Source organism: Chionomys nivalis, chromosome 1 (genome assembly GCF_950005125.1).
Source record: "Chionomys nivalis chromosome 1, mChiNiv1.1, whole genome shotgun sequence".
Taxonomy (NCBI): Eukaryota; Metazoa; Chordata; class Mammalia; order Rodentia; family Cricetidae; genus Chionomys; species Chionomys nivalis.
In genome coordinates, this window is record NC_080086.1 from 136406150 (window position 1) to 136545607 (window position 139458).

The 139458-nt window shown below is 46.7% G+C and overlaps 1 protein-coding gene across 1 annotated transcript; it reads right to left on the reverse strand.

Moving 5' to 3' along the window:
- Nucleotides 1–14820: 14820 nt before the first annotated feature.
- Nucleotides 14821–99449, reverse strand: Dpysl5 (dihydropyrimidinase like 5). Its single transcript, XM_057787636.1, has 13 exons — nucleotides 99317–99449; nucleotides 68288–68552; nucleotides 36950–37108; nucleotides 36181–36360; nucleotides 35318–35386; nucleotides 32562–32606; nucleotides 30883–30958; nucleotides 29666–29822; nucleotides 25346–25487; nucleotides 22903–23045; nucleotides 21737–21944; nucleotides 19654–19822; nucleotides 14821–17984 (listed from the first exon to the last, which is right to left on the reverse strand). Exons 2-13 carry the CDS (start codon nucleotides 68546–68548, stop codon nucleotides 17899–17901), a joined length of 1695 nt encoding a protein of 564 aa, XP_057643619.1. The 5' UTR covers nucleotides 68549–68552; nucleotides 99317–99449; the 3' UTR covers nucleotides 14821–17898.
- Nucleotides 99450–139458: the final 40009 nt, after the last annotated feature.

A 139458-nucleotide genomic window follows, 5' to 3' on the forward strand; every position in this document is an offset into this window, starting at 1 on the left:
TGGAATAAAGTTGTAAGTAGCCTGATTAAACTCACTATGCAGTTGAAGCTGGCCTTGAACTCTTGATGCTCCTGCCTCTGCCTCCCGAATGCTGGCCTACAGGCCTGTGCCACACAGACTGTCCTCATTATAAAGGCCGAATGATAATGACATTGTGTGTTCATATAACATTTTACTGATCCTGTCGCCCATCAGTGAACCCTTTGCTTGGACCCACCTTTTGGCTAGTGTGTTGTATGCTACTGTAAACATGGGCACACAAATATCTCTTTGAGACCTTGTTTTAAATTCCTTGGGGTATATACTCAGAAGTGGAATTGTTGAAACACAGGACAGTTCTGTTTTTAGAGGAAACATTTGTCATTTTCTGCTTTTTGATAGTTGTCATAATGTCTATGAGCTGGAATCACATTGTAATTTGGTTTTGCCTTTAACTTTGAGACTATTTTGTATTCTCCTGGCTACCTGTACATTGTGGGTGGGGTGGAGAAATGTCTTCTAGAATTCTTTTTCCCATCTCTGTTGTTGTTGTTTGTTTTTCGAGACAAGGTTTCTCTGTGCAACAGTTCTGATTGTTCTGGAACTTGCTTTGTAGACCAGGCTGGCCTCAAACTCACTGAGATCGTCCTGCCTCTGCCTCTCGTGCTGGGACTAAAGGCGTGTGCCACCACTGAGTTGTCTCTCTTTTCCATTTTTGAATTGTGATTATTTTTTCCCCGGTGTTCAGTATTCAGAGTGTTTTCTGGGAATTGACCTCTTATCAGATATGTAAATTGCAAATAATTTCTCTCATTCTATGGTTTCCTTTCCACGCTGTTGATACTGTTTTTCTTAATGCACCAGTTTTTAAAAAAATGATCATGGAATGCAATGTGTCCATGTTTTCTTTCACTGCCCATTTGCTCTCTCGTGACATGTTTGACATTTCTTCTTTCATTTTACCTCGTCCCACAATGTCACCCAGACACTGGGTGGTCTCCCTGGTTCTCATCACCCCCATTCATCAGAAGAACCCTTGTAAACATCTTGTAAAACTGAAACTCTACCCTCTCCAACAGTAAGTCCCCTTGTTCTAGAGTCCTGTCTGCTTCCTCCTCTCCATACACATTCCCTAAATGACCTCATCATTTCCCGTGACTTCTGTACTTGGGGGACTCCATCCTTTTGGTTCTCCCAAGTCTTAGACTTTCTAGGCAGCCCTGACATAAAAAGCTCAGTATGCTTAAGCAAAATATAATTTCCCTCCCACCCACCGATACCCTTCCTATAGTCCTAATGTTGTTGATGGGGTCCAAAAACCTGGGCATGATCCTAACCCACCCCTTCTCCAACCCCCAGGATGATTTTCTTTTATAATCAGTTCTACTTCTGAAATGTCACTCACATCTGTTTGTTACCTCCTGTATCTCTCTCACCAGGACCATCTCCGACCTAGGAGGTGGCATTATCTCACACCTATCCGCTCTGTCAGTATCTCCATTTCTTTTTTTTTATTTTTTTATTTATTGAAAAAAAAATTTTTTCACCTCCTCCCCGCCTCCCATTTCCCTCCCCCTCCTCCCGCCCCTCTCCCCCCATCCCCCCACTCCTCTTCTCCTCCCTCTTCAGTCCCAGGAGCAGTCAGGGTTCCCTGCCCTGTGGAAAGTCCAAGGTCCTCCCCCCTCCATCCAGGTCTAGGAAGGTGAACATCCAGACTGTCTAGGCTCCCACAAAGCCAGAACATGAAGTAGGATCAAAACCCTGTGCCATTGTCCTTGGCCTCTCGTCAGCTCTCATTGTCTGCCATGTTCAGAGAGTCCGGTTTTATCCCATGCTTTTTCAGTCACAGTCCAGCTGGCCTTGGTGAGCTCCCAATAGATCGGCCCCACTGTCTCAGTGGGTGGGTGCACCCCTCGTGGTCCTGACTTCGTTGTTCATGTTCTCCCTCCTTCTGCTCCTCATTAGGACCTTGGGAGCTCAGTCCGGTGCTCCAGTGTGGGTCTCTGTCTCTATCTCCATCCATCGCTAGATGAAGGTTCTATGGTGATATGCAAAATATTCATCAGTATGGCTATAGGATAGGTTCATTTCAGGTTCCCTATCCTCAGGTGCCCAAGGAACTAACTGGGGACATTGCCCTGGGCATCTGGTAGCCACTCCAAGTTCAAGTCTCTTGCCAACCCTTAGGTGGCTCCCTTAACTAAGATATGAGTTTCCCTGCTTCCCTATCCAACCTTCCTTTACCCCCAATCACCCCGTTTCCCCAAGTTCCCCTCATCCTCTCCTTCACACTTTTCTCTCTCCATCTCCCCTTACCCCCATCCCACCCTACCCCCAAGATTCCAATTTTTTGCCCAGCAATCTTGTCTATTTCCCATAGCCAGGAGGATAACTATATGTTTTTCCTTGGGTTTGCCCTCTTGTTTAGCTTCTTTAGGACCACAAATTATAGACTCAGTGGCCCCCTATCCATGGCTAGAAACCAATTATGAGTGAGTACATCCCATGATCTTCTTTTTGGGTCTGGGTTACCTCACTCAGGATAGTATTTTTTTTTTTTTTTTGGTTTTTCGAGACAGGGTTTCTCTGTGGTTTTGGAGCCTGTCCTGGAACTAGCTCTTGTAAACCAGGCTGGTCTCGAACTCACAGAGATCCGCCTGCCTTTGCCTCCCGGGTGCTGGGATTAAAGGCATGCACCACCACCGCCCGGCTAGGATAGTATTTTCTATTTCCATCCATTTGCATGCAAAATTCGAGAAGTCATTGTTTTTTACTGCAGAGTAGTACTCTAATGTGTATATATTCCACACTTTCTTCATCTATTCTTCCATTAAAGGACACCTAGGATGCTTCCAGGTTCTGGCTATTACAAATAATGCTGCTATGAACATAGTTGAACAAATGCTTTTGTCATATGATAAGGCATCTCTTGGGTATATTTCCATGAGTGGTATTGCTGGGTCCAGGGGTAGGTTGATCCCAATTTTTCTGAGAAACCGCCACACTGATTTCCAAAGTGGTCGCACAAGTTTGCAGTCCCACCAGCAATGGATGAGGGTACCCCTTTCTCCACAACCTCTCCAGCAAAGGCTATCCTTGGTGTTTTTGATTTTAGCCATTCTGACAGGTGTAAGATGATATCTCAAAGTTGTTTTGATTTGCATTTCTCTGATCGCTAAGGAGGTTGAGCATGACCTTAAGTGTCTTTTGGCCATTTGAACTTCTGTTGAGAATTCTCTGTTCAGTTCAGTGCCCCATTTTTAATTGGGTTAATTATCATTTTAACGTCTAGTTTCTTGAGTTCTTTATATATTTTGGAGATCAGACCTTTGTCTGTTGCGGGGTTGGTGAAGATATTCTCCCAGTCAGTAGGCTGCCTTTTTGTCTTAGTGACAGTGTCCTTTGCTTTACAGAAGCTTCTCAGTTTCAGGAGGTCCCATGTATTCAATGTTGCCCTTAATGTCTGTGCTGCTGGGGTTATACATAGGAAGCGATCTCCTGTGCCCATATGTTGTAGGGTACTTCCCATTTTCTCTTCTATCATGTTCAGTGTGTTCAGATTGATATTGAAGTCTTTGATCCATTTGGACTTGAGTTTTGTGCATGGTGATAGATATGGGTCTATTTTCATTCTTCTACAGGTTGACATCCAGTTGTGCCAGCACCATTTGTTGAAGATGCTTTCTTTCTTCCATTGTACACTTTTAGCTCCTTTATCGAAAATGAGGTGTTCATAGGTTTGTGGGTTAAAATCCGGGTCTTCTATACGATTCCATTGGTCGACTTCTCTGTTTTTATGCCAGTACCACGCTGTTTTCATTACTGTAGCTCTGTAATAGAGTTTGAAGTCAGGGATGGTAATGCCTCCAGATGATCCTTTATTGTATAAGATTGTTTTGGCTATCCTGGGTTTTTTGTTTTTCCATATAAAGTTGATTATTGTCCTCTCAAGATCTGTGAAGAATTTTGATGGGACCTTGATGGGGATTGCATTGAATCTATAGATTGCCTTTGGTAGAATTGCCATTTTTACTATGTTGATCCTCCCAATCCAAGAGCAAGGGAGATCCTTCCATTTTCTGGTATCCTCTTCAATTTCTTTCTTCAAAGACTTAAAGTTCTTGTCAAATAGATCTTTCACTTCCTTGGTTAGAGTTACCCCAAGATATTTTATGCTGTTTGTGGCTATCGTGAAAGGTGATGAATCTCTTATTTCCCTCTCTGCTTCCATATCCTTTGTGTATAAGAGGGCGACTAATTTTTTGGAGTTGATCTTGTATCCTGCCACATTACTAAAGGTATTTATCAGCTGTAGAAGTTCTTTGGTGGAGTTTTTGGGGTCTCTTAAGTACACTATCATATCATCTGCAAATAACGCAAGTTTAACTTCTTCCTTTCCAATTCGAATCCCCTTGATCCCCTTATGTTGTCTTATTGCTATCGCTAAGACTTCAAGAACTGTATTGAAGAGGTATGGAGAGAGTGGACAGCCTTGGCGTGTTCCTGATTTTAGTGGGATGGCTTTAAGTTTTTCTCCATTTAATTTGATGTTAGCTGTCGGCTTGCTGTAAATAGCTTTAATTATATTTAGGTATGACCCTTGTATCCCTAATCTCTCCAAGACTTTTATCATAAAGGGATGTTGAATTTTGTCAAATGCTTTTTCAGCATCTAATGAAACGATCATATGGTTTTTTTCTTTCAGTTTATTTATATGATGGATTACATTGATAGATTTGCATATGTTAAACCAGCCCTGCATCTCTGGGATGAAGCCTACTTGATCATAATGGATAATTTTTCTAATGTGTTCTTGGATTCGGTTTGCCAGTATTTTGTTGAGGATTTTTGCGTCGATGTTCATGAGTGAGATTGGCCTGTAATTGTCTTTCTTGGTTGAGTCTTTGTGTGGTTTTGGTATCAGAGTTACTATAGCTTCATAAAAGGAATTTGGCAATGACTCTTCTGTTTCTATATTGTGAAATACATTTAGGAGTATAGGTATTAGGTCTTCTTGGAAGTTCTGGTAGAATTCCGCATTGAAACCATCTGGTCCTGGACTTTTTTTGGAAGGGAGGTTTTTGATAACAGCTTCTAATTCTTCGCGACTCACAGGTCTATTTAGGTTGTTTACCTGGTCCTGGTTTAACTTTCGTATACGGTAATCATCTAAAAAAGTGTCCATTTCTTTAACATTTTCCAGTTTTGTGGCATACAGGCTTTTGTAGTAAGATCTAATGATTCTCTGAATTTCCTCTGTGTCTGTGGTTATGTCCCCCTTTTCATTTCTGATTTTATTAATTTGCAAATTCTCTCTCTGCCGTTTGATTAGTTTGGATAGGGGTTTATCAATCTTGTTGATTTTCTCCAGGACCCAGCTTTTTGTTTCATTGATTCTTTCAATTGTTTTCTGTGTTTCTATTTTGTTGATTTCAGCCCTTAGTTTGATTATTTCCAGTCTTCTACTCCTTCTAGGTGAGTCTGCTTCTTTTTTTTCTAGAGCTTTCAGGTGGGCTGTTAAGTCTCCAATGTGTGCTTTCTCTGTTTTCTTTAAGTGGGCACTTAGTGCTATGAACTTTCCTCTCAGGACTGCTTTCATAGTGTCCCATAGGTTTGAGTATGTTGTTTCTTTATTTTCATTGAATTCAAGGAAGACTTTAATTTCTTTCTTTATTTCTTCCTTAATCCAGGTATGGTTCAGTAGTTGACTGTTCAGTTTCCACGAGTTTGTAGGCTTTCTGGGGGTAGCATTGTTGTTGAATTCTAGCTTTAATCCATGGTGATCTGATAAGATACAGGTGGTTACAGATATTTTTTTGTAACTGTGGATGTTTGCTTTGTTACCGAGTATGTGGTCAATTTTCGAGAAGGTTCCATGCGCTGCAGAGAAGAAGGTATGTTCTTTCCTATTTGGGTGGAATATTCTATAGATGTCTGTTAAGTCCATTTGATTCATTACCTCCATTAATTCTCTTATTTCTCTGTTAGGTTTCTGTCTAATTGACCTGTCCATTGGTGAGAGAGGAGTGTTAAAGTCTCCTACTATTAATGTGTGCGGTTTGATTGCTGCCTTGAGTTTTAGCAATGTTTCTTTTACGTACGTGGGTGCTTTTATATTAGGGGCATAGATATTCAGGATTGAGACTTCATCCTGATGAATTGTTCCTGTTATGAGTAGAAAATGTCCCTCTCCATCTCTTCTGATTGATTTAAGTTTGAAGTCAACTTTGTTAGAAATTAGTATGGCCACACCTGCTTGTTTCTTAGGTCCATTTACTTGATAAGCCTTATTCCAACCCTTTACTCTGAGTAGGTGTCTGTCTTTGTGGTTGAGGTGTGTTTCTTGTAAACAGCAGAATGTTAGATCCTGTTTTCGTATCCAATCTCTTAGTCTGTGCCTTTTTATAGGTGAGTTGAGTCCATTGACATTAAGTGATATTAATGACCAGTGGTTGTTAACTCCGGTCATTTTTTTAGTAGTAAATTTTGTGTGTTTCCCTTCTTTGAGTTGCGCTGGTGAAGGGTCTCTAGTTGTCTGAGATATTGTGGTCATTGTTGAACTCCTTGGTTAGTGATTTTCCTTCTATTACTTTCTTTAAGGCTGGATTTGTGGCTACGTATTGTTTAAATTTGTTTTTATCCTGGAAAATTTTGTTTTCTCCATTTATAGTGAACGAAAGTTTGGCTGGGTATAGTAGTCTGGGCTTGCATCCACAGTCTCTTAGTTTCTGCAGTACATCTATCCAGGACCTTCTGGCTTTCATGGTTTCCATAGAGAAGTCAGGTGTAAGTCTGATAGGTTTACCTTTATAAGTAACTTGGCCTTTTTCCTTTGCAGCTCTTAATATTCTTTCTTTGTTCTGTATGCTTTGTGTTTTGATTATTATATGGCGAGGGGATTTTTTTTTTTTGATCCAGCCTATTCGGTGTTCTGTATGCTTCTTGAACCTTCGTAGGTATATCTTTCTTTAGGTTGGGAAAGTTTTCTTCTATAATTTTATTAAATATATTTTCTGGACCGTTGAGCTGCGCTTCTTCTCCTTCTTCTACTCCTATTATTCTTAGGTTTGGTCTTTTTATTGTGTCCCATATTTCCTGAATGTTTTGTGATGAGAGTTTGTTGGCCTTGCTGTTTTCTTTGATCAGCGTGTTTATTTTCTCTATGGTATCTTCAGAATCTGAGATTCTTTCTTATATCTCTTGTATTCTGTTGGTTATGCTTGTTTCTGTAGACTCTATTCGTTTACCTAGATTTTCCATGTCCAGCCAGCCTTCTGTTTGTGTTTTCTTCTTTGCCTCCATTTCAGTTTTCAAGACTTGAACTGTTTCCATTATCTGTTTAATTGTTTTTCCTTGGTTTCCTAGGGTATCATTCACTGATTTACTCAATTCTTCAAACTTTCTGTTATACTTCTCATCCATTTCTATAAGGGCATTTTTTACATGCTGTTTAAGGGCGTCAATCACTTTCATAAAGTCAATTTTTCTACTTCTTCATGATTAAGGTGTTCATGTCCTCCTGTTGTGAGGTCGCTGGGTTCTGGTGGTTTCATATTATTTTTCAGATTGTTGGGTGAATTCTTGCATTGGGGCCTGCCCATCTCTTCCTCCGAATGCTCTCCTATGGATCTTCTTTTACAGGATCAGGTCTCCTTGCCTACTGATGTACCTTCCCAGTGATGGTACTCCCCAGTGATGCCTCTCCTGGTGCTCCAGTGATGTCTCTCCTGGTGACAATATCAGATCTCCGTGCCCAATGATGGCTCTCCTGGTGCCAAGATTAGCTCTCCGTGCCCAATGATGGCTTTCCTGGTGCCAAGATTAGCTCTCTGTGCCCAATGATGGCTCTCCTGGTGCCGAGATCAGATGTCCGTGCTGGTTGGGTAGTTTGTAAACAAAGAGCCTACCTTGCTTGGTGCAGGCAGGCCAGTGAAACAAAGGAACTCCCGCCCGCCTGTTTGCCCTCAGTATCTCCATTTCTTATTCACCCTCAACACCATTGCTTGGGGCTCTCTCTGCAAGCTAAAGCTTTTCATGTAACCCTAGCTTTAAATTCCCATGGCTTTCCCTCACAAACTGACTTGTGGGAAATTCATATAATTACTTAGGGTGGAAGAGCTATAGAATAGCTCTTTTTCCAGGTTTTTGTTTTGTCTAGAAAGTAAGAACAACAATATCTTTTTGTTTGTTTTTGAGATAGGGATTCTCTGTGCAGCTCTGGCTGTCCTGGAACTCTCTCTGTACCAGGATGACCTCAAACTCAGAGGGATCCACCTGCCTCTGCCTCCCGAGTGCTTGGATCAAAGGTGTTCAACGCCACCTGCTGGCTAATAATATCTTTTACATTGAAACGACACATGGAGTAGAGTGCAAAACTACATGATTTTGAAGACTTTTAAGGAAATCTGGGGTCTCCGCTAAGATGTTCTTCATACGATATTGTCCTGTCTTTAGGGGCACTTTAATGAAGAAGTTTGGGAGGCACTTTCTTAAAGATAAAAAGTTCAGGCTCCTTCATACAGTAGACACACGACTTGATCCCTAGCAACCGGTTTACTTCCTCTCCACTCTTCTTATGTCCTTCCCATGTCAACGCTGCTCAACACATACAAAAACAACTACTTGGAATTACTCATGCAAGCAGGTGTTTCAGGGCCGAGACTTAAGCTGTGGGGTGGCCTCTCCTCAGGTGAACATCTACCCATTGCTTAACACCAGTTTTAGTGGTATCTCCTCTGGTTCTGCCATGGACAGTGTTCCTTGGGCACCTCCCAACAGTGGTGACACTCCCATTTTCACACCCAAGGCCCAGAGGTGATGTGGGATTCCCCTCTGTATGCTGTGATTATCACTGGTTAATAAAGGAACTGCTTTGGGCCTATCGCAGAGCTATAGGGGAACAGAGCTAGGTGGGAAAAACTAAACAGAATTCTGGAAGAAAGAAAGGTGGAGTTAGAGAGAAGCCATGGAGCCGCCAGAGTCAGACGTGCTAAAACTTTGCTGGTAGGCCACGACCTCGTGGTGATGCACAGATTAATGGAAGTGGGTTAAATTAAGATATAAGAGTTAGCCTATAAGAAGCTAGAGCTAATGGGCCAAACCGTGATTTAATTAATACAGTTTCTGTGTAATTATTTCGGGGCTAAGCAGCCAAAACCAACAAGCAGTCTCCTTGCTACACAGAGAAGTTAATAACTTGCCTACAATCACAGGATTAGTAAACAGTAAAAGTAGGTTCTGAACTTAGAGCCAGCATCCAAATCTCCACTTTCCCCTCCATCCCAGGCTTGTTCTACTACGACTTTGTCAATACATCTTATCCCCAACTCACGTCTAATGGAGGAGCGGTCCTTGGCTTACTTCGGTACACCTAATGAGGGCCAGTGGGTGACCGTAGGCACTGATTAAATAGGGTGGGACATTCAGTAAGCTAGATGAATATATGACATCTTAATTAAATGTGAATTTCTGAGTTTTCTTTTTTCCTTTCTTCTCCTTTTTGTCTTTAGTTTAACATGTCAGTCTTGTTTTATTTATTGGAGATTTGTTTTGAGTGAGACAACCTTTATTTTCATTTGTTTGTTTGTTTTATGAGTAGCCCTGGCTGTCCTGGAACTCACTCTGTAGACCAGGCTGGTCTCGAACTCACAGAGATCCACCTGCCTCTGCCTCCCAAGTGCTGGGATTAAAGGCGTGCGCCACCACCGCCCGGCCGAGACAACTCTTAAGAGTTGTCCAGATCTGAGAAAAACTGCTATGGCATCTCATTCATGTGTTGACTGCAGCACCTTAGGCTCCTCTGGGGGTGTCCAGGACCAAGCAAAGAAACTGGCTGTTTTTCCTTGAGCCTTTCCCAGTGGCCTGTTGCTTAAGCCGAAGTAGTCACTGGTGAGTTTAAAGCGCCATCTGGAGGTCTTTCTGGGTAGAACTATGGCTCGAGTCGCCCACTCAACCTGGAAAGGCCCTTGGGAGAGAGCAGGAGGTCCGACTAGGAGCAGAAGTGGATGGGACAAGGGAAGATACATCTTTCTGTCAGCTGCTGCTCTAACCAAGGCTGAAGGCATGCCAAAGGAGATTAATTCCAAGGGCTTTCCTCTCCCAGAATCCTCTGCTTCTCCAGTTGATCTCAACATCTTCCAAGGCACAAAAGATTCTCTCTCTCTCTCTCTCTCTCTCTCTCTCTCTCTCTCTCTCTCTCTCTCTCTCTCTCTCTCTCTCTCTCTCTCTCCTCTCTGTGTGTGGGGGGGAGGAGAGCCTCACTTGACATATAAATTTTCAGAGTCCACTGAAATTAAATGTGTGCTTTCCCTATCATATGTAGGGATCTGATACTAAATCAAAGCCATAAAGATTTATCACTATGCTTTTTCCTAAAAGTTTTATAACTTTAGCTCTTAGATTTAAATATTTTATCCATTTTGGTTGAGTTTTGCATATTGTAAGGCAAAATTCCAATCTCAATTCTTTTGCATGTGGATATCCAGTTGTCTAAGCACAATTTATGGAGAATACTGTTTTTCTCTACTGAGTGTCTTGATACTGCTATTAAAGTTTTTAGGGTCAGAGCCTGGACCCTGGCAGCTCTAATGGGCAAGGCTGAGCCACCATCTTCAGCAGGCCACTAACAGGTGGATAATAGGAACGAGCAGAAAAAGATTTACTCAGTGCATTCATACTGAGAAGAACAAGTAAGGAAGCCCAGTGGTGCTCTAAATCCACATCTGGAGTTCTTACAGGAGGTTTAAGTAGAGGGTACATGGTGCACATCACTGGGTATTTCTAGTCAAGATGTGGTCCCGCCCAGCACTGACCCCTCACTGACTTCTGCTGGCTCTCAGTCTGTCATGGTCCATCAGCATACTGTGCAGTCTTGTTCCAGGAGACGAGCTTCCCTCTGACTGATGTCAAGGTCTCAGGATTTTGTTCCCTAGAATGGGACTCCTGGGAAGTGCCGATTCCTTTAGAGCTCATTGTCTCAGGAGTCCGACAGTCGAAGAGATGTGTGTCTTTAGGATATCTTCACTCCTGCCATGTTGGGTGTGTGCTTGCTGAGGTCTGAGGGTACCTCACAAAGGCTGTTGTGTTGGAAGCTCAGTCCTCAGTGTGGCAAGGTTGATGTGGAGGAATAAAGGCCTTTGAAAGGCATTTAGGTCACTGGGGGCTCTATCTTTATGAGTGGGTTAATGACAGACAATTTCACCAGTTCCTTTAAAATTTTCCTTAGTTTACTCTTCCAAATTCTTTGTGGTTTCAAATAAATTTCAAAACCAGACATCTTTTTAAAGCTGGAATTCTGATGGGTATTATACAGAATCTAAGGATCCATTTTTCAGAATATGACAAACAAAAAACCCAAAAACAAAACAAAACAAAGTCTATAAATGTGATGGTTCGGGAACTGAGATGGCCGTGTCACCTCTGCATTTGGTCTATAAATGCGATGGTTCAGGAACTGAGATGGCCAGGTCACCTCTGCATTTGGTCTATAAACGCGATGGTTAGGGAATTGAGATGGCCGGGTCACCTCTGCATTTAGTCTATAAATGCGATGGTTCTGGAATCAACATGGCCGTGTCACCTCTGCATTTAGAACCCCATTCGGATCTACATGCAGAGCTTTTTGTTTCCTGTAGCACCTCAGTGGTCAAGCAGAACCTCGTACAATATGGCTCCTGATCTTGGTTGCAGAGGATTAACAGGTAAAGTCATGGGAAAGAATATGCTAAGACTCCTTGGGGTTCTGCTTCTGACTGCTACTGGGATGCTTTGGTCCAGCGCTGTACACGATGATTTTTGAATAGAATGTCTTGCCATACCATAAATTTAGCTTTGCCTCCTTTTATTTCCTTTTCTTTCTTTTTCTTTTTTGTTTTTGCTTTTTCAAGACAGGGTTTCTCTGTAGCTTTGGAGCCTGTCCTGGAACTAGCTCTTGTAGACCAGGCTGGCCTTGAACTTACAGAGATCCACCTGCCTCTGCCTCCCAAGTGCTGGGATTAAAGGTGTGCATCACCACCATCTGGCTGTTCCTCCTTCTTCTTAAATTTCCTCATGCAGTTTTCTAAAGCAATGATCTCATATTATCACTAAGCCAGAACAGAGTTTTCTCCAGTTTGGTGCTGTTGATATTTGGGGTTGGACAATTCCTCATTGTGATGGCTTCCCTGAGTACCTCCTGAGTAGGATGCTCAGCAGTGTCCTGGAGTGGGATCCCCAAGATCCCAGTAGTCCCAGTCCCCTAAGTTGTAACAGCCAAAAGAATGTCCAAATATTCCCTACTCGTATCTCCTGGAGGACAAAACTGGCCCTGGCTGAGAGGCACTGGGCTAAACGAGCAACTTCAGTCCAAGGGTCCAGAAGGGAGCCCCACTTCGCCCACACCAGGTGAACAAGTATGATCCCCAAAGTATTGGCTTTGCCCAGTGACTGGAATTGGGATACTCGTTCTCATGACCATGACGCCAGATGAACATGCCGTATATGAAGAACAGGATTACAAATGGAAGGCGGCAGCATTCTCTCATCGCCTGTGGTACCATTCCTGGGAGTTTCATGGCCACAGTGCAGCCATTAAGGAGGAATTACAAAGCCTTCCGAGGGAAGACAAACCAGGCCACATGGCGGATGGTTTGCTCACAGAGACCTGCTGAACACCGAATAAACATCAGCAGCCCCCACATAGCAACTCACCCTACTATGCCCATGATGGCCGGAAGATCCTCTTGTGGCCACCAGGAATTCCTTCAGATGATCCGCTGCCATCAAAGCAGCCATAAGGCGTTGCCACTGAAGGATCTTGTCCTTGAGACTCAAAACACGCCTGGTCCTCTTGGGGGTTGTTTCCAGTAGCTTCGGTTCCCCCAGGAATGAAGGGTCAAAGCCTCTCCTGAGAAGCCTGTTAGTGAAGTTAACTCCTCAGGTGCCTTGGAATGTGGCCTGGTGCTGCTGCTGGGGGCCGACAATAAGAGAGGATCTCCAGGGTCATCCATCCGCTAAACTCAGGCCAGTTTACAGTGAAGAATTCCAGCAACACGAGAGGCACTGGCTAGATGGTGTCACCAAAGCACGCAGAGGGGCCTGTGACAGTTTTCAGTTCGGTGACCTTGGATTTGCAGAGAGTGTCTTCTCAGAGGGACTTGAAAGGCTTTAATTCCTATAACCAGTTGTCATTCTGTCCAATGAGAAAGATGCACAGACATTCTCATCTCAAAAGGATCACTTTCTTCTAATTAAAAAAAAAAATGAACAGCTTGCATTTCAAGGAAAATGTCTAACGCATCCGTGTGAGTAGCCAGGAAACAATGCTCAGACCGAATGCGGACGACACTCTGAAGGTGGACACAGAGAAGAGCAAGGTGTTTTTAAAGCAAACTTTTAAAAATGTATTAAGTTCGTTGGCAGTGTTGTGGGAAAGCTTCTTATGGCCAGGTGTAGTGGTGCGTGTCTTTAATCCCCCTGGGTTCAAGGCAGTCTGGTCTACATGGTTCCATATCTGTTTGAGCTACATAGTGAAATTCTGTCTCAAAAAGTAAAATAAAATAAAATAAGTCTTTTTTTTTAATCATTTAGTACAATTATGTCTACCCTTCCCCGGTATCATATTGTTTGTTCTTCAGACCCAGGGTTTCCTTGAGCCTCTTCCAGAGTTCCTAATGGCACTTGTGCCTGCATGAGTCAACCTATAACCCCCAGTTAAGAAATCTCGGCTGATGGCTGCACAGCTGCTGACTGAATGGAGTCGCTCCAAATTGTAGATTCTCTTGGCTGATCCCAATTTTCAAGTCCAAACCTGTGGTCCTTTTCCAACTGTACACGTATTAAGGTGTACGGGGTCTTCCCAAGTATGTATCTGCACACGCCTCGTGCCTTGCAAACAGTTGATGACATGTGACAGTGCCTTTTCTTTCCTGAGACAGGGTGTCACTCTGTGGCTCTGCCTGCCTTTGCCCCCCTCCCCCCAGTGCTGGGACCAAAGGCTGCGTCTCCCCAGCCCCACATACTTACTATAGTTTGGGGGCAGTTAGGTAACCGACTATGCGCCCCAGTGTGCTATGCAGATTTTCTCCACGATCTAGAATTTCCTCATTAGAGTTGCATCTTTGGGGGTTAAGAAATTGACACAAGGTGTCCCACAGTACTGAAATGAATGGTACACCCACTCTTTGAGACTGGATCTGCTTATGTGTGACCCAGGCTGGCCTCACACTCATGATCCACCTGCCTCAACAGTCCAAGTACTGCAATGATAGCTTGTACGTCACTCATTTCAGTGTGGGTTTAATCAGAGGAGTCCTCCCAACACCCAAGGGGTTTGGAGGGCCCAGTGGCCAGACTCAACGGTGGGGAGGGTCTAGAAAGTTAGTAAGCAGGCAAAGGCCCTTCAAACACACATTGGGGCCTTGGGATGACTTTGTCATGTCTTTATGGGAATCCTGCTGAACAGAATGGGGTTGTAGGCTTCCAAATGGTAGCCAGGAGAACAAGTGTCATCGGTTGGGTGGGGGCGTCTAGATCCCTTATTTTTATTTCTAATACCTCCTTATTTTTTTTTTCTTAGTTCAGATAATGTGCCAGGAAATCTGGTTGAATGTTTGCTTTTGCACCATCAGAAATCCTGGGCTCTTGGGAGAGGGATGACCCTTAAAAACAAATGTTTATTTTTAAACTTTTTATTTTTATGTTTCCAGACCTTGCCCGGACCTCCCAGTGAGCTGTCACTGGATCAGAGTGATGGAGCAAAGCCGTTCTCCTAGCAACGGAAGCACCACATAACCCCTGTAGAAGTGGCTTTCTGCCAGGCCACTTCTTGAATAAACACAACAGAGGCCGAGTGAGAAGTAGCTACAGTTTAATACAAACCTGCACCAGAACACAACGTGTTGGGCTGTTTGGTTTTTGCCTCAAACGGTGGCCAAAGCATAGGACTATGTGTCATCGTGGGATTGACACGGTCTTAGCACCATGACATTACAGAGGAGTGAGGAAGTCCCTCGGGTGCTGGGGCGCTACCGACAGCTCCATTCTGACCCCAGGCTGTGTGCTTGCTGCCTCAGCAGCTGGAGGGGGTTTGGCTTCCATGTGGTTCTGTGGTTTCTGGGTCAGTATAAGAGATGCCCTTATCACGGCATTGGCTTGACAAGAGGCCTACTGTTGGCTCCTAGCACTACACACACGCACACGCACACACACACAGTAGCACAATTTTTGGGTGCGTTAACCCCACAAACCTAGAGAGCAGCTAAGGCAAGAACAACAGTATTTATTCAGCAAGTACAAGACCAGTTTGAGAGCTGCATTCGGTGCAACCAGAGACCCTTTTCGTTCCAGCCAGCAACCACTGGGCCTGGGATGGGGCTGGCTGGAGCTCTGATGGGGCAGGGAGTGGACACGGGGGTTGGGGTGTGTGATGGTTTGTTTGGCTCCTTGAGCCTCTTGATGCACACCCAGAAGCTCCTGGGTGAGCACACAGTCTATGGAAGGGTGTGGATTTGGGTGTACCCAAGGGTGGGGGGTGAAGTGGAAGGCCTACAGCGGCCCCTTGAACACGCACTCTCTCACCACGCCAGGTCACGCACTTCTCAGGTGGAGGCACTCAGGTAAAGCTTTCCTGGCCCAAGCAAGGTGCCCTGCCTCGCTGGTCCTACCATCCCTTGGATCTTTGGCATCTGCCCAGCGCCCATGACCAAGCAAGGGCAAAAATAGACAAAGATGACATATAGCTAGGTGTGGTAGCTTGTGCCTGGGATTCCAGTGCTTGGGAAACTGAGTTCAAGGCCAGGCTACATAGGCAAGACTTTGTCTCAAAAAGAAGAGGAGGAGGAGGAGCAGGAGGTGGAGGAAGGAAGAGGAGGAGAAAAAGGAGGAGAGAGAGGCTAGGACTGTACCAGGGATCAGTATCACTGCTTTTGCTACCCATGAGGCTTTTCCAGCGTCATTGCCTACTGTTCCCATGGTTTCTTCAGCTCTCCGGGTTATCATTTCAGCTCCAAAATGAGGACAATGAAGATGAGGATGCAACTAAAGCCACACACAAGTTCCCAACACTTTTCTAGTCCAGGCTCAAACCGAGAGTATACAGTAGTCTGCTGACAATAAAGATAATGAAGATTGATGTGTGCAAATCGAGGCAGAATGCGTTTTTTCTCCCCAGGGAGAAAGCATTCGTTCTATCTGGTGAAACTCCTGGTGGGTCCGGTATCAGTCCACAGCCACTTTCTACATCTAGGTTAGACCAGCCAAGGCCATAAGGTCAGTCATGGACACTTCTGGAGCCAGCCAGCCTTAACTTTTGGGGCCTCAGGTTATTTTTTTTTTTAATTCTGTAAGATGGGGGAGAGTGGTAAGCATCCCACCATAAGGAGGAGCGAGAGCTGCTGCGTGGACGTACTTTGATGGCCCCAAAGCAGTACAAACTGCAGGGATGAGTACCAAGAGCTCTGAGACCTCTGGCAGGTTTGGGGAGCTCAAGCCAAAGTGAGATCGTTTCCCAAGGAGGGGGAGGGAGGGATGATGAGGCCTATCAATGGCAAACAGCTGGGTCACTTCTCAGATTGGGTAGCCACCTATGAGAACCCCCAAAGAGCTTCTGAGGCAGGGTGGGCCTAACCAGCAGCCAACAAGAGCGTGGTGTTGCGTGCAGGACCACATAGCACTTGGGCAGTGGAGCGGATTCTCCGGCTAGGGCTTGCATGTTGAAGCCCCCTCCCTGGTGGCTGGCTGGCCAACCCTCTCCTACTCTCCCTCTCTCAGCAGGCATGAGGCCTCTTGCTAGTCACACAGGAGGAGTAGCTAGGTCTTGTCCAGCAGGGGCAACTTATAGGAAGCTGTGTAGGGGGGTGAGGGTATGGACATGGGGGTTAGTGTTGGGAGTGACCAGGAGAAGAGATGAGAGAGGGGCCGCCTTGTTGCTTGAAGGTTTCCAGGGTCAGCATCCAGGACATTTGAATGTACAAAAAGTAGGATGGGGGTGGTAAGAGGTAGGGGTGTGGGACAGGGGAGGCGTGGTCCAGGGCTGCGTCTTGTAGCAGGACCCTGGGTTGGGGGAAAGGGGCTGGGGGACAGCCTGTCCCCACCGCTGCCCTGGACTGTCTGGTTGGTGGTGACTGCAGCATCTCCTAAGAACCAAATCTACTCCCGATTCTATGCTACGCTAGTGACACGAAGCACCGTTATTGTCCACAGGGTGCACAAACAAGTCAAACCAAACCACTGCGCAAACCAAACGTGCAAAACAAAACCATTTACACGCGCCTGGCACCAGCCCCATACCCACCCAGCTACCCATCTGGGGCCTGGGGCTCCCAGAGGGTGTGGGTAGAGAGTGGAAAGAGGCCAGCAAAGGGCACAGGGTGTCCCAACCACAGCCACAACCAGGGTGTCCCGACTGTACCTACACAGGGGTGAGCCAGTAAAGATGGGACATCTCCGGCATGGCTGGGAAGCTAACACCTGTCTGACTTGGGAAATGTCACCATAGTACCTAAGGGATGAGGGGGGAAGGCCCTTACTTATAACACACATCTGCTAAAGTGCTCTGGACGCCTGTCTGGGTGGGCAGCAGGGCAGGGCACTCAAGTCCGGGCCTTCCCAGAGCCAGCACTGGAGGTTGTCGTGAGAGGAAGGGCGGGGCCAGGCGCTATGCATTGGGTGCTGTGCATAGTGTGGCCGCTGGGGCCCAGAGAAACCCCAGGGCCGAGGAAGGAAGGAGGGAGCAGAGCAGGAGGGACAGCTCAAAGTGCCTTGTTAGGGGTGGGTCAAAGCCCCGTGAATCATGTTCAGACAAGGGGAGGGCTCTCTGCTTCCTGGAGCCCCCACCTGCAGAGCGCTGCCCTGCCCAGCCTCTCCCACCCCCTGCAGCTGTGGCCGGAAGGTGCAGGCGGGTGGCGGTGGAGCATCCTCACTTGGGGGGGCTGGTCAGAGCCTTTACCAAATACCGCTCGACCTGCCTCCAGGGGGCGCAAGGATCCGAGCTGAGGCCCGCTTTGGAACGTGATCATCAATCTGGGAACCTGTGGGAAAGAAGCCGGAAAAGTCAACCACGCAGAAGCTCTCTGGGTTAGCAGGCTCCCTGTCACCACTGAGGCTCAGACCTCTCCCGCCCCTCAAGGGAATGCTGTCCACCTCTTTTAGGACAGGTCTGGAGCTGTTTATTAGTATGTGCATGTGCCCGAGGAGGCGTTGGATTTCCATGGAGCCGGAATTTGCATGTAGTTGAGTGCTGGGAAACTGGGAACTCCACACAGGTCCGCTGGATGAGCAGTACACGCTCCTAACTGCCGAGCTATCTCTCCAGTCCTGTGCCTGCCTTTTCAACATGGTTTCTTAGAATTGAACTCAGGTCCTTGTGCTTGCAAGGCAAATGCTTTACTGATGGAGCCACTCCCCAAGTCCCAGGTATTCAGTCATTTAACCCTCATGACTCTATTCCATTATCTGGATGAGAAACCTAGGGCTCAGGGTATCACATTTTACAGCAGTAGGAGTGTGAACCCAGGTTTTCCTGACTTGGAGCTACTTTAGGAGCTTCTCCGCTCACTCACATGGACAGCAATACTTGTGCTGTTAGACCAAGGGATCAGCCAGCGGTCACACAGACCTTCACACACAGGTCTCGGTTATGTGGGATTCCCCTCTATCTGTTGTGAATAGGTTATATTTCCATTGGTTAATAAAGACGCTGATTTGGCCAATAGCCAGGCAGAACAGAGCCAAACGGGGAAATCCAAACAGATACAGGGAGAAGAAGGGCAGAGTCAGGGAGACACCAGCAGCCGCTGGAGAAGCAAGATGTGAGGTTAAGAAGTCACAAGCCTCGTGATAAAATGTAGAATAATAGAAATGAGTTCATTTAAGTCATAAGATCTAGTTAATAATAAGCTTGAGCTAATAGGTCAAACAGTTTGTAATTAATACGAAGCCTCTGAGTGGTTATCTGGGAACTGGCGGGCAGGAAGAAACCTCCAGTTACACTCAGTGAGTAGACCAGACACTGAAACAGGAAACTGGTAACTATCTTGGAAAAGGAATGACCCATACTCCAAAGGCCCTGCCTCTGGAATTCTAAGACTCAGAAAGAAGGGTCTAGGACCCCAGAGATCACAGTGGGGCATTATTCAGTGATCCCCACCTCCAATAGATTAAGACTTGGGGCTGGAAGAAAGATGACAGGCAACTTGATGTCTGCTTTGTCCAAAGGAGCCACTGTCCAGTCACGGCTCTTGGAATGGGGCAGAAGAGGCAACCGACTAGTGAGGCCCCAGAGGCTCAGGGTCTTACCACTTCATGTGGGGCCAATTGTTGTAGGCTGTGGTGTGCTCGGGAGACCCTGAGAAGCCACACATCCCAGACTGACAAAGCTTCAGTGTGTTCGGACAGTGCACAAGAAACAGCACCTAGCATTCATGTCCCATGGTTTGTGGCAGTGACTAGCCCTCTGAGAGTGTTTTTGGAGGTCACCTTCCCACAGACCACCAGCACCTCCCCACAGGCCACTAGCACCTCCTGTGGGAACCACAGGTTCCTGGCATAAGCTGCTCTTCTAAGAGCACTAAAGCTGAGCACCTGGGGACGGCCCCTGTCCTCATGGCTCTACAAAGGACCTACAGGCTGCAGTTTACTGCCCAGGCCTCTCTCCTGCCTGCCAGCACCTGCCAGCACCTTCCACATCCTCTTCCTTACCGGAAAGGCTGAAGCTGGATTCATGAAGGTCCCGCATGCCCCCGTGCCTGGTGACTGGCCGTGTGGGAGTGTCCGCCAGTGGCGTTCCCATCTCTTTTTTCCCAGGGTGGACAACAACAGCGACATCCCCTAGGTAGGGAGTGCGGTCCACTGCCCTCACTTTTAAGGTCTGGTGAAGAGAAAAGACAGGAATGTCAAGGCCAAGCACACAGCTGCAACCTCCTCCACTGACACCCGCTATGACCCATGGGACCCAAGACGCACGGGCGACAGGCTTCTTGTTTCTGTAGTTCCAAGTGCTGAAGTAATGCCTTCCTGGCTTCTATGTAGGATGAGCATATGCATGTACGCATAAGTGTGCGTGTGCAGAAAGTGCCTCAGTCTCTGCCCTCTGCATGGGTGGGATCCTTCCAGGGAGTTTGCCGGAGAGTCAGCCGAGGAACTGCTCCACAGTGAGCATCCTGGCAGTGTCCTGACAAGGCCAGGCTCCTGACAGGCAGACCTTTCAGCGTGGTCTGACAACCCCGAGAAAATTTGGGCTAGATAGAGTTGGTGTAGCCATGGGACACTGCCGGAAGCAGTACTGAGTAAAGAGCTAGGAGCTGTACTGCACAAACTAGGCCACCAAGGCTCCAGCCTCAGCTCTGTCCGTGATGGTGACTCACTATATTAAAAGTGCCACGGTGACAGGGAAGAAGTGTGTTGGAGGGCGTGCAGGCGGCCAAGGGAGCAGCAGCAATAGCGGCAGAGATGTGAGCACTGTATCCTTTGGGAGGGAGCCTCAGTTGCGCTTTTGCATGCTGCCTGCCCGGTCTAATTAAGAGAAAAGACAGGCACAGGGGATTTCTGAAGGCATCCTTGGCTTTAGCGAGAGGGGCCAGGAACTGAGCCATCAGCCTGTGTATGGGAGGAGCTCACTGGCCACAGACACACCCACTAGATTCCCTCCCTCTCTGCTTGCCCGTTTACATTTTGTCTACTGAGACTACAGAGGTGGCTCAGAGGTTTAAAGTGTGTGCTGCTCCTGTAGAGGCCCTGAGTTCAGTTCTCATAATCACCAGCAACTCTAGCTCCAGGGGCATCTGAACCCTCTGGCGTCCATAGGTACCCCTCCTCACATGTGTATACATACATACACGTACAAACACACACATTAATAATAATAAAATAATAGATCTATGCAAAATGGGACGTGGAAACCAGAATTTTCCAACTCCCCTATCCTTTTTGCCTCTGCCACATAGGGTCCTGGACATTGTGACAGACAGCACCCAGAGGAAACGCTGTGTTAGGGCTTGTCGGAATGGGATTCTCTAGGAGACAGGACTTGGCTGGCAGAAGCGGGTTACTGGGGTCACTCTGAAGGCTACCAGCCGGCCTCTGGTTCTGACTTCCGGCTTCTTCCCTGCCTGCTGCTCACGAACCGTCAGCCACTGCACCAGTGGCTCCCAGCCTGCCTAACGCTGCGACCCCTTTTTACATTTTTAATATTTTATTTAAATAACATTTTTCATTTATTTAACATACTGACTGCAATCTACCATCCCTTTTCCACCTATTCCCCTCTCCTTCCCCTCCTCCTCCATCTCCACTTCAGAAAGGGGCAGGCCTCCCCTCAGACACTCAAGGGGAGGCAGGACTGAGCTCCTCCTCGTGTCAAGGCTGGGTAAGGTAATCAGGTTCCCAAAGGCCAATTGCTGTGACCCTTTAATACAGTTCCTTATCTTGTGGTGTGACTCCCAACTATAAAATTATTTAATTGCTACTTCATAACTGTAATTTGGCTACTGTTATGCATTGTAATGTCAGTATCTGATACACGGCCCCTGTGGGGGTCGCGGCCCGCAGGTTGAGAACCACTGTTTCACACACTCTCATTATCATGAACTGTACCAGGTCACATTAAAGCTTCTGAAATCATGAGCTCAGTTAACCCTTTCCTCTCTTAAGGCATTCGGGTCACACTGATGCAGAAGGAACATACAACACGACAGTATCTGAGAGTTAATGGAGAAAAGTGAACACGTTCCCCAACAGGGGCCTTGACCTCGTCTCACATATCCTCCTTCCCACCTCATCTCACCTTCTCTCTCTGCACCAGCTTCTTATAGACAATGTCTGGGAAAGACCGCAGGGGACAGAACTTGCCAGTGCCCTCTGCGCACATGAAGACGCCATTCTCATACACGACGCGTCCCCGGCTGATGGTGACCAGCGGCACGCCATGGCAGCGCATGTTCTCGTACAAATTGAAGTCTCCACCCTGCACCTGGGTGCTGGCTGAGATGGTCCTGGTGGGAGATGAGGAGGGGACAAGATCTGAGTACCGGTGAAGAGAGTACATCTTGATGCAACGAGATGCTGCCTGGTAGGAAGGAATGGTACCCAGAGCTGTCTGATGGGGCTTAATTCCATCCCCTCGCAATTCTTTCTTTCTTCATTTATTATGTATATAGTGTTCTGTCTGCATGTGTGCCTTCAGGCCAGGAGAGGGCGCCAGATCTCATTACAGATGGTTGTGAGCCACCATGCGGTTGCTGGGAAATGAACTCAAGACCTCTGGAAGAGCAGTCAGTACTCTTTTTTTTTTTTTTTTTTTTTGAGCTATTGCAAATACTTTATTAAATTCTTCAATATAAACATTCCATTTCAACCATAACTAGTACATTAGATTGATGGTGTTTATATTGTTTCAGATTTTTCCTTGCAGTGGAATATTTGTGGAATAGTACTCTTAACCTCTGAGCCATCTCTCCAGCCCTCGCAATTCTTGTGTTGAAATATTTACTCTTAGCATCTCAGAATGGAGACATATTTGGACACAGAGCCTTTAGAGAATTAATGCAAAAAGAGGCTAAAGGCTTTTGTATATAAGAAATGTAGGCTGGTCAGTGGTGGCGTAAGCCTCTAATCCCAGCATTTAGGAGGCAGAGACAGGTGGATCTCTGTGAGCTTGAGGCCTGTCTGGTCTACAGAATGAGTTTCAGGGCAGGCTCCAAAGCTACACAGAAAAATTGTGTCTCTAGTGTATATTTTCCCCATCTGTCTGGTCCCTTAGAAGCAGGGACAGAGACACTGGACATGGGTGCACAAAGGAATGGGTATACATGAGCAAGGGAGGCGGACAATCACATGGGAGGTATGTCACCGTCACATTCCTCTACCCTGGAAACGCTACAAAGGTCATTCGCCTTTGCCGTTCTGGAATAAAGTCCCCCCTAGGCCCAGGAGACTAGCAGCAAGCTTTACTTTGTGGCTTCTGGGTCCCACACCACCACGTCAGCATCAGCTCCAGGGATGATGCGGCCCTTGCGAGGATACAGGTTGAGAATCTTGGCTGCGTTGGAACTGGTGACAGCTACGAAGCGGTTCTCATCCATCTTTCCTCCAACCTGGAATGTGGCAAATGTGTCAGATCAGCCTGGATCTGGATGTGTGGCTTCCTCCCCAGGCACTTGCTATCCAGCCTGTGGTCCTAAGGCAAACAGTGCTATAGGCACTGTTCCAATATGAGGCACCGGGCAGAGCTTGAGACCCTGCTTGCCCCTTCATCCCTCACTCAAGCCACGCTGGTGACTTGTGCCAAAGGCTGCCTGCCTGGGGCAAATGCACCCCCTAGATAAGGTCCACACATATGCCCAGTTTGGATGACTAAGGAGCTTCCCTTCGTGTGCAAAAGCTTACTTCTCCTCATTTGCTGGTATTGTTCCAAGGCCCACATAGGATGCCTGAAACTACAGAGAACTGAGCCCGATTCAGAGTAGGCTTACTTCATATACATGCTCACCTACAACCAAGTCAACTCAAAAGTTAGGCACCGCAGGAAGCTAACAAAAACTAATAGAATAATTTAACAATATACTGTAACAAAAATTATTTAATACTTACAGTATGGGATGTGGTAGCTCATGTCAGTAATTTTAGTTCTGGGAAAGCTGAGGTAGGACTCTTGTGAGTTTAAGGCCAGTCTGGATTACAAAATGAGTTCCAGATCATCCTGGGGTACAGTATGAAACCCTGTCTCAAACAAACAATTTCCCCAAACTATGAGTTATTTTTTAGAATTTCCCACTGTTTTGTGGACTGTGGACCACCTGAAACTGGAGCTAGCTGGGAGAGGCTGAAGAGTATTCTGGGTTCTGAAAGAGCTACCTGCTCTGCCGCAGACAGCCATGTCCCTCACCTCCAGGGACAATGCCCTGAGCTAAGTTGTGGCCCTGCCCTGAGCAGGAGGCTTAGTTTTTAGGACTTCAAATCTCTTTGAATGCATACTGAGTGTTGAGAGTTTTCCATGACAGACCAAGGCCAACAACTACTTACTCTCCATGGGCAGAACAGGTGGCGTTCAGATGAGATCCCAGCCCCTATCTTTTCTGAAATTCAATTAGAAAAAATAGACCCAGAACTTCATATTTATATCCCTCGACCCAAAAATCCCCTTCTAGAAATCTCTCCTAGGGAAGTAATTGGAAATGGTCACATTCATAAGCAAGGACTGCTCTATAGCAGCATTTGAAGTGTGAAAACCAGAAACAAGAATTAAATACAGCATTTCCATTGAAAGGAGCATCACATAGCAATTTAAAAAAGACGTTTTGAGCCTTGCGAAGTAGGCAGCAGTGGGACTCCAGCCTAGTGTGTGTGAAGAGCTAAGTTAGATCACAAGTCCCAAATTCCACCTTTTTAAAAAGCCCACAGTTTTGTAGAGTTCTAGGAAGACACTCAAAATGACTTAAAATATGTATGGGAAAAAAGATAAATCCAGTTACTAAAATAATGTATCTAGCTAGGCACCGTGGCTTACGTCTAAAATCCTGCCACTTGGGAAGATGAAGTAGGAAGACCTCCAAACAGTCAAGGCCAAACTTGTCTACACAGTGAGATCCTGCCTCAGAAACCAAAAGGAAAAATCCGGTACATGCGCTGAAGTAGAAAGAAGTATACCAAAATGCTAAAGTTCCAACTGCATGGATTTTCCCCCTATGCTCTTCTAAACTGTCACGTTTCGTTAACAGGTCCTATCACTTTCTGATGTCATGGGGCGAGCCTTTCTGCCCCTTGTATGTGTGAGCTGATGCTATGCTAGCTAAGCCTGACCTCCATCATCTACGGACACTGCCAACCTCTTGCCTTGCTACTGGGTACCACAGGAGCCGTGACTGGGTCAGCTCTCCTGCGAAGGCTATTCTTGGGGGTCAGCTTGGTGAAATTAGCTGAAACCCAGGCAGCTAGGCACGACTGTGAGGGATTATTCTTGATTGGATCATTTGAGGTTAGAAGGCCCACCCTAAATCTGGGTCACACTTTCTAAAAGCAAACACACACACACACACACACACGGACATGGAAGAAGGGAGATTTTTTCCTCTTTGCCTGCTCATCCTCACTCTTGCTGGCAAGTTCATACACACTGCTGCTGAGACATTCCTTCACTGATATTAGAGCCTGCTTCGCTGGGATTCCAACACATACCAGGGAGCAGCTGAGACATCCAGCCCCATGGATGAACGACTATTGGATTCCTGGGCTTTCTGTTGGGTCACAGTCATTGTCGGACCAGCCTGCAAGCCACTCTTACAGATCCCCTTCATAATTCTATCAATCCCGTTACTCTAGAGGACCCTGACTAACACACCCCTGATGAGTGGGCTTCGCTGGGATCTTCAGTGTGGGCAAGGCTGCAGACACCTACCACGCCCCTTTCCCAGATCACGCTCATTCGATCCTGCACACCGCTCACACCATGTGGGATCTTGGTGAAGTCTTCCTTGCCCATGGCTTTCTGCTTTGTGGTGAATGGCCGGTGATCTGATGCCACAATGTTCAGAGTGTCGCTGGAGAGAGGGAGAAGTGACAAGTAAGGGGACAGAAGGCCAATCCCCCAGTGGGTGGGGAACAAGCTGAGGGGGAAAGCCTGGGCTTGGGAACCCAGAGAATCCATTTTCAACCTGACCCTGCTGCTTACTTGCTGGGTGACCTCTAACAGTTTGTATCTTTCCTTTAAATGAACAATTTATCTATCCACAGAATTGGCATATGCACAGAGCATGTTCCAGGAGACTCCAACCCTTAGGTTGGTGACTGATAAAATAGCAGGTGGAGAACAACCTGCCCACCATTTAGGGCTTAGCTGCAGTGAGATGGCAGAGGTGGCCTTCATGTCCAGGACTCACGTGCCAGCTTGTTCCCACCAGCTCGCCTGCCCCACACTGTCCCGGCACGACACACACACAACAGGTGTTTGACAAAGCTTTTCCAAGTTCAGTGCTAACCTTGCTAAGTGACTGGGAATCAAAGCGTTCAGGAGAAAGGGTGCCAAGACTTAACAGGCCACCGTCTAGAAGCTGAAGACATTGTCACCAATGCCATCCACGGCAAAGTCTTCACACGGTGAGGGTTATGAGTACCTAAGGCTATGAGACCTCAGGCAGATACAGAACTGGGAAGGGAGGTGAGCGAGGCGTGCTGCAGCATGCTGTCCGCCAAAGAGGGAGATTTCTAGACTAGAAGCCTCAGCCATGAAAATGCTTCTGCCACTAAGGCAAAGCCACCCTAGGAAGGACCTGGCTGCAGCAAGGAGATCATGCGGAACCAGGGACATTGCTGGGAGTGCCCAGTAGAGACCCCAAGGCTCTCATATTCTTTGTAGAGAAGTACATGAGCTACAGGGCGCGCCCACTCTGAAGGGGCTCTGGAAACAGAACGGTGTGATGGGGTACAAGGGCAGATTTTGAGGCTACCGGACAGTTGCCAGTCAGGTTACATGGAGGGCTGTCTCTCCTGGGAGCTGGCAGGCCCATCACTTAAGGCTCTTGCCAAAGACTAATGTCCCTGGCAAGTTCACAGCAAGATGACTAAGCTCTTTGGGTAAGAGGGCTGACCTCAGCCAGAGTTCCAGAGACAGGAAGAGACTTCCGGAGAGCAGGAGTGTTCTAGACCCCCCGAGGCTCCCCACACCCTCTGCACCTACAGAAGTCATGAGAAATGAGGATGTCTCAGGGTTTACTCTCTTCTCAGAGACCCCCAGATATCCAGGTGAGGCTTAGACTAGGATAGAGACCAACACAGAATAACGCATTACCGGTCAGGAACCCTGAAACCGAGCACCTATTTTCTTCAGAAGCAGGTACCATTCAGCAAGTGTGAATGAATGATGGTAAAATTGTAATTTATTTATTTCTTATTTACCTATTTATTTCTGTGTGTGTATGTGTGCGCATGCGCGTGCACATGTGTTTACCACTGCATGAGCACAGAAAACAAAGGACAATTTTCCTGCTAACACATGGGTTCTGGGGATTAAACTCAAGTTGTTAGGTTTGGTGGCAATGGCCTTTCACTGGCTGAGGTATCTCTCTTGCTCAGGAAACCAGACTTGAAAATAAAGGGCATGGACTGAAATCTCAAGGTCCAAATCAGGAGCAGAAGGAGAGAGAGCATGAGCAAGGAACTCAGGACCACAGGGGTGCATCCACACACTGGGATGTTCTATCAGGAACTCACCAAGGCCAGCTGGACTGGGTCTGAAAGAGCATGGGATAAAACCGGTCTCGCTGAACATAGCGGACAATGAGGACTACTGAAAACTCAAGAACAATGGCAATGGGTTTTTGATCCTACTGCACGTACTGGTTTTGTGGGAGCCTAGGCAGTTTGGATGCTCACCTTACTAGACCTGGATGGAGTTGGGTGGTCCTTGGACTTCCCACAGGGCAGGGAACCCTGATTGCTCTTTGGGCTGATGAGGGAGGGGGACTTGATCGGGGAAGGGGGATGGAAATGGGAGGCGGTGGCAGGGAGGAGGCAGAAATCTTTAATAAATAAATAAATAAAAAACAAACCAAAAAAAAAAAAAGGAAATAAAGGGCAAATGTGGATTGCACTTTTTATTCATGCTGAACTAAGAAATCACACGGAAAAGTAAATGATGGGTGAGCAACTCGGATTCTCTTGCGGGAAAGGGAACTGACGCCTGGGTTTCCAGCAGCATTCTGCATTGCATGGATTATACCAATAACATGTTATAAGAGAAAATTATAGCAATCATAAATTCTCATGAATAGGTAAAATTAGCCCTGAATCCTATAAAGTAGCACACATTTACAATGTGCACTGATTAAAAAGGAACTAAAACTATTTCTCTACCATATGAAATCATAATTCTTACATGAGAATTTAAATAATTAAAGTAAATGGAAAACAGGCTTTATGAAAAATTATTCAATGACTTAATGCTTCCTTTTCCTGTCTATTTGAGTATGGACGGACTGGACGTTTACTGTGCTTTTGATCTTTTGGCAAATTTGCTTATAGCAAATGGAACATTTCAAAGGACTCTCTGACGTTGAACCAAGTCTTTATTATAGTATTTTTTACTATATATATAGTATATATGAGTGTTGTGCATATTTGTGCATATGTGGGTGCATCATTTGTGCATGAATTCAAAGGCCCAAAGTTGCCAGCAAGTGTCTTCTACAGTGGCTCCCCACTTTATTTACTGGGTCACTTGGGCACCTCCACTTGGCTGTTAGACTCTTGAACAATGACCCTAGGAAATCAGAGTTTCAACAGAGACCTTCATGTTGAGAGAAGAGACAGAAGCTTGGTGAGGAAGCGGAAAAACTTGTCTCTGCAAAGAGATTTCACCCAGATCTGAGAACCTGCCAGACTATCTTTTAAAGAGAGATTGGAGCTACACTAAGACGGGTCAGTGATGGACAAGACCACACCTTGACCAGTATAGTTCAGTTATGTGTGCCTCTTGCCCTCTCCAGAAACCCAAACTTTGCATCAGGACCAGAAAGCAGATTTCTCTTCCAGGGGCTGAGAGGTTCTTTGGTACACTGTCTTACTAGTTTAGCCTACAGCCAAGCTCTGAGTGAGACGCGGGTGGTCTAGCCTGCTCTCCCACCAAAGGGATAGTTAAGTCCCATGAGTACTGTAGAAAGTGGCCTTGGTAAGTGACCTCATGAGGGCCCTTGCTGGTGCTGGAAGGTGACTAAAAACCATGCCTGGGCATGGAGAAGATAGTCCCATCTTTCTTCCTCCTCCATCTGCCCCAGTATGAACAGAGAGAGCTAGGGGAGTTGGTCAAGGAGCCAACTATAAACCAGACAGAACTTTAATAGCCAAAGGTAAGAGAAGGTAATGTCTCTTCCCAGAATGTCACTGGCAGAGGACAAAGAAGCGGTAAGCTGTCTCAGAAACAAAACCAACATATTCATGATTGTGCCTTGTCAAGTCCAGAATGTTCCTTGGACTGTTTTCTTCGGGTTGGGATTGAGCATTAGATAGGGAGGGGATTGAGAATGGAGATCAGTAGGGATGGAGAGAGGTGGGAAGGAATGCACAGGGAGAGGAAAGAACACACAAGGAGAGAAACTGAGGCAACAACAGGGAGAGGTGAAGGTAGGTATGGCTGATCTCCATGCCAGGGTGTTAGGTGTGCGGACGAGGGCTTCTCTAGAAAGGACTAACTGAGGGAGGAAGAACACAGGCTGTACCATCCCAAGGGCTGAGAGTTTGGGCTGAGTAAAAAGGAAAGAAATCCAGGTAGCTATCTGCATTTCTCTGCTCTGTCTCTTGATCCACTTAGGTGTGGAGTCCCCGCAGCTGCTCCCAAGCCTTCATGGAGGACCTAGCTCTGAGAAGGAGTTAAAATAAGCCTTCTTCTCTTCAAAGTTGCTCCCTCAGTAACTAATGCAGTCAGGAAGAGAGAGGACCACATATGTGAAAAGAGGTCCTATGTCCCAGCTCCCCACTGGGCTTCAGGATGAGGTGTCAATGGCCTCTAAAATGCTGGTCAATGCTCTCACTCCAAATGAAGTTGTCAAAGACACTCAACAGGATAGCAAGGGATAGCTGGGCTCTGGAGGAAGAGGTTCAAGCAAAATCACCCTGAGGACCCAATGGAACAAACCCTGGTCAGGTTTGATTTCTAGAGTTGGAGGGCATCACCTTAAAGACCTATAGCCCCTTGCGTGGAGTGCTGTTGGCTCCAACGCCTTACTTGGCCAGCAGGCTCATGAGGTAGGTGGAGGTGTTGGTGTCCAGTCTCAGAGGAGGCACCGTGACATAGGCAGCCGCATGGGACCAGTCCTGGTGGTAGTAGTGCAAGCCTGTGAGTGTGGCATGCGCGTTGGTGGTCTCAGCCAGCACCACTTTCCCTGGAAGGAGAGTGGAAAACATCACGAGGTGGTTGGACAGCACATCGCACTACTGACAGCAAATAGGAAAAGGCTCGCCCCGTTTGCTCAGGCCCCGAGACTGGGCAGAGAGGGACATGGATCCCGAGGCCGGGAGCAAAGAGGAGAATTTTGAGAAGTCTAGTGTGACCTGGCTGTGTACACATAGCTGTGGGGGAGTGAGGCAGGGGCATAGTGGGGCATGCATGTACTGCCAGGCCTAGTGGGCAGTCCAGGCTGTTCTCTGGGCAGGCAGGGGACGTGACAGCTCTGGGAGCTTCTGGGGTGGAATCCAGAGCAGACTCAGAAGTAAAGAAGTCAGAAGAGGGAGGGGTCCATCCAGCAGGCTGGGCCAACATCCAGCCGGAATCCCTCAGGGGACCTCAGCTGAAGAACAGGCAGAGTGTGGGGGTCCAGACGTCACAATGTTATGAAGGATGTGGCACCCACGCCTCTGGCTTACACCCACAGGGTTCTAGCTTAGCTTTGTTTCTCCTGTTACCAGGACCCCTTACCAGTGCCCCAGGCCACAAGCTTCAGTACTACCAAGGGGTCTGCACTGGGAGTCACACGAAGGCCCCTCGAGGGTCAGACACAGGGCTCAAGGAAGAGAGAAGGGGAAGTTGGGCCCATGCACTGTTATTTTACCAGTGACTTCCACCATGGCCCCACTCTCGACTCCTACACTGCCCCCACTCCCGACATGCCCACTGGCATTGGTTTAGCATTTTATTAGTTGCCAAGGTAACTGTTAGTTCAATATACCAGACCAAAAAGACATCAATTAATGACTCAGTTTAAGACTTTAATTTTACTTGACCCGGACCAGGTAACAGGCATTTCTGGAAAAGCTGCTGGGCAAACACGCGAGAGGAGAAAGTTCTCATGTACTCAGCCCAGGCTAGCTCAGGGCACTCTGAGGCAGACAATCATGAAGAAATGGGTAGGGCAGGCTAAGCCTGGTCTCAGCAGCCAAGCCTGGCAGAATCTGAGCTGAGGAACCCTGTCCTCTGATCCCATGGCACGAGGTACAAAGACTCACCTTGCATCTTAGCAGCCGCAATCACATCACCAGCCGAGATGCTGGACACATTGACCAGGTAGATGGGACAGTGTGTCTAAGGGCAAGAGATAGAAGAAAGTAGCATTACCTGCCCCTGTAAAGCTGCCACACCCCCAGACCACCCTTCTCTCAGTCCTGCACCGACATGCATCCCTGTGTGTCACTCGTTACTTGTGACTAGATGGTAGTTTACACTCGGGATGCAGGGCTGGTGAGCCGAGTACACAAGAGGCTGCAGATGGAGGCTAGCATCGGGGACCACCAACCCGGGGGGGGCGGGGGTGACCTTAGGTGGCAGAGGATGAGTCTAAACCTCAGATTTTCTCTGATCTCATGTTTTTTTTCTCCTGTTTCATTTTTCCTGTTCACAAACATGATGACCCAGAAACAGTCATATTCTAAACCTGACATTCCGATGCTGGCAGTCTGAAGGTTGCTTTATCGACGGACAGAATGTACTCGGGAGAAAAACCAGGCTCGGAGTCTGGGTGGGCTGGACAAAACTGATCTTGTAAACATCTGGACTGTCAGATGCATCAGCTATTCTACAGAACTGTGCAAACATAGCCCACGGCCTAATTTCTTTGGGCATGCTTGCGCTAAGAACCAAGGGACTGACGGTTGGTCAGACCCTTCCTTATTGTGGGCTGGGTGTCCATCAGGAAGTATTTGGTAAGATAACTGTTGTCATGGCAACAAGGTCCAAGAGCTAACAGGAAACCTTCCAAGATGCCATTCTGTGTCTTTACTGGTTATCAAGTTAGGAGTCAGGGGTTTTGAGATACCTGGTGTGAGCTGATCAATCCTAGGGCTGGTGATATGCAGCCTCCCTGTCCCCTACAATCCTAAGACCACACTTCAGCGTTTACATCCTTCTGGGTAGCCCTGGCCAGAGGGGAAGGTTCCAAGCAGGAGCCCTCATTAGAATCATGAGGTTGAGGGAAGACAAACTTTCAACACAGCATGTTGGGCACTATCCCAGTTTCTGATTGGCTGGGTCTCTCTGGAGCTCGAGAGCTTGTTTATCTGAATCTGTAATTCGGACCCACGGTGATGACTTTGCCATCCAGGAACCACGCCACTGGAAATCTAACCTTCTAGAGCCGGTGGTTCAGATTATCTGAGCAAATCAAACCCTTTAGCGACATCCTGCAGAAAAGGATGGTCCTTCCCAGGCACAAAGAACTCTCCAGAGTAAGTGATACCATCATCCCGATTTCAGATAATGAGGGAGATCAGAGGGGGGCATGACAGGCATGTGGTTGAATGCACATATTTAATAGTTAAGAGCAAGGTTCTGGATTCTGGCGCCATCTCTAGCTGGTTCCCACCAATCTCTGCCAGTGCTTTGTTAAGGGCTTTTCCTGAACCGAACCCGGGAAAGCAGCGGGGAAAACAGAGTTCCCAGCAGCACAGGGTTAAATGATAACTGCCTAAGCCATTTATACTCGAGCAATGAATCTCAGCTTCCACAGCTTCAGCCCTTCATCAGCTCAAAGGGGTAGGGCGGAGTGCTGGGGCAGGCAGGATGCACACCAGAACTTGGAAACTAATGTCCATCTATTCAGCTGTGGTCCTGAGAGCCACTTGTGGCACTGGCCTCCAGACAAGAACACGTTCACACCATGGTCCCAGTGTGGAGGATGGGGGCTACTTACCCTGTTTGCAATGGTGATGACCCGGTGAGTGGCCTCAGCTTCCAGCTGTTAACAACAAGGGACAATAAGGAACCGGCCTTCACCACCTCCTTCAAGCCAGCTGCAGGGAGAGTGCTGGAGCAGCTGACACAGCAGAGGGACTGGCTGCATCCACAAGGACTGGCTGTGGATAGGAGCAACACTCTGGCAGGGGCACCAGACCCCAACCACTAGGACTTCCACGGAAAGAGAGTCCCAGGATTTAGGATACCAGGTGCACCCTGGTGGATGCCACTCAGGGCTTAGAAAGGTGCTTGCTGGGCAAGCCAGGTGACATGAAATTGTTGCTTGGGATCAACAGAGTTGGCCTCTAACAGCCACAAATGTACTGCAGCACCCCTCCCCCCATACACAAAGTGATAACATACTTTTAAGAAGGTCTTAAGGCAGTGAAAAGATATTAAACAAACAGCAATGTAGAGTGTCACCTCTCCCTGTCTGCTAGTGCAACGACTATCATAGAAATGCAGTACAGCCGGGCGGTGGTGGCGCACGTCTTTAATCCCAGCACTTGGGACACTTGGGAGGCAGAGGCAGGCGGATCTCTGTGAGTTCGAGGCCAGCCTGGTCTACAAAGGGAGTTCCAGGACAGGCTCCAAAGCTACAGAGAAACCCTGTCTCAAAAAAAAAAAAAAAAAAAAAAAAAAGAAATGCAGTACAGATATCCAGACAGAGATTAGCCTACATCAGGGTTCCTGTACCCTAGCCTTACTGACACTGGAGCCCAAGAATTCTCTGTGGTTGGAGCTGTTTGCACACTGCTGGATGGTTTGCAGCATTCCTCAACTTTATCCATCAGATACCAGCATCACTCTCCCTACCCTCCCTGCTGGGCCGACTGAAAACATCTCTAGATACTGCCAGATGTTTTCTGGATGGCCAGTCTGCCCCGGCACAGACCCAGGTCCATCTAGATACTGCCAGATGTTTTCTGGATGGCCAGTCTGCCCCGGCACAGACCCAGGTCCATCTAGATACTGCCAGATGTTTTCTGGATGGCCAGTCTGCCCTGGCACAGACCCAAGTCCATCCCTTTTATTTTTATTTTTCAGGCCCGTCCCTTTTGAGCAGTAGATGCTGACAGCAGCAGTCATTGTTGTCACTACAACCTTGTTCTTCCTCTTGTTGCCCGGCACAGGCAGCTCAAGCCTGAGTCTGAGTTGGCCCCTCGCCAACCTTGTCACAGATCTACCCCATGAATCAAGTGCTCCGAGTCTCCAGGAACCCAGTCCGGCCTCACGTTCACAACATAGCAGAAGATGACCTTGAACTTCTTGATCCTCTTGCCTTCACCTCTCATTGTAGGTGTTACACGTGGAGTTGGGTACAGTACCAGGACTTCATGCACGGTAGGCAAACATCTACCAGTGAGCTACATTCCCAGCCCTGGTGCCTATTTCTCTACAGATTCTGAGGTGCCCCAGCAGGACCTATGTTTAAACTAGTGGCCAACAGGGACAGGATAAAGGCAGGAATAAGGTACGCCATGTTGGCTCTTGAGTGATAGTAGGATCACACATCGGGTCTCCTGGAGCTCCAACTACTACCCCGCTATGTCTGATTGATTGAGATAGGCTCTCGCTATATAGTCCAGGTCGGCCTGGAACCCTTTCTGCCTCAACCTTGCTGGAGCTGGGAATACAGATTCCACATGACCCTCCCATTACTCTGTGTTTTGGGCTTTGAAGAAAAAAGTGGTAGTTTTCTGCTTCAAAGGGTGAGCCTGTCGGAACAGGGTACTAGCACTAGCAGGCATTATCAACTGTGGTTCCACCAGCCAGAGCAGGATCTCTCAGCAGCAGACACTGGCCATCCAAGTCAACTCCCAATCAGTGCACACAGTGCCTTTCCTTCTCACCCTGGTGAGAAGCGGAGAGTCTGAGGGACCATGGACAGGCACGAGCTTGAAGGTGGGAAGGCTCCAAGTCCTCCTCAGTCAGAAGTGAATCTCCAGAACGCAGACTCTGGAGCTTAATCTTTCTTCGAACACATGAAGGCTCTGTCCCTTTTGCCACGGCACTCAATTCTGGATAAAGTGACCCTAAAATAGTCTCCCCAAAGTCTCAAGATTAGAATTAAATGGCGCATGGCGGGGTTTATCCTGTCTTTCCAAAAAAGGTAGCCTCAACATTGGTTTTCCCTGGGAAGCTTCGAGATGGGAATTTCATCTATGGGGAAAAATGGTGTAACATATATTTCCCCTATGCAAATGATATAATTTTATTTTCCTTTATTCTGCTAGAGGGTCTCATGTAGCCCAAGCTGATTCCAAACTTGCTATGTAATGTATTTTTGACATTTCTCCAAAAGACTGCATGAGTGTGACGGTTTCCCGTTGTCTCCTGACACGAATTCTTGGTCCCTAGAGAGTGGTGGTGTTTCTAGAAACATGAGGTGAGGCTGAGCTGGAGGACGGAGGTCATAGGGATGGGTCTTCCCTGGTAGTTTCCTGGCCACTTCCTGGTTGATCATCAAGGGAATAGCTCTCCTTTGCCACATGTCCCTGTCACCATGACATTCTGACCAAGTGGAAACATTCACTGGATTCTTTGAAACCATTAGTGTGTGCAAAATTATAAATAAATAAAATGATAATAATAACAAGAATAACAACAATAATAGTTTTCTCTTAGGCTTATTTTCAGTGACAGAAAGCTAATGAATACAGAAAGTCTACATGAAAAAAAGTGACCATAGACTCAGGAATTTTCTCCTACCTCCTCTGGACGACTGATCTCGATTCCTTCTGGGCCTGTGATACCCAAATCTAGAGCCTCCTTAGCACCCTGAGTAATAGCACAAGAGAGACAATTGAATTACAGAGATACAAGAAATTACCAAACCTCAAGGGACAGTAAGTGTGTCAGGCATGTCTTCCTTCCATAGTGCACATTTTCCAAAGAATAAATTCAGGGGCCTCGTGCAGTAAACTTCTCTTGATTCCCTTCTCACTTCTTAATGACTAGACAATACCTTTTATTCTTAAAAATACAGCCCAGTTGCTAAGCAACAGCTGTGGGCACCGAAGACAAACACCATTAGTTGGTTTAAAAGTCCGAGCTGTCTCTGGAAATTTCAACACATGTCTCTGGTATCAGCGACTTCAAGACAAGCTTCACCCCAAGACTTAGGAGAACCAAGGGGTTCCCACTTTGTATCAGAGAACAGACTTCTATGCTGTAACAGTTCTGATGGAGAGGTTTAGGAAAATGGAATGTTAATGTTTATTTTTGCATGCTATACCTCAAAAAATATTCCCAAGAGATGTTCTAAATTATTTTTGCTATAGTGGAATTTAAATATCATGACATTCACACTAAATTATTACCTAAGACTTAAGAAACTTCTTGAACTATAAAGAAATATTTTAGTATATATTTTAACATATATATCTTCATATATATGTATATTTAAAGTTTGAATTTCAGACCAAGATTTGGCACCCCAGATGTCCACATCTCACATCATTTAACTACTAGATTTATTGAACCCTGAAGGACAGTGACAAATGATCAGGGTGCCCCTGAACACGGTGCCCACTGGTCCCACCCCCACCCAATAACCTCCACTGCTGACTTGCCTCAGCCACGAGCTCCCCGTTTTCAGCGTGAACTCGGGGGATCGCCCCAAAGTCCCTGCAGGCATGAAACACTTGGTAGAGCTCACTGTCCCGAAGCATGTACAGGTCCTTGTAGGTCATGAACATCTGGAAGGAGTTGACCCCCTTCTCCCTCACTAGTGTCTCCATTTCTGCTCTCACCTGGAGAGCAAAACACAAAGTCAGTGCCAAGGAGGACCAGCAGGCGCTGGCCCGGTGAAGAGATGGACCAGGAAATGCTGAGAATGGCCAGGCCTAATTCGTCTCAGGCCTCGGTTCAGCGCTGTAAGCACCAATCAGTGCACACAGGACATGGCTCTCAGTGCCTGAGCCGACCACTGGCCCTCAGTGCCTGAGCCGACCACTGGCCCTCAGTGCCTGAGCCGACCACTGGCTCTCAGTGAGTGAGCCGACCATTTGGCATTCCTCCCCACTGGAAGTTCATGGGACCCCGTGCACACATCAGAACATACTGAGCCCCAGCAGTCACTGCGAGGAGCCAATGCTCCTGAGTTTGGAGCATGGCCTGGGACTCTGCGAATGCAGGACAATGGGTTCTTTAAGTTCGGCAGGACAGTCCCCCTCCCCACCATCTTTATGGGCTCCTAAATGTCTGGCACATTGGGGAGTGGTGGTGGGGGCATTGTTCACACACCCAGAAGAGCATCAGGCCCCAGCCAGCTCAATTACACCCCCCTCTGTGAACCAGACCACTGGTGCCTCCTTTGTGGGGTTCCATCAGCACTGTTACCTTGGGTGCCCACCAGGTGATCCCCACATGGAGGGCATAGTCACAGCAGACCTTGGGGTCAGCGAGACCCCTGCACTTCTCATAGGCTTCCACGAGGGAGGTCTCCTTGTCAGGAAGGACATGGCCGATGATCATGGTGGTGCCTCCAACGAGTGCCGCCTGAAGGAACAAGGGCAAAGGTCGTCTTGTTATCGCTTTGCCTGCACTCACGCCACTATCAAGGTGAGACAGGGTGCTCAGGTGCACTCGGAACAACCGCGGGGATGGTGAAGACCAAACGCAGCAAGGCTGGGGAGGCCATCGGGGGTGGTTCGGAGAGGAGCGGTGGATGATGTTCCTTAGAACTGTGGGTCTAGCAAACAAAGCTGCTCCTTCCTCATGCAGAGTTCTGGCTCAGTCCTTTGGAAAACGCACTTAGCATGTCACAAGGCTAGATCCTACCTGCCCAGCAGGGTCTCCCTCCAAGTGACTTCTGGCTGACTTCAATATATAGACAACACAATCAAAGGCCCGAGTATATGTACATATGTTATGGTGTGAAGCAAAATCAAGGGTTCATGCACAAAATTTGATGATCTAGTTATACACATACATTAAACCATAGTGTGTAATGTGATATTTTGAAGAATTGTTTTATTTTGTCACTTTTTATGAGGCAGTTTTACTTAAAGATTCAACTGCATCTTCAACATCCGTTCCTTTGTCCTCATTTCCCTCTCCCCTAGCATCTCAGCTTCATTTCTTTTCTTTCTCTCTTTTTTTAATTTTTGTTTTTCAAGACGGTTTCTCTGTGTAGCCCTGGCTGTCTTGAAATGGTAATCTGTAGGCCCCAATCTCAGAGAGATCTGCCTATTCACTTCACTTCTGTCTTGTCTGGGACAGAGCACTTTTAGATGCACGTCTAATTTACTAGTGAAAAATGACCCAATTCACAGGCTCCACAAGCTACTAATTCTAAAAGATTTTTTTTCCATTTCTTGTGCATGTGTATACATCTTTGCATCTGGGCACAAGTGTGTGTATGGGGTGTGCATGTGTGTGGAGACTCATTGTGAATGCTGAGAATCATCCTCTATTGCTCTTCCATCTTCTCCACTAAACAAGGTGTCTCAATCAAACCCCGAGCTTGCTGGGAAAACCAATCTGGCTAGCAGGTCTGCTCTGGCATCTCCTAACTCCACCTTTGAGGCTGGGTTCTGGGAATCCGAATTCTAGTCCTCACACTTGTGAGGGAAACACTTTGACCACTGAGCCATCTTGTCAGTCCCTAAAAAGACAATTTTAGGAGCTTTGCTCACAATCACAAGTCAAACCCTCCAGGAAAAATGACTAAGTCTATAACAAATTCCCCCATTACTCAAAAAAGAAAACTTTGTGAGCTTCCAAAGCTGACATCACCCAAAGGGAGCTTTGAATAATAAATGTGCTGTTCCCAAACCCTGTTGTTATGATTAACATAGCCAAGAGAGGGTTCTTCACACATGGGGCTAGCTTCCTGGTTGGGCAATTGGAAGAAAAAGTCCAATATCACTTCTGGAACTTAATTATATTCTTTTTCAGAGGGGTGAAAAGCCTGAAAAAGCTGCCTTCTCTATAAAAGTCAAATCCCCGGACCACAAACAGGAGACATGGCTGGGGAGGACTAAGGCATGAAGAGAAACGAGTCTAGCAACCGAACAACAATTAAGGGAAAATCTCAACACCTCGGTGGTCTGACTTCCTGCATTGCTCAAAGCAGTCAACAGAGGGCGGTAGCTCCGCGTACTACACGGTGGAACAGAGGTGGGGGAAGTGGGGGAGGAGGGGGATGGGGCACAGATTGTAATTTTACAAGCTGGCTTCTGTTCCCGGTTCTGCTGGATCCCACCAGGCTGATTGATGCTCACAGGAGGTGGATGCTCTCTGTTTTGGCCTGCCCTGCAGTTCTTGCCTGTCCACAGGCATGTGGGAGAGTCTGGTATACCAGCGTTGTATACCCTAAATTGTTTGTTCTTCTTTGATTCTCCTTGCTGTCCTTTGTACCCCTTCCACACAGCAGCAGCCAGGGATGGGAAAAAGGGACTCGGGGGGGGGGGGCACAATGATAAAGAAATTAGAACCCCCGAGGCAAGGGTGGAAAAGCGATTCATTCGTAAGTCTTCAAGTACACGACAGTACAGATCAGGCTGATAAACCGTTATTCTCCCACCATGACAAATAGGATCTTACAAGGGCCTCTGAAACTGAGCTACAATGCAGAGAAATTGACTTTCCCCAGAGTACACCCTTCTCGACAGCTTCCATCCTGGATACATGCTGAGCACACAGATCTAAACTCTGTCCATTGTTGTAAAATGCCATCCTCAGACCTAGTGTGCACAGAGTTGTGTTCTGAGTCCCAAGAAGAGAGGTTAGTCTTGTGAGGATCCTGGAAGGGCTCCTGGCCTTTAGTCAGGGAATTCCAGGGACCAACAGTGGTGTGGATATGGATTAAGGGGCTCTAGGCAGACACAGCCTCTGAGTTCTGTAGGAAAGGCATACAAGTTGCCCAAGGCCGCAAGCAGACTCCACTGGAGTCTAACAATAGGAACTGAAGAGTTCTGGAAAGTATGCAGAGTCGTGGTATTGACGCCGCCCCCCCCACCCCCCCGCCCCCTGGGCAGCAGCGGTGGGAGGCTTGCTTGGAAGGGTGTGCTGATAATGTCACTATCACCACTGCTCCTGCAGGCCTCCTACAGCCTCCAAAACAGAGTTCACAGGCTCAGCAAACTCTCTCCCCGCCAGTTGCAGGCTCAGAGCTTACCTGACACTGGGAGGTGTACATTCCCTCACAGGCAACACACACACACACACACACACACACACACACGGCTAGTCTTTCAAACAGGCACAGTTCTGATGCTCAGGATGAATGCCTTGGGCTCCATCATAAGAACAGGACAGCATCACAGATGTGACAGACCTTTGTATCATCCCCTTCTTGAAGGCCTTGCAGAGACAACACTGGAGCAAGGCACTGTCCTGCTCCCGATGCTTCCAGAAGGATGTGTGGAAGGATACTTGGCTGTGGGCCTGTCACATGTCATAACTACTTACACAAAAAGCATTGCTTAGGTGAGTTGTGGACTTAGCCAAAGGCAGTAAGATGATGCTCATGGATGCCGTCTTAGGGCTTCTACTGCTAGGATGAAACACCACGCACAAAAGCACCTTGGGGAGGAAAGAGTTCCATATAGCAGTCCACCATCAAAGGAAGCCTGGGCAGCAACTCAAGGCAGAGCTGATGCCGAGGCCATGCCTTGCTGCTCACAGTTTGCTCAGCCTGTTTCTAGTACACCCCAAGACCACCAGCCTAGAGGTGGCACCACCCACAGTGAGATGGGCCTCTCACAGGCCAGTCTGGGTGGGGGCATTTTCTCAGTCGGATCCCTCTTCCCACATGGCTCTAGCTATGGTCGAGTAAATGAAGCCCTAGTAGCAGAGAGGCTGAGCAGTAACGGAGCAATACTCAGTGAGTGAAGCAGCAGACTCCGTGCAATGCAGGAGGAAGCAGGCAAATATGTTACTGATGGCTGTTTTGGGGTGACTGGTCTTGAGTGGTTTGTTTTTTCTTCTTTTCTAAAATTTATTTAATGGGATATATCAATTTTACAACATACACTAAAAGCAATATCATCTTTGTAACATGCACTATACAAATCTGCTTGGAAGAAGCTAAAACTAAACTTAGTTAGCCATGTCTCCATGTGTAAAATGTGTTAGTTATTTCAGATGTTTACAGAATATTATACAGATATTTCAGATGCAGAGTAAAGGCAGAGAAGATAAAATAGCTGCCCATGTAACCTACCACATACATTTACCAGATACTGATAATTTCATATTTTTTGCTTCAGATATTTTATATTTTTGGTTGTGAGCCTAGCCTTTAACAGCTGAGCCATCCCTCCAGGCCTGCTTCAGATATTTTAAACTTTTTATTTTTATCAAGAATACCATTTGGGGGGCAGGGTAAGAGATTGAATTCAGGGTCTCATGTGTTAAACCTTTGCTTTACCACTGAGGTACACCCCCCGATGAGATATTTTTCTTTGTATATTTGGGTATGTACGTGTCTATAGTGTGTGCACACATGTGGTTTCATGTTCATATGTGTGAATCAGTGTGTTCAGATGCGCATTTGCACGCGTGTGTGCATGTGTTCGTTCTCATGCATGCACGTGCGTGTTCAGATGTACATCTGCATATGTGTGGCTGCATGTGGAGCCCGAAGATTGGCATCAGGTAGGCATCTTAATTGCCCTCCACTGTCTTTACTGAGGCAGAGTTTCTCCCTGGGCCCAAGGCTCACAGATTTAACTAATCTACCTAGCTCGCTTGCCCCAAGGTTCCCCCTGTCACTGAACTTCCCAAAAGCTGGGATTATAGGAGACCTGACACACCTACCTGGCCTTTTGTGTGGTCCTGGGTATCTGAACTCCAGTCCTCACGCTGTGGCAAGTGACTTACTTGCTAAGTGTCTCTCCAACCTGAGGTACTTTCCAAATGAAATATCATTTATTCTGATAGACCCAATAATCTCCACCATTACCTACTCCGAGGCTGACACACTTCTCTGTATTTATCTAGTCCATGATGCTATCACATTGTCCGCATCCTTTGGCAACTTGTTTCCTTGGACATTAATTGTTTCACCTCCTGCTTGAAGACCCTCATGCTTGTGTGAGCAGAGCCCACACTCAGATGCACACTGGCAGAAAGTGGGAGTGTAATTTTATAGAGTCTGCAGACCTTCAACAACCACGCCTGACCCGGGAAAAGCAGAACCCATCAGGGCTTCCTTGAACTTGATGGCTGACCAAAACTGTCCATCTAGCAATCCAAGCCTTTTACACACACACACACACACACACACACACACACACACACACACACCTGTCTAACCAGGCCTTCCTGCCTTGGCATGTGTATGTGGGCAAGACTTTTATCCTATTGCAGGATTTCACATCTCTGTCAATTAATGTGGACATGAACTATCTAACCAGCAGTCACATCCACACTGTGCACATTTGGCAGAGTGTGAAACACAATTTTATGACTTCGAAAAGGCTACTGATATTTTGTTCTTGACATGTAAGGCATACTGCTGGGTCAATCTGGATTTATTTGATGCCCAGGAACGCTATCCTTCTTTGTTCTCTAAAACCACTAATCATACTTAATGATGATTCACTTTATGACTCAGTCATCCAAGAGTAGGAACTGGTAGTAAAGTTGAACCTTTTGTGCATGTTATCTTCATATGTCAGAAAGCCGTTCCATCAGACCATGCTATGGGGAAATGCATGGGTCTGCATGCTTACCAGGCACCCGCTCTGCAAACTGCATAGTTACTGGTCATTTAGATATGTTTCTTTTCAGACACGGGAAGGAACAAGGAGTTGGTCCTTCTTAGCTTTCTCAGGTAAAAGAGCTTTGAAGGGATATGCTCTTGGCATCTTTCATACTGCTACAGATCTCACTCTTTCCTCCACTTTCCTATAGTGATTCCCCTGACCCACTCCGACAATGCTTCCCCATCCAATGTGGCTGTCTTTATCCAAGGCCAAGAATTAACAAATCAAGGCAAAACAACATTGTCCTCTGTTGATTGGCACTTGAGTCAAGTCCAAAACACGGGCTTCTAGGGAAAAGGTGCAGGATCACAGGGGTGTGTATGCAAGGGAAACTTTGAGACACTGCTACAGAGATGTATGGGCTGAGGAAAACCCACTTTACAGGGAGTTTATATGTAGTGATATTTTGTTTGTGTTTTAACAAATAAAGCTTGCCTGAAGATCAGAGTGCAGAGAGTTAAGCCACTAGAGGCCAGGCAGTGGTGGCTCACACCTTTAATCCCAGGATTCGGGAGACAGAGATAGATGGATCTCTGTTAGTTCAAGGCCACCCTGGGCTACAAGAAATTGATCCAGTCTATAAGAGAAACAGAGCTCACACAAAGATGATCCCAGTAATTTGGGAGCCCATGCCTTTAATTCCAGCACTAGAGAGCTGGAGAAGTGGAGTGATAGGGCCGAGTGGAGAGAGGAATATAATGCGGGAGGAGACAGGAGCTCAGTGCAGTCTGAGGATGCAGTCTGAGGACAGGATCGCCCTTTTGGCCTGAGGATTTGGTAGATATAAAAGATCTTTTTCTATGTCTGGTTGCACTGCTTCTCTGATCTCTTTATTTTCACCCCCTAATATCTAACTTCGGGTTTTTATTTACTAAGTCCAATTAGAATTCATGCTACATATATACTGAGATTCAGATGACAAGTATCTGATGTTACTATGGTTTGGATATAGTTCGAATGGAACTTCCTACTGGTCTGTGTGTTAAAATTTAATCCCCACTGAGAGATACTGAAAGGGCAGAAACAATCCCCTTGCTGTGTTTAGAGGTGGGGAGCTTTAGGAGGTGATTAGGACAAGGTCATGGAGTGGGGCCTCGTGATTTAACACTGCAGTGTTGCAGGGAGAAAGACCAGAGAATACACAGCCACTTGCTTGTCTTCACTGTCTCCTGCTGTGTGTCACCCAACACCCTATTAGGATACTCCTGACAAAATGGCCACCACCAGATGTAGCCCCTTGGCCTTGGACCTCAAGAATCACAAGCCAACCTAAGCCTTTTCTTGAGTATAAATCATACAGCCTGTGGTATTTCATTATAGCAACGGTAAACAGGCCAGTGGAGCTCTAGTGACAAATGCATCTTCACGCAGTTGCTGAAGCTATCATTTGTTTACGATTCTCAAGAATCGCTGAACTGCTTTTTTCTTTCATATTAAAATCTTCTGTTTTTAAAAAAAATTCACATTCTCTAAGTACTGAAAAAAACCACTGGCTAAGTCGTTTCTGTAATACTTGGGGCAACATCCTTCACTTCCGGCTAAGTAGTTTCTGTAATACTTGGGGCTTGGGGTAACATCCTTCATTTCCGGCTAAATGGTTTCTGTAATACTTGGGGCCTGGGGTAACATCCTTCACTTCCAGCTAAGTGGTTTCTATAATACTTGGGGTAACATCCTTCACTTCCGGCTAAGCGGTTTCTATAATACTTGGGGCTTGGGGTAACATCCTTCACTTCCACAGTTGCTCGGCGGCCTTCTTGGAAACCAGCTTTTTCTCGGCATTGTATTTTTGTTTTGTTTCTGTTTGATTGTTTTTGAGACACGGTGTCCCTATGTAGTAGCTCTGGCTGACCTGGAACTTACTATGTAGACTATGTTATGACCTTGCGGTGTGCACATCCGGAGCATTCCTGTATCTAAAACTCACACCTCATCTGCTCAGCTTTCTGCAGAGGATGCAGGTAGCATTCGTTCATGATGCACTTCAGGGAAAACACTTTCCTAATGTGTAGGCTGACACCTCAAGAACGAAAATGCTAAACCTAGAAGCAAGAGTACCCCAGCGTGAATTAAACCTGGGGTAGGGGTGCAGATGGAGGCTTAAATCCTAGTTTCAGAGGCAGAAACAATGGTACACACTGCAACCTAAGCACTTGGGAGGTGGAGGCAGGAGGATGGGAAAGAGTTTAAGAGCGGCTTCAGCTACATAGTAATTTGAGACTGGCTGGCATTATGGGAAAATCTGACTTTATTTTTTTTTCAAAACAAATTTTTAAATAAACTTTATAAATTTTTATCTCTTTTGGCTTTTGTTTAACTCTGACTTTTCAGTAAAGCACCCTAGTTCTGTAACTTAGTAGCTGTTACACTGTGAGCCATTTTTAATCATTCTGAACTCCATTTGCTCACTTTAGACATGGAGGGGGGAATATAGCCCCCATGGGGGTGACTATAGCCCTATAGCCCCCATGGGGGTGACTACAACAATTAAGAGATGGAGAGATGACTCTGGGGGCAGGGGTGGATGCTTGCTGCCAAATCTGACCGCATATAACACACTAATGCAGGGGAAAGAAAAAGAATTGAGTGGTATCATGTGTGTCAAGTACCCAACTCTGTGCCTGCACAGGGGAGCCCAGTAAACTGTGACTGTGTGCAGCAGGGACTTGGAAGTAGCATCATTTGTCCTCTGTGCTCTGCAGCTGGGGCTTCAGGAACAAGAATATGAATACCGTATGGAGCAGAGTTCAACTGGCAAACAGACTGAGGGGAAAAAGCTCATTCCCAATAGAAATGACTTCAGGAGACTATGGGAATATAAGCCAGTATAAGACAAAGTCCTCAAGGATGATGGAGAACGTCACTTTCAAAAGAGGACCTGAGGAAAGGAAGGTCACATTGGGGCAGGGAATAGGCATGACCACCAGAGTAGGAAGTGGTGTGTAAAGCCGGGAGGCACAGCTAGAGGATGGAGAACAGACCTGTTTGGTTCAGGCTGAGGAAATAAGGATTAAGACCAAGTGCATGAACCTTGATTAACCTGGAATTCGTGCAATTAGCAATGTTGTCAACCTGTATTTACGGAAGTGGTAGCAACGATGGGACTCAGGGAGTGTGGGCCTCAGAACTCCTGGAGAGAGAACCCTGGCTCTGCTCTCATCCCTCGACATGTCTACCGCCCAGAAAGAGGCTGTTTTAGGAGCTGGAATGGGTTTCTCCTTGCTCTTGGCTATAAGCTATATGCAGCCACGGCCAGCCTCAGGTGACAGAGGAGGACCATGACAATCAGACAAGAATGTTACTCTGGCTGTACGGGAGTTCAGTGGCAGCGTGGGGATGACCGATCGGAACTTGGGACGGGGATGGGAAGGGCAGATGTGGAGCAGGTTCCCTGAACAAGCAAGTTTTGACAATGGAGGAGGAAAATAAGTGGAGGGGGAGGCTGAATGAACTGAGTGGTTGACAAACAATACCAGGAGAGGGGGATCAAATGTGCAGGGGGTGCAGGGGAGGGTGTTTTAGGTAAAATGGGAGAGGGCTGATTCAAGTGGAGATGAAAACCCTGGATAGTTGCATAATCGAACACTTATTGTATAGTTGTTTATTTCTGAAAACAACCTATGAAAAAGGTGCACTACCCCCATTGGTCAGAGGAGGAAGCTAAGTTGCTCTTCACACCGGTTAGGCTGAGCTACTACTTGCTACCCATTTGGGACGGGGTGTGGATACAGGAGGAGACAGGGAGGGTTGAGGCAGCGCACACTCTTGGTCCCAGACTTCTAGCAGAACAGGAAGTGAGGCCAAACTCCCTGAAAGCTGGTGTGACCCAGGATGAGGTTGAAGAAAAGCACATGAAAATTCATTTTAGGGTAGTCACAGGGACCTCCCAAAGCCAGGATCTGGGCAAGAGAAAGCAGGCTGAGACAGCTGAGCAGGGAGAGCCAAGAAGGACTAACGAGACATATCCCTAGAGCCCTCAAGGCTCTTTCCTTTTCTAGAACTGTAGTGCAGTGCTGATGTATGGAGGCAGGGATGCAAAGGGTGAAACTTTAGGCTGGCAGGCATGAACCAGACTTTCAGCTGTGGCAGTGAATGTCCTCTGATTGGGGTGGTGGTTTGAATGACAACAGCCCCTGTAAGGGCTGGAGAGACAGCTGAGCTGGAGAGATGGCTCAGAGAGATGGCTTAAGGGCACTGACTGCTCTTCCGGAGGTCCCGGGTTCAACTCCCAGTACCCACACAGCAGCTCACAACTGTCTGTAACGCCAGTTCCAGGGAACCCGAAACCCATGGCAAAACAGAAATGCATATAAAGAAAAAGAAAATCCAGTCCCACAGACTCAGTGGCATTATTGGAGGTGTGACCTTGCTGGAGTGTGTGCTCGTGTGTGTGTGTGTGTGTGTGTGCGTGTGTGTGTGTATGTGTGTGGAAGCTCTGATGTTTTGGAATCTCAAGTCAGGTCCAATGGCTCACTCACTCTTCCTGTTTTCTGCCCATCTGAATGTAGAACTCTTAGCTCCTTCTTCTGTGCTATGTCTGCCTGCCTGCCACCATATTCCTGCCATGACGATAATGGACTAAACCCCAACTAAATGTCTTCCTTGTTGTGATCCAGCTGCCCTCACTCCCCCTGACCGGCAGGGGAACTTCCTTGTGGTCTGTAACTGACAAGGATGTTTGTGTTCTTTCTGGCCGGTGGGTCTCCACAGAAGGAGTAGAGGTATAAAAGGTTGCTGGGCAAAATAAAGGTTGCTGTTCTTCCACCTGAAAAGAAGCCTCCGTGTCTCAATCCCGGCATCTCCGCCAGTCTCGGCTATCCAGGCTGCACTGACCGCAGCACCTTGTAAGAGTTGCCGTGATCATGGTGTCTCTTCACAGCATGGAAGGACACTAAGACATTAGGTAAGGAAGCTACAGCCTGGGAGAATGTGGTACCATTCTCTGAAGGAGGCATTCCTGGCAGAGGAATGGCTGTTGCTACAAGTGAGGATCCTGGTTTGTTTTGAGGGCATCTGAGTTGGTGCCCAGAGCTGTGTGGGCGTACAGATTTCCTGGGAAAAGATTAGCGCTTAGAGGAAAGGACAGTCTGGATTTAGACCCACCGGGCAGTCACACAGTGTTGGGTCAAAGGTGCAGACAAGAACTAGAGGGAGAGTAGCAAGAAAGGGTTCCTGAGGAGCCCCAGCCGGCACAAAGCTATAGGAACCAAGGCATTGGTATTCCTAGACTCACTAGCTTCCAGGAGTTTAGAGGGTAAAAAGCAGGGCTTTCTGTCACTCAGAGCCAGTGAGCTTATCTTATCTGTTCAGTAGCCCTGGCTCCAGCTCAGCAGGTGTACACCCACGGCCTGTAGCAAATCGCTATGGCTCAGCTATGAAATCCACTCTTTCTTCTCCCTTCATCTTTTAATAAACAGTGCTGTTGGGGGCATCCAGAACCTACACTGGTCTAAAGGAGGCTAGCCAAGGGCTCCTGTCCTCCTCCCCCTCCGATACACATTCCCCTACACCAAGGGAACTGCCTCTAGCTGGGGCCGTGGCCTGCAGCCGCCTTGGGCTGGCAATGGGACCATGGGCAGGAGTCTGATTAGGGACAGTGAAAGATGGTCCCAAGTCTGAGGTTCTCATACTTGGATGGCTCCAGGGCAGCAAGAGAGTGCTTCCTACAGACGGATTGGTGAAATGAGACCCCAAGCCATTCCAAGACCCTATCCTTTATTGCTACTTGCATGGAGAGATCCAGGAGTGGGTCCCTCCCTTTAGTCTTCACAGTTGCTTCAACAAGTGGCAGACACTGCCGTCATCCCAGATTTTCTGAGACCAGCCAGGCTACGATCTGGACATTTGTACTCCCGAGCCCACGCTCTCCTGTGCTAACAGGTGTCACGTGCCTCGAGCTGTCCCACCCCGGTGTCAGGGTTTCCTTAAAATAGACCGCTAACAAGGAAATGTACACAGAGGGCTTAAGAGTCCCCCATGTTGGGAGTTAGGAAAACATAAATATCAATATATCAATTGGTGGGAGGAATATAAAAGCACGTATGGTTTTTACAGTGAGGCACGACACACATGGTTAAGACATTTCCCTTAAGGTCACAGAATAAACAAAGCTGGCCAGGGAGACAGACACAGCCTGACATCACCCTCACTGAAGTAATCATAATTAGCCTATTATGACAGTAACTTCTGGGTTTAACTTCAGCAAATAGTAATAATAATAGTAATAATAATAGTCTACTATGTGCAGCATTCTTAATATTTACTATTGTTTTTGATCCTCAAAATGGCTCCATACTCATAGCTAGCCAAAGTATTGAAAATAAGCGACCATTGAATGCTTAGCCCTAAACGGGACATCTGTATTGATCCCCTCAAGGTTCAGGGAACACTGTGAAAGGGAGGATGGAAAGAAAGGACAAGCTGGAAGACGGGGAGGGGGTGCTGGGAGATGCTGTCTTCTGGTCACGATGTGGCCGTTACATGCATGAGCTTGCTGTAACTGGTGACCAAACATGCTCAAGGTGACAAGCACCAGCTGGACTCAATGATTGTTAAAAAAGATAGAATCCCGAAGATGGGAGGGGCTATGTTGAGAGGTATGGAAGGAGTAGAAGGGAGGGGTTGGGGTGAGTGTGATCAAGACACATTGTGTGCATGTGTGAAATGGCCAAAGAATAAATAAAAGATAAGCTTTGTTTTAAAAGTTCTATAAGCTGGAAATTGTAATGTACACCTTCCCATAGAAATGGGTCCCTGTGAGTAGAAGGCCAGCCTGGTCTACATAGTTGTATAAATTTCCTGCAAGATTTTAACATTCCATCCTGCAGGGAGTTTTTTTTTTTTTTTTTTTAGATTTTTTGAGATAGGGTTTCTCCATAGCTTTTGGTTCCTGTCCTGGAACTAGCTCTTGTAGACCAGGCTGCCCTTGAACTCACAGAGATCCGCCTGCCTCTGCCTCCCGAGTGCTGGGATTAAAGGCGTGAGCCACCACGGCCCGGCTTGCAGGGAGTTTCTTTAACCTAGTAGGTAAACAATTCAAAATAGTTTCAGGAAGTCCCAGAAACTGACCAGATTCATTAGAGCGCTCTCTCCCCTACCAGAGTAACAATTCAAAATAGTTTCAGGAAGTTCCTGAAACTGACCAGACTCACTAGGTCCCATCCCGCCAGAGTAAGCAACAAAGCTGAGAAGATGCTCAGACAAGCCAAGCTGCCATGAGGGCTCTGGGACCTGACCAGCTGTGATTCCAGGAAGGGGTTCAGGCCAACTGACACCCCAGAAAGGACATTCTAACCTGTTGAGCTGCCTGCAGGCTGTGCAGTGTGCTCCAGGTCCCTAGCTTTGAGAGCTGTCACCCATGCTGGGGTGGGTTTTAGTGATATAGCTGTTTTTGAGTCATTTCTGCTTCTGTAAGTAAACTTTTCCCCATACTCCTGTAAAGTAACCCCAATAAAACCCCAAAGTCCCACCAAGTTGGACTTTGGTGGTATGTCTCTCATGGGATTCCTAGCTGGGAATCATGAGTTGTGTGTGTTTGGTCTCCCCAGGGAAAGTTCTGTCACACAATAGTATATTCTAGGATAGCCAGGGCTGCAGAGTGAGACCTTGTCTCAACAACAATGAAAACACTCTGTAATTACAAGTGGGGACTTGAACAGACATGCATACACACGTCTACAGCACTCATGATAGCTAAAATATGGAGGTAACTCAAGACTCCACAGTCACAGCTGGGAGGGACGAGAACATGTGGTCTGTGCACACAATGGAGCATTTTTCTGACATGCTCCAACACGGCTGAACCTTGAAGGCATTATGCTAAGGGACAGAAGTACCCACTGTGGACAAGCCCTGGAACTTGAGTGGTCATACCACAGGGACAGAAAGTAGAACGGCTGTGTTACAAGAAGGAAAGAATGAGGTTAGCTAGCATTTAGTGATGGGGAGTTGCAATGAAGACAAAGAGCTCTGGAGACATGGGTGGCAATGTGTCCAAATGAATGTGCCTGAATCCCACAGAATGATATGCATAGCCATGGTTAAAGTAGGGACATTCATTTTAGCTATATTTGTCAACATTTTAAAAATATATTGTAGGGCAGAGGCTACTCCTCTCGTATTATAGTGGGGCTTAGAGGACATCACACAAGCAGACCCAAAGACAGCCCATCTGACCACAGCTCCAGGTTCCTCTCAGTTTAGTCATCCCTCAGCTCCAGCGAGCCCCACATGACCAAGGGGCTCCCTACTTCCAAAATTCAAAATGAGACCTAGCTGTAGCCAACCTAGAGGAGAGGGTGTGGCTGGGCCCTGAATTACAGGGCTAACCCTGAGAATTGTACCAACATTTAAAATTATGAAATGAGGAGCCTGGGGCCTCTCTCTGATCCAGAATGATTATCTTCACAGCCGAGCACCCAATTTAAATTCATTGTGTTTAATACAAAGCCCCAGCACCGCGCTGTCTCTCGACATGCAGTTACCATGGAGACCGGAGCGGGTCCTCAAAGGGAGCTGGGTGGCAGAAGGAACGTGGCTGCCAGCGCTCAAGAAGCCAAGGGGCCTGTGGAAATGGCTCTAGAGTACGGTGGCACAGAGAGACCCTTTGTCACCCTGCTCTTTGACAGAGCCCCTTCTAATCTCAAAGTGGGAAAGTTTACAGACCAGCAGGCCATATGGATGCTTAGAAAAAGCCCAGGCTGTCCGCAGATGCTCAAGAGGAGGGTTGACCAGCAATTCAGAGTGAAGTGCGTGTAACCCCACTTACTCGCTGTGCATTGTCTGTTTCCGCGACACTAGGACCGTCATTTAGTCCCACAACTAAGTGGTTACAATGCCATGACGCCATTAAGGAAGGGCGCCAGGCCTGCCCTGGATTTACCTACCTGGCAAATGATGTAATCTCTGAGACCTAGCCTCCCCACTCAGGAAGGACAGATTGCAGGGTCTGCCTGAGCCGGCTTCTGATGGCCAAATCAGGTGCATGGGGGAGGGGGGCAGAGGGAGAGGGAGAGCTCTGAACAGCAAGTCACAGCCTGCTGGCTCCGATGGGGGGCGGGGTCAGGAACCCTACGATCAAAACAAGGAAACGCCAGGGGGGAGGGGGAAAGCTTCTGGTTCTGGGGAGGGCTACACGCTTCCAGGTGCTAGCAGGGGTCCGGGACATTGAGGAGGCTCCGTTTTGTACTGTGTTGCTTTACATGGCAGGGAAAACAAGTGTGTGTTACAGCTGGCAAAGGGAGAGTCAAGCAAGTGAGCATGGAGAGAGAAGCCTGCCCAGGCCCGATGGGAAATGGATCACAAAGAAGCTGGGAACCCGACAGTTCTTAGACTTTCGTTCCAGGCAAAGTTACCCTTGTCTTGGGATCCTCTAGCTGACCCACGGACGCCCCCGTGTAGGATACAGGGAGCGCAGTAAAAACTGTCTTCCGTGTTGCCGTCATATCCACACTTCGAACTGAAACCAGGGTATACAAAGGCCATACATACATTTACATAGATATATATAATCATGTCAATATTTATTATTTATTTATTATTATTCTTTCCCTTTGAGTAACATAAGGAACTTAAAAGGTCTGGGAATGTGGCGGTTGGTGGAGTGCTCACCTGGCTTACCACGAAGTCCTGGGTTCCGTGGCCAGAACTAAGAGCTCTGGCACTTGCTTGCCTGCCTGCCACCACACTCCCCATCATGATGATAATGGACTGAACCTCTGAAACGGTCAGGGGGCCACCCAGTTAAATGTTTTCTTTATAAGGGTTGCCGTGGTTATGGTGTCTCTTCACAGCAACAGAAACTTAATGAGGACACAGGGAAAACACCTGTACTCATAAAATAAAAATAATACCTTAAAAAATACAGGAGAATCTTACTGATGATGGATTTTATAAAAAAAGTCTTGATTCTACAACAAATAAATGAAGATGAAAAAGAAATCAAAACATAGGACATTAAAATAAAAAATACTTTTGCCCTTTAAAAGTTGAGGGGCCTGGAGGATGACTCAGTGAGAGAGAAAAAGTCATGCTGTACAGACATGAGGACCTGAGTTTGAATCCCCAGAACCCACATAAAAGTCAGATACAACTGTAACCCTAAAGCTTGTATGGGGAAAATGGGAGACAGAGAAGGGAGACTCCCAGAAGTCCAAGGCCAGCTGCTCAGTGCATGTGGCAGAAATAAAAGAAACTCTAGTGTCACCAGATGGTGGTGGCGCACACCTTTAATCCTAGCACTCGGGAGGCAGAGACAGGCAGATCTCTGTGAATCTGAGGTCAGCCTGGTCTACAGAGGGAGTTCCATGACAGGCTCCAAAGCTACTGAGAAACCCTGTCTCAAAAACAAAAACAAAAACAAAAAACTCTTGTGTCATTCAGCTGTGGTGGCACACACTTGTTGTGGGATATTATTTTAAGATGTGCTGCATCTGTTTCTGCTGTGGAACATTTGTTTAATGATGTGAAAATGTGTTGCAGTCTTTTATGTTACATTTGTTTATCTCTGTGAAGCTGTGTTACTTTGCCTGCCTAACACACCTGATTGGTCTACTAAAGAACTGAATGGCCAATAGCGAGGTAGATGAAAGGATAGGCGGGGCTGCCAGGAAGAGAATAAGTAGGAGGAGACATCTAGGTTTGGGAGAGTGAGAAGGGAGAAAAGAAGGAGAGCGACGCCAGGAGCCAGTCACAGAGTAAGAAGAGAAGAAAGATATATAAAATAAAGAAAGGTACAAAACCCAGAGGCAAAACATAGTTAAAGAGAAATAGAATAATTTAAATTAGAAAAGCTGGCTAGAACCAAGCCAAGCTAAGGCTGTGCATTCCTAAGTAAGAATAAGTCTCCATGTATTTATTTGGGAGCTGAGTGGTGGGGCCCCAAAGAGTAAAAAAAAAAAAACAAGCTACACACACCTTTAGTTCCAGCATCTGGGAGGCTGAGACAGGTTGATCTCTGTGAGTTCCAGGCCAATCTGGTCTAGGTAGTGAGTTTGGACCCAGCCAGGGCTACAAGTGAGATTCTGTCCCAAACAAGACAGAAGGCAGAGGCTGACAACACCCAAGGTTGTCCTCTGGCTTCCACATGAATGCTGGGGTACCTGCGTGCCTGCATTCACACATCTCACACACAAAATAAATAAATGTCAGTATTAAGATTAAACACGCAATCGGAGGAAAATATTTTCAAGGTGTATCTTCAACAAAGGAGTAGACCACATCAACATCTCTTGCAACCTGGGAAGAATCATGCTCCATCTGGGAAGTGGTGGTGCACGCCTTTAATCCCAGCACTTGGGAGGCAGAAGCAGGCGGATCTCTGGGAGTTCCAGCCTGATCTACAGAGTAAGTTCCAGGACAGCCAGGGCTGGTACACAGAGAATCTCTGTCTGGAAAAACCAAACTAAACCAAACCAAACAAACAAAAAATCATGCTCCAATAATCCAAAAACTTGCAAAAGGCATCAGACACTTCACCGAAGATACACGCAGGGAGATGAGCATGGAAAAATTTCAGCCACAATCATTAGGGAAATGGAAATTAACAGCACAACGAGTCACGCCACACATTAGAATGGCTGAAATTCAACAAATGGACCATAACGGGTGGCTGCGAAGAGGAAGAGCATCTGCCGGGAGGAACAGAAATGCTGCAATCCGCGTGGGAACAGTTTGATGATCTCCTAAAAAGCCAAACACACACCCACGGTGTGACTGACACATTCGCTGTGAAGTACTTCCCAAAGCGAAATGGTAGCTCCTGTCTGTACGATCGATCGCATAGGTGCAGATGCTCATAGTAGCATCTTCTGCAATAACCCCTAACTTAACAGGACAAAGCCAGAAAGCAGATAAAGAAGGGGGAGAGTGAGGATACCTGTTCCATTATCCCATTTATACAGAAGTGCTGGGAATTAACTCATATTGACAGGAGAAAGGTCAGTGATTATCTGGGGCGAGAGAGGCCAGAAGTAGTTGGAAAGATTACAAAGCTATAAAGAAACCCTCAGAAGGGATGGCAGATGTGGTTCTTATATTAATTGGAATGCCATGCCAGTATGCCAATATATAAATATATCAAAAGGTACTAAACCGTACGCTTTTCAATGTGTAGCTTTGGGACTGGAGAGGTGGCTGGCAGGTCAAGAGCACTGGGTGCTCTTCTAGAGGTCTGAGATCAGTTCCCAGCAACCTCATGGTGGCTCTCAACCATCTGTAGTAAGATCTGATGCTCACTTCTGGTCTGTAGGTAAACTTGCAGACAGAGAGCACTGTGTACATAATAAATAAATATATTTTTAAAAATGTGTAGCTTCCACTTGGTTATCTTATACTAAATGGTCAGTTCTAAAATCATATACATACAAGTAACATTATAAGGTCTGAACAGGTTGTATTTATAGATTTAGGAATACACACACACACACACAGAGCAACAATTATAGATTTGATAGAGTAAGGTGGAGGGTACACTGGAAGAGTTGGCAAAAGGAAAGAGAAGAGGAAAATGAAACAGTTTAATTTCAAAAAGTTAAAATATGTGTTTTGTATATTGATAACCATATAAAATTTATTAATATATTTTTCTTTTCTCTTTCTTTTCTTCTTTCTCCCCCCCCCCCCCCCCCCGCCCCGCAAGACAGGGTTTTTCTCTGTAACAATCCTGGAACTTGCTTTGTAGACCAGGCTGGCCTTGAACTCACAGAGATCTGCCTGTATCTGCCTCCTGAGTGCTGGGATTAAAGGTGTGCGCCACCATCCCAGTTGATTCCTTTTCTTAAAGACTTATTTTTATTTTATGTGTATGTTATTTTGCCGGCAGGTATGTCTGGGCCTCAAGTGCATGCAGTAGTGGCAGAGGTCAGAAGAGGACGTGAAATCCCCTGGAATTGGAGTTACAAATGGTTATGAGTTGCCATGTGGGTGCTGGGAACTGAACCAGGTCTTCTGCAAGAGGAATACACTCTCCACTGCTGAACCATCTCTCCAGCCCAAGTTGCTTTAAAGACATTGGTTGAAGATGGGTGGTGGTGGCTTTAATCCCAGGCAGAGGCAGGCGGATCTCTGTGAGTTCGAGGCCAACCTGGTCTAGAAGAGCTAGTTCCAGGACAGGAACCAAAAGCTACGGAGAAACTCTGTCTCAAAAATAAAAAATAAAAAAATAAAAAAAGACATTGGTTGAAAAGGGGAGGGGGAGTATCTAATAATAACTGGATCTCCCCAAGGATGGAGCTCACCAATAAGATAGCAAGCTTCACTTAATTCTTAAATAGTAACTGAAAATACTATGGAACTTAAATCTAAACAGGAAAAGCAATTTATGGCTAGAGGTCAAATCAATCCACTCCCCATGTCAGTTCCCAGTTCTATAATTGTGTGTGTCGATGTGGGACCACAAGGATGCCTAAGGGAGTGAGAGCAAATGTTGCCTAAGATCTAGGTGTTGGTCAGTGAAGTTGTTCCTGTAGTCAGATCCCAGCTATAGCCATTAGGTAAGCATTTAAGATTTTTCTTGTCACTGTTGTTTGTTTGTGAGACAGTCCCATGTAGCCTAGCTGGCTTCAAACCAGCTGAGGCTGACCTTGAATTCCTCGGTCCTTCTGCCTCTGCCTCCCGGGTGCTTGGATTGTGGGCACTGTTTTCTCCACCACAGCCAGTTTTTGTGGTTCTAGGCCTCATGCATGCTAGACAAGCACTCTCCCAACTGAGCTACCTTCCTAGGTTCTAAAGGAGAGGACCATACAGGTGGCTGCAGGGAACAAAAAGCAAGGCTGGAACCTCTCGGGACAGATTCAGTGTCTACATGCATGGTCATCCTGAGACATGCATTGCATGCTCAGTGAAGGACTATGGTGACTTCAGAGGTAACCTCAGCAAGGCTTGGGAGGGCACGGACTTGCCCCTGAGTGCTTCTGAAGTTTTGCACAAGACCATGTTAAAATATCTTTGAGGAATTGGGGCAGGGGTCTCATATATAGAATGATTCCTATGTAACATATGGGCCGGAGTTCAAACCCTTAGCACCAATGTAAAGCCAGGCTGCATGTGCCTATAACCCTGGCGCTGGGAAGTGGAGACAGGTGGATCCTGGGACCTTGCTGGCCAGCCAGCTTAGTCAAAAGTTCACTTCCGGTGCAATGAGAGATCCTGTCTCAAGGGAACAAGAGCAATAGAGGGCACTTGGCGTCCTCCTCCAACCTCCAAATGCACTTGAGTGGGTGTGTGCACACGCATACACACGAACATCCACATCCACATATGTGCAGACGCATACACACGAACATCCACATCCACATATGTGCAGACGCATACACACGAACACCCACATCCACATATGTGCAGACGCATACACACGAACATCCACATCCACATATGTGCACACTCATACACACGAACATCCACATATGTGCATGTGCACATATACCACACACAACACCCCATAAAATCTCTTTTGAAATATCAAAAATAACGAGCAAAACGATAAAGGCTTTAAGGAAAGAATGAGAAACAGCATCGCCTATACGCAACAGGAATCACTGCCGTACACACACGCACATTTTCTCCTTTTTAAATTTTAAAAACTGTGTTTATTTGCATGTGCTGTGTCACGGCACATGCACAGAGGTGAGGACTACTTCGGGGAGCCAATGCTCTCCTCTGCCGTGCGGGTCTCAGGGATGGAACTCTGTAAGCTCTTTTACTGGCTGCACCGTCTCACCGGCTCTTCTTGCTAAAGTTTCTGAGGTCAGTAGAAAACACAGAGCTCCTTGTCCTGGGTCTGGAGGCTTCTTAAGATGCACACGGCCATGGTAAGCTCTACCCTGGTCTCCAGACTGCAAAATGCAATGACCTCTCTGTATTGATAAATTCTTTGCAAACGCCCTTTATTCTGGGAAGTGGGGGTGGGGAGGAGTCAGCAAAAAGGATCTTTTCCAATAAAAACAAATAAGAAATGACGTATCTCTCACTTGTCCTACGAGGGACCAGCCGGGCCGTTCTACATTTTAAACTGCCAGCCAATGTTCAGGCAGACTGACAGTTGCCCACAAGGCTTTGTTAAGTCAGGCATACTAAGAGTAGGAAGGAAATCCAGTCGTTCAGTTCCTAACTGATGCCTACGGTTTTAATGCCGATGCACATGAGAGACCACAAGTAGGTTTCTTTTATTTATTTATTTGTTTGTTTTCGAGACAGAGTTTCTCTGTGGAACTCTGGCTATCCTGAAACTCACTATGTAGACCAGGCTGGCTTCAAACTCAAGAGATCCTCCTGCCTCTTGAGTGCTGAAATTAAAGGCACACACCACCACTGCCCGACCACAAGCAGATTTTCGAGGCTCTGCTTTCAGTCAACATGATCAGTACACACATTTAACAAATGCTTATTTAATGCTTAATAAGCACCAAGTGCTATTTCGAGTTCTTCATAAATGGTAACTCAATAAATGTAAACAAAGGGCCATTAATCATCTGTTTTCCAGATCAGGACATCGAGAGACCAGGAGACATTAACTCGTATAATGCACAGTCTGCGAAGGCGGGGCTGATGCTCACACTTGGGCAGCATGCCTCGATTCCACTCCTAACTACTACACCGAGCTGACAGTCAGCTGTTAAGTGGGTGTCTGTTGTGTGATGAGAGCTGTGTGGGTCTTCGGGCAACCACAGACCAAACATAAAACATGGTCTCCGGCCCTCAGAGTCTGCCACCTGGCTGAGAGGGAAAGCTAACTCAGGAAGTAATCTCAAAACCCAGGATGACGAGGGTGGGACAGACTTTACTGTAGGAAGTATGACAATGGGGTACTGAGGAAGGGTGCCACAGATGAGCTGGGAACAGCTTGGCCATGAGGGGTGGACAGCTAGGATATGGTCGGATGTAAGGTACTTGGACTGAAGATCTAGAAACCTAAGCTCAAGGAATTGGATAACGGAAGCAACAACAGTAGTTGAAGCTGGGATGTGGTCAAGGCAGCAGAAGGGCTGCTGCTGAGGCGACTTTTATTTATTTTTAAATGTATTTATTAGGGGCTGGAGAGATGGCTCAGAGGTTAAATGCACTGCTCACCTTTGCAAAGGATGGGAATTCTGTTCCCAGCACTCACGTGGTGGCTCAGGACCATCTGCAACCCTAGTTCCAGGGGATCCAATGACCTCCTCGGGGGCACTAGCCATGCATATGGTGCCCAAATAAACATACAGGCAAAACCCTCACACATAAAAACATAAATAAATCTGCACTTGGTCTTAGTCAAAAAGCCGAAAAGCAATGCATGAATAAATCTAATTTAAAATTTTTGAAATGTGCTGGGCAGTGGTGGTGCACGCCTTTAATCCCAGTATTCAGGAGGAAGACACAAGCAGATATTTGTGAGTTCAAGGCCAGCCTGGTCTACAAGAGCTAGTTCCAGGAGAGCTAGGGCTGTTACACAGAGAAACTCTGCCACAAACAAACAAACAAAAAACCTAAAAAAAAAAAACAAAACTTTTGGAAACGTGTTTGTACCATCTTATTTATCTATTTGTGTGTGTTGTATGCATGTGTACCAGCGTGCTCATCCGTGTGGAGGCCGGAAGTTGATGCGGAGTGTCTTTATTTCTTGTTGCTTCATTTTTTGAGACGGGGTCTCTCACTGAACCTGGAGGAACCTGGAGCATGCTGTTTGGATAGACTGACTGGCCAGCAACCCCTCAGGGTCCATGTGACCAAGCCCAGCGCTGGGGTGACAGATGTGTGCTGCTGGGCCTAGGTTTTGTGTGGGCGTTGAAGATGAAATTCAGGCCCACATACTTTCAGGCACCATGCAGTCTCTCTAGCCCAGGGGAAGAATCTGTTAACAAAACCAGCGAGTGGAGGCAGAAGGACACCAGAATGGCTGTGATTGTGTATGGAATGCCTTGTGGCGGGAAAAATTATCACTGAACTCACAGTGACGCGCACACACCCTTCTGTGGAGAAGGAAAGGACCCAGTGAAGAGGACAGCGAGCACACTGTCTTCCAGAGAGGAAGCCAACTCTTTAAGTGGACCCCAGATAACTTGGTGAACCCATGCCAGTCAGAGCTTATGATGGGAGAGATTATGGCCAGGATTTGATGACAGAAGGGGATATGAGACGAAAGTGGCTCCGAAGATTGAGTGGGATGCGAGGCAAGGCATTGTGGGCAGCCTCTGAGGAACTGAGAACGGCCTTCAGCTAAGAGCCAAGAAGGACAGGGACCTCAGCCTTCTCCCACGGCAATAATAGGAATTCTACCAATAGCACAAGAGCACCCTAAACTCCAGTGACACCTTGATGATAGCTTGTGGGACTGTGGGTGGCAGAGGACCTGTGCCCACATCTCCAACCTACTAAACAGCTAATTAATGGCTATTGTAAATTACAACAAATACAGTAATTAGTTACACAGAAAATTAACATACTCCTTGCAAGTGGACTAAGCACCACTGGGGGAGGGGGGAGTTTCTTCCAGGTGCCTCATAAGGCAGAGCTGTACCATGAAGTGCTTCTAGAACGCTCCCAGTTCGACTGTGGGTGACATGGACAGCAAAGAAAAGAGGGGCAGAGCTACGCTGATTCCAACCAGCAGAGCCAGGCTACAGAGGTGGCAGGCAGCCAGGAGGGCAGCATGGTAAGGCAGCAGCTGAACCAGGAAAACGAGCTGAGAAGTAAGGGATGATGCCCAAGGAAGGTTGGTGAAAGTGCCAGGGTGGCAGAGCCAGAGACACAGGCAGCAAGGGTATCCAGAAGAGAAGAGGGGCCGGAGAGACAGCTCAGCGGTTAAGCTCAGCTTGCACACTAACAGAGGATTGCATTCGGTCCCACATCCAGAAGCTTACAACTACCTGTCTGCAGCTCCAGCTCAGGGATCCTGTGCTCTCTTTTGACATCTGAGCAACACACACATGTGCACATACATACACAGACACACATATACAAATAACAAAAATAAATCTTTAAAGAAAAAATCGTGGGCTGGGGAGATGGCTCAGGGGTTAAGAGGTCCTTCCAAGAGGTCCTGAGTTCAATTCCCAGCAACCACATGGTGGCTCACAACCATCTGTAATGAGATCTGGTGCCCTCTTCTGACCTGCAGGAATACATGCAGATAGAATACAGTATACATAATAAATAAGTAAATCTTTAAAGAAAAGATCGTAGAACACTTCCATGACGAAGCCAAAGTGGATGGATCTTTCTCCAAGGCACTGAAGACACTGGAAGATGGCCCAGGGTAGATGCAGCCAACCCTACAAGGATCTCAAGTGCTGGGTGAAGTGTTTGTGTACCACCTCGTTACTTCTGTTGTGGGCCATCTGTACACTGTGTGAAAATGTATCGCCGTGATTGGTGTAATAAAAAGCTGAGCAGCCGGCTGGGCGGGGATGGCGCACGCCTTTAATCCCAGCACTTGGGAGGCAGAGGCAGGCGGATCTCTGTGAGTTCGAGGCCAGCCTGGTCTACAAAATGAGTTTCAGGACAGCTCGGGCTGTTACACAGAGAAACCCTGTCTCAAACAAAACAACAAACAAACAAAGCTGACCAGCCAATAGCTAGGCAGGAGGCACAGGCAGGACTTCTGGACAGAGAGAGAACTCTGGGAAGGAGGAGGCAGGGTCGACAGCCAGACTTGGAGGAAGCGACATGAGCAGTACTGAGAGATGAGGTATTGAGTCACATGACAGAACACAGATTAAAATAAGTGGGTTAATCTAAGTTATAAGAGCAAATGGGACAAGCCTAAGCTGTAGGCTGAGCTTTCATAATTAATAATAAGCCTCCGTGTTGCTATTTGGGGCTGGTGGCTGGAAACAAAGTCTTGTTTACAAACATCCCAAAGCACCATTTATAATGGTATGAACTGCCCCAGAGTGCTGACAACCACATGATCACCAACATGGAGGTGGGGGTGGGGTAGATCGGGCTGCCATCTTGGGTGGGTGGAGGGCTCAACAGCTTCTGTTTGGTATACCAGTTCTGTGACATCCTTATCTGGTCAGACAATTTAAAATGCATGGAATAGCCGGGCAGTGGTGGCGCACGCCTTTAATCCCAGCACTTGGGAGGCAGAGGCAGGCGGATCTCTGTGAGTTCGAGGCCAGCCTGGTCTACACGAGCTAGTTCCGGGACAGGCACCAAAGCTACAGAGAAACCCTGCCTTGAAAAACCAAAAAATAAATAAATAAATAAATAAATAAATAAATAAATAAATAAATAAAATGCATGGAATACCAGGAAGTTTATTTGTGTGCGGTCAACTAAGAGATCTTAAGGTTGTATGGTGTTTAATGCAGTGGTTCTTAGCCTTCCTAATGCTGCACCTCATGGAGTTCCTCATGTTGTGGTGACCCCTAACCATAAAATTATTTTGTTGCTACTTCATAGTTATAATTTTACTACTGTTATGAATAGCAATGTAAATGGCTGATATGCAGGATCTCTGGTATGTGAGCCTTGTGAAGGGCAGTTTGACTGTAACGGGTCATGACTCCACAGGTTGAGAACTGCTGGTTTAAGGAGTTCCTGCGTTAGTGGGGGGGGGGACTAATTCTACCAGGTGTAGTGGTGCACGCCTTTAATCCCCGAATTTGGGAGGCAGAGGCAAGCAAATCTCTGTGAGTTCGAGGCCAGCCTGGTCTACAGAGCAAGTTCCAGGGCAGCTAGGACTCTTACACAGAGAAACCCTGTCTTGAAAAACCAAAAAAGTTCATTTCAAGGGAGCAAACTTCAGAGGCAAAACCAGCCTGGCCAGTGGGTGAATGGGTTCCTTAGGACGGATGCTGACAAGGTTGAACACCTAAGGGAATTCATTTACGCATTAGAGCCTGGCATATCTCAGGACCCTGCCAGACAGGCTCCTCTGTAGTGGAAGACGGAAAGGGAGGGCGAGGACCCTCCAGTCGGGGCAGAATGTGTCAGTCCATTTCAGTTTGTGCCCGTTAACAGCCCCAGGCCTGTTTTGTACCTGACACTCTTCTCCCATAGGCTGACCATAAAAACCTTGATGCTGACTTTTTCATGCTGTGGGATGATGCTCTTATACCCTGTAAAGAATTGCCACTCATATTGGTTTAATAAAATGCTGATTGGCCAGTAGCCAGTCAGGAAGTACAGGCGCAGTAACCAGACTAAGAGAATTCTGGGAAGAGGAAAGGCAGAGACTCAGTTGTCATCCAGAAGCAGAGGAAGCAATATGAGAATGCCTTACAGAGAAAAGATACCAAGTCACACAGCTAAACATAGATAAGAATTAGGGGTTAATTTAAATTGTAAGAGGTAGTTAGTAATAAGCCTGAACAATAAGCCAAACTGTTTACAATTAATATAAACCTCTGTGTGTTTATTTGGGACTGAATGGCTGTGGAACCGGGAGGGACAGAAACTTCTATCTACAGGAGATGGTCTCTGTGACCCGGCAGCCCTTGGCACAGGAAGGAGGCTGTCTCTGGGACCTCCAAGAAGTCAGTCAGTCTCAGTCAGTATTCTGCTTGATGACTACTCTAGCCAGCTGCCCACTTCTCTATGATGACTTCTGCAGGGGACATAAAGAAAGGTAGAATATGGTGCCAGGGGGGCTCAGAAAGTGAAGGGGTGACAGGCTTTAGGGTTTGGGAGTCCGTGTCTAGGAGCCTGGAATGTGAGTGGAAAAAGAGAAGCAAATACGATTGGCAGGCAGGCCATGCGGTCAGATGGAACTCGGCTGCCAGCCTTGGCACTTAAGGCAAGGGCCAGTCAGATGGGCATCATAGCATAGCCAAGGCACAGCCCCATTCCAAACAACAGCCTTCCTGCCAGGGGTTAGAATCACAGGGATGAGGGAGGGGGCAGACCTGATTTAATTGGTCTGGCATCTGTTAAAAATTCCCCAAGTGGTTCTAATGCAAGTTGCTTCCAAGGACTGACAACTATCAGCCTGCCTAGGCCGTGGTTCTTAGAATAGTTTTTGGAGGAGGCCTGAGAGGCACACGGGAAGCTTCTGACAGTGGTGCATGTCTGCCCATCTACCAGCATGTTAGTGAAGAGGCTGGTGCCTATGGCTTTAAAAATTGATTTTGGACTGGAGAGTTAAGAGCACTGGCTGCTCTTCCAAAGGACCCAGGCTCAATTTCCAGTACCCACATGGCAGCTCACAACCATCTTTAACTTCAGTTCCAGAGGACCCCCAGGCATACATGTAGGCAACACACACATGCAGAGACACCATGAGCGAACTTTTTATTTTTTAAATAAAATAACTGATACTGATTATCTCAGCACATCATGAGAACCACTGACTGACAGCAGCCAAGCACCCACGTGTATGTTCTTGGTGGCACAATATGAGGTACTAACAAAGAGGACAACCCCACTCTTAGCCAATACAACTGGATGTTTTTTTCCCTACATCTGCCTCCCCACAGTGGAAAACAGCCTTCAGGAATGGGATCTGGATTACTGCACGTGGTTGGTCCTGCTGGAGGGGAAGCTTGTAGGTTGGAGTGGTGTGGGGAGGTGGTGCCTGGGACAAGCAGGATAACAGTAGATCAAGTGATGGGGCTGGGAGCTGGGGAGCAAGGCAGAGCCAGCCGCTGGCTCGCTACAGTGCCAGGGAGAATTCCCCTCAGACCCAGCACAATGTGGACTCAGATGCTACTGGCAAAGTCAGTCTTTCAACTGCTTTTCTCTCCCAGGCCTGTTGGCTGGTCTCCAAACATCAAGCATGCAAACTCTGAGGAGGACATGCACTGGGAATGCAGAGTTCAAGACCCAAGGGTCTGCCAGACAGTCAGGGAAGAGATGCAACTTGATCCTTCCTGCTCTGTGGGCCAGTCACACAGGAGCTCTTCCTCCGGACTGTGATTCTATTATACACCCACATCCTTAGAGTCAATTAATCTTTCCTGGTGTGAGCTAAGCAGATCAGTGGCCATTTATCCAGAGTGTATAGCCTTTGCATGAAGACCAAGTTGTCATAATTAAACCCACAGGCTCCCGGACAGTCAGAGTCAACAGGGAAAGTAGTTCTTCTACCAGGGACTCGTTGAGACAGGAAATCAGAATGTTTGCTATTAGGAGCGGCAGCTGGAAGGGAGATGTGGGGGTCAGTGAAGGAGAAGGCATGGAAGAAGTCTCTTCATGAGAGACTTGAGGAAGAACTTCTGAGGAGGTCAGGGCCTTTGTTACCTAAATGGTGGGCAATAGGAAGGCTGGGGCACAGAGCCTTGTTTAGGAGATAGATGTAAAAAGCTTTTATTTAGAGGACAGCGAGATGGGTCAGCAGGGGAAGGTTTTGGCATGCAATCCTGGCAACGTAAATTTGATCCCTGGAACCCATATAGTAGAGAGAACCAATTACACAAAGTTGTTCTCTTACCTCTGCACACACACACACACAACACACACACAACACACACACAACACACACACCACACACACAACACACACACATACATTTAGATGTCCCTGTCACCAGGAACTAAGACGGCTTGGGGAAGGGGTGTCTACGATTTAAATTCCCAACAATGCATTACACAGAGTGGGGGTGTCTGCATTAGCCCACACCTGCGGAACAATGGCCTTTAATCCCATAGGGGCCTTTGGATGTTCTCTGGCATTTTCTGTCCTAATGGATAAGCAGCCTGGAAAAGATAAGGTTCCCTTCCACCTTGCACAGACAGCCGTGCACAGAACTTTTAATCATCTATAGAGAGCTGCAGGCTCTCGGGAAAACTCGTCACTCCTGGCTAATGAGGCCCTAGCCATAGACAGCGTGGAAAAGAGGACAGAGAAGGCCACTCTGACCTCTGCAGTGACAGGGTGGCATCCGGCTCAGGATCAAAGGTCTCCCCAGAGCAGAGGCAGCAACCAGCAAGCTATAATCTTTGGTTCAAGGCCTGAGCATCCTACAGAACGGGCTCCAAGACTGACTGGAGTGGTTATCAGTAATGTCAGTGTTAATCACTGTGCCTTCCACACTGCCTGCTAGGGCTGGAGTTGGCCTAACCAGTTTGGAAGCTACCGAACAGTATCTATAAGTACCGATGTCAGTGACATATACCATGGTCTGGCAGTTACATTCCCAGGGACATGCACAGCACTGTGTACACACATACTTGCCAAAAGACACAGAAACATCCATAGCAACGGTACTGTAGGACCTGGTGTTCACTGACGGTATTGCGGGTAAGTTCCATGTGGAATGCCACAAAGTCAGGACACAACAGACTACGGCATGCAGCAAGTTGCAGTAAGATTTGAGTGAAAGAACTACTGGATTTCATTTACATAAAGAATCTTAGGTAAAAACTCAAAACCAATCTATCAAAAATATACTAAAAACCACTGACTCGGCTGCTTTGGTTTTATTTATTATTTTGAGATATTTTCTTTTTTTTTCTTTTTTTTCTTTTTTTTGATTTTTCGAGACAGGGTTTCTCTATAGCTTTTGGTTACTGTCCTGGAACTAGCTCTTGTAGACCAGGCTGGCCTCGAACTCACAGAGATCCGCCTGTCTCTGCCTCCCGAGTGCTGGGATTAAAGGCGTGCGCCACCACCGCCCGGCTTTGAGACATTTTCTATGTATCCCTGACTGACCCAATTCTGTGCAGCCCAGGATGGCCTCAAATTTGCAAAAATCCTCCCACATTAGTGTCTCAAATTCGGGGATTACAGATGTGTCCCTTTGTATACTTTACATAGTAAATTATATGATTTGTGAATAATACATCACTGTTACATTAAAAAATCTGTAGAATTTAAAGTCAGGATAGAGGTTACCCTTGATGGAGGCTGAGGAGGAAAAAAGAGCCGGTGACAAGAGCAAGTTCGGGTGTGACACTGTGGGTGCCAGAGCACGCCTCTGTGTGTACACTGTACCTTAATAAAATTGGCAATGAAAATAAACACAAACAGCCAAGCGGTGGTGGCGCACCCCTTTAATCCTAGCACTCAGGAGGAAGAAGGTGGATCTGAGTTCAAGGCCAGCCTGGTCTACAAAGAAAGTTCCAGGGCAGCCTACACAGAGAAACCTGCCTTGAAAAACTGAAAAGAAAGAAAACAACCACAAACAAAATAGGCCTGGCCTTAGTGCTCAGGGTGATGACCAGATACACTTACTGATGTGCCCCCACAGCACCCGGCAAAGGATCCCAGGTTTATGAGGATGAGGTTTCCTATCTCACCAGTGAAACACCACCTGCAGAATGCACGAAGTTCTCAGAGAAGGCAGAGCATCTGTTGCCTTTTCTTCCCCAGGCTGAGGCCTCAGAGCCAGGGAGCATCTTACCTCAGCACAAAGGCTGGGCTGTAACTCTTGTGATGTGCCACAATGTGGTCCTCCAAGCATCTGTTCTGCAGCCTCTGGGTTCAAAAGTGGACATGTCTTCACGTGAAGGAAGACCTCTAGGCCATCTGCCTCTGGTAGACAAGCCTATAGGGATGTCTGTTAGAGCCCAGTCCTTCCTGTCCCTAAAGCCCCACCCAGAATCCTCAGGGTGGGTTTGGGGGACCTGTCAGTTGCTGCTTAACAGTGAGAACACCTGAGCCCTCAGAAAACGAATCTCACAGGGAGAGTCCTGAGCTTGGGGGATTCAGGGAGGCTGCAGGCCCGCGTGGGACACAGAACTGTAGGTGCAGGATCAGAAACTGTCGAATCCCTTTTGCTCAGGCAGCTCTCATTAGAGGTGAGTCCTCCACAGGTCAGACCTCCACGGGATGGCTGCCATGGCAGGGGGCTTGTGTTCCAACTTTGGATTTTGTGTATCTGACACCTGCTAGAGACCCATATCAATAAGCAATGTTCACTTATTCCTGGGCAAATGTCTGCAGGCACATGCAGAGGAGTGTGGCCAGGCCCTGTCCTCCACCAGACCATGATCTGGTGTCCAGGGAGAGGCTGGAACGTGACAGACAGTTCATTAAGAAGATGAGGAGGAGCAGCAATAACCAGAGCTCCATCCTCTTGTGGGTTTAATTTTTATATATTTTTATTTTTTTGCACAACCCAGTTTTCTTTGGACTTAACCTGTCTCACAAGTCTGGATTTCTATGGTTTGTGTTGGGAACAGACAGTAGCTCATCTCTAGCTCTCCAGGTGATGAACTGTGTCTGAGATACTTATAAAGAAAAGAGAACCCACTACTACTGTCCAAGCTGATTCAAAGAATAATAAAGTTGAGATGCTGAGGCAGGAGGATTATCTGGATTTAGAGGCTATCTTAAGCTACAGAGCTAGATCCTGTCTCAAAAAACAAAAAGAAGCAGGGCCATGGTGGCGCCCTTTAATTCCAGCACTCAGGAGGCAGAGGCAGGTGAGTTCAAGACCAACCTGGTAAACACTGAATTCCAGGCTAGCCAGGGTTACATATTAAGACCCTGTCTCAAAAACAGACTAGAAGAGGATTCCAGAAGATAGCTTTCTGCCATTTGTAACAATTAGAGGTGACTCTACAGTCTGCCACAGACACTGGCAACTTAGTCTAGCTTACCATGCACAGATAGATCTACCAAACCAACATGCACAGCAACAAACACTAGCTGATTCTCGTCTTTCTCCTAGGTCTGTGTTACAGGACGAAACATATAAAAGTCAAGTCAGCTCCTGTGTGATTCAGTTATCAAACCAGAACTAAATACTTCCTTTTAAATGATCCAGGATATTTAGCTGAAACCCCTAACCCAATTGCCACATCGACCCCTAGGAAACTTTTTCTTTTGAAGATTTATTATGTGTATGTGTTCTGCCTGCAGGCCAGAAGAGGGCACCAGATCTCATTACAGATGGCTGTGAGCCACAATGCAGTTGCTGGGAATTGAACTCAGAACCTCTGTAAGAGTAGCCTGTGCTCTTAACCTCTGAGTGATCTCTCCAGCCCTTGTAGCAGCACTGGGAAGTATTGGTTCACGTGGGTCTCCTCTGGAGCAGTCCCAGAAACAGAATAAAGCAACAAAGAGCAAGTCACTTTGCACACCAAAGAGCATTCATTACCTTGGTCCCATGGTAGAAGTCATCCACACACGTGGCATTCATGAAGGTCTGGTGGAAGTGGGTGCTGGTGTCAATGCCTCCAGGGATCACCAGCTTCCCGGTGGCGTCGATCACCTTGGCCCCTCCGGGGATCATGAGCTCGCGGCCCACCTGCTGGATGATGCCGTTCTCGATGTAGACATCCGCCTCGTGGGTGCAGTCATCATTCACCACCTTCCCTCCCTTGATGAGAATCCGCACGCTGGCTGAGTTTGCGAGCATGTTCCTAGGGAAGGTAAGCACAATCTGGTCAGGGCCACTGCGTTTGGTGACAGTTCATCGTCACCGAAGCGCCCTCCTTCAGTCTGAAAAAAGAACTAGTCCTGTAGGAAGTTCCGATCACAAGCCTTTCCCTGTTCTCCTAGAGGTTTATATTGGGACTAATGACACAACGGTGTTAATATAAAAGCTGAGGGGACTGGGGCCCACAGAAACATCACTTTTAGGTGTGTACAAGGACACAGGCATGGGTGTAAACACATGTGGAGGTCAGAGGTCAACTGTGGGTGTTACACCTCAGGCGTTGCTCACTGTCTTTTCTTTCTAAAAAATAATCTTTTTTATGCGTATGAATATTTTCTCTACATAGATGTATGTGCACCATGTGTCTGGTGCCCAAGGAGGTCAGAAGAGGGTTGTAGGCCCTCATGGAACTCATGGAACTGATATACACTATGGCCAAAAAGCAACTTGGGGAGGAAATGGTTTATTTCAGCTTCCAGGTTACAGTCCACCATGAAGGGAAGCCAAGGCCAAAGCTCCAGGCAAGAACCCAGAGGCAAGAGCTGAAGCAGAGGGCATGGCTGGCCAGCTCAGCCTCCTTCCTTATACAGTCCAGACCCACTTACCCGGGGGCAGGACCACACAAGATGGACTGGACCCTCCTACACAACTGGCAATCCAGAAAACGTCCCAGAGACATGCTCATATGCCAGTCCGACGGAGGCAACCCCTCAGTTGAGGGCCCCCCTTTCCAGGTACGTCAAGCAGACAAGTGAAGCTCACCCTGACAATATACGGAACCAGTGACTAAGTGATGAAAGACCTCAGCTACTAACAGCACTCGGGGTAAGCAATGTGGCTTAAAGCATGATCGGCAGGCCGGTACCAGAAGTTTCTGGAACATCTGGTAATCTCGGACACCAGATCATGGTACACAGCAAAGTACTGTGAACGGGGTCAAAGAAGCTACCCTTTTCCCCCACTTTCCCATTTTCTCACTTCATTTTGCCTGCGACTGAGCAAGCTCAGGTCTTGGGACCTAGGGAAGAAACATCTCTTGCAAGAAGACTCATCAGCCACCTGGAGTGTCCGGCTTACTCTCCTGCGTACAGTTGGTTAGAGCAGAGATCTCGTGTTTCTGCCAACTGTCTAGGCCAGCACGCGTGGAAACAACCCCAAGAGAACTTCCAGCACCCTCCAAGACCAGCCACCAGGTGCTAATGAAATGTTGGGGGACCACAGTGGCAATCAGGAGCTGTCGCCCAGGGGAGTGCCAGGACACACACCACAGGTGACTGGGAGTGACGCTGTGCTCCTTGAACATCTGCTCCCTGCAAGGTATCATTCTGACCCTGGGGGAGAAGGGACCTTGCTCCCCAGTGCGAGAGGCACTGGCAAACAGGCTGTGGAAGGGACTTGAACTAGAGAGGCTGGGAAGATGGGGAGAAGCCTGTTGTTGTCTGAGGCCAAACATTGCATGGGCTCTTTTGCCCCACAGTTAAGTGGAGTCTTAACTTTATAACAATCTGAAACGGAGTTGGTTCTTAGGTGATGGGGAAAACTACTCAGGCCAAATTCTTTCTTTTGCCTTCTTCCCTTCTTTCTCATTACAACATCAAGCCCAGTTGTGATGAAGAAGGCCCAGTTTTTATGACAAGATAATGATCGAAGCAGGGCAGAGGGGAGGAGGTGCAGGCACATAACCCTTGCCTTTCCAAGCATATTCCTGTTTCAGAGAACAATGCTGGTTTGCCTCGGTGTTCACAGTGCATGTGTGTGGGGCAGGAAACCTTACGGGGGATTCCGCTCTGAGCTTTGCCACTGGAATCAGAAGTCAGGAGCGCCATTTCAGCTGTCTCCCATGGAAACAGCAGCAGGGACTGTCAGTAAATAACATCACGAGCCCAGCGCTTTCTGTGCGACCCTGTGAAGAGCGAGCACAGCACGAAGTGTTGGCCTGAGCTGAACAGGAGGAAACACGAGTTTGGAAAAGACGAGCAATGGGGACATGTTAAAGGTCACACACTGGGGGGGAGGGGCAGGGATGTACTTCAGATTCAGGATGGGCAAGGGAAGTTAGTAGTGGGAACTCAGCGCTGGAAGCCCAGGTGACTATGATACTCGTCATAGGTCCAGTAATTCCAAATGTCATAGAGTAAACTGTGTTGCTTTTATAATCTGAACATTCATATGTTTTGTTGTTTTGAGAAAGGGTCTCTCTATGTAACTCTGACTGAATGGGAACTTCCTTGTAGACCAGGCTGGCCTTGAACTTTCAGAGATCCATTTACTGCTGCCTCCAGAGACTAGAGGCTTGCACCAATGTGTCCAACTGATGTCTGAAAGCCTCCCCCTGCCCCTCTCCCCGCAAAAGAGAGCCAGGCGTGAGTAAGCTGATCCAGGCCAGCTGGTGGGATTCAGATGTGCCATCCTTTCTCACAGGAGCCATGGCTGTTCACAGGGCTCCAGAGTTCCCTCACCTTCTCTCTGGGCTGCCATCATCTAAACAAGTGTTTCCCCCCTACTTCCCAGCTGGAAATCCCTGAAAGCAAATGCAGCCCTGACGGTTCCCCTGGAGAAGAGCAGGCAATCCTACACTTGCCCTGGTCTGGGAGACACCATTCCTACAGGGCTGGGCCAGTAGTCAGGCTGGACCGCACTTAGACCCACTGAGGGGAAATTCCTTCACTCATCACTTAGCCACAGGAGGAGCGAGCTGTGACTGACACTTACTGCCCACCGTCAACATCTGCACCCAGACCAGGGGAAGGCCTTGCCACTTCCGTGAGCCTGGCTGTCCTGGGGTCAACAACACGCATTTACGCAGGATTTCATCTCCCCCTCCCCGTGTCTCCCCACCCTCTAGTGTATATGCCGAAGCCTTATCCCGGGGCAGATGGCCCTATCTGGAGATGAATCTTTAAAGTTAGATGAGGTTATAAATAGGATGAAGAACCCTGACCCGATGGGATTTGTGCCCTTGTAAGAGAAGAGACCAGATGGTCTTTTTTTTTCTTTTTCTTCTAAGAATGTTAAAAAATAAAGATGAGAAGCCAGTGAGAAGGTGGACAGGCCCTCCCCAAATGAAACTTCCAGTCTTGGAACTGGAAGCAAGTTAATTGAGCTTTCATTGTTTACTCCGCCCACTCTGTGACATCGTTGCAGCATCCTTGGTATACAAATACAAACGCACTGTCTTAAGCCCCCAGATCTGCAGCTGCCCAGTGGAGCCACTTAGGTATTAACCACAGCCTAGCCTTGAGGCAGGATTGGACCCAGTGCCCAGAGCCCAGTCCTGACTTGGGTTCTAGCTGCAGGAGGCACAGTGGATGGTTATCCTGGAAAACCCCCAATCTGCCCTGCCTTGTTCAGATAATACCAAGGAAAGGTTGCTTAATACATTCCCTGCTCAAACATCTGGAGGCTGTGTCTTTAAATGCAACATTGTAATCATTTGTAGCTTCCTTATTTTTCTGGATACAATTGTGGAAAAGACCCAGGGCCAGCTCTGAGGAAATCCAGCCTACTGTGTGAGGGACACACAGGTACCCACCTCACAGTGGAAAGGTAAAGAGATAAACTCTGACAGATACTGGTTTCAACTGGGTTCCTTCCCAGTCTGCCAGACCAGAGCTGGCATGGGTGAGACACGCTGTTCAGTGATGGCAGGAGAGCCTTGTGACGTCAGTATTCTCCTACAGGCTTCGACATTTTCCAGTCTGTGTCACCAAGATGCCAAGTGCGTCTACTTCCCCTGCTGTTGACATTCATTAGGCTTCTCACCTCCCCCGTAACCTCATTAGCACCTGTTCCTACAGCTTGCCCTGCTCAGCTCTGCTAAACTAAACAAAAGGAGCATGTTCCTGGCATCTCTCCACAGCTCTGACAGCCGGCTGCCTGTGGAAGGGTTTGGGACAGAACGCAGTCGGCGTATTCCGCTGGTCATCTTTGGAGAGTCCCCCAAAGGGAAAGGTTTGAAGGCAATTGTAATATAGCTCTTTAGTGCCACCAATGCCCCTGGCTAATCTGTCCCTCTGCTCTGGTGGAGGCGGCTGATTCAGGCAACATTCTAGTCAGAAGGTTCCGATCAAAACACAGAAACCGTATGGAATGTTAGGATTGAGTTTTACCAGATCACCCTGTTTATTCCCCAGTCACACCGCAACGGCACAGAGCCCGTATCTGGCCGACAGGTTCACTACACACTATACAGTGCATGCTGTGTCTCCTTCCTAAGCTTGAAACCTGGAACCCTGGGGCTAGGGATGGCGTTCAGAGGTGGAGCCCTAGGAGGTAATGAGGTTAAAGGTGAAACCCTTCCGATGGGATTAGTATGTTTATTAGAAGAAACAGGAGTGTGAAATCTCATTCTCACTCTCTTCCCCATGAGGATACAACATAAACGCACTCCCCACCCCAAAAGCCAGGAACGGAGCTCTCATCAAAAACCAAATCAGTGGATACCTTGACCTCAGCACTCCAGGCTTCAAAACTGTCAAATCACCAGTTCCATGCGTTTTCGTGCTGACAGTGTGAACAGACTAAACATCACACTGGACAGAAATGAGCATCATAGTTAAATGTTAAATCACCACTAAGGGACAAGTGGGCCTTGAAATAATTGGCACCTCATTTAGATGTGTCTGGCCATACATTTGACAGCAACAAAAGTTTTAATCATATGGTTATTTGTCTATGCAGGCAAAAGAATTCAGAACACATGTCTGTCTCAGGCAGAACTGATAAAAAGGCCAGATAGTTAAAGCCGTTAGGAGAATAATGCATGGCATTCAGGAACTACACCTGTCATTGGTTTGGTGTGACTCTGTCTCCAGTCTCTAGGTTTTTCTCAACAAAGGACTCTCCAGGAGGGACAGGGTAGTGTTGCCCTGCAATCTGAGGCATCTGAAAAATTCTAAAATGTATTCAGAAGCAGTGAGGCCTTCAACGGCAAGCTGGTGCATCTCTTGATGTGCCAAGCTTTATCTAACTGCACACAGCTTGCATCCCCAGATTTCCTGATTCTGTAGCCTGGCTTCTGCATTTCCTCAGTCAGACCTGGGTTAGTGCTAAGGGGACAGGTCATGCTGGGATCCAGGCGTTCTGGGCAGCAGGCAACACTGAGCAGGAAGAGAGGGCCTTCAGAGCCAGCCTCTTCAGGATCAAAAAGGCAACAATTACCGCTATCCAGCAACAGAATTGCTGAACAGAAGCCCCTCCCACCTCTTGGAAACCGCAGGTGGGCGTTCCTGGTGCAGAACCCGCCCTGGGCGCTTCGCGCTGACAGAGACGGTCAGGGTTAAGGCAACAGCCATGAACTGCACACACCCCGAACTCCTAGAAAGCCGCAGTGTTCTGCCAAGGAAATGTCGACCCCAAGTCTGCATTCTGGAACTGTCTGCTTCTGTCATCACCTTTCCCAGCTCCCCGTGCCTGTGGGGAGGCGCCAGACAAAGGGAGCCTGCAGTCTGTCCTGCACAGCTGTCCCCAGACCCCCCCCCCCCCGCAGCAGTTCCGCTGGAGGCTGCAGGGGCACATGGGTGCAATGGGGCTCCTTCCTGCACAAGGCATTGGTTTTTAAGACACGGATTCTTTTTTTCTTTTTTTGGTTTTTGGATTTTGGTGGCATGGCTTCTCTGCAGCTTTGGAATAGATTCCTATTTTTAACAGGCACTGCTTGGCTCACATTTCCTCTTTTGAGAGATTCCACACAAAAATGTGTGGGGACTTTTTTCCTCCCTTGGGAACCCTGCCCACTCTGGGGTGTGTCTCTTTCACTTGATTTCTCCACTTTCCTGTGATGATTCTTAATAAAGCCTGCTTCTGTTCTGCGAAGGGAGGAGAAAGAGAAAGAGAAGGGGGGGGCAGATGGGGGTGGGGAGAGAGTGAATGTGGCTTGCCATATAACATGTCCCTAACACATGAAAGAAAGAAAGAAAGAAAGAAAGAAAGAAAGAAAGAAAGAAAGAAAGAAAGAAAGGCAAGAAGGTCCTGTGACATTTAAGCTAACCTACTGTTAGCTGGGGGCGATCCAGGGGTGAGGGAAGCTGGTGTGATTCAAAGGCTGTTGAGACTCGCCACGCGATCAAAGGCCAGCACTTGCAGCTGTTCCAGAATACCACGAACAGAAAACCTGCAGCTATTTTCCCTCTAATCAGCACAGAAGAAAGCAGCAGAGATGGCATTTAACAGCTTTCTCCACGGGAGAGCCATCCTGGGAGAGCCACGCCCAAAGGGTGTGAGGATGGGGGGGTGCGGCTCAGTGGTAGAGCTCGCCTAGACCCTGACACTGAAAAACCAAAGAGGGCGGGCGTCCTGGGAGAGCTGACACAGCACCCTGGAGCCATCCAGAAAATGATCTCTCTTTTGAATTGAAACCATAACAACAAATCAAAGCTTCAACAGATAGTGAAGACCAGAGAGTAACTTTGGGGCAAGTGGGGAATGCTGGGTTTAAGTTAATAAATTAAAAATGTTAAATTATTTTACATGTGTGGGTGTTTTGCTCACTTGCACGTATGTGCATTATGGGCACGACTGGGGCCTATGAACACTAGAACAAGGCACCAGATCTGGAGTTACAGATGGTTGTGATCGGCCCTGTGGATGCTGGGATCTGAACCTGGGTCCTTTGGAAGAGCAGCCAGAGCTCCTAACAAGTGAACCATCTCTCCAGCCCCATTTTTAAGTAAATTGATTTCTAAATTTAGAAAGCACAAAATAGTACTTAACTATAAAACAGTAAAATTTTTATAATTTTTAATAATTTTAATCAACAATGGAGTAATTTTAAATGGTATTTATGGGGTTGGGGGTATAGCTCAGTGGTAGAACATGTATTTAACATGTGGGAGGTCCTGGTTTAAATCTCCAGCATTAAGCTATAACCATGTAAAATAATTAAAGTATGACAGACAAGTAAGGCATACAGGTAATGACAGGAGGAGCTGTAAGTTCAGCACCATCATCAGCCAAGTCCTTTCAGAGGTAAGTGCTCCTCAATGTCAATGACAACTAGGTGACCTCAGAAAGAGGAGGAGGGGGAGGGAGGAAGAGGAGGAGGAGAAGGAAGAAGAGGCGGAGAAAGAGGAGGAAAAGGAGGAGGAGGGACAGAGGAAGGAGGAAGAGGAGGAGGGAGGGGAGAGGGAAGAAGAGGAAGAGGAAGAAGAGGGAGGAGGGAGGAAGAGGGATGGGGAAGGAGGAAAAGAAGGAGGAGGGGGAGAGGGAGGAAGAGGAGAAGGAGGAGGAAGAGGAGGAGGGATGGGGAGGGAGAAAGAGGAGGAGGAAGAGGAGGGAGGAGGGAGAAAGAGGAGGAAGAGGGATGGAGAGGGAGGAAGAGAAGGAGGAGGGGGAGAAGGAGAAAGAGGAGAAAGAGGAGGAAGGAGGAGGAAGGCCACAGATGTCTCTACTCCTATGTCTTTTCCCTGATGTTCCACAGACTCCACTGCCCTAGAACTCCGTTCTTCACCAACCCTGGTCCTTTTTTCTTTCCTTCCTTCCTTTTTCAAATAAGCAGGAATCTACAAACCCGTTCCATGTTATGAGAGCTCATTTTCTTATTCTCCAGATACCCACTAGACCCTTCTGGAATGTTCCACAGGCAGTAGGGACACAGTTTGTCTGAAACAAATTTGATTACCCTGTCAATTGTCTCAACCGGACTTTTCCAGGAGCCCCAGGACAGTGTGTCTGCCCAGGAGAGCTGGCTTGAGTAACAGGCCTGATATGGGTCAGTTGTGAGGCTCATGTAAAATGCTTTAAGGGATTCCGCAAGTAGAACCTCACCATGGGGAGAGGAACTAGGAGGACCAATCAAAAGGCAGCACCTCTTTATCTTGTCTGGGACCTCCAAAGACCAGCTGGGGACATGGATGCCAGGGATCTGGACAAGAAGAAAGACCACATAGACAGACAAGGGCTATCTGGACACAGCAACTAGAAAGAAGTTGTAACAAATTTTACATCCAACATGTGACATCATCCTGGGTCTTTTGTACTCACAAACATATTTATAGTCCAGACTGGCTACTAAAGAACCTGTTTAATGTCCTCCGGACCTCTTTCTTTAACCTGGAGGCTGGGCAGAATCAGGCTGATAGATGGTGTGTGCCACTTACGGGGAGGACTGGCACAGGCTGTTGGAAACTGGGGACCACAAAGCATCTATATCTGCAGTACTTCCCCTCCTGGGTACTGTAGCACAGAGAAAGTAGGAGGAGCCCGAGGTGATGGGAATTGGACCCGGCCCCTAAGAGGCTCTGAAGGAAGAGGACCATACTGCTAGGGTGCCCAGGCGCTGCTACAAACCCCACCCGAGAGCAGCTGCCCCTCCACCCAGGCCAGGGAGGAGGTAAAGGAACAAGTTACTTCAGGAAGGGAAATCCAGGCTAAGATCAAGTAAGAGGTTTTAATCCCGGCGGTTCATCTGGATTGGCCTGGATCAGCGTGGCCGGTCCTAATGAGCTGGCCGCAGTGCCCAGAGGACAGCAGCCACATTCCCAAGGATTAGCTGTGAGAGGGTGGGAAGAAGTGGACCACAGAACACTTGTTCAGCAAGATTAGCTGGAAGGCACGGGAGAGAAAGCGGCAGCTGTCAGAAGTTAGAGTGTGTGTGTGTGTGTGTGTGTGTGTGTGTGTACATGCAGGCATGCATATCGGGGGTGGGTTGGGATAGATTGGGACAGGTCAACCTCACTGGGTGTCAATTTCCATGGGCATCTTATACATCCCTGGATACTGCCCTGAACACGAAGGCAGACACTGGCTCTTTCTAAATGTCTAGAGGTCAAGTACCCTGAAGAGCTATAAAGCATAATGAAATCCCACGTTCACAATCCTGGTCCCCAGGCTCCAGAGAGGGCTGACAGAGGAAAGGACTCTAGACCCCTGACTGAGGCTTTAGCCACAGAGCACAACACCAGGGACTAGCAGTCAGTCCCCTCCTTGACCTGGGCAGATTCTTTAGCTCTGCTGAACTCTCCAGGGCCCCAGCCAGCTGTCTCCAGACCCTAGAAAGAATTTCACCAGCACCCTTTGAAGGAAGCAGCTGCAGTTCCAAGACCTCCAGAATCCAGCCATGGCGTGGAGGGCCAAATGTTAGAAGCCAGAAGGGGACAGGCAAAGGATTCCTCTCAGGTTGAGATTTAAGCTCTGAGTGTGATAGTCACAAGCAGGAAACAACAACAGCAATAATTCGATAAAAACCCCAGGGACGAAGAAATGGCTCAGTGGTTAAGAGCACTGACTGCTTTTCCAGAGGACCCAGGTTCAATTCCCAGCACCCATGTGGCAGCTCACAACTCCAGTTCCAGGGGGTCTGGCACCCTCACACAGACATACATGCAGGCAAAACATCAATGCTCACAAAAAAGTAAATAAAAAAAGCAAAACAAACAAAAAGCCCCAAACCCCAAGTTTACCTAAGTACAAAATACCACAAGCTTCTTGACTACCTAATAAAAATCTAGATTTAGATTGGAACATGAATAAAAACTGCATTTTTTTCTCATTTAGACTGAACTTTAGTATGAACTAACCACTGCCACACGCAATACTTGTCAACAGTGTTAGAGGGGACCGGGCAGGCACGAACACATGAGCAGATGCGATTTCATTAACATAATGATTGCGCTAGGCAAAAGTGAATTCGAGAGACTAGGCTTATCGTGGTGAGGTGGGATGAAAAATCAAGGAAGGGCACAACAGCCCCCGAGGCTCTGTCTGGTAAGAAGGGAACTGTAGTGGTGGGGCTCAAGAGCATGTTACCCATAGTGTGGAAGGCACAGACACTGGCTTCAAATTAGTTCTAAATTGCTAAATGAATTCGTAAATATAATCCATTAAACATTTAAAATTAAAAGTGAAACAAACTAAGGATGGGGCCCTGTCTTAGCGGGACATAAACGGGGGGTGGGGGTGAGTGAAGACATGAAGGCTTTGGAGGGTGTGCAAGGAGGAAGAGGAGTGGAGGTCAGCATGAGGTAGCGCCAGAAGCCTCGGATTTGAGTTCAGCCCACTGAACATTCCACTGTGGCTGTCAAGTGACATCATTGTGATCAGTACAGCGTAACTCTTGAGCGTCTTTGCATGCCAGCCTCAGTAAGTCTGACAAGAGCCCTCTGAGGTAACCGCCGTGACTCTTGCTGTGGCTGACGAAGGCTGGTGAATTCCTAGGAAGCAGGCTCTTGACAGTTGGGCATGGATGAATTCACTTCATCCTTCTGAGAGAAATGAAGGGGCTCACCAAACACTGGTTGGAGGATAGAAAAGCCAGCGTGATGGTGCCTTGCATGCATCTAGGGTTGGTCAAAAGAAGAGCCAACAGAAATGGTCAAGAAGGCTTCTCAGTGAGAGGTCTGTGGGCCAGGGGTGGGCCAAGGACTAGGGAGAGGACCACGGCAGGCATCCTCTCATTTCTTTTGAAGAAGCTGGGGTGGCCAGTACGTTTGTAGTCTCGGGACCTTAAAACTGTAACCAGGACAAGGAAGCTACTTTGAGACAGGGGATGAAGTCTACGAGAGCAGAGCCAGCAGAAGCAGAAGCGGCTCTGAGAGACGCACAGCTAACAGCGGGTCAGCGGTAGCTAGAATGACAACCAGTGTCTGGCCATGGATAAAAACATGACAGGAGGCAGTTCTCAGGAGCTTCAGCTGGCTCCAGCTGCCTGGAGGCAGGAAAACCATGTCTCTGACAGTTGGGCCTGAGGGTGCCAGGTGCCAGGGTGAGTTAATTGGGTGGCCCTCAGAATAGAAAAGGAAGGAACAGAGCTAGGAAGGAACCCAATATTTTTAGGGAAAGAATGGAGGAGACATCCAAGCTATACATAGTCAGAAAATTAAATAAATAAGTTAATTTGTCTAGAAAATTAAATAAATAAATACAGTTTTTAAAAAGCGGATGGTTACTTTCTTTCTTGAAATCCCTTAGTTCAGTCAGGAGATGGCAACTGACCCATACTGGTGAGGAGGTGGCTGAGAACAAAAAACAGGCCCCGAGCACGCCTCTTAGCACAGGGTACTTCAGGGAGCCCGCCTTGCAGCTGGCCTCAGGTGATGTGGTAGTAAGGACCAGGCAAGGTCATGCACTCTGTGCAGAGGGGTGAGAGCTGGAGTAATTCTAAATAATTATGTTCTAATCAAGGTCCGGATGGTGCTCATGGGCTAACACACTGACCCTCTCTCATGTGGAATGGTTAGCAGACACCTCAAAGCCAGCAGGGCACCCAGGAGACACCTCAAAGCCAGCATGCCACTCAAGTACTTTAAACTCATTTCTGTCTACTAAACAGATGCTTCTCATGTGTCCCACTGTGCTTACGCCTGACCCTTATTGCTTACCTGAGCTAGGACATTGCTCCGATTGCTGTGGGGCTCTCTCTACTGCTCTGACATGAAGCCAGCTAAATCGCAATCCAGATTACGGAGACAGGGCATCACAGTTTGATCAGGACCCCTCCTCTGCCCCATGTGTTTGAATACTTGGTCCCTGGCTGGTGAAACTGTTTTTGGGAAACGGTGGAACCTTTAGGAGGGGGAACTTAGCTGGAGGACTAGGTCACTGTGAGGTGAGCCTTGAAGGTGACAGTCACCTGCTTAAGGGCTGAGCTCCCTGCTTCCTGATGTGTGAGATGTGAGCAAGCAGCCTCATTACCACTGCCACAGATGCCACTCTGCCCTTCCCTCGTGCCAGATGCCACCCTCTCACACCCGGATGAATGGATGATGGACGGACGGACGGACGGACGGGCAGACACGGGACAAAAAACAAAACAAGGTCACTGCCTACCGTATGATAATACTGTATAAGGAGACAGCATTAACAATCGGTGAGTCAGAGGTTCTAGTAGGAAGAGATGCAGTCAGACATTTCCTACACGTGATGGAAGTCAGATGAGCTATGTCAGCACTGAAAGGGGGGTACAGACTTTGCTCTAACTGGAGTGGGGGACCCCTCTCAGAAACGTGGTGGTGGCTTTTGGATAGGAGTCCCAGGGGCCCTTTGGTTCTGTGCATTTGACAACTGGTGCATATCATGTGTGGGAATCTAAAGGGCAGAGCCCACATCCTCCAAGGCCTGACACCTGCCCCGAGAGCGTGGCTGAGACTCAGAGCAGCAGGAAAGTTCGCCAGCATCTTGAGCAAAGAAGTGTCATAATTAGATCTACACTTTACATTAAAAAAAATATCAAGCAGACTGGAATAAGACATAGAGGTACTTATAAACTTGACTGAGATTTCTGTAGCGGGATCCAAAACCAGAACAATAAGATTGATTTAACTAAGACTATATGATACTGGGAAACCGTAATACTGCAAAAGGTACTACAAATTGCTTTCCATAAAAATAAATAAAAACTGATCCAGACATGTTGCCAACATATAATCAAGGATTAACATTTGCAGTATACGGGAGTGCTTCTAGACCATCAGAGGAAAGGAGATGCTCCACTAGAGAAAACAGAAGAGTATGAGCAGCGAGCCACCAGGAGAGGGGACAGAGAGCTAATAAGAAAACGAAAAGATGTTCACCTTTATTAACATTCAGAGAAATGCAAATCAAGATGGGCTTACATTTTACACCTGTCATAATGGCATAGAGGAAGAGGAAGGACGCCCGGAGAGGGAAAAGCCAGCACTACAATATGCGTGGTGACACACGCCTGTAATCCCAGCACTTGGGTGGACTGTGAATTTAGGTCAGTCTGGGCTACACAAGTTCAGGACTGCCCCCCCCACACACACACCATGAAAACAGGGGGAAGGAGGGACAAGGGAGAGTAATAGAGGCAAATATGGTATGAGCAGAGCTCAACGGTATATAAATATGAAAATGTCAGAGCGGAAGCATGCTTTTGAATGCTAACTAAAACATCTTAGTTATAAAAAGAAAAAGACAGAAAACTGGGGATGTGGCTCAGCGGATAGCGTGAACACAGAAAGCCCTGGGTTTGGCCCTCAGAACTGCATAAAACCAGGGCTAGTGACACAGGCCTATTTTACCAACACTCAGAGGAAGTGGGGGCAAGAGGATCAAAAGTTCAAGGTCATCCTAGGCTACGTAGCGAGTCTGAGGCCAGCCCAGGTGACATGGGACCCTGTCTCAAACACACACACACACACACACACACACACACACACACACACACCTATGTAATCTATATAGCATATCATATTATCATATATGGGGAGCTGCTGCAGCGGGACACAGTCTCACGTCACTATTTGCTCTTGAAGGCATTTTTACAGGAATGTGGTTGTGCAGTCAGCAATAGCCCTGGCTGGGGGGTGGGGGAAGGGAAGTAACACAAAAACACAAGTGGAAGAAATCTGTTCTACGGCCGTCACATTCCCTGACCAGCTACTCATCCCCTCGTGTACACTTATTTAACAATGAACTTGCACACCAACGGCCTATTGTACTATTGCAGTGGTTCTCATCCTTCCTAAGGCTGCGGCCCTTTAACACAGTTCCTCATGTTGTGGTGACGAATCATAAAATTATTTCTTTGCTACTTCATAACTATAATTTTGCTACTGTTATGAATCATAATGTAAATATCCGATACTCCAGATATCCGATACGTGACCCCAAAGGGGTCACAACCCACAAGTTGAGTGAGAACCACTGGCCTTTTGGAATTTTCTACTTTACTGTCTTACTGGCCCCCATAAACTTCTGCCTCCACTTGGCTCTGGTCCCAGTGTCCCCAACTCAGTGAGAGTCACCCTCGCCCTGCCTGTCCCTAGCACAAGACATCATCTTCAATGAAGAGAGGGTCACTTCCACAAGTAGTAGTGAATGGCCTCCATTCTCAGGATAAACATGAAATGAATTACAACTACACAGTTAAAAAACCAATAGCCTGGGTCTGGAGAGATGGTTCAGTGGCTAAGAGCACTGGCTGCTCTTCCAGAGGACCCAGGTTTGATTCCCAGAACCTACATGGTGGCTCACAACCTTCTGCAACTCCAGTCTAGGAAATCCAATGCCCCTTTTTTGCTTCCTCAGGAACCAGGCATATACGTGGCTCAACTACATACATGCAGGCCAACACTTAGGCACATAAAATAAATCTTTAAAAAAAAGGCTTAATATTTTATTAGTAAAATTATCTTAATAGTCAAATAAAGCAAATACAGTAGGTATTTTTTCTAGCAAGTAGGTAGCAGAAAAATAGGAAAACGCTGTATTTGCAATAGAGAAAAACATTTTTAAAAAACCACTTAAAAACAAAGAAGAAAAGCACTAGGACCAGTCCAGAGAGAGCACACCTCTACAGAGAGCATCTTCTCGATTTGGATCTGTCTTGACGGGTGGTTTCCTTGGGACTGGGGAGGGGAGGAGAAGCGGTGGCAAATTGCTAAAGGATTCCTCCAATTATAGACGGTTTCCTCACTATCATGGCTGCACAGGTCTTGGTTTTTAATGATTTATTTTTATTTTATATACATTGGTGTTTTGTCTGCATGTGTGTCCGTGAAAGGGTGTCCGAGAGTTGTGAGCTCCCATGTGGGTGCTGTGAATCAGACCCTAGCCCTCTGGAATGCTGAGCCATCCTCCTCAGTCACACGGCTACATATTCCTAAATCATCCACGAGCCGCACCTTTAAGATGGGTGACTGTTACGGATTCCAACCTTAGTAAATATTAAAATACGCTCTACCAAATTACTGTGGTCAGAGCTGTGGCTTCAGCATCTGAGTAGACAAACACATGAGCAGGGAACACAATGCTTGGCACCGGATTCCAAAGCACTCTAAGAGAAGCGACATTTCACATCAATGAGGATATGATTCATGCAGCCAACGATGGCACAACTGGTTACTTTTCACGAAGGATATTAAGTTTGCATCCCACCTTATAGTACACATCGAGTCAGTCACCTACCTGGACTTTATCTGAAGGTAAAACACTACACAATACAAATACTAGATGTTGAATGATTCACGAAATGACACACCCAACCAAGATGCAGAGGAGACTTTCTATCTGAATCTGGAAACCTAAGCCACCAAGGCAGGGCAGCTTTGTGATACCCCGAACAATTAATTTGATGAAGTAGAAGATGCCTCTGACTGTTAGTGGTAACTGTCAGTCTAGAGCAGTGGTTCTCAACCTTCCTAACGCTGCGACCCCTTAATACACTTCCTCATGTTGTACTGAGCGCCCCCAACCATAAAATTACTTTCATTGCTACTCCATAACTGTGATTTTGCTAGATATGAATCATAATGTAATATCTGATATGCAGGCTATATGATATGTGATCCCTGTGAACCACAGGTTAAGAACTCCTGGTCACCTGGGAAATGGACCTGTGGGGGATTATCCTGACTGCATTACTGAGGTGGGAGGCCTGGTTCTCTCTGCAGGTGGCTCCATTTCCCCGGGTGGGAAAAGAAACTGAACAGCACACACGCATTTATTGCTTGCTCGCTTCTGACGACAGTTGGGATGCGACCAGCCACTTCAAGTTCCAGCAGCCCTGACTTCCCTACCTTGAACTGAGATAAAGTGAACCGTTTTCCCCCCATCACAGCCACAGGAAAAGAAACCGAGACAGTGCCGCAGAAATCAGCCACTAAATGAGTAGTTAAATGGCTGGGAAAACATGCGCTGTCCACGCGACAACCCTGGGCTCTTAATACCGATGGGGGCAGCGTGTGTAAACAAAAGAAAGGGCGCGATGCAATGCACGATGGAGCAAACCTAACGTCTGGCCTTTACAGCGGTCAAGGGCATGCGAGTGGACGGAGCAATGGGGCAGGCACTGAGAGTGTGGGTTTGCCGTGAGGACCGTCTCAGTGCTGGCGGAGACTGGAGTGCGGCACCTTTCTGGAGAGTCTGGAAAGATCTCTATGGAGATTTCTGAAAGCCCCATGGCTCTACTGCTAGGGCTTTAAGCACAGAAATGAAGACATCGGAACCTGAGGAGACAGGCTCAGGAATGGCCACGCCAACACTGCTTGTAGTCAACAGAAACAACTGGAAGCACATGGGATGCCCATCGGTAGGGTGAGCTGCGGCGGTAGGGTGAGCTGCAGCGGTAGGATGAGCTGCAGCGGTAGGGTGAGCTGCAGCGGTAGGGTGAGCTGCAGCGGTAGGGTGAGCTGCAGCGGTAGGGTGAGCTGCAGCGGTAGGGTGAGCTGCAGCGGTAGGGTGAGCGGCAGCGGTAGGATGAGCTGCAGCGGTAGGATGAGCGGCAGCGGTGGGATGAGCTGCCGCGGTCTCCATTCCTTTGAATGACGTATATGTAAGCAAGAGCTCTGCCAGACCAGGCAGGCTGCAGACGTGTATTTCACTGAAATGGAAACCCAACGCAGACATTTGTGATATCTGCACACAGATGCAAACTGTTCGTTTTCACAAATGAACAATGACAAAAATTATCTCCCTCTCCCTGCCCATATGTACATAATCAGGATGTGCATGGTGCAAATAGGACCCGAGACACCCCGCTGGTTACTTCAGGGTGGGCGGCAATGTTTAGTGGCCAAAAGCTCTCTCTCTCTCTAAAGAAAGATAACAACCATTAAAACAATGGACCCGTGACTGCAGACATGGCTCAGCAGTTAAGAGCACGTACTGAGCTTGCAGAGAACCTGAGTTTGGTTCCCAGCATCCACATGAGGTGGCTCACAACCACCTGTATGTAATTCCAGTTCCAGGGGATCCAACACCCTCTTCTGGCCTCTGCTGGCACCTATGGTCCATGCACAAACACAGGCATACATACGTAATTTAAAAGTAAAAACAAATCTGAAGAAACAAAACCTAGAATGGACAAGAATGTGTGCATTTGTATAATGGGTGCATCAGAGACGACCAGAACACTGCTGAGGGCGGCTACCTGAGAGCAATTCACTGCCTTCTTGCTTTCTTCCTTTCTCGTGTTATTTTCTTTCAGTGGGGTTTGGTTGTTTCACTACCCACCCTTGAAAGCCTTTTTGATTTTGTTCAGCAATGCTACATGCTGATCACAGACTGTGTGTTTTATATGCAGTTATCCGGTCATCTCTGAAAAGGGTTGGTTCCAGGATCCCCCTTTTCCAAGACACTAAAACCGGAAGATGCTCAAAGAGCTTATTAACAAATGCATGTATTTCTAGAGCATGCTTAGACACTCTTCTGCATACTTTAGACATTCTCTGGCTGGCAAGATGACTCGCCAGGAAAAGGTGCTTGCTGGCAGGGCTGATGACCTGAGTTCAATCCCTCAGGTCCACACGGTGGATGAAGAGAGCCAGCTCCTGCAAGTTGTCCTCTGACCTCCATAGGCACGCCAACAACTAACTTACCCTCACACACTAAACAAACACATAAAGTAAGTAGTCTCTAGGTTATTTATAATTCTTTAATATAATTTTAACACCACCTAAACAGTTGTTATGTTGTAGGAAACGACCGTGACGTCTGTACATGTTGATTAAATACAGACGTAATTTTTTCCCCAGATATTTTCCAGTCCACACTTGGTTGAATCCCAGAATGGAGAGGCTGCCGCTACAAAGAGCTAACGATACTTAATTTCTAGTTCTCACTGCAACCCTGCAATGAATGAGGCCCAGCACATTCAGAAAGGTTAACTGGCTCGACCCATAACACACACATGATTAATACACATGGCAAGGCAAGATCTAAGCACAGGGCACACATGGTGACCCTCAGTATCCTTGATGGCGGGGTTCAAAATGGGCACCATGGGATCCCTGCCTTCAAGAATCTCATGACTGCCAGCATTTCAGTCTGGGGTGACCGGGGGGACAGAGGACTGTGTTATAAAAATCTGTGATCACGTGGGTGATAACACTTGGCACTGGGTCCCTGTAAACATTTAGTCATTGACAACTGCTTAGCTTTGAACACAAGAAAACATAAACTACATTTTCCAGGCTCTGGACTCTCTTTTCCACACACAGGGTCTTTCTTGTGGTCCATACCCATGATGATATAATTTGTATATCAGAAAATATGCTCTGGTGACCCCAATGTCAGCCTAAATGTAAAACAACACAAAATCACTACATCTTAACTGGAACAAGATTCTATAATCAAGGACAGGCCACTTATTTCATGCTATTTGTTAGCTTTTGGGGCATAAAAGACCTAACGAAGGTTCCCAAGGGGAAGGCAAATGTGTGATGTTATTTTAAACCAAGTCTACAGGCAATAAACACATTGCATGTATGCACAGGATTTTCTTAAACATACACAGGCACTAGAGATATTTTCCAAACGTGTCCAGGCATTGTCAGTGAGTTTACTTCACAGGAAAAGGAAGGCACTTTCCGAGGACAGTCTAGAGATTCGGGGCAACTACTGAGCTTTAAAGTAAATTAAATCATTTCATCTATATTAATGTAGATGAAGCCAAGGGCCGCTCATGACCCACGTCTCAAGTCCACTCCTTGGGTCTAGCAGCCTTGGACTCTGGAAAGCCGACAGATGCCAGTAAGGAGGAGCCAAGAAAAGAAAATGAAAATGCAACGGCGTGGTCTCAGCTGCCTTTGACCACTCTTGTCTGTTTCCCTCTCTCTGCTGCTCAAGTCCCCTTTCCCAGCCATGCTGATCCCATCAGATCCTCAGATCTGTGGGCACCTCACACCTATCCCTCTGCCTGGAACCCCTGCCCTACCAAACCCATCCCAACCCCAGTTCAATGATGCTGCAGGCTGGATCCCTGCAATCAAGAAGGTTCTCTTAGTGCCAGCCCGAGAGCCGTGCTATGCATTAGCTATTTGTACACACTGCCAGTCTCTACACAGAAGTCTCTACACAGCTGAGCATCCTCCAGGTGGCCCCTCCACATTCACTTTGTCCCCGTTTGGATAGGAAGTGTTCTCTGCAAGAGGTTCACTTGTTGAAGATTTGGGCCCGGAGCAACAAATTGCTCAGTGGTGGGGATTCAGAGAAGTGATTGTACATCAGCGGATATATTCACGCATGGGTTCATAACCTGATGGCATTATTGGTGGAGGGGGGTGGAGATGAGTAGGTGGGCCTGGTTGGAGGAAGAGGACCACTGGGAGCATGCCCTTGATGGTTCTGTTATCCACACCCTTCCTATGTTCTCTGTCGCTCTGTGGAGGTAAGCAGCATCCCCTGCCTGAGGTCCTGCTGCCATGATATTCTGTCTCACCACAAGCCTAAAGCAAATGGAGCCAACCCACCATGAACCCTCTGAAACCGTGAGCCAAAGCAAATCCTTCCCTCTCCAATCTGTTTTCTCGGGGTTTTGCCACAGTGATGGAAACATCACAACCCTCTTCTCCTTTCTGAGATACTTAGATGTTGGCCAGCGTCCCTATCTACCTAAAGAAGAATTCTACTGTGGTATTTGTTCCTGCTCTGGACAGAAAGAGGTCTAGATCTTCTGTGAGCTGTCCTTTTCAGAGTGTGGCACCAGATAACCAGGTTTTTCTCTGCATCTTCTTTTCTTTGGACTGAACCTACGGCCTCACACATGACAGACGAGCCCTGAGCCACTGAGCTACGGTAGGCTTAGCAACTATTTAACAGTATGCCCTTTCCCAAATGTCCTTAATCTTTCTATTAAAGTAACACCAACAACAACAAAGAAAGAACATATTGCAAACTAGAGTGAAGACATTACATTACTGTTTTTTTTTTTTTTTAAGTGACTGGAACATGGGGCTTCAATGGTCACAAAAGGCCAAGTTCTATAGGGTTCCGTTTGTATGAGATACCCAGAATGGGCAAATCACACAGACAGGGGTAGCTGAATGGTTGCTACGGGGAGAGGAAGCAGAGAGACAATGCATGGGAGAAACTGGGGAGTGATTGCTGTTGGACCTGAGGCTTCTTCCTGGGCAATAAAAGTATTCTAGTATTACAACATGGAGGCGCTTGTGCCCCTCGGAGAACACACTGAACCCCATGGTCACAGCTGCACACAGGACAGCTTTATGGCATCCAGATCATGTCTAACTCAAGATAATAAAACAGCTTTTCAATATACTGCTGCTCCAGGCCAGGCCCCGGCTCCAAGGGTGTCAGCTTTTTCTTGGCTACCCAGGGCAAACTTTTAAGCAGTAACAGGTAAGTACGGAAACTCCAGGCTGCCCTAGGAAAATCAAGAAAATGGGTTCTCAGGCTGGGATGTTCCTCCACGGTAGAATGAAGAGTGAGGGGGTGGGGAAGGACCAGGTTTCTCAGGAGAGCATCGGGAAAGAGGACTGAGGGCAGTTAGTGTCAAGACTGTCAACACTGTCCCTGACCAATGACTGGGCAGCAACAGTGTGATGGGGGCCAAGAACCGAGAGCTGCTTCATGGGGTCGATCCGGAGCCCAGAGTTAGTCGTGACAAAGGCACTGGAGCACATGGCTGTGACTGAGCAGAACTGACAGGGAAGCATACAGTGGGCTGACTCAGGTGACAGGCTTGGGAGGGATATAATGGGCTCCCTCCTCCATGCAGCATGTGGGAGAGGGCGAGGCTCCCCAGATGGGTTTCTGAGGAAGATCCTCTGGAGGCAGAGAGTAGGGGAAAGGGACATCTCCTTCCTGGGTGGAGAGAAACCTCAAAGACCATGGGCCAGGTGGCACAGGGAGCTTTGCCAAAAAGAGGACTTAAGATCCCTGAAGTTCACTCAAAACACAGCAAGAGCAACACGGAAGTAACAGAAGCAACTTCTGGGATGGGTTTGGTTGTGCAGAGTGAAAAGGGCAATACCATCGGGTGCTGGCCATGGTCACCATGCTTCTAGTTGGTTCTTTCTCCCAGCTCCACCTGACCCTCTGTCATTATGCAACTACGTCTTTACACAGTCCAAACCCCCAACTGACCCCCTGGATAGTATCATTAGTTCCACTTACAAGGCCCCTCTGGCTCGAAGTACCTCATCCCATCGGCCCCTCACCAAACCTGGGAAGACGGTGTTAACAGTCCCTCAGTTCACAAAGAAACAGGCTTAGGGAGATGAACGAGCAGGCCCCGTTTCTCTTCCCCATGTGCTAGCTCCTTCCTGGGGATCAGGGCCTGTTGTAGGCACTCAGCAAATACAAGCAGTCCCGAGAGAGGAAGTTCAAGTCCACTTCAAGCATTAGCTGAGGAAAGAAAAGTTCTCATTCAAACGCCTGGTTACTAAGCTGTTGCAGATTAGTTGTTCACACTATGAAGATGTGTCACTGTGACTGGTTTAATAGAGAGCTGAATGGCCAATAGCTAGGCAGGAGAAAAAAGGCGGGACTTCCGGGGAGAGAGAGGAACTCAGGATGAATCAATCTAGGTGCTCAAGATGCCAGCAAGACACTGAGGAAGTCAGACAAATGGTACAGAGGAGAGGTAACCGAGTCATGTGGCATAGATTAATATAAACAGGTTAATTTAAATTGTAAGAGCTAGTTGGGACTAAGCCTAAACTAAAGGCCAAGCTTTCATATTAATAAGTCTCCTTGCCATTATTTGAGGGTTGGTGGTCCAAGACAGTTAGGCAAGAAGGTCGAACTACATACACCAAGCTTAACTCGCCAGGCTGCACCAGCATTCATTCCTGCTCCTGACTGTGGGTCTTCTCAGACACTGTGAATGACCTCAAGCCCAGAACTGTCTCCTCTCTCACAGTAGGGAGGTCCGTTCTTTCTCAGTGGCCAGTTCTAGGCACTACCTGCTAATAAGAGGTACCATCATTGGCGAGAACTTACTGATAAAAACCAGCTTTTTCTTTGGTCCTCTGCCTTCCTAAATTCTTATCACAGGTCTTGACTGGTTACCTCAGATAATTTTTAAAAAGTTTTATTACTTATTTTTATGTGTATGGGGTTTCGTCTATATGTATGTCTGTGCACCACATGCATGAAGTACCTGTGGAGGCCAGAAGAGAACATAAGATCCCTGGAACTGGAGTTACAGTTATGAGCTGCCATGTGGGTACTGGGAATTGAACCGGGGTCCTCCAGAAGAGCAACCAGCGCTCTTGACCACTGAGCCATCTCTCCAGCGCCACCCCAGACAATTTTATGCCACCTTTCTCACAAACTCTGTGATGACCAACTTGCCAACTAGGCTGTCTAGGATGCATTCTCTGGGGAGGAAGTTCAGCAGCAGAGCCCTGGCCAAGCCTGCACAAAGCATTGGGTTCCCTCTCTAGCACTGAAGAGAAAAATCTCTAATCGCACAGATTTGTAAAGTTGATCATGTAAAGAAACTGACAAGTACCTATAACTTCCTACACTTAAGAATCATTGCCGGGCACAGGGATGCACACCTTTAATCCCAGCACTTAGGAGGCAGAGGCAAGCGAGTCTCTGGGTTCAAGGCCAGCCTGGACTACACAGCAAGCTCCAGACCAGCTAGCTAGGGCAACATAGTGATGCCCTATCTTACAAACAAAAAGAAAACTCCTATCAGTCACTATGGATGAAATCGCACCCCCTGACAGGCTACTCTGGACTCAAGAGACACAGTTACTTTTGCTCAAAGATAAAGAATTTGGGGCCAGTGGGATGGCATCAAGGTCCCAGGCACTAAGGCTCACAATCCGAGTTCCATCCCAAGGACCCACAAAGTGGAAGGAGAGAACTAACCCCCATGGACTGTCATTTTTTTTTAAAGATTTATTTATTTATTATGTATACAACATTCTGCCTCCATGTATGCTCGCACACCAGAAGAGGGTGTCAGATCTCATTACAGATGATTGTCAGCCACCATGTGGTTGCTGGGAATCAAACTTGGGACCTCTGGAAGTGCTCTTAATCACTGAGCCATCTCTCCAGTCTCTGGATTGTCATTTGATTGTGCAGGTGTACTAAAATGTACACACACACAATTTGAAAAGTTAGAAAAGAGGAGCATGGGGACCTTGGGAGAGGGTTGAAGGGGCGGGGAGAGGCAGGGAGGGGAGCAGAGAAAAATGTAGAGCTCAATAAAAACCAATAAAAAAATAAAGATAAGTCAAAGATGGAAAAAAAAGTTAAAAAAAGAAAGTCAGGAGAGTATCGGGTTACCTTGGGAGAAATGTTAATAACTGGAAGCAGGCACAGGGAGTTTTGACTATGTATTTGGTCGTCTACTCCTTTGAAGATGATTATTATATGATGTTATGTTTAGCTTGCAAAAACCATCAAGCTATACAATTAGGCGTTTTTCTGAGCATCTACTAGGTTTCACTAAAAAGTTGTGTGTGTGTGTGCGCGCGCGCGCGTGTGTGCGTGCGTGCGTGCATGTTGGGGGGGCGTGCGAGCACATGCACACGCCTGGAAGTACAGCTCAGTGGTCGAGCACTTGCCAAGCATGCACAAGGTCCTGGGTTCAATCCCTGGCATCAAAATATCTACACACATAAGCAAGCATACATACGTGTTTTTTCTTTTTTTGATGTTTATTTATTGGGGTGGGGGAGACATGCATGACAAGGCATGACCATGTGGGTTACAGAGATTGAATTCAGGTTGTCAGGCTTGGCAGCAAGTGCCTTTACCTGCTAGGCTGTCTCAATGGACCATAAACCATTTGAAAACTATTTGGGTGGGGGAGGGGGGCTACTAGGACTTAAATCAGAGCCTTTTGTATGCTGGACAAGCACTCGATCATTGAGCTATAATCTCAGCCCCCACAAATTTCAAATACATCCTCAGCCACTCTGCCTATCTCTCCCCAAATTGCCATTTTACGTATATGTTTTGCCACGTGGGAACTTGGCAAACCTAAGCCAATTCCATGTAACATCTCTCAGATGGGACGGAATCTGCACATGCTAGAGACAGTTGTTTGATTTTAAAATACGAGGTGGCATTCGGGCTGTACACCAGAATGGGCAAATCAATCCACGCAGACAGAAGTCTGAATTAGTGAAAACGAGAAAGGAGGCAGCTTCGGAATCAATGGAGGGCCTTGCTCTGCAGAAGGACAAAGGGAAAGACAGGACCAGACAAAAGGAGAGAGAATAAAGACCCCAGGCCTGAGCAATCCCTGCAAGCCAGTGGCGGATTTGAAATCAACAAAGGGGCAGCCTGGAAACGGACCCCGTGTGACACAAGGATGGTGTGACTGAGTGCTGGACACACATCCACACAACTAACACAGTGACAGACCCAAAACACTGTGCCAAGCCAAGGAAAATGGACAGATGTCGGGGGCGGGAAGTGACAATGCTCAATTCAGGTTGCGGAAACGCTCTTTTTTCCCTCCCCACGAGAAACTGGCCATTCACAAAATCTTAACTTCACTTAGCTCAAATGATTGTAAATTTAAATGAGGAGCCAAAGGTCTCAATGGCTGGAAAAATTCCATGAAATATTATCTAAATCGGTCAGCCAGTTGCTCTTCCAGTACCAGCCGTTATGTGCTTAAGTCTGAGCAGTAGCTTGTGTTGAAATCAGAGGAACAAACAGGAACAAATTGCATTTTAAACATGGTGAGGCATACTTCTGGGTAATTTCAGGGCCTACCACTCAATTTGTTACATCTATTCTTGGCTTTCTTTAAAAATCTATTTTATTTTTATTTGTATGTGTGTGCATTTCGATGTTGTTGGAGGACAAGCAAGGACATCCAATCCCCTGGAGCTGGAGTGATGTGGGATTGTAAATCGCCCAATCTACACTTCTCTGCAAGAGTAATAAACACTTTTAGCCACTAGCGATCTCTCCAGGCCCGATTTTTGGTTTGTTTATTTATTTTTGAGACAAGGGCTCCTGTAGCCGAGGCTAGCCTTGAATCTGGTACACTGCCTTAACTCCTGATTCTCTTATCTCTACCTACTAATTGCTGTGATTATAGGTGTGCCACAGTACCCATGAAAATTCTTTAGTTCACTATAAACCTTATACCCAGCTAGTACGTGTTTTCAGTTTGGGGTAAGGTTTAAGCGCATGGAATGTGCAGATTTTGTGTGGCCTTGATTAGGCCACCACGTCCTAGTACTGGGTTCATCACTTCAGTGGCTCGGGATGGATGCTGTGCTCATCGGCCATCAGTTGGCTATAAGCAAAGAAGACTTTGAGACTTTCCTCAATAGTGTGAACAGTGTTCATCTCTAATCAGCTGAATAAAGGAAAAACCAGGCTGACATCCCCAGGGAAACCCAAGAAGCGATTTTAGCTTACAACTGACCATCGGCTCCCATATTTCTAACCCGCCAGCCTGCCTACGAATGACCAGATGTGCTAGCTCCCAAGCCAGTCTGACAACACAAGCTCTAAGCAGACTCCTGGGGTTTGAACACAGACTACAACTTCCTTCTCTGAGTAAGAGAGCCTTCTTATTTCTGGGGCCTCATCCATAAGATGGCAATAACCGGGATCTACTCCTAAATAGAGTAAATGCTCTGACTGTGTTTGGGAAGTCAACAGGTCTGAGATCTTTCTTTCTTTACATGGGGTGCATGTGTGTGTGTATGCACATGTTTGTGTGGATGTGAACACATACACTTTGGGTGATTATGCATGGGGGGTACAGGGGAGACCAGCGGTCACTACTGAGGAGTTCTGCAATGGTTTTCTATCTTATTGTCTGAGTCAGAGTCCCACTGAACACGGTTGGCCAATGAGAGCCAACCCGTCTCTGTCTCCCCAGAATACAAACTACATCTGGCTTTTTAAAAAAATACATTTATTTATTTATTTATTTATTTATTTATTATGTATACAATATTCTGTCTGTGTGTATGTCTGCAGGCCAGAAGAGGGCACCAGAACTCATTACAGATGGTTGTGAGCCACCATGTGGTTGCTGGAAATTGAACTCAGGACCTTTGGAAGAGCAGGCAATGCTCTTAACCACTGAGCCATCTCTCCAGCCCTACATCTGGCTTTTACATGGACCCCAAATAAGGCCTTCATGCCTGCCCAGTAGGCACTTTACCGACTGAACCCTTTCCTCAGCCCCAGGATCTATATTTCTTAGCTGGAAACTCAGAGCTATTGTATTCCCAACATTTTACCATGAACTTAGCATGGTCACTCTTCCCACCTCCTGGGCACAACATCCCTCAGGTACTTGATTGCTCCTTTGGATGGTATGGGAGGGTAAGACAACAAGCTAACCCCAAACATAGGGGCGATTCACCAAACCTGAGATCTGTGCACTTCTGGAACCTTCTTAAACTCTCCAAGTTCTCAGCTGCTCAAAACAGTTGTGTGTTAAAGTCATGTTATTCCTGCTATTTTGAGGGTGGGGCTTCAGAGAGGAGTCCTAACTGCACTCTGGGTTCCCAGTAGTGAAAGTCACAAGGCAGAAGCCTGTCCTGGGGAATAAAGGACCAGACAAGGCTTCAAAATGTTGCTTTGTGGGCACAGGTTATGGAAGAGAATGTGATGGTGGTGGCAGTGACATCATTTTTATTGGCCAGTTGTTAGGTACCAGCCAATGCTCTCAGCTCTGCACACCTACTAAATCATCACATCTTCCAGTACACACTGCACCCATCAACTAACTCCCACCACCTTTGAGCTCAAATTTTAAGGACAGGCCTAAAATATGGAAGGAATAAGGGGACAAATGACTGACAGCAGTCTTTCATAGGCACTAGTGATGCTAAAGGTTGGCCAATTTATTTTAAATAAGGTAAGCTTCAAAGACTGAAATGGGACAAATCATAAACATACTTTCCTGAATTTATTTTGCAAAACTGACAGCAACTTTCATACATACATATCAAAGTCCATAAAATCCATACCTCAGCATTGCAACCTTTGCTTCCTATAAAAATGTTGAAGCACTCTTAAATGAGTTCTTATTTTCTCACAAGCAGTGCAATAAATCAAATATCTGCTTTCTAAAAGAAAAAAAAAGTGTGGTGGTAGCACACACCTTTAATCCCAGCACTTGGGTGGCAGAGACAAGCAGATCTACATGAGTTTGAGTCGGCCTGGTTTACAAAGTGAGTTCCAGGACAGGCTCCAAAGCTACAGAGAAACCCTGTCTCAAAAAAAAAAAAAAACAAAAAAAAAAACAAAAAAAAAACAATAATAAATAAATAAATGATAGTGAAATACACTTATTTGCTATCATATGGCACCAATTTCTTTCTACAGTACTTCACATTGACAAGGCATTTTGTACGATGGCTCTATAGGCTACCATAAACTTATTCTTTTCTGAAACTGAGGTTTATAGAGGAAGGGGGGAAGATACCAGATCCTATCGGAACCTTGGAAATTATTTTTATATGAGAAAGACAGACAGGTTCTCAGATACTCTAGTCGTCCAATTCCAGCTTGCCATCCCTTACTACTTTCCTACATTCTACCTAAAAAGAAAAATATCGAAAAAAGTTTGCCTTTGCCTTGGAGATTTGCCCATGGCGCGGAGCACCTGAATTCTTGCTCAGAGGAGCCGAGAGGAGGCAGAAGAAGCATGGAGATGCAGAGAGGCGAAGATATCAAAAATGAAGTCCACTCCAGGTTCCCAAGGCTAATTTTAATTTTGGTCGGCTGCGCAACTCCACCTTGCGTGCAAATTGTTTCCAGAGATAGAAGCACGCAGCACCCAGCAATCAAGCAATCACACAGGCTAACACCACAGTGGCCTAGAGGCCACGCTGAAAATTCCTGGGGTCCCTGGGTCAACTACAAAATTGTGTACTTAACTGAAGTCCCTGGTTTCATGGAAATGAGTTAAAAATGGCACCCTAAAAGTCATTTTCTGGGGCCACCTGTCTCTGTTCTTCCCGGGTTCTATGTTCTAGGGGTTTCATACAGAGCAGCCCCAGCAGAAGCGGGGGTAGGGAATGGGGAGTTAGGGGGCCTAGGGTGTGTGTGCTTTCTCCACCTCTTTCTTGCAAAAGCCAGCTTAACACACCGGCACCCCTTATCCACCATCCCCTTCCTGAGGGTGGTGCTGGGTATTCTCATAGAATCAACCTTCTTGAGAAATCCATAGGATTGGCCAGCACGGTGACTCAGGCTTAAGTGTGTGGCACTACGGAGTCTGAAGAATTGCTGCAAGTTTGAAGCCAGCTTGGGCTAAACTGCCTCTAAAAAACCAAACCAAAACAAACCCCCAAATTCACAGGTTTGTAACAAACAGAGCAAACCAACAAAATGGTCCTTTTCAAAATGTTTTCCTTTTCACAATAAAAGCTCTCTATTGTCAGTTTTATGGGTTTGTAATGTTAAAATTCTAGTTTTTATGTGCCGGGATGAATGTATTCAGATATAAATACATTCTCTCTCTGTGTGTGTGTGTGTGTGTGTGTGTGTAAGATTTAATAAAACTACAGTAAAAAAAATAATTCAGCAGGCAGCATCCCAGCTAGCCTTTGGAGACTAGCTGTAAATTCTGAGATGCACCATCTCAAATCATCACCTTTTAAAACCAACAAGCTCGGATTTACTGATTTCCTAGTTAGATTGTTGGGGTTTCAAATGGCCCGGAGGTGGGTGACCATACCCCTCCACTGTCAGAGAATACTTTAATTCACAGACTGGCTGGGAATGAAAACCCCCAGGTTTCAAGGCTGGGTTAGGAGGGCCAAACGGCCCACCAGTTAATTTGATTGCTAACCAAGATAACGTAATTCTATGTTTTGTCATTTAGTTTTTTCAATCCCGCAATAAAAACATGTCTGGTTCACTTTTTGGTTTTTGCAAGTCAGTAATAATTGAACATTATGCTTAAGATTCACTTTAGCTTATCAGTCACAGAATTAAAACTATAAATAACAGAATTCAGGCTTTTGGCTGTTAGTTCGCATGTCAGGGCGCTACAGCCGACAGACAAGATGTTTAGCCTGCCAGCAATAGAGAGGGCGTTTAGACTGAAGACCTCGGCGTGTGTTTACTCTCTGCTCATCAGCTTTCCTATGGGCAAGCAGCCACTACCTATATACCATAGCCATCTCTTAGGTCAGGAGACAATTTGCGTATAATCTGCAAGGGATGCCCTCGCTTGGGTGTGGTCACCTGCAAAGCAAAGCTTTGAGTCCCCCGCGGCAAGTTCTAAAACCCAAGAGCCGCACCCTTGACGTGTAACCGCCACCCTAAGGTTTCTCTCCAATTTACCCCAACCTCACCAGCCCTGAGGGCTCATTTAGACTTGGGCTCAGGCGGTCTGGACAAACAAAGCCTGTTTTGCACCAGGGCGACCTTCGGCCTCTGGGACTTGCATCTCTGCCATGCGGCTCCGCGCTACTATCTAAAGTCGTCAATCGCATGTGGTGGGGACAGAGACGTGGCAGCCGGAGCGGCACTAGAAGCCGGGGGGGGGGGGGGTGTGTGTGGCGGCTGTCCCCAGGCTCCACAGTCCGGGGAACACATGCGACTCCCACTCAGAATTCCCAGGGGTGCCAGGTGCCCTACGGCAAACCCCAGAGACAGCACGTGCTCTGAGGTTTCTCAGAGAACGTTTTCTGCACCAGAGCACCTCACACTTTAATTCTAGGGCGGGGGCTTTGCTTCGACGACGGGTGGACATATGCAGGCTATTGTTCTCGGGGTCTCCGGGGCGGGAGACAACCCCCCCTCCATCCACCTCCCGGGCAGCATCTGCCGCTGGGCAAAGTCTTTCAGCTAAACGCGAACAGGGTGTGCCGGGGGGCGCTGCGGATTATCATAAAATTCTAAACGAGTCCCCATGGGTTATTCCAAGCTTAGAAACAAAGCTCCTAGCTGAGCCAGCCCAGCCCCGTCGGGGACCCGCCACCGGAGCCCCCTTGCCCAGTCCAAGGACCACGCCCAGCCAGCGTCTTAGGCCGTAGGCGACTGGCCTAGAGCTGAGGGTCTTCAGGCGAAGACTTGCCCCTCCTCAACTGCCTGCCTCTCCCCCGATGGAGAACCCTCCCTTCATGAGGACCCCTCCCCTGCACAGCCTCAGTCCCCTCCCCATGACTGACTAGACTGACTACACTACTAGAACCCAAGAGGTCTGAACCCTCCCTCGTCTCTCCTCCCCTCTTCATTCTTCAGACCAGCCTCACCTCCCGCAACCTGCGCAGAGCTTCAGACCCGTCCCCCCCTCCCCACCCACTTCTCAGTCCTTCTCGAGCCACGGCCGCCTCCCTCAGATTCGATCACCTGTCCCCACCCAGCTCCCGGTTTTCTTTTTGCTCAAATCCAGGCCTCCACCCCCGTTTGTCCCCTTCGCGGTTAGTCTCCAACCAGCTTCTCAGACCCCGGGGCGTCGACGTCCCTCGCCCACCAAGATCGGTGCTGCGTGGCGGACTTGGCGACAGGGCTCCAGCGGAGGGACCTAGGGCCATGCCGCTAGGGGCTGGGCAGATGCAAGAGGCCTTTGTGGTTCCCGCAGGTGCCTCGAAGGCCTCTGCTCTGCTGCGGAGCGGGATAGAAGATACAGACGGTCCCCGGGTTTGGTCCAGGTTGGGCGAAAGGAACCAAGGACGTGCATCTAGGCGGTGGGTGGGTACCAGGGACAGTGGCGATCCAGGGATATACCGTGGGGCAGGTCGGTCACTTGAGAAACACTCCCCCGTAGTCCCACCCTTTTAGCCATTTACTGTACGTCGACCAGCTACGGCAGCGCGACTAGTGGGTGCTAGGCGTGAACCCCTTCAACTCGGCCGCCTCCTCACCCTAGTTATTTGTAAATCTTTCCAGCACACATTCAACGCTTTAAGGCGCCGCAAGGCACCACTCCGAGCTCGGTGGGCGTACAAAGAACCTGACTAGCGCCCCATCTTAGTCCGGATGGCTGCCCCAATCCTAAACATCTCTCTCTGCGGCCCGGAGAGCCTAGGCGCATCCCAAATTCCCTCCCTTTTGTGCGCTTCGTGGAGAAATAGAGAGAGCGGGATGGATGCACCAGCCCGGGAAGGTTAAGCCCACCACCCTCCCCTCGCCATCACCCACTCCTCCAGGATGCTGCGACTGTGCGGTCCGTCGGTCGGTCTGTGGATCTCGCCACGGCGCGGTAGCTGCGGATGCACTGGGCGGGAGCGGCTGCTAGCGCGCTCGCTCGGTGGCCGCCTTGCGCGCCTGGAGCTGGAGTCCCGAGTGGCGAGCGGGGGTGGGGACGAGGGTGGGGGCTGGGAGCAGCCTGGGCCAATCACCGATCCGAGGGCTCCGCCCCAGCCCTCGCCACCTCACGCTAGCAGGTTGGGGGGGGGGAGGCGGGACCAGCAGCGCCCCGCATCCTTCGCGCTGCTGCCGCCTTTGGGACTACAAATCCCGACAGTCTCTGTTGCAGGGCCGGGGTCCGAGAGGGGACAGAGGGCACTGCCCCAGCACCTCTCCAGCCCCCAGCTCTTTAAGCACCATTCTCCGCGTGCCTTTCCGGTCCCATGGTAACTAGCGACACTTCACAAAGCCTGGGCGCTGAGGCGCGCAGCTGTACGGGTCCCCTGGGAGGGTATGGGGCGGCTCCGGAGGACACACCGCTTCCCCTCCCCCTGCAAGACCCCACCCGAGGGGCTGAAACAATGCGACGGCGGCGGATCTCCGAGGCTGCGAGTCCCCACTTGTGCCACCGGGTTAGCGCCCTACCGAGTCTGACGCTGGCGGGACTGCAGGCTGGAGAGGTCGTTGCAAGAAAACTGTTCCCATAGACCACAGGAATAACCACTCTGGGTCGCCTCGGTTCACATCTGCCCACTCCGTTGTCTCTAACCCACACAGTTCGTTCCCTGGATGACTACAGCTTTCTCCAGCGCAGCGCCCAGGTTCAAGATGCCTACCCTATTTTTGACAGCTCCTTTAAAAGATAATGAAATCTCTGCGGTGTGTGTGTGTGTGTGTGTGTGTTTTAAACTCGGTTCACGTCAGCGTCACCGATTCTTGTTTTATTTCCTGACTGTTGTTTTAAGGGTCTTATTTTGTAGCCCCCGCTAGCCTAGAACTTGTAGTGATCCTCCTGCCTCCACCTCCCGAGTGCTGGGATTACAGATGTTTACCACCTTCCGCAGCCCAGTTTCACCTTTGTGCACACTTGATTGAACAAAAACCAATCCTGTAAAAGGAGCCGGAGGAGCACCTCTCCCTTAACTAACCTAACGCCCAAGTCTTTTCCTGAGCTCCGCGTTAGTCTGTAGTTGGGGTGACAGCTTAAATATGGCTTTACAATTTGCCTCTTTTCATTTGATGTCACCCCAAAGGGTGTTGCGAAACCGTGTTGAAATGCAACATCAATCCTGCCCCTCACCCCTACCCTGGATTCCTGGGGATCTCCAACTGCTGTTGAAGAGGCTTCCTTCCAGGGCTTCCCTTAGTTCCGCGGGTGGTGGTGTGGGTGTGAATCCGGCTGCCTTCCTGAGGTGTTTTTCAAAATAAGGATATTTTCAGAGGAAATCGTACTTTATCATTTCGGTTGGAGGGAGCGGGATCTACTGAATTTTAACAAAATGTACATCAGCTTGTGAAACCCCAGTCCTCCTAAGTGTGGGGTCCCACTGGGCAATCCATTCTGGATAAATTTAGGGTCACACAACTTGCACGCAGGGCAATGATTTTTAACCTTCCTAATGCTGCAATCCTTTAATACAGTTCCTCATGTTGTGGTGACCTCCCCTCAATCATGAAATTATTCCATTGCTACTTCATAATAGTAATTTTGCTACTGTTATGAATCATTATGTAAACATTTGTATTTTCCAGTGCTCTTCGTTTGACACCCAGGTTGAGAATCGCTGATCTAGGGGCTGCTGGGTTGCTCCCTTTGGTTTCCAATTCTGAAAGGAAAAATGTTTTTTCTGTCTTCTCTCGGTCCTGTGTTCTCCTGTTGAACCTCCAGTCAAGTTTAGGGCCGTCCTCAGAACACTTCTAACCCTAGAAAGTCTGGGATGGGTCTGTGAAATTGCTCCAGCTTGGGCCCCTGCCTATGGTCTCCCCAGTTGCCCAGGGAATTTTTTGCAAAATGCCTCGCGCTTCTGGAAGATGTAGTTAATCCCAGCTAGCTCATAGCAGGAAGAGCTTCTGATCCCCTTTTGCCTAAGGTGGAGGGAGCCCCCTAGTGGCAGCAAGCGTTTTCTGCAGCATTTAGTTGGGCTGGTACTTGAGTGCTTGCTTTCTCAGCCCGCCTATTTGTGAAGGCTAGTTAACTGGCCTACAACGCTGATAAAAATCTCACCCAAACCTGAGATTTCAGGTATCCTCAGTACTTAGCTATTTTGTTTAGTTTATTCTCTTTATTTAATTTGAGCATAGTGTCATCTATCTCTGGATGTGGATCCTTGTTCCCATCACATTATGGATACTTGACATTGGCAAAGAAGCCCATCCTGAGCCTTAGCTTCTTCGTATGCCTCCCAGGGTCATCATGCATTTCAGGAGGGAATTTGTGTAAAGGGCATAGCATACATAGCACACACTCACACGTGGAACTATTATTTATTCAAAGTTGTAGAACAGTGTGAGGGATATAAAAACATATGACACTTCCACAATAATAGCCACAGAGGTTAATTTGGTGTGACTTACTAAAGACCTCCTTAAAGGTCAGATAAAGTAGATGAAATCAGACAAGGGAGAAACGGGTTCCAGACCAATCACCATGGAATGGAGGAGCCGTGTTTCTGTGGCTGTTGACTTGATGGGTGGTTCTGAGCAGGGATCTGAGAGTCAAGGATGAAAGAGGGTAAGCTTGTGGATGGGGGAGCAGCTGAGGACCCTCCCAAAGCTTCAAACTCAAGACCATCCGTGAATGGAGGTGGTGGGAAGAGAAGGGAATAGGCAAAGATTGGGGCCAGAGCCCACAAACCCCAAGGCTCCTAGGTGTTACAAGTCCACATGCACTAGGATCGAAATAACCTTACAACAAATGAGAACAAGGAACACGTTGGGACTGTCATGAAAGGAGGAGGAAGTGCTTAAACTCTGGCTGCAAGCAGGGTCAGTTAGATCATCCACAACACATCATCCCATCCTTAGAGCTCCACCCAGCAAGGTAATGAACTCATTTCTTACCGGTTCAACTGGTGATGTCCAGAAAGTTACGCTGTTCTGAGGGGCAGAAGAAGAATTCCAAAGGACATCTGCTTGGTGGAAAGTCAACCTCTGCTGGTGCGGCTTGCTCCTCCTTCCACTCCAGGAGGCTCCACTCCCCAGTAAGTAGTAAATGATTCCAGGATGGCTCGCTGATGTTCCACTAGCCTCAAACAGTCTAGCCCCTCCCTTTTCAACAGTTTCTCCTCTGGTTCCTTCTGGGAAAAGGGTTCTCCAGAACAGCGAGGAGCTGTGTTAAGATGCTTCTTCACCTAAGCTAGACATGGTGGTGCACACCTTTAATCCCAGCACTCGGGAGGCAGAGGAAGGTGGATCTCTGTGGATTTGAGGCCAGCCTGATTCATAGTGAGCTGCGGACAGCCAAGACTACACAGAAAGAGCCTGTCTCAATCTCCATGCCCTGGGAAAGGTTCTTCATCAGCCCGCTCTTTTCACTTCCTATTCTGTCACATTTCTCAGCAACAAACCTATGTGGAGAACACTTTGAGCTCTATTTAGCCATTAAAATAACTGTGAGTAGAGCGTCAAACCTCTGTATCTAGGTCATTGTCACAGAGCAGGAGCCAAAACAGGGACAAGAAAACAGAGAAATGTATATTGAGAGAGGGAGGAAGAAGACAGGAAGCGTGAAGATCTGAAGATGAGATGGGGCAGAGGTGAGATGGGGTAGGGGTGAGATGGAAAGAGTCAAGGCTGAGCTTGTGAGGTCCTGCATTCAGTTGCCACACGGCAAACAGACAATCAGATCCATAAACAGGGGCAGTGAGAAATGAGACCCATCCAGCTTGACACAGGTGACACAGGAGAGAGGACCCTGGAGGGTCTGTAGATGAAAACATCAAAGTTAGTTCTAGTGTGTCATTGCTGTCTGAATGCTGAGAGCACTCTGGAAATTAAAGGCCATTCCTTCTAGCCTGTGGTGTGATTGTAGTTATTGTATTTATTTTTAATTCAAATTTGAAAGAAAAGTTCTTCCTCTTTTCCAATCAGAATGCTCGCAGCCCGCATCCTGGATGAACCGCAGGATCGTCCAGCAGTTCTGGCCCCTTATTTGAAATCCACAACTTGAAACTTTCTTTTCTTCCATGCACACAGATTCTTCAAGTCAGAAGGAACCTAGAAATCACTGAGTCTCACAATGCCAACATTATACAGACAAGGATAATGAAGCTTTGTTTTCTGCTCTTTTTCTCCCTCAACAAAATTCGTTTGTGTACTAAGCAAGAATAATAATGAGGGCAAGAAAGCAACTCTTAGGACCACCTCAGAGACCGGGAAGCTTAAGAGAGAGTCTGTGGTCATCTATTTGTTCTGCACCTGTCCCACCCCACAGCACACTGCCTCGTTAGCCCCTTGGAGAGCTGAGGTCATTGGAAAGCCCAGCTCTGCTCCTGATTAGTTTATAAAATTGTATTTTTTTAAAAAGCAATAAAGAATCTTTTACTACTTGATTGGTTGAATACTTTGGTTCATCTCCACTGTCAGTTTGGATGTGTTCAGACTCATGTTGGAAACACATCTAGAGAGTTTCTGAAAAGTTTTAACTCAGGGGTGGAGACCTGTCTTGAATATGGGAGGTGTCATTCGTGGGCTGGAAAAGGGAGGAGGTTTGCAGGGTGTTTCTCTCTTTCCTGGCTGTGGGTGAAGTGTGGATGAACCATGGATGCACTGTGGATAAAGTGTGGATGTGGTGTGGATGCAGTGCGAACGAAGTGTGGATGCAGTGTGGACGAAGTGTGGATAAAGTGTGGATGCAGCGTGGACAAAGTGTGGATGCAGTGTGGACAAAGTGTGGATAAAGTGTGGATGCAGTGTGGACAAAGTGTGGATAAAGTGTGGATACAGCATGGACAAAGTGTGGATGCAGTGTGGACGAAGTGTGGATGCACTGTGGATGAGTGTGAATGCAGTGTGGACGAAGTGTGGATGCAGTGTGGACGAGTGTGGATGCAGCGTGGATGCTGTGTGGACAGAGTGTGGATGTAGTGTGAACGAAGAGTGAATGAAGTGTGGACGAAGCATGGATGCAGTGTGGATGCAGTGTGGATGAGTGTGAATGCAGTGTGGATGAGTGTGGATGCAGTGTGGATGTAGTGTGGATGAAGTGTAGATGCAGTGTGGACGAAGTGTGAATGCAATGTGGATGAGTGTGAATGCAGTGTGGATGAAGTGTGAATGCAGTGTGGATGAAGTGTAGATGCAGTGTGGATGAAGTGTGAATGCAGTGTGGATGAGTGTGGATGCAGTGTGGATGAGTGTGGATGCAGTGTGGATGAGTGTGGATGCAGTGTGGACGAAACTGTGGATGCAGTGTGGACGAAGTGTGAATGCAGTGTGGACAAAGTGTGGACGCAGTGTGGATGAAGTGTGGATGCAGTGTGGGCTAAGTGTGGATGCAGTGTGGACTAAGTGTGGATGCAGTGTGGACTGCAGCCAGAGCTGCTTCCCTAGTGACAACCTGTATTGTTCCAAGCTGAAAGTATAGGTAAACCCTCCCTTCCTGCCATTGTGTGTCAGGCATTTTGCTTCAGCACTGAGGTCAGTAATGAAGGCACTCTCATGAGGACACAAGGCTGGAAAATTGCTGTTTTTGCCATGGTGGGAAAAAGATCCCTCCAGCTGGCTAGTGTGAGAGAGGTGAGGACCAACACAAGCACTAAGCAGTTTGTTTTGAGACATGACCTCACTATGTAGCCCAGACTGGTCTTGAATTCGCAGTCCTCCTACCGCAGCCCCGAGTGTTGGGATTCTATGTGTGGCCCACCAGGTCCAGCTCCCAGTATTCATGGTAGTTTGGGATGTGCTCAGAGTGCTAAAGGGCACAGTAACCCTAATCTCTGTGTTAAGGACCGATTCTAGGTGAGAAAAGACTTGCCGGGGGTCTAGGATTCTGCTGGGGCCGTGGGTGTGTCCTTTTTCCTCTTAGTTCACAGAACAAGACACTGGGGGATAAAATAAATCCAAGAGCGAGTGTTTAACACTTAAAGAGGTTCAGGTGAGGTTAGAGGTCAGACTCCAGACCAGAATGGCCTACCCATGGGGAATGGTGACCAAGAATGGGACACTGAGCCGGGCGGTGGTGGCGCACGCCCTTAATCCCAGCACTCGGGAGGCAGAGGCAGGTGGATCTCTGTGAGTTCGAGGCCAGCCTAGTCTACAAGAGCTAGTTCCAGGACAGGAACCAAAAACTACGGAGAAACCCTGTCTCGAAAATCAAAAAAAAAAAAAACAAAAAAACGAATGGGACATTGGCCTTCAAAGGCTACTTGACCTATGTGAAGTCAAAGGCAGAAAGTGGGAAGACATGTAACTTTTGTCCATGCTGTTGTAGGTCTTCCTGAGAATGTTCCATTTTCATGCCATGAACTGCGTTTCAACATTCGAGGAGCCTTTTTTTCCTCATATGGTCCTGGGTCTAAGAATAACCCCCAGCCAGGCAGTGGTGGTACACGCCTTTATTCTCAACACTGGGGAGGCAGAGGCAGGTGGATCTCTGTGAGATCGAGGCCAGCCTGGTCTACAAAGTGAGTTCCAGGATAGCCAGGACTGTTACACAGAGAAACCCTGTCTAAAAAGACCAAACCAAACAAAACAAAAATAAAAAACAAAAACCCAAAGAACATTCCAGAAACATAACTGGCCTGGGAGCATGTGGCCTGATATTGCATTAAAATTTGTTCAAGGTAAATAAACCCCAGTTTGGCAGCTTTAAAATGTGGTCTTTTCAAAATTGCATTTTATTTCTTTTTTATTGCAGAAGCAGGTTTATTTGCTGTGGGAAAATTATAGAAAATAAGTTTTGAAAAAGAAGAAAAAATCCACACCTATAGTTCCCCTCTTCAGGGAGAATCACAACAAAGATTTGGGCATCACATTTCTGCTCAGGCAGCTCAGCCAGACCTCAAACACCTAGATGGGCTGAGTTGGAACCCCTGATCCTCTGTGTTCACTTTCCCAGGACGGAAATTACAAGACGTGAGCTGCCTTGCCTAAGTTATTCTCTACTCTCTTAGCATAATTTCTTTTTCATTAAAAGTGAGATTTTATTTTAAACGACACTTGTTTAACCTTAAAAAAAAAAAAACCTTTCTGTTTTAACTCTTTTTTTTTTTCAGAAAAAAATCTGAATGACTTTTAAATATGTAAAATGATGACCGGGTATCCTTTCGTTGGGAGGAGACATTGTCTTGTGGTACTTGTCATCGGGCTGCTAACCACAACGGCCACTTGAAATACAGCGAGTCTGATTCATACTGAATTACACAGACAGCTCTATAGTGCGCCCTGATATGCAGTAAATCATTAGAGATTCCTGTCGGAATGACTGGGTTCAATACACTATGCTCTTAAAATTAATTGGTGTCTTTTGGGTTTTAGAAGCACAGCCCTTAAGGTCTAGAAGACCCTTCCCAGGTCCTCCACTTCTTAGGAGCCTGCACTGGTTTTTGTCTTTGGAAACTTTGCAGCTCAGTCATGGGGGAAATCCACCTGTGAGAAGCCTGTCTATAGGACGGCAAATGAGGTTTTCCTGGAAAACATGAAATTGACTTCAATTCCCATGGAAGAAGCCTGTCTTGTCTCTGCTAGCAAATCCTCTTCAGGATTTTCAGTTTTCTGTCTTTTGGATTTCTCTCTAACTTGATTTGTGTGGTTATGGGTTCCCGCCTCAATCCATAGGTTAATTAAGCCTTTGGTATGTACTCTTATTATACTATATATTATAAATATATTTACAAATATAAATATATACTATATATTATAAATATATATTATAAACCAATCAGGAGTCACAATTTTGCCATTTGAAAAGTGTATTTTAACCATGTCCTTTAATGGCTGTGGGGGGCTCTTGCCAAGATGACCAGTGAAGTCACCTGGCAGGAACAGGTGACTGTTGCCGGAGGAGCTCACGGAAGGGCTAAAGGGCAGCCTGTCTCTTGTCGGCTATCGGAGTGATCTCTATATTCATTTACTTTTCTCATTGCTCTGACCAAATAAATACCTGGTAAGAAGCAACCTAGGGGGATTTACTGGGATTGGTGGGTTTAGGGCACAACCATCATGGTGAGGAAGGTAGGGTGGCCGGAATGACTCTTTCCTTAGTGGTGGGACGACGAGGCAACAGCATTTCACGTCTTGGTAGACCAGGAAGTAGGAGACTTTAGACTGGGATTAGAGGTAGGTATAATCCCCAGATGCCTGGCCCCCAGTGGCCTACAGACATCTCCCAGCTAGGTTTCAGAACCCCGTCAGACAGAGTTTCCAGTTGGCTACCAAGTGCTCAAACATAAGAGCCTGTGGGAACATGCCTGGTTCAGACCGTAACACTCCCACGTGGGACCGTGAGTGGCTTCTCCTTCATCAGCCTCTTTACAGATTTTGTCTTTTCTTTTGCTTCTCATGCCCACCAGACCAATGTTACTCCCATGGTGGTAATAATGGCTGCAAAAGTACATTTTGTACAGTTTGAGCATTTGAGAATCTCCAAAGATGGATGATAGAAATTGCTTTCTACTACCAAAAGGTGACGGAATTCCTTTTTGTTTATGTGTCTATTTGGGGCACAAATCAATTGAGACAACTGGGAAGAGAAACATGGTCCTGACCTCAGAACTGGGAGATTTTGTGTTCACTCATTGTTAAGGACAAACTTTTGGGGGGTGGTGATTCTAGGGATAGAATCCAGAGACTAATGCATTGGGCTGGGGTAGAGCACAGTGGTAGAGCGCCTACCCAGTATGTGCAAGGTCCTGAGCTTGAACTCCTGTCTCACATTCAATCAGTCAACAAACCAACCAACTGAACAACCAATCAATAAGGTAGTACCGCACACTGGAGCATTCGAGGTAAGTGTTCTATAGCTGAGATACATGTCAGCCCCTACAGGTACTCTTGGTCTGCCACAAAAGCTGTTCCAAGTACCATATGTGTCTATGAGTCTATGTGTCAATAATATCTATAAGCTCTTATACCAACAGCAATTGAATTCGGTAAATGCTATCTTGAATATTTTTACCATGATATTTGGGTAGTTCAAAACCTTCAGCAAAAATCTAAGAGTTAGTTAATAGCTATGGATTACTTAATACCAAATGATATAGAATACTGACATAAATTATTGAGATAATTTTACAGTTGGATATTGTGCTCACTTTTTACATGTTATATAAGGGTTTATGTTTCATATGTTATAGAGAAGCTCTGGCTTTGAGGTATGCAAGATGACAAGTCTACATGGTCACCTGGATTTGGAGTCACCTGGGAGACACATCTATTGCTATGTCTGTGAGGGAGTTCCCAGAGACATTTAACTTGGGAGCTGGGTGGTGGTAGTGCACACCTTTAATCCCAGCACTTGGGGGGCAGCGGCAGGCGGATCTCTGTGAGTTCAAAGCCAGCCTGGTCTACAGAGTGAGTTCTGGGACCAGCTTCAAAGCTATGCAGAGAAACCCTGTCTTGAAAAAAAAAAGGGGGGGGGAGAAAATTAACTTGGAAAAGATTCACCCTCAGTCTGGGTGGTGCCATCTAAAAGGGAAAAGAGGGGAATCTAGAGGAGCACCAGGGCTTCCTTCTCTCTGTTTCCTGATGGTGGGCACAATGACACCCAGCAATGTCCTGTTACCACTGCTTCCCCATCAGAGCAAGATGTAACCCCTCAGACCATTAACAAATAAACCCTTCCTGTAGTGGCTTCCCTCAGGTGTTCTGTCACAGCAAGGAAGAAAGCAGCAGTCAAGGGGGTCTGTCTGTCTGTCTGTCTCTCTCTGTCAGTCTGTAGTTTGTGGCAAGGTCTCACCGGAGCCCAGGCTGGTCTAGAACTTGCTCTGTGGCCAAGGATGACTGAGAACTTCTGGTCCCCCTGCTCCTGTCTTCGGAGTGCTGGGATTCTTGGCACACTCCACCGGACTTGGCTGAAGATGTGTGTTCCTGTCACTTTCAGAAGGCATACAAGGGTTGTTCAGTCATGCAAAGCTGTGTTATACGTGTTCTTTCGAAATACATATGTGTCAAACACGTCTTAGTTTTCCAGCCATCAATTTTCTTTGTGAAATAGAAATTACTTTGTCTGTCAGCTATCACCGATATGTGAGACCTTTCTAGAGACAAAAAGACTGTGTGTGTACTTAAAAAGAGAGAGTGAGTAGTAGTTCTTCTCAGGCATTCTGGTCTTAGGACCCTCTGCAATTAAAATTATTGAGGGCCCCAAAGAGCTTATGTCCAGCTGGGCTACAGTTACTAATAATCAACACACAGAAAATGAATTCAGATTAAAAAAGAATTTGTGTGTTGAAAATGATAAAGTCACTGTCTACTAATTTATTTTGTGAAAAATACTATGTTTTCTACAAAAATAAGAAGTGGCATCATTTCGTGCTTCCAAATCTTCCTCATGGGTAGCTGAATAGAAGATTGCTGGATTCGCATGTCTGCTTTGGCAGGCAATCCCATTCCTCACGCATCTTAGAGTCGCATTCAGTGCTCAAGAGAAAGTAAGAGGGAAGAATCAATGTTTTATTATGATTATGAAAATAGTTTTGACCTCATGACCCCCACCCAAGAGGGTCTTGAGGACTGCTTTAAGGACTTTGGATGGTGCACATCAAGTGTCGGTTTGTTCCAGAACATAAACGGCCATAATGAAGAGTAAAATTAAGCAGTGATTCTTATTTGCTTTAATCACGGACAGCTGTGCCTGAGAAAGATGCTGTATGAATATTTCCTTGGGAAAGAAGGCAGACACTTGCCAGGAGCAGAGAGAGAAAGAAGGTGATCCTTGAAGCCCAGCCCTCTGGAGGGAAGGAACTGGGGCATGGTCAGTGGGTTTGAAGGATCACAGATATGAGCAAGTCTTCACGCTTGGACATGAGAAAGGTTTTCAAGTGTGGCAGGGATGAGCTGCCCTTGTGGGTACCAGAAAGCGCCCCATTACCTGCCCTTGCCCCTCCCCTGCTCGTAGTGAGTACAACAGACTTTCCTGATAGAATCCGCCAACTTAGAGCAGAGTCACTTCCACCCCCAGAGAACCATAACTCCCTGCAATGAAGCTGCTACCGCTACTCTTGCTCCAACTGGATAGCACCTGGAGTAAAGACTGAGTTCTGGGGCTTGGGAGGTGGCTCACTCAGTCAAGAGTGTGCTGTGCAAGCCTGGGACCTGGGCTTGGATCTCCAGCACCCAGTAAAAAAGCCTGGCTTAGTGGCATGAGTCAACAGCCTCATGAAGCTCAGTTCTCTGTAAGGGATCTCCAGTGAGCGCCTGGGAAGCCACGTTGGGTGTGGGAAGCAGGAGGACAGCCTTCTAGCTGAGCTCAGAATTGGAAGGCAGCATGGAAAAAAGCTGACCTGGTCAAGCCCCTAAACAGCACTCCAGTGGATCACTACCCAGCCCAAGGAGGGCCTTCATGGGCTCATGCGTAGAGAGACAGCCACCCAGCCTGTCCCAGCTCCTTCTTTGCTCCTAAGACAAAGGCTTTGTTTATTTGCTGCGGTGCCTGGAGTGGACTTAGTTTTTAACCGCATTCCTCACCTCCTGTTCACCTGCCATTGTGTCTCAGGCTCTCCCCTTGCAGGTGATCCCTGGGTGGGGCATCACTGCCTTCCCTGCTGTAGAGAGATGCCCAAGTCTGAGGAACTCATGCATGGGTCACTGTAGGTGGGATTGTGTATATCTTGGCCTCTGTTATAAATACGGCCACCATTTGATGCCAATACTTTGCTAGGTGTTTTATCAATGTTAAAGTTCAGCAGTGATGTTTGGCTCTCCCTGCTGAGACTGGCTGGCTAGAGTCTCGGCCAATCACAGAGAAGACGGTCACCAGTGTCACGAAGCTCAGCAGGGGAGAGGGAAGCCCACCCAGGGAAGGTGGCTTTTCTTGTGATGCTGCATGGAGGGGACTTCGGTGGGACGCAGCTCACTGTGGTGTTCAGGTTGGGAAGATGGGCTTGTGTAAGGAGGCCAGTTTGAGAAGTGGGCCTGTTAGTATCTAGGGATCTGGATCAGGTTTGTTTCTGCTGTTATTTAAGGAATCAAAGGGCAGGAGAAATCTCAGCGCTTCGGGCAGCAGGGAAAGTCTCAGACGTAGCAGATGGAAAGAACAAGTGGAAAAGTTATTAAAGGTGGAGAAGCTGGGGGTGGGAGAGATGGCTCAGTGGTTAAGAGCACTGGTTGCTCTTTCAGAGGATCCAGGTTCAATTCCCAGCCCCCCCCCCCCCCATGGCAGCTCACAACTGTCTGCAAATCCAGTTCCAGGGAATTTGACATCCTCCCTGGAGATCCCTTACAGAGACCGAGCTTCACGAGGCTGTAGACTCACACCAATGCACATAAAAAATAAAATAAACTATTTTTTTTAAAAGGTGGCATACAGACACACCAACCAAGGCACACAGAAAGGCCGCTCTGCAGAGCCAAGGTCCCATCTCTCCTGGAGGACTAGGAGATTGACAGGTCTTTGATGACTGGGAATGAATCCTATCCCCCTAATTTAGGGTTGATCAGTTTATACCAGTGGTTTGCAACCTAGGAGTCATGACCTCTTGGTTAGTTACACAAGACCACAGATACTTACATTACAATTCATAATAGCAGCAAAATTATAGTTATGAAATTACAACAAAATAATTTTATGATTGGGGGTCACTACAACATGAGGAATTGCATTAACGGGTTACTACATTACAAAGGTTGAGAACTATTGGTTTAGACAAGGAAGTAGCAGGTGATAAACCTACATCTTGGGAGAAGACACGTCCAAATTCAACCCTGACCTCGTTTGGCCAGCCTGGGCAGGTTAGCCAGAAAGCAGCCAATGGCCCTGTTGGTAGAAGAAGTTTCCCACACCCCAGCCTTTGTCTCAGATAGGGAGAGAGAAAAGGCTAGAAACTCGCCATCATTTATGTATCTGTGGCTGCTTTCTCTTTGTCTGTTAGAAAATCTGCCTTTGTGCCTCCTTAAGAGGGATCAATGCCACCAGCATGTGCAAAAGTCTTGGAGTTGGGGCCTCCAAGCAGGCAGAGAGTAGCTCAGCCCTGTGGAATGAGAAGGGAAGAGTGATGGCCTGAGAGCAAGGAAGAATTAGGCTTCTGTGACCTCCCCGCATGTAAGCGCTGGTTTGTAGAAAAGCCCAGAGCAGCTGGGGATTCCAGCATTGTTGGTGGAAGGCGAGGAAGAAACTTCCTGGGGAAGCCTCTGGCCTGAGGAGAAGGCAGAGAGTCATGGTTTAGAAACGCTTTGTCAAAAGGCCCCAGGAAGTTGAGCAGCCCATGGGACTGTGAGATGGTGAGACTCAGCATTTGAAATCCAAATCTTGGAGGGGCCAAGGGCCAGTGGGGTGGTTTGGGGGTCCATCTGCTGAGGCCCCTTAAATAGCATAGCGGTTTCCTCCAGGTTGGACATGACCAACACCATCTTGAATTGTGCGATGACCCAGAAGGAGACGCCTAAGAGACCAGAGCTATTTGGATTTCCATGCGGAGAGCCTGCAAGGATGCTCAAGTCAACTCCCTTCCTGAGGGTCCAATAGCCACAATATAAAAGAGGGGCAATCGGCCTGGCAATGGTGTGGCTGCCCAGATTCCTCCTGTAACTCTAGAACCCGGCTTGATTAGGAAGGAATCCTTTCTTTGGTCTACCACTGCCCTCTCTATCTGGGATGAACAGACATTTCTCTACATTTCTCCAGGAAAGCCACCAACAGCTCAGGAGAAGACAGGGGTGAGGTGTGTAAGGACAAGAAGAAAACTTGGGGAATGCCTGGTGTCCCAAGTGAGAGACCTGCCGGGAAGCTGGGCTCATGGAGCCCGTCTCACAGGCATCGCAGGGTAGAGCACAGTGCTTGCGGCGTGTGGGGGCTTATTTTCACTTAGAGCAGGGAGTGGCTGGGAGTAAAAGCATGAAGGGCAAAGGTAAAGGCAGGGGAAGCATGTTGGGACAGGAAGGGACTGACAGGGCCATATGTATGAAGAGGAGAGAAGTCCTTGCAGGAAGCCAGAAGGCAAAGGCATGGGGAGGTAGAGGTGTGAGTGTGTGTGTGTACACGTGTGTGTGTGTGTGTGTGTGTGTGAGAGAGAGAGAGAGAGAGAGAGAGAGAGAGAGAGAGAGAGAGAGAGAGAGAGAGTCCTTAAGGAGCAAATGGGGAGAAGGTGGAAGGTGTTGGGAACATAGAAATACTGGGTGTCTTAGGGTTTCTGTTGTTGCAATGAAATGCCTTGACCAAAGAGCAGGTTGGGGAGGAAAGAGTTTTTTAGGCTTATACTTCAACATTGCTGTTCACCACTGGAGGACAGGGACTCAAAACAGGATCCTGGAAGCAGGAGCTGACGCAGTAGCCACGGAGGGGTGCTGCTTACTGGCTTGCTTCCCCTGGCTTGTTCAACCCACCTTCTTATAGAACCCAGGACCAGTAGCCCAGGGATGGTACCATCTACCATGGGCTGGGCCCTCCCCCACTGACCCTTAAATAAGAAATGCCTTGCAGCTGGATCTCAAGGAGGCATTTCCTCAGCTGAGGCTTCTTCCTCTGGATGACTCCAGCTGTGGCAAGTTGACACACAAAACCACCCGGTACCCTGGGTATTTTAAGAAGGAGGAAGTAGTCACCTGGAGGATGCTCAGAGCTCACCTCCCAGTCTCATTCTGGCCTTCAGGGACTGGCTCTGTCTGTGACCTTTGTGGCATGATGCTGGGCCATGGTAATAGCACCAACAGGTTAGGATGGATGATGGCTTCTCTGGAACAGGCCCATGAGCCCTCTGCTTTACCCTTCTGGAAACTGGGGCCAGTCTTCCCCACGCGGTTCCCCAGGGTGTCGCCGAGGACTTGTGTGAAAACCTTTCTGGAAATCAGAGAGAATGATCACATGTTGGCGATTATTCTGATTTCGAAGATAGTGAGTAGATGAAATGGAATTTTCCTCAGTGCCGCCTTCTCAGAAGTTTAGGAAAAAAACTTATTTTGAGGTGCTTTGATCTGTTTGGCAGGAAGATACCAAGCAAATTCAAGATGTCACAGCACGTTAGTCTCCCTGCTTTGCCGTCAAGGGTGACAAATCCTGTTCAATAGCTCATGACAGCCTTTTGGGATTGCTCAAAACCCCCGAGCTGCTGGCCCTGAGCCTGGCCTCCTTATTGTCCCATGCTTCTCCCTCATCTGTGACCCTGAATCAGGGTCCCTATGATGGTGACTTGAAGCAGAAACCCTGTTTATGTCACCATGCTACCTGCTCTATCCCAGGATGTTCCCTCCTATTGTAATTATTATTTATGACATGTATTTATTTATTTAATTTGTGTGTATGTGTGTGTGTAGAAGGTGCATGCGCTACAATGTGTGGAAGTCAGGGGGCCACTCGTGGGAATCTGGATCTTCCATCCCACCATGTGCAAGCTGAGGTTCTCAGGCTTAGTGGCAAGCACCTTTACCTGCACAGCCATCTCACTAGTCATGCCCTGGTAGTTATCACTACAACTTGGATCTACTTGAATTAGCCTAAGGTACTCAACCTCCGAGAATTTTAGTACTACAGAGCAGTGAGGATAGAGCCGGGCATCATCCACTCCGTCAGTGGCAATGGAGCCGGGCACCAACCACTCCGTCAGTGAGGATGGGGCAGACACCATTCATTCCGTCAGTGACGATGGAGCCGGGCATCATCCACTCTGTCAGTGACGATGGGGCAGACACCATTCACTCTGTCAGTGACGATGGGGCAGACACCATTCACTCCGTCAGTGACGATGGAGCCGGGCACAATCCACTCCGTCAGTGACGATGGAGCCGGGCACAATCCACTCCGTCAGTGACGATGGAGCCGGGCACCATCCCCTCCGTCAGTGGACACCATTCACTCCGTCAGTGAGGATGGGGCAGACACCATTCATTCCGTCAGTGACGATGGAGCCGGGCATCATCCACTCTGTCAGTGACAATGGGGCAGACACCATTCACTCCGTCAGTGACGATGGAGCCGGGCACAATCCACTCCGTCAGTGACGATGGAGCCGGGCACAATCCACTCCGTCAGTGACGATGGAGCCGGGCACCATCCCCTCCGTCAGTGGACACCATTCACTCCGTCAGTGAGGATGGGGCAGACACCATTCATTCCGTCAGTGACGATGGAGCCGGGCACCATCCCCTCCGTCAGTGGACACCATTCACTCCGTCAGTGAGGATGGGGCAGACACCATCCCCTCCGTCAGTGGCGATGGAGCCGGGCACCATCCCTTCAGCTCACTAGGCACTTTCTCATCCTTACAAAAACACAGCTCCAGAGGGGAGGGTGTGTCATCATTAGGGAAAGGGACACCCTGGACCAGGTAATGGAGCTACAGGGTCAAAGTCAGGTCTCCATCCTTTCACTGAAATGCTTTTATTATTTCCCGGGGAAAGTGTGGCTCTTGACACCCTCTGACAGTTGTCACCAGGAAGAAAGGAATATCAGCTCACGTGGATGCTGTAGGAAATCTTACGGCTTGTGGTTACCGCCTACTGTGGCGTGGCCTCTTCAACCATATATGCTGATGCAGAGCCTGCACCCACCCTTTCTTCTTTTTCCCCAGCTGCTCTTTCAGATTGCTGGATTGCTGGATTCAATCTCTATTCTCCGTTCAAGCAGAGAATTCTGATTTGTGAGTTTACCCCTAAATAAATAACCATCTATTTCTCAATTCTGAGCTAGTGTGGGATTTTTTTTAAGCGTCCGTTGCACACATGAAAGTTCTGGAAACACAGAAGTTCCCGAGTTAATGTGCTCTGCCCCATGCCGTCTCGTGGTTCTTATTAATATCTGTTGCCAGCGTGATGGCCTAATGGGGTTTATTTCTTCCATCACCCATGCCCTGATGTTGTTTCTTTCTTTGAATTTTTAGATTAGAATTTTTAAAAAATTAAAGTACAAAAATTAGTTTCTAGGTGACACGTTCACACCACGCTCTGCTCATGTTTTCCTCCCCAGCCTTCTCCTGTCTCTCTTCTCACACTGTATTTCTTTTAACACCTTGGAGGCCGGGTGGAGCAGGGCATTCCAGATCTCCTGTCTCACCACAGGCTCTACATTCCCTTGTTGGCCACAGAATCCTTTCTCTGCAGATTCCAACAAGACACCCCTCTACCTGGGAGAGTCTGGGCTCTCTCCTTGAAAACACGTTACATCCATGGCCATCAGGGAAATCCTAAGCAAGACTGTAAGGAGCCTTTGTCTCAAGTCAGAATGGCTATTGTGAAGGAAACACACAGACAGACAGACAGACAGTCACACACCCCATGGATAAACAGACAATCACACACCCCATGAATAGACAGACAGATAGTACCTCACTCACATGAATAGACAGAGACAGACACGACAGAGACACAAAGAGACATGAACACACACAAAGACACATACACATACATATACATACATACATACATGCAGACAGACACACACGTGCTAGAGAGGAAGCAGGGCTGATGAAGAGGAATTCTCATATTCTTAGTAGAAATGGAAATTAATGCAGTCACTATGGAAATGGAGGGTCCTCCCAAAAACTACACTAAAAATAGAACTGCCATATGGTCCGACTGCAGTGCTCCTATTTTGTACTGGAAAGGACCCGGAGTCAGCACACCGCAGAGACACTGGCACGTCGTGTTTACTGCTGCACTGTTCACATGGCCACCTTCTCAAATCCACCTGTCAGTCCGCCAGCAGATGAACGGACATAGATAATGTTGTAGTATACAAAAGGTTTTTATTCAATCATAGAGGAAAATAAAATGATGCAATTTCCAGGAAGATAAATAGAATTGAAGATTATCACATTCAACAAAAGAAGCCAGACTCAGAAATACAAATATTGCACATTTTCTTTTAGGCAAGTATATATGTATTATAAAAGACAGCCGGGTGGTGTTGGTGCATGCCTTTAATCCCAGCACTGAGGAGGTAGAGGCAGGTGGATATCTGTGAGTTCAAGGCCAGCCTGGTCTACTAGAGCTAGTTCCAGGACAAGCTCATACAGGCTCCAAAGCTATAGAGAAACCTTGTCTCAAAAAACCAAAAAAAAAAAAAAAAAAAAAAAAGACGTTCCAGGGGACTAATTGAGAAGAGCAGTGGGGGACAAGAATAGGTCATAGGGCAAATATAATCAAATTACTTTATACACATGTGTGGAAAGTCTCATAATAAAATATTATATGCATTTACAAATTAATTATAATTATAACTTAATTATGGAATTAATTAATAATATGCATCAATTAATCCTCTCATTATAATGACATCAATCCCATTGGGTTGGGAACCACACTAATGACCTCACTATACCTCAACTGATTTAAAGATTCTATGCCCAAGTACAGATGCATTCTGAAGGAACTGGGGATTAGGCTTTCAACATCATGAATTTTTAACCATGGGTCCATGACAATGACCAAGAGGATATTTTAGAGGTACCCCAATCCTCTCTAAAAGGCTTTCTGCAATGCAATAATAGGTTTCTCTGCTGATGCAGTAAGCCAGATCAAGCCAAACTGAAAAAGTAAAAGAACAGGTTTATTTGAGCAAAGCAACTCCTGGGTAAGTTCTTCAGCTCCAGAGTTTCAGGCAGGAGAAGTCACACCTCCTCCCAAACTAAAGTAGGGAGCTTATGTAAGCAAGGGATGATGATGTGTCCCCTACAAACTGGGTTTGTGCCCTAGTATGGTCAAAAGCTGACAATTTGGGTCGGGGTCATGGGCTACAGGCAACTTCAGGGGAGGACCTGCTGCAGCCACCAAGAATATGGAACTGGGTTTTTGGTGCTTTTTCTTTGTTGGAGATTCTCCAGCAAAGAGAGGGCAGGGTTTGGAGAAAGGAATGGGGCTTTCTGGATAAAGCATGGTGGGGGGTGTTCCAACTGAACACAGGCCTCTGTTTCAGAGGACAGGCTCAGGAAAGGTCCCCCAGCATCTTCCATGACTTCTAGTACTTACCTCTGGCGCCCACAAGGGCTTTGGCCCTTACTATCCTCACAGAGGTCAGAGGTTGAGTGCTGATCCCCAAATCCTTAAGAACCACAAGAGTGATTAAGAATAGTTGATGGCAGGAGGCTCCATGACAGAGGTCTGAGGGAGTGCACTGGCTAGTTTTATGTCAACTTGACACAAGCTAGAGTCACTGAAGAGATGGGAGGCTAATTGAGAAAATGCCCTAATAATACCAAGCTGTAGTCAAGCCTGTAAGGCATTTTCTTAGTGATTGATGAGGGAAGGCCAAGCCCATTGTAGGTAGGGCCACCCATAGGCAAGTGGGTACTGTATTCTATAAGAAAGCAGGCTAAGCAAGCCTAAGGGAGCAAGCCAGGAAGCAGTACCCCTCCATGGTCTCCCGTCTCCGCATCAGCTCCTGCCTCCAGGTTCCCACCCTCTTTGAGTTTCTGTCCTGGCTTCCTTCAGTGATGGACTATAGACGTGGGGAAAGCATAAGCCAAATAAACCCTTTCCTTCCCAATTTACTTTTGGTCATGATGTTTCATCATAGCAATAGTAACCGTAACTAAGGGAGGGAGGGACTTCATCCAGGCCTGGTGCCTTCTCTTTCCTGCCACTTTGAACAGCATGATATTGAAGGTCTCACAGGGTTCTCTTGGTTGTTACAGGGATGCCTGTCATGCCAGAGAGGTGTGAGATCTGTTTTGTAGTCTCAATGGAGGGTTGGAAACAGTTTGATGTGGGAAGGTCATACGTCAATCTGTTGATTTCATTGGTTAATAAAGAAACTGCCTTGGCCCATTTGATAGGCCAGCCCTTAGGTGGGTGGAGTAGAGAGAACAGAATGCTGGGAAGAAGGGAAGTGAGCTCAGATGCCATGCCGCTCCTCTCCAGGGCAGACGTGATGAAGCTCCAGCCCAAGATGGACGTACACTAGAATCTTCCGAGTAAGCCACCACCTCGTGGTGCTACACAGATTATTAGAAATGGGTTAGTCAAGATATGAGAGTTAGCCAAGAAGAGGATAGAAATAATGGGCCAGGCAGTGTTTATATGAATACAGTTTGTGTGTTGTTATTTCGGGGCATAAGCTAGCAGGCGGCCGGGAGCCAGGCGGCAGGAACGCAGCCCACTGCTCCGTCTACAACAGTTGATGAACAGAATACCTTGGAAGGTAATGAGCCTGCTCCCAGTAGAGGATCTAAGCAGAGACAAGACAAGCTACAGGAGAGGAGGCTCAAGCACGGGTATGTGTCTAGACCAGAGGACACTGAGAGTTTTCCCAAGTTGGGGTATTTAATTATTTACATTTTAAGATTTATTTATTATTATTGTGTAGAGTGTCAAGGGGGTAGGCGTATGTGTCACAGCCATGCATGTTGAGACCAGAAGATGATTTTATGGAGTCAGTGTCTCCTCCACCTTTGTGTGGGTTCTGGGGACAAATTCAGGTCGACAAGCTTGCAACTCAAGCACCTTTACCATCGAAGTCATCTTGCTGGCCCCCACACTATGAGTCTCTGAGTCCATGAAAATGCTCGAAGGGAGCAGATTTTAATTCAAAGCTCTGTCTGCAATGGCTCTTGCATTTTGTGGTGGAATCTAGATCCAATCTGGCGTTGGCTGCTCCCTGTTCCTTCCTGTCGTTTCCACGGCACAGTTGCTAACAGGCACCCGGATGTCATCAAAACAGAGCGTGTTACCAATTCTCTGATGTATCTGCGTGTGATCCAATAAGGCAGAGAAGGAGCCCTGCCTGCCTTCCTCCCTCTTCTCTCCCTCCCTCCCCCACCCTCTGTGTAGGTCTGCACTTCCGCAGATATTCAGTCTGCTTTCTCTACTGATATTCCTTGCAATGAGGAACAATGGTCAATAGCAATTCTTCCTTCCGTGCTGTGATCTGGGATTCTCTGTGTGTGGCTCTCTGTAATCAATGACTTATTTTCATATTTACTAATTCATAAACATGGACGTCTCTTTAGGAGAAATTTTACATATTGGTGATTAAGGTCAATGGTCACATCGATGGGTTAATTCTTTAAAAAGCAGAAACACAAGGGGTGTGGTGGCATTTAATCCCAGCACTCTAGAGGGAGAGAGAGGCAGATGTCTGTGAGCTTGAGGGGCATAGTGAGTCATCTAGGGTTAGAGTGAGACTCTGTTTAAAATAATATTAATATTAATAATTTCTGTACCTTTGTTTTACATTGTGTGATGTCTTATGTAGACTATCACTGGAATAATAGCTTATCCAAATTAAAATGAAAATAGAACATACATACAGATACCATGCTCTCTCTCTCCCAAAACTCTCAGCGATTTTCTTTGTCATTCCTCATGCCATTTCCTTTCAGCATGAAATACCCAGGAGGTGATGGGACATGATGGTCATTTTCTTTTCTTTCTTTCTTTCTTTCTTTCTTTCTTTCTTTCTTTCTTTCTTTTTTTCTTTCTTCTTTCTTTCTTTCTTTTTTGCAGTTTTGTTTTTTTTATTTTATTTTTTTATTTTTTGTTTTTTTTCAGTTTTGTTATTTTTATTTCTTTTTTAATTGATTTTATTGAGCTCTACATTTTTCTCTGCTCCCCTCCCTTATTCACCCCTCCCCTTTGCTCTCTCTCATGGTCCCCATGCTCCCAATTACTCAGGAGATCTTGTCTTTTTCTACTTCCCATGTACATTAGATCCATGTATGTCTCTCTTAGGGTCCTCATTGTTGTCTAGGTTCTTTGGGATTGTGATTTGTAGGCTGATTTTCTTTGCTTTATGTTTAAAACCCACTTATGAGTGAGTACATTTGATAATTGTCTTTCTGGGTCTGGGTTACCTCACTCAATATGATGTTTTCTAGTTTCATCCATTTGCCTGCAAATTTCAAGATGTCATTATTTTTTCCTGTTGTCTAGTACTCATTGTGTAAATGTACCACATTTTTTTTTTAATTCATTCTTTGGTCGAGGGGCATTAGGGTTGTTTCCAGTTTCTGTCTATGATAAACAATGCTGCTATGAACATAGTTGAGCACATGTCCTTGTAGCATGGTTGAACATCCTTTGGATATATACCCAAAGTAGTATTGCTGGGTCTTGAGGAAGGTTGTTTCCTAATTTTCTAAGAAATCGCCACACTGACATCCAAAGGCACTGAATCAGCTTGTATTCCCACAAGCAATGCAGGAGTGTTCCCTTAACCCACAACCTCTCCAGCATAAGTTGTCATCAGTTTTTTTGGTCTTGGCCATTATTACAGGTGTAAGATGGAATCTCAGAGTTGTTTTGATTTGCATTTCTCTGATGACTAAGGATGCTGAGCATTTCCTTAAGTGTCTTTCAGCTATTTTAGATTCCTCTGTTGAGAGTTCTCTGTTTAGGTCTGTACTCCATTTATTACTGAGTTATTTGTTGTTGTTGTTGTTGTTGTTTTGATGACCAATTTCTTAAGTTCTTTGTATATTTTAGAGATCAGTCCTCTGTCCAATGTGAGGTTGGTGAAGATCTTTTCCCATTCTGTAGGCTGCCGTTTTTTTCTTGTTGACCGTGTCCTTTGCTTTACAGAAACTTTTCAGTTTCAGGAGGTCCCATTTATTAATTATTTCTCTCAGTGTCTATGCTACTGGGGTTATATTTAGAAAGTGGTCTCCTGTGCCAATGTGTTCAAGTGTACTTCCCACTTAATCTTCTATAAGGTTCAGTGTGGCTGGCTTGATGTTGAGGTTTTTGATCCATTTGGACTTGAGTTTTGTGCATGGTGATAGATATAGATCTATTTTCAATCTTCTACATGTTGATATCCAGTTATGCCAGCACCATTTGCTGAATATGCTTTCTTTTTTCCATATTATATTTTTTGCTTCTTTGTAAAAAAAAAAATCAGGTGTTTTTAGGTGTGTGGATTGGTATCTGGGTCTTCGATTCAGTTCCATTGGTCCTCCTGTCTGTTTTTATGCCAATACCAGGCTGTTTTCAGTACTGTAGCTCTGTAGTAGAGTTTGAAGTCAGGGACTGTAATGCCTCCAGAAGTTCTTTTATTGTACAGGATTGTTTTGGCTATCCTGGGTTTTTTGCTTTTCCATGTGAAATTGAGTACCGTTCTTTTGAGGTCTGTGAAGAATTTTGCTAGGATTTTGATGGGCATTTTTGATTGATTGATTTGCATTGAATCTGTGGATTGCTTTTGTTAAGGTTGCTATTTTTGCTATGTTAATTCTACCTACCCAAGAGCATGGGAAATCTTTCCACTTTCTGTTGTCTTCTTCAATTTCTTTCTTCAAAGATTTAAAGTTCTTGTTTGGTTAGAATTACTCTGAGATATTTTATCCTATCTGTGGCTATTGTGAAGGGTGATGTTTCTCTGATTTTTTTCTCAGCCCATTTATCATCTGTGTAAAGGAGGGCTACTGATTTTTTTGAGTGAATCTTGTATCCTGCTACATTACTGAAAGTGTTTATGAGCTATAGAAGTCCCTTGGTAGAATTTTTGGGATCACTTATGTAAACTATCATATCATCAGCAAACAGTGAGAGTTTGACTTCGTCTTTTACGATTTATATCCCCTTGATCTCTTTTTGGTGTCTTATTGCTCTAGCTAGGACCTCAAGAACTCTATTGAATAGATATGGAGAGAGTGGACAACCTTGTTTTATTCCTGATTTCAGTGGAATTGCTGGGAGTTTCTCTCCATTTAGTTTGATGTTGGATGTTCCTTGTATCCCTGCCCTCTCCAAAACCTTTATCATGAAGGGATGTTGTATTTTATGATGGTCATTTTCAATAGTCACTATTTTCCTTGACTGAGGCTAAGTATCTACGCAGCTAGTGGTTAAAGGTTGTTGTTGCTCATTATAGCCAAACAACCACGGTCGTGCCATCTAGGCATGAGTTCTAGTGTGCAGAATTGCCCTTTGCCCCCAGCGTTAATCTCGGCTTTCCACACTTTTATTGCTTCCTTATGTCTAGGTTACCCTCATCTGTCTCCACCATGCAGCCTTTATATCCTTCCATGCCTACAGCTTCTCTCCTCTTCCTCTCCATGGAGTGCTGAGCAGTCTTGAGTTTTATACTGTTCTTGCTTCCCAGTGCCGTTTCCTCAACAGCTGCAGTTTCTCCTGCAACGCCTTGCTGTGACAAGTCTACACCCATCTCTAATGCCATCTTCTGTGACAGCTCCCAATCCGTCTAGCCACATTGGTCACATGGCACGTCTTTGGTCACCAACAGTTTCCTGCATGCAGGTAGCCACGCCTTCACTGTCATTTCTTCCCCGTGGCTCACTGCTGTGTTGGTCAGCGAGAGACCATGTGGCCTCCAGCTGCCACAAACCCTTCTGGAGTGACTATACCTTTTTTCCTTAAATTTTGATTTCTCAGGGTCAAATACTTTGCCTTCCTCTTCACTATGCTAATGACATTCTACATTCTGGATCAGAGTAGCAGCCAGCCCCATGGTTGGGAGAAAGCACACACGTGCGCGCATGCACAAGCACGTACGCGCACGCGCGCGCGCACACACACACACCTGACTCACATCAGTATTGATTTGCTTGTTTAACCAGGGGAGCAAGAAGTTAAAAGCTGTTGAACTGAGAAACCAGCTCAGTCCATATAATGCTTACCACAAAAGCGTGAGGACCTCGAGGTAAGAGCTGATTTCCAGCTCCCATCTAAAAGCCAGGCACGGTGGTACATTTATAACCCCAGCAAGGGGTCAGAGACAGGCAGAGCTGAGCTCACTGACCAGTGATGGAGGAGTTACTTTCATTTAATAAAGAAACTGCCTTGGCCCATTTATAGGCCAGCCCTTAGGTGGGTGGAGTAAACAGACAGAATGCTGGGAGAAAGAAGCCGAGTTAGTGAGTCGCCATGATTCTCCCACTCCAGACAGACGCAGGTTAAGATCTTTCCTGGTAAGCCAGTTCGTGGTGCTACACAGAATATTAAAAATGGGTTAGATCAATATGTAAGAGCTAGCCAATAAGAGGCTGAAACTAATGGGCTAGGCAATGTTCAAAAGAATACAGTTTCCGTGTAATTATTTCGGGGCATAAGCTAGCCATGCGGGCGGCCGGGTGCCGGGGATGCAGCTCTGCCGCTCTTATTACAACAGAGTGGCACCCAACGTGCTATTGAACTCCACGTAAAACCTGAGAGGGCTTAAAAAGGACACAGAGAGAGAATTTAAGACAGCTTTTTGCTGTTTGTGGGTTGCATGCGGCAAAGAAATTGTCCTGACTCAGCAACAGGAAAAAACTGGCTGTTTTAAAATGCCGGCTTTCTGGGCTGTGCCGCCATCACGATCTCTGTCTGGCTCCTGCGGGAGAAAGAGTCTTTAAATGGAGCATTTGGAATAAAGTGCTACGGCTTGCTTGATGGCAATGTGGACTGCTATGTGCCTAAAACTGTGTGTGACTCAGGGGCACCAAATGGTTCTGATGCAGGATCAGCTCAGCTCTGCCATGCTGAACTGTGCTGGTCTCAGGCAGGAACTACCGTAATTACCATAATAACAGCACACTTAAGGTTTTGGCTGGGCAGGACACAGACGGTACCGTATTACCCCTACATGGTGCAACTTAAGTTTTTGAAAAATGCTTAACATTTTAAAAAATGATCCTGGATAATAAAAAAATTACAGATTCACAATAAAACGGATTCAGACACTGTTGGATAAATGTACGTAGGCTTAAAAAAATATATATATATAAAATAAAATTAATGTCTTAAAAAAAGGATAAAGTCTTTAAAGAGACAAAATACAGATAGTTATAGATAAAAAAAATAAAAAAATAAGCCACGTAAAAATAAAAAATTCACAAAGAGTCTGGATTCTTTATATTATTGTGTTTTCTTTAAAATTTTTGACTATAAAGGAACTAAGTACAAAGAGACATTTCATTATATGGGCTGCCAAGCTAAACCAAAATAAATATAAGGGTATTATGATTTCAAAATATGGGTCTAAGGATATGATGCTTTGGAGAGGGTCTTCTTTGTTTTCACAGAGGATGCGACCCTGTGGATTTCTTCTATCCCAATATGGTATGATAGACCACGCCCTCCTAAAAGGTTACTGTAAACACCCTCAAAAAATTATTTCACTCAACTGCCAACTAAGATGACCCTGACACACAGGTTATCCCATAAAAGACCTAAATAACAGCGCCCCCATTCAACAGAAAGCAGTTTAAAAAAAAAACCTACGCCCATATTCCCAAATATTGTTTATAAATATTCTTTTACATTTAAAGGGGGATATGATATAGATATGAATAATTTGCATTGGTGTGGATTTGAAGGTCAATTTTGTTATATGTATATACATATTTCTAATCTTGATTAAGGTATTGTGATTGTACAGTTTATTTAAAAATGTAATGTATATAGGTTGTTAATGGATAATCATCGATAATTGTCAAGCTTTTAGTCATGTTAGTTAGATTTTCTAGATGTGCATAGATATATTTCAGTTAGATAGGCATTCTTCATTTCTTTCAATGACTGCAGAATATGGCATTTAATGTTTTAATAACTTAGGGCTTTTCATGATAATGAGACACGTCTGCTCCTGGCAGCACCAATCTACTTCAAGAGGAAGATGGGCACCGAAGAGGCTCCTTAAGGAGTTTGATAGCCATTTGGGCAAGAAACTTCTCTTGCCTGGACTGTTGAATAAACTGAACACAGAGAACCCGCAGAAAGAGGACTGCTAAACTTGCCTGAAGGTGAGATGGTTTTTCGGGGTTCCTGACTCATATAAGAGTCTGCGAGACATTCTGCAGGACACAACAAAAAGTGACTGAATTGTCTTTGGAATTTCCTGCTTGATAAAAATGTCTGTTGGATACTATGGGCCTGAAGGCTGAAGATGGATGCCCCAACAGTACAAAAGAACTTTGGGTGACTGTACAGGCAGCGAGATGTCTCTGTCATTTCTAGAGTTTTGGATCTCTTGTTTGCTTAGGTAATATTATATCCTTCTGGAGTCTTTAATGGAGTTGAAGAATGGTTAGTTATAGTTATAGTTTTCCTTAGTTATGATAAAAGATAAAATAGATATAAATATTGTAGCTGTAATTCTTGCTTGATAACCATTTTGTTATATGTAATTTTACCACGTTAAAGTTAAAGCCTTTCTTTTTTGTTTAAACAAAAAAAGGGGAAATGATGGAGGAGTTACTTTCATTTAATAAAGAAACTGCCTTGGCCCATTTATAGGCCAGCCCTTAGGTGGGTGGAGTAAACAGACAGAATGCTGGGAGAAAGAAGCCGAGTTAGTGAGTCGCCATGATTCTCCCACTCCAGACAGATGCAGGTTAAGATCTTTCCTGGTAAGCCAGCTCATGGTGCTACACAGAATATTAAAAATGGGTTAGATCAATATGTAAGAGCTAGCCAATAAGAGGCTGAAACTAATGGGCCAGGCAGTGTTCAAAAGAATACAGTTTCCATGTAATTATTTCAGGGCATAAGCTAGCCATGTGGGCGGCCGGGTGCCGGAGACGCAGCCCTGCCGCTCATATTACAACAGACCAGCAATAGTGGTACATTCATAACTGCAGCACAGGGGTCGGAGACAGGCAGAGCTGAGCTCACTGACCAGCAATGTAACAGAAGTGGAGAGCTCCAGATCCCGTGGAAGACCCTGGCCCCAAATAAAGAAACAATATGGCTGCTAGGAGTAAAAACCAGGTGGGGATCAATAGAGAAAGGTATCTCAGTGCCAGCCACTGGATTCCACTGGCCCACAGAGGCAAGCACACCTGCACACGCATGTACACACACACACCGAAGGAAGGAAGGAAACACATTAAGTATTTTAAGTATTTTTGGTGTCAACTCTTGTTGCTAATCCCCTTGCTTTGGGTTCTAGATATTGACTGTGAAATGAACCTGCATGAATCAGACCCCTGGGACTAATAGATCTCTCAAACAGCAGACGGATGGAACTCAAACTCTAATGCAGAGGATAACATACATTCCTGCCACAAGCCATCCATCTGTCAGTCCGTCCATCTGTCCGTCCATCTGTCCGTCCATCTGCTCATTTGCTCATTCAGTGTTTGTTCTAAGAGTTCTGGGCTAGGAACTGGGAGACAAGCATGTGTGCAGAGACTCTGTGTTGCCGGAGCCTGGGTTCTAGCGAACTGTAGCTAACAGACTTTCCCTTTCTTTGGCGCTGTCTTCCTTCTCAGTAAAGGTCTGTGCAGATAGATCGAAGGTCCATCTATTATAATTCTAGAATCTATTATAAATCTAGAAATTAAGTTTACTAAATTTAGAATCTAAGGTGTGGTTGCTTAGCTCTTCTAAGAAGAACCGCACATGTCACACAACTGTGACTGACTTCATTTAGGACCTTAAAAAGAACTGTAGTGAAGGCTTCTCGGGGTTAGTACTCCATATCTGGACAACTGGTATCTGTCCTGTGAAGCTGCAGGCACAGCCTATTTGCCAGCTGCAGTTACTTTGGTCCTCAGCCAGGCTTATCACATCCCGAAGTGTATGGCGCCCTCTACTGGTTGAAGGCTCAGAATTCATGTTTTTATTCCCAGGTGCTGCCCCACCCACCCAGCAAACCGTTAGTGGTTTGGCTCCTGGTCGATTTTCCTCCAGGAAACTGTTACAAGGTAGGGAATGTAACACCTGCGGTTTGCTTATCTTCGGGGATAAGAACCCGAGCTCCCTGAGGTAACCTGCTTTGGTTTTCAGTTTGCAGTACTCACTGAGGCAATCTCGTGGGATGCAGGAGATTTGCTATATTTCCTAGTCTTGGGGGATTCACAAGGCAGCAGCCTGTCAAAGAAGCCAAGATTTGTACAGCCTGTGGTGGTTAGTGTTAAATGTCACCTCGAGGAGCTGGAGACTCAATGGTTAAAAGCACAGAGGTACACACTTGTAATTTCAGCACTTGAGAGGTTCAATTCAAAATCAGCCTCAGCTACATCAATTCAAAATCAGCACCAGCTACATTATTCAAAATCAGCATCAGCTACATCAATTCAAAATCAGCATCAGCTTCGTAGTGACTTCGAGGCTACCCCATTCTCAAAAGAAAACAAAACAAAAGACAAGCTCATGCTTTCTCTTCGTTTCATACTAACGTTTCACTTACATTTTGATGACTTGCATATAAGCCGTCGTATTTGTAGGTTCTTCCATGAGAATATTCAGTAAAGCATACTCAGCAAGCAAGAAAGTACACACATGCCCAAGAATTGAAGAAATGAGAGAAGTTCTCTGGGGGTCCCATGTCCTACGTAACGTTTCTGCCTCTGGCCTAGTTCGCTAGCTCTTTATCCATGACACACAGGCAATGGAGGTGTTGCCACGGTCACAGCCTCCCCTTGGGACTGCTGCGTTCCACTCTGCTCCAGGGAGGACATGCTTTGAAGCGTCTCACCTGCTCTGCCTTCCAGCCCGTGCCAGCCTGCCCTGACCCAGGGTACACGGCGTCTGTACCTGAAAACATACATACACACATACCTGGAAAAAAATGAAGGAAAGAAAAAGAGAGAAAAGCATAGGTTATTAACTACCCAGAACCTTCACCAGAGAGAACATCTCCCCATCCCACCCAGAGTCGGGTAAAATCTCCAGGTTTCTTTCCCAAATAGCATATAACAAGGAATCATGAATCACCACAATATTTGAGCAGTTTCCATCAATTGCCAATGTCTTTTAAAATGGAAATCCATCTTCCCTTATTTCTAGTTAAGCCATACACATCTATAGTATAAATAATAAAAACCCAGGGACAGATATTGGGGTTCAACCTGAAGATCAGAAAGCGAAGCAACCAACCACTAGAGAGACCTTTTACCTCTACCAAATCTTCAGACTGAAAGGGAGAGATGCTGTCTCCATGAGCCCTCAGACTCCACACTCCTGAGCTCCTGTCTCTTCCCCTTTATGTTCCTCTCTCCACCCAGCCATATCACTCCTGTCTCCACCTCCCTAGTGCTGGGATTAAAGGGTGTAGGACCCCAAGTACTGGGATCACCTTTGTGTGAGCTCTGCTTCTCTTTTAGACAGATTCAATCTTGTGTAGTCCAGGGAGGCCCTGAACTCACAGAAATCCCTCTGCCTCTGTCTCCCGAGTCCTGGGATTAAAGGTGTGTGCCACCACTCTTTGGCCTGTATGGCTGACAAGTGTGTCTGCTTTGCCCTCTGATGTTCAGACAAGCTTTATTTATTAAGACACAAACAATATGCCACTACATACATCTCTCCTGGGCTTATAGAGCTCTTGTACATAGATCACCATTCTCCAAATCATCTCTCATAAACTTAGGGACCAGACTTTGACATATTCCTGTCAATGCACTTTCCCTATGAAACCTACAGGGTTTTAAAAGTATTATTTGCTTTGTTTTTGTGCATGGGTGTTTTGCCTGAATAGAATGTACATCTGTGCACCTCCTGTGTGCCTGGTGCCTGCAGAGGCAAGAAGAGGAACTAGAATTAGTGGCTGTGAGCTGCCATGCGGGTGCTGGTAACTGACCTGGGTCCTCTACAAGAGCAGCCAGTGCTCTGAAGACCTGAGGCATCTGTTCAGCCTGGGTTCTTTCTAGATAAGATCTCAGGTATTCCAAGCTGGCCTCAGACTCATTTCTTAGCCAAGGATGACCTTGAACTTCTGACCCTCCTGTCTTCACTTCTGAGCTCTGTGATCATAGATGTGTGTCACCAACCCGCTTTGTGTGGTGCTGGGGTTGAACTTGTGCACACCAGGCAAGGACTCTAACAACTGAGCTACATCCGCAGCCCACAACCTACTTTAAAAAGAACAGTGACCGGGCGGTGGTGACACGCGCCTTTAATCCCAGCGTGCAGGAGGATCTCTGTGAGTTCAAGGCCAGCCTGGTCTACAAGAGCTAGTTCCAAGACAGACTCCAAAGCTACAGAGAAACCCTGTCTTGAAAAACTGAAAAAAGAAAATAGTGAAATAGTGGTAAGTCAACCACCCCTTAATCTTAGCTGTGATAATCAAGCAACTCAGGACATGTTTTATCTCTTTAGTTAAAGGGAGAAATTTAATAGTTCTCTGGGATCTCAGCGAGTTTGGTTAATAAGCTAAGGGCATTTACATTATACATACTAAATGTCAAGACAGCTTTCTAAAAACTTGATCCCACGGGCAAATACTGAGTCTCCCAACATTAAGGCATGGGAACAGAGCTTAGGTTAACAGAAGACATTTACATTTGCTAAAGGGTTGGGTTAAATGACTTAAAGATACCTTTGGACCCTGAAAAATCTGTGATGGATCTGGGCTAAATGTAAGGTATAGGGAACAAAGACAGCGGAGGTGCCGCCTAAAAGGACTTTGAAGCTCAAAGGAAAAAACACCTTGAGACACAGTGTCTTGGATTCAGCATCACCCCGGAAAGTGCCGTGGCCTGTCCTTTCACCACTCGGAGCCTCTCTGCCTCTCACACCACCCAAAGGTGGAGACTTGGGTACCCTCTGGCTTTTCTTCCCCAGGACCTCTGCCCTGGAAAAATCCCACAGCTGTGCCCACCTGAAGCCTTGCTCTCACAGCCCACGCAAAAGCCCAGAGGTGCAGACGCTCAGAGCTAAGCCCAGTCACGGAGTCCGAGGTACATGGGGATAAGTGGGAATGACTGTTTGCTTTGGAAAACGCGATCAATTTTTAAGGAGCTGAAGATCAATGGTGTTTGAAAGGTGCTGGCCAGGGCTGGGAAGACAGGTACTTGGGGAACAGGGTGGCTGGGAGCCCACTGGATGGGTGAGTTAAGCCAAGTAGACTGGAGTCAGGAGGGATGCGGGTAGACGCCAGGGTAGTCAAGATCATGTCATGAATCAGATCTCAGGGATATGGATTTAAAGGTTTGCAATAACCACAGTTGCAAAAATAACTTAAATCGATCCTAAAGCAATTAGGAATCAACTTCTTCCCTTGGGCATCAAGTGAGACAGAAATATTGGCCCAGTGTGGGTGGGGGAGGGGAGAGAAACCCTGGGTAACAAACGCTCTGCCGCTCTTTAAAGTGCGGCAGCTTTCCTGTGCTCCAGGCCGCTGGGCTGCAGCTCTGTCTCCTGCAAATGATGTACGGTCTGCCATCGTGAGTTTTGTGAGGGACTAAAGAGAGTTTGCTGGAAAGACGGAGCCATCGCTACTCTCACCCAAGCAGAGGAATGTCCTCTGGGATGGAGAGTTGAGGCAGATATTCCACAAATGAATGCATATGTGCATTAAACATCTTTAAAAGTCAATATAAAAGAACTGCAATATTTAAGTTGGGCATAGTGATGCAAGCCTTTAATTCCAGCACTTGGGAGGCAGAGGCAGATGGAGGTCTGAGTTTGAGGCCAGCCTGGTCTACATAGTGAGCTCCAGGACAGACAGTGAGACCCTGTCTCAAAGAACAATAACAAAACAAACAAACCAAAAAAAAGCCCCACCCAAAAATGTGCAATATTTATTTAGAATATGAGGTCTGAGACAAAATAGGTCATCTAATTCCAGAACTGTCTACGGATGGTGGACCTGAAGGTTTAATTTTAGCCATGGTTCATCTCTGAAAAATGTATGAAATATGTATTCATAGAATTATGTGAAAATTCAAAATATATTTCTGAATTGAAATTGGTTTCTTTACAATATTTATAAAACATTTACAAATAATTTCATCTCATAAATTTTTAAGCATAATGAATGTCCGACATTTATAACAGCTTTAAACATGAATCTACCCAAGCGTCCAATACCATTTTGGGTATATATATGCAATGGGATATTTTGTATTTGTTTCTTAGTGCCTACAGGGAATTGGTTTCAACATCTCATGTGAATGAATGCCCAAGTCCCTTATATAAAATGGCATAGTAGTTTGGCTTGTCGTGCTGGTGAATGCCTGCTTGGGAAGCTGAGGCAGGAGGCTAGCTTGACTTACAGGAGAAAGAACTATTTTTTGTTTGTTTGTTTAAACAAGAATATTTGCAAATAACCCACATACAGCTTCCATACACAACCTCATCTGGATGCCACTCTAACGCACAATACAATGTAAAAGGCCATTGGGACTTGTTTGGGAGAATAAGTCACAAGAAAAAGAATCTGTATGTGTTCAGCACAGAAGCCATTCCTCCCCAAATCTTCTTTAGCGAGATTGTTTGAAACCAAGGAAGCAGAACCCATGTGGAGGGTTGTCTACACAGTCATGAGAATTAACACAGCTGCCTGTAAAAAATACAGATCTCACAGATGGAGGAGATGCAGGAGAATACATCCTCTCCCATTTCCTCTAACAGCAGCCTCCATCGATTTGTGAGTCAGGACTACTACCCTTGGCAAAACAAGCATCTTCTAGAGTGGGGCCCAGAGCAGGCTTCTGGGAAGCTGGAAATGTCTGATTCTCAATCTGAGTACTGTTATAATGGTGTTTCAGAGGCGTGAAATTGTGATTTGTGATGGTTTTTCAAAGGCATGCAAATATTTTGATTAAAATAAAATAATGAGGGGTTGGGGAAAGAGCTCAACTGTTAAAGTGCCTGCCATGCAAACGTAAGAACCTGAGTTCAGATCCCTGACGCTCAAGTGAAAAGGTGGGCATAGTCTTGTGCACCTGTAACCCTGGGGCTTTGGCAGGGAAGGCTAGAGACAGGAGGATTGCTGAGGTTGCCATCTTACAGCCTTGCTAGGGCTGAGGGGCCACCAGCTCCAGTTTCAGTAAGAGGTCCTGTCTCAAGGGAATAAGGTGGACAGTGATAGATGAGGACACCTGGCATTTTCCTTTGGCTTTTGTGTGCGCGCGCACACACACACAAACATGCACGCACACCAGAGACGGACAGCAATCGAGAAAGGACACCTGACATCAACCTCTAGCTTCCAGGGCCACGTGCACACACCTACTCTATCAAAGTCCATACCACACGCACACACGCACACACACATACACACGCACACACCAAAGATGGATAGCAATCGAGGAAGGACACCTGGCATCAACCTCTAGCTTCCAGGGCCATATGCACACACCTACTCTATCAAAGTCCATGACCCCTGCCCCCGCACACATTTTGTTGGAATTTTTCAATTCCAGGAAACAATACCATTCAAATAAATTCAGCAGGGAGGTGGAGGCTGGCACAGGACACCTGGGAAAAGCTGGCTGCTCTTGTGAGGTGAGTGGGTGAAAGCCACTGAGGTGTTCTGGATTTTCAGTGCCTCAAGGTGGCTGGTGGGCGAGAAAGGATTCTCTCTAGAAGGTGGCATCTGAGACCTCATATTCTTTCCTTATTTAAAAGTGACAGGCACTGGAGACACATGAGAACCAACCCAAACCATATACAGAAACCAACCCATAGGGAAGCAAAACATCAGAACCATTGGACACAGCCAGAAGCCACTATGCTGACATTAAAGGAGAGAAAGGGCTAGACTTGTTTTTTTTTTTTTTTTTAGCAGAGAACAAGAATCTTTAAAAGTAACATAAAAAATTAAAAGGAGGTTGAACATGGTGATGTCAGGCACGGCGGTGCACACCTACAATCCCAGCTCTGGGAAACAGAGGCAGGAGAATGAGTTCAAGGTACATTTGGCCACACAGCAGGCTTGAGTCCAGCCTGGGCTATGTGAGACCCTGTCTCAAAAACAGTAACAACAACAAAAAAGAACAAAATAATAATTATAGAACTAATAAACTAAAACAAAACAAACCTCACAATAATTAAAATTAAGAAAAGGGACAAAGGACAGAACTGTTGGTGCACACCTTTAATCCCAGCGGGGGCGGGGGCAGAGACAGGAAGATCTCCGTGAGTTCCAGCACAGCCAGGGCTATATAGCGAGATCCTGTCTCAAAATAGAACAAACAAAATGAAAGGAAAATGGAAAAGTTTAAAGGTAGATTAGGAACAGCTGAAGAAAAAACCTTAATGAATTATGAAGTAGGCAAAAGAAGTAATCCCAAAGCCTTGGCAGAGGACGCAGGGAAAAGCAGGTAACTGGGGATTCAGGAGAAAGAGACTGGGGAGAGGCAGTATCTGAAGAGATAATGGGTGAGAACTGATGAAAAGACATCAGTCCATATTCAAGAAGCCTAAGCAAACTAAGAAAACGAAGCCTGCATCTAGACACATCATGACACTGCAGAGCACCAGAAGCAAGGGAAAATCTTTGAAGAAAAGATAAATCAAGGAAATGGTATTAGCTTCAAAGAGTAATGGTTGGAGTGATATCTCAACGCAAAAACAGATCCCAGAAAGCTGTGGAGTCAGCTTTATCATGCCAAGAAAGAAAATTGCCGCTGCCCGGTGGTGGTGGTGCACGCCTTTAATTCCAGCACTTGGAAGGCAGAGATAGGTGGATCTCTGTGAGTTCGAGGCCAGCCCAGTCTACAAGTGCTAGTTCCAGGGCACTCTCCAAAACTACAGAGAAACTCTGTCTTGAAAAACCCAGAAGAAGAAGGAGGAGGAGGAGGAAGAGGAGGAGGAGGAGGAGGAGGAAGAGGAAGAAGAGGAGGAAGAGAAGGAAGAAGAAGAAGGAGGAGAAGGAGAAAGAAAATTGCCAAAACACAATTCTGTACAGAGTTAAGAGAATCATCACACAAAGACAAAGCTGGGGAGATCCATGGAGGCAAAAGCAGCAACACTTTCAAAAGCGGAAGCTCAGATGGACAAGCAGACACTGATTTCTGCAGCTCCTAAGACGGAGGGCAGGGCACCCCTGAGCCAGCACATCCACTCAGCAGCCTTCAGCAGCCCCAAACTCAGGACATCAAATCCTTCCGCAACTGCGGAAATGAGAGCTGGGCAGGGCTGGCTGCAAGGCGACTGGCAAACAATGCCCTACAGTTTCCCTGCGCTCCCCACTTAGCTGCCTCTCCCCAGCGTCCTCTTACCATTGAGTCAATTTGGTAAAGGGCCCTCAGATGCAAGGAGGCTAAAACTGGGGACGTGCTGAAGGTTTGTGTGTAGATATTGAATAAGGGTATCAGTTCTCCGCTGGGCACTGCCTGGGCCTTCGCTCTCCTCAGAGAAGGTATTTGTTCTGAGAGGACGTGAGGGGTCTTTAAAATATTCACCAACAGCTATCCCCAGCCGCATACATGCTCAGAACTCTCAGTTAGTTTTTGTCTCCAGCCTCAAGCAAATATTGCTAGTTACTAAAGGAGACCCTTAGAGAGACTAGAACAACAAGGAAAGTACTTCAGAACAAACAATTACTACACAGCAAAACAAAAACCAGTAACAGAAAATTATGATGAACTTAAAAAGGCATTGCACTCATGAGACAGGGGATAGTTGCCGATTCTATTGACTTTAGTCCCCGTTCTTACTCTTTGAAGTTCTAATAAAAGAAGCTAGAAGTTGGTCAGGTACATTCCCAGACTCCCTTGTGGCTGCTTCTGGTTAGGTTCTGCCAATGGGAGATGCCTGTGGGGCCTGGGAGGGAGGAGGAACAAGTAGACATCTTCCTTTCCAATTTTAACAGGGCTCTTGGCAAAGTCACCACCACGTGTGGTGCTCAGCCCGAGGCGGCGGCTCAGGAGCAGTGCACAGGTCGGTGCGATGGTAGTGGAGGCCATGAGTCCTATGTGGCCACAGTGAGGGTAGGCTTGGGACACCAGCAGCTTCCTGACCTTCCCTTTGTCGCCTTCTACCTTCCTGATGTTATTATTTGCCTCCATCAATACCTTTGATTTAAATAACTATAGCGGTTGCAGTCTTATTGAGTCAATGAATGCTGACTGGCATTTATATAAAAAAGAAACATTCAAATAATAATAATAATAATAAAAAGGGGGTACAAGGGAGCCACCCCTGAGGGAGCAGGCCCGAGCCAGAGACCTCTGTGAAACAGGCCCAAGCCAGGGACTTCTGCAGGAGCAGGCTCAAGCAAGGGACCTCTGTGGGAACAGGCCTGAGCCAACAACCTCTGCTGGAGCAGGTACTAGGGAGCAACCGCTGAGGGAGCAGGCAGGAGGAGCCAGAAACCTCTGCGTGACTGGGCCCAAGCCAGGGACCTCTGTGGGAACAGGCCTGAGCCAGTGACCTCAGCCAATGCAGGCCCAAAGCACAACCTCCACAGAAGTAGGTACAAGGGAGCCACTGCTGAGGGATCAGGCCTGAGCCAGTGACCTCTGCCGGAGCAGGCTCAAGGCAGCAACCTCAGTGGGAGCAGGGCCGAACAATCCCTGCTCCCCCGAAACACTGAGTGACCTCCAGGGTGACTGGAACCATGGCCCTGAATGCACCACAAGGAATAACCAACCATATGAGCTTTGGATCCACTGGCATCTGGAAGACTGATCACCAGAGACAGAGCCCCAACTCCACCAATCAGAGGGAAAGATGGGTAGACAAGGTAAGAACCACCACTCAACACCACAAAGAGCAACGCGATACCAACAAAAACTAGTGGCCCTGTAGGGCCCATGGGTCTATCCCTGCTCCGGGGTTTCATTCTGAGGACAGTTTCTGGCCAGCCAGCATTTCCTGTTTGTTCTTGTGCTCCCTCTGCCCCGCCTGGTGATTAGCTATAGGGCATTGTTTATTCCATCTCGGGTATGACAATTTCCCACCTGCCTGGGGGGAATTCCTTGTGCAGCAGTTAAGTATATAATGATTTTCCTAAACTTGAATAAACGGCATTCGGCTGATCTCCTTTTGAATGACCCAGGTCTCTTGTGTGTCCTTTCAGTCTCCAGGCCCTTGCCTGGCTCACGTATGGTACAGTGGTGCACGGACTGTACTGAGAGTAATGCAGGCGCAGGTGTTCCATGGCCCTACAGCAGCAAGACTTGAACACTCACATATAGATGAAGCAGAAGAAAATGACCTAAAAAATAACCTTAGGAGAATGTTTGAGGTCCTTAAAGAGAAAATGAAAAATTCCCTCAAAGAAATGGAGGAAAAGACAAATAAAAATTGGAAAAAATCAACAAATCTCTTAAAGAAAACCAAGAAAAAGCAATCAAACAGATGAAAGAAATGATTCAATACTTGAAAACCAAAATAGAGATAATAAAGAAAACACGAGCCGAAGGAATTATAGAAACAGAAATCATGAGAAAAAGATCAGGAACCACAAATGCAAGCATGAACAGCAGAATATAAGAGATGGAAGAGAGAATCTCAAGTGCTGAAGATACAATAGAGGAAATAAACTCATCAGTCAAAGAAAACATTAAATCTAACAAAAGCTTAACCCAAATATCCAGGAAATATGGAACACCATGAAAAGGCCAAACCCAAGAATAATAGGTATAGAAGAAGGAGAAGTCCAACTCAAAAACACAGAAAATATATTCAACAAAATCATAGAAGAAAACTGTCCCAACCTAAAGAAATATATGCATATGCAGATACAAGAAGCTTCCAGAACACTGAATAGACTAATGATTAATAAATTAATAAATAAAAAAGTCCCCTTGCCACATAAAAATCAAAACACTAAACATACATAATAAAGAATATTAAGAACGACAAAGGAAAAAGACCAAGTAACATGTAAAGGCAGACCTATCAGAATTACACCTTACTTCTCAATGGAGACAATGAAAGCCAGAAGATCCTGGTGAAGCATTATGCAGACATTAAGAGGCCACAAATGCCAGCCCAGACTACTATACCCAGCAAAACTTTCAATCACCATAGTTGGACAAAACAAGATATTTCATGACAGAACCAGATTTAGCCAATAACTTAGCCACAAATCCAGCCCTACACTGGAAACTCCAACCCAAAGAACTTAGCTACATCTACAAAAATGCAGACAATAGATGATCTCACAGCAGCAAATCTCAAAGAAGGTAAAAATACACACAATAACATCACCAACAATGAAAACTAAAATTAGTCAAAAGAAAAGTAGAAGGTTATTTCATATTCATTACAGGAAAAATCCATTAAGAGAAAATCTTAATATTGAACATCTATGCCCCAAATACAAGAGCACCATCATAAATAAGTAAAAGAAACACTTCTAAAGCTTAAATCACACATCAAACCCCACACATTAATAGTGGGAGAATTCAACACCCCACTCTTACCACTGGACAGGTCTGTCAGACAGAAAATTAACAGAGAAATAAGGGAAATAACATGTTATGAATCAAATGGACTTAACAGACATCTATAGAACATTCCATCCAAACAGAAAAGAATATACCTTCTCAGCACCTCATGGAACCATCTCAAAAATTGACCACACACTAGGTAACAAAGCAAACCTCCACAGATACAAAAGAATTGGAATAACCCCATGTGTCTTATCGGATAACCATGGCTTAAAATTGGAATTCAACAGCTACACTAATTTCAAAAAGCCACAAACACATGGAAATTAAACAACACTCACTTGAATCATCAATGGGTGAATAAAGAAATAAAGGAAGAAATCAAAGACTTCCTAAAATTCAATGAAAATGACCACACAATATACCCAAATTTATGGGACACAATGATAGCAGTGTTAAGAGGAAAATTCATAGCACTAAATGCCTACATAAATAAGTTGGAAAAATCCCACACTAGTGAATTAACTCAAGAACAAAAAGAAGCAAACTCACCAAGGAGGACTAGACAGCAAGAAACAATCAAATTGAGAGCTAAAGTCAACAAAATAGAAACAAATAAAACAAGACAAAGAATCAATGAAAAAAAAGGCTTGGTTCTTTGAGAAAAATCAACAAAATAGACAAACTTTTATCCAAACTAACCAAAAGGCAGAGAGAGAATATCCAAATTAACAAAATCAGAAATGAAAAGGGGGATATAACAACAGACAAAGAGGAAATCCAGAGAATCATTATGTCATATTTTAAAAACTGTACTATACAAAATTGGAAAACTTAAAAGAAATGGACAATTTTCTGGATAAATATCACTTACCAAAATAAAATCAAGACCAGATAAGCAAATTAAATAGACCTATAACTGCTAAAGAAATAGAAACAGTCATCAAAAGTCTCCCAACTAAAAAAATCCCAGGGCCAAATGGTTTCAGTGCAGAATTCTATAAGATTTTTCAAAGAAGAACGAATATAATTGTTCCTCAAATTCTTCCACACAATAGAAACAGAAGGGATATTGCCAAACTCTTTTTATGAGGCTACAATTACCCTGATACTCAAACAATA

Bases quoted from the DNA above. Each gene is read 5' to 3' on its own strand.
- Dpysl5 (XM_057787636.1), bottom strand. From the start codon at position 68,548: ATGCTCGCAAACTCAGCCAGCGTGCGGATTCTCATCAAGGGAGGGAAG. The intron at 37,109-68,287 runs GTAATGAATGCT...TTGTTCCTTCAG, and splicing joins ACTTCTACCATGGGACCAAG to GCGGCACTCGTTGGAGGCAC. The intron at 36,361-36,949 runs GTAACAGTGCTG...TTTGCTCTCCAG, and splicing joins TCACCTGGTGGGCACCCAAG to GTGAGAGCAGAAATGGAGAC.